The sequence below is a fragment of the Sciurus carolinensis genome, chromosome 5 (assembly GCF_902686445.1).
Source record: "Sciurus carolinensis chromosome 5, mSciCar1.2, whole genome shotgun sequence".
Classification (NCBI taxonomy): domain Eukaryota; kingdom Metazoa; phylum Chordata; class Mammalia; order Rodentia; family Sciuridae; genus Sciurus; species Sciurus carolinensis.
In genome coordinates this window covers 173,973,837-174,116,510 of record NC_062217.1, presented here as the reverse complement: position 1 = coordinate 174,116,510, position 142,674 = coordinate 173,973,837, and the positions used below count along the sequence as shown (strand labels likewise).

The following is a 142,674-nucleotide window of genomic DNA, read 5'->3' as shown; positions in this document are numbered from 1 at the left end:
ACCCTTTTAAAAGCCTACTAGTCACCTTTGGAGGATGCAAGAGAACCCAGCCAGGCGTGGGCACAGAGAGGGAGCTGGCTTCTGCCCTGCCTTCTCTGCCTGCACCTTCTCCTGCCAAAACTGCTAAGCAAGAAGAGGTTTCTTCTCACAGAGTAGCTCCTCTAATGAGGACAGGCAGTGAGGACACAGACCACCTCCACTTGTCACCCTGGTGAGCGGAGCTGGGTAGTGAGGCCACTGGACTCTATTTCTCCCGATGGAAGTGGACATCCCCTGTGCACAACCCCCCTCCCAATCTGATTAGCCTCTAGGCCTAATTATCCACACCGAGAGCCGTGCAGTCGGCAAGATCCAGGCTGCGCAAAACTACAGGAAAAGGCAGCGTCTTTTCCAGCAAGTGACCCGCAAGCGGTATGTGAGAGAAAGAAGGAGGAGACGGACACAGAGATCAGGACAGGCTGGGGACGAGAACGGGAAGAAACGTTCCCGAGGCATGGCAAAACTGGCACCCAGGCCATCGCTGCAGCCTGAGCAGATCAGGTGCTTTATTGTAGGACAAGTGAAATCGCAGTCGCTGCTGTGACATCCTGACAGACCAAGGGAGTCGGTGGAAGATGGGACGACTGGCCAGGCTGGAGGCGTGGGAGGGTGCAGAGCCCCAACGTCCCCCTCTTCCTGTGGAAGCGGCAGACCGCTGTCTCCCAGCACATCCCGAGGCAGGCGCTACCATCCCCGCAGGTGTCCCTCCCACCAAAGGGAAAACTAAACCCAACCCAGTCTAGACCTGGCCGGCGTGAAGAGGGAGCACCCCATCCGCAGACAGGAGCACTGGGGAGCCACCGCAGGGACGTCCAGGCTCCTCCGCAGAGAACGGGCCAATACAGGGAGCCAACAAAGGCAGGGCGTGGACCTGGCTTGGCCCTGACAGAAAGCAAACCACGGCAAACCCACACTCTGGGGCAGTGAGGGGAGATTGGACAGGCCTGGGTACAGGAAGAAATCCCCGGTGTCGCTGTTCGAGGCTCTCGTGGAATTGAGGTGTTTTTCTCAAGTCCTTAGCTGTTAGAGGTAGCTGGTGACGTGTGCATCAGAGAAATCACAGCCCGTTTGATTTTCTCTGAAACAGTCCAGATGAAAAGACCAGAACAGCCGCACACCACGGTCTCGCTGGGCGCTGGGGACCAGCAGTTGCTGTTTGCCTGGCTCTCCGCTGGGTGAATGCCTGAGACGGATGCCCACTGTCTGCTGTGGCCACCTCCCCTGCCCAGCTTTGTGCTGAAGGGGTCTGTGGGCAGAGAGCGCCTGCCCAACCCCGTCACCGCGAGATCAGGAGCACGAAGCTCAGCTCCTTGGCCAAAGTCTCTTCTTGCCGCGGCCCGGCTCACGGTGGCAGGTCATTCTCTGGGGACCGGCGGGCTCCCCTGGAGACTGCTGTGACAGTGGCAGAAATCGTGGACAGCTCTCAAAGCTCCAGGGAGCCCTGGCCGCAAACGAGGAAATCCACTGAAACAAAAGACTTCAACTGAAGAGTGTTCGTATCAGGGCTCTTCCAGAAGCAAGGACCAGCGCCCCTCTCACTTTGTCAAATAGAAGAGGGGGAAGGGGCACAGGTGTTCAGAGGACCCCAGAGTGCAGACCTGGGGCCTCTCAGGGCCTGGAGCTGGGAAGAGGTGAGCTCTGGGCAGCAGAGGGGAAGCCCCTACTGGACTGGAGAAGAGCCCCAGCATCACCTGCCCAGGGCGTGTTCTGTCCAACCAAGTGCACATCACAGCTCAGGGCACAGACACTTGATTCCAGGTGATGCTGACCAGAAGCACAAATGCCACAGTTCACCTGGATGACCAGAGGACCTGACCTCCAGGAGGAGGGGTGAGGGCAGCCAGGTGAAGGCGGAAGGCGCCATGTTGTGTGGAGGTGTTGGGTTCCTTGCTCCCCTCTGCTCCCTGCCTCAGGGCAGTGGACGGAAGGCCCAGAGGAGGGAGCACTCATCCCAGGGTCCACACTGGCTCAGCATGTCCTTCACGTCTGACCTGGCACCACCCAGATGGCCTTTCACCCGCAGCTGGGCCTGTTGCAGAAGAAAGGCAGGCCTGGCTGCGGTCATGCCTGAAACCAGGGGTCCTCCATTAGGGTCACGGTGTGGCTGGAGGCAGGTGCCCAGGGCCTCCATGAGGAGAAGAGGGACATGAGAGGGCCACACGCTCGTCAGGCCTCAGGGAGGCTGAGAAGCAGCCGGGTAGATAGAGGCTGCCCCAAAGAAGGGCCGGAGGCTACAGGCTGAGGGTTGGCAGGGCGGAGGGCAGAACGTGAGCTCAGGACCAGCAAGGCTGGGCTTTGGGTTTCCAGCCAGCAGCGCAGGGCCAGGGACACACAGCCCCCAGGCCTGGGGGCCTGAGGCCATCCTCCCCTGGGAGTCCTGTTCCTCCAGTCATCCTGCTGGGGCAACAGCCAGTCAAGTGACCAGAGTGGCTCCCCCAGGCAGGAAGCCCTCCCTGTGCACAGCCGGCGCCCCCTCAGCCTGGGGCCCGTGCCCCCCAGCTCCAGCTGTCCAGCTTCCCGACACACGGGAGCTTCTGGAGGGCCAGGTGGCAACTTCCCTCTCCACGTCCCTGAGCCGAGCCAAGGCCCCGCACAGAGAAGGGCTCCTGAATCCTCCACCAGCCTCTGCATCCGCCTGGGCCCCCTAACACGTGCGCACCTCAAGGCTGCCATGATGAAGCTTCCCACCCCGGCTCCATCCAACAGGCAGGAACAAAACTAGGCCACCCTGCAAACAAGAGGCACTAGTCAGCCTCGGCTCAGCCATCAGACCGACAGCCAACAGCTACCAAGCCCAAGGCAGCCCGGGAAACACCTCCGGACGAATGAGATTCTAGAAGCTAGCATTAGTCTTACTTTTATAATTCAAATGTTTTAGTCTTTAAAAAGTACCAGCAAAATAAGAAAACCTTGTGTATTGGTGATTCTTCAACCAGCCATAGATCAGAATTGCCCATGGGGTGTGTAGAACAGCCAGCTTTCCCTTTAGTGTCTGCTTCACCCTGACAAGTCAGATACCTTCTTTTCTAGCCTCTGTTGGCACATCAGTATGATGGGGTAATAATAACACACCCTGTGCCTTCTATCCAGCTGGTGTAAGGTGGACCCAGGTGTGTACGTTTTACAAGGTCCCCAGGTATTCTGGGGATGGCAAGTCTTAGAGGGGCTCAGAACCACTGGGGCTGGAGGACCCCGGCACTGTCTTTACTTGTGAGAGCTGCCCACATGGGTGGAGTCTTGCTGCAACCTCACCCTGACGTGTGTGAGCACCCATCCCACTCATGTTACTGAACGCCAGGACCCAGGCACTTTGTGGGCTCCACCTCAGTTAGCAGAAGTAATAACCCGTGAGATTCTTGTTACTATTATCCCATTTTACTGATGTGCCGACTGAGGATATAAAGGAGGGTACATGATTTGTCCAGGGCCACACAGCCATTAAAAGGAAAGCCAGGACACAACCCGAAGAACCCGGGGCTCATGGTCTTAGCAGTACATAATATTAACCTTGAAGGTTCCAAAAGAGCAATAAAAGAACAGCCAACTACACATAAGAATGGCTTGGTTTTGTGATTAATTTTAATTCTCACCTCTTTGCAGTTAGCAAACTTTAACATGCAGTGCTGCTGCCAAGCACCACCGCAAAGAAAAACAAGTTCCTCTTCCCCATAAATGTGAAGGGGAATGAGTGAATCACCTGAGGAGGCCACACAGCTGGAAACTTCTACACTAAGAGCAACTCCTAATTTCCTGCCTCTGAAGTAGCACCTACAGATCTGGGACCCTCACTGAGCACCAACAACACGCCTGTGGAACTCAAGGCCCACACATCTGCACGGGGCGCACTCCGCAACTCACTTCCCACATCCTCAAAGCACAGACCAGCAGCCTCCCGGAGAGGGTCCTGCTTCAGCCCACCGCTGCCAGAGGCGTCCGCACACCTGCAAGGCACGGGCACTGCCAGCCCCCACAACCACCATCTACCAAGATGACAAGGCAGATCTTCAGTAATAAACCCAGAACACTCAGAGTTAACTATCGAGAATTGCTACTAGCAGAAGGATCAACTGCGCCGATTGGTCCTCCCACTGGAAACAACTAGAAAAACAGACAAAATACACCAGACTGTTTTCAGAAGAAAAAAGGTGTGTAAAGACCAACTGCGACCCTGACAGAAGGGAGGCAATGGCTGCCGAGAGCTTTGCTGGGAGAACCAGAGCCCAGGGGTCTCTCGGAGGTGAGGATGCCAGTCAGGGAGGCGGAAGAAGCTAGAATAGGGGAGCAGAATTCTAGGCAGGAGGAGTCATCCAGAGACACCTCCCACCATCTGCCTGGGGCTCCCTGTCGTCCTTGGCTGTGCACCAAACCGGTTATGGGGCCAAAAGGAGTGCCCGCGTGGGGCATGATCGGCTCCTTCAGAGGAACAAGCAATTCTAGCTGCAGGACATACAATTCCCAGAGTTCACACAAGGCTGAAATTGACCTGCTTTAGTAGAGACCCCAGATGAGCCAATATTTAAAAGTGGAGCTAACCAGCTCTGGAATAACCTGAATCATTCTAAATCAAAGTAGAACTTGTAACTACAAATATTCCTAGAAAGTGAACTCCAAGCCCAGAGACTTCGCTGGTGAACTCTACTAGACAAATGATGCCAATTCCACACAGGCCTTCAGAAAATGGAAGAGGGTGAAATACATTTGATAAGGCCAACAATACTCTTAACAAAGCCAGACAAAGACATTACAAAACATATTTTAAGGACAGCAATTCAATAGGCTTATGTGTGTAGACTTTAAAAGCCTTAACAAAATACCAGCAAATGAAATACAGCATTGTGTAAAAGGGATGATAATCATGATCAGGTGGAATTTAAGCCAGGAACGTAAAGTTAGTTTGGCACTTAGGAATCCAACAGTGCAATTCTCCAAGAAAGAGATAAAACATGAGACCTCAAGGGAGGTAGGAAACTAATTTGACAAAATCAACATCTACTCATGATAAAGAAAATATCTCAGTGAATTAGAAATAGGGGGAATTTCTTCAACCTGATGAAGGGCATCTACACAAACCCTCAGCTAATGGGATTCTTAACAATGAAGGATGGGGTGTAAGGTGCAGAACAAGGCAGAAAGTCTCCTCTCATTGCTTTTATTCAACGTGACAACGGAAGTCCTAGTCAGTGAAAAAGGCAAGAAAAATTATTAGAAGGTATACGGATAAAAGGGAAAAAATAAAGCCATCTTCATCCCCTGGAAACATGACACAATGAATTTTTTCCTAACTGGGTGCTATTGTAAGTGGTATTTTATTTTAACTTTCAAGTTCAATTGTTTATTGATAATTTGCTAGTAGAAATACAATTGTATATTAATTTTCTTTATCCTAAGGCCTTCATAAATTCACTATTATCTCTAGTAGTTTCTTATAAGCTATTTACATAGGGAATGATAAAACATTGGTAAGAGAAATTTTAAAAGACTGAAATAAGGAGATGTACCATGTTCATGGATCAGAACTCTCAATATAGCTATTAGATTGATTCTCCCCAAATTGACAGATAGATTCAACATAATCCCAGTTAAAATACCAGCATGCTTTTCTAGTAGAAATTGATAAACTGATCCTAAAATTTATGCAGAAATGGAAAGGACCAAAAATAGCTAAAACAATTTGAAAATCAATTTTTCAAAAATGGAATTCACACTTCCCAGTTTCAATTATTCTATAAAGCTTTAGTAATATAGAAATTGTCATATTGGCAAAAGGGTAGACATATAAATAAATAGCAGAATAGGGAATTCAGAAATAGACCCATTCATGAAAAAAAAATCTTGATTTTCAACAAATGTATGAAGGCAAAACAAAGAAAAAAGTATGCTCCTTACAGAAGTTACTAGAACAATTGATTGTAAATATGAAAAACCCTCAGCCCTATCACACACCATATATAAAAATAAACTCAAAATCAACTACAGACCTAAATTAAAAAACTAAAACCTTAAAACTTAAGGAAGAAAATATAGGAGAAATCCTTGTGGCCTTGAGTTAGGTTCTGATGAGACACGAAGATCAATGACATGAATGATCTCAAAGGGTTCAGTTGAGTCAAGAAGCCTGACACAGGAGAATGAATTCTGTGCACAGCGGAATAAAGTCATTCAAAACAGCTGTAGGAATGGCGTCTCATCCACAGCCACAGAAAGAAGGTCAGTGGGGGAGGAGACCCTGCTGTCGGTGCCAGGGCACTCGGAGCTTGAAGGAATGTTCCCGGTCTATACAGCGCGTGGGCCATGAGTGGCCAAATGTGTCAAATTCATCGAAATGAGGGTGCCTTCAAGTAGGCGCCTTTCATTCTGTGTAAACTTTACCTTAAAATAGTTGGGGTTTTTGACAATCGGGTATCAAAAATAGTTAAACTAAAAAATGAGAGATGATGCTGTATTTATGTATGATCTATCAAAATGTATAAATGCATCCAACTGCCGTGTACAACTAATTAGAACAAGTAAAATAAAAATCTTAAAAAAACAGGCGAGCTTGGCTTTGGGGCTGATTTCATCGAGGCAGGCTTGGAGTTCCCGGTCTTCTTTGTTTTGTGGCAGAGAGCTGATGCCTGAGCTGTGGCTTTTGGTATTTGTTTGAGTGAACACAAACCTGTGGCCGTTTGGTGGCCAGCTGCCAGAAAGTGACTTCAGAGATGGGTGCACTGCAGCTTTCCCCTCTGGAGATCGGAAGCCATCGCTAACCAACCCTTAATAAAAGTGGACGTGCTAAATGCACCTCACAGGGAATGCAGAGCCGTGAGCCGCTGGCCTCCTCTGGTCTCTCCACACCTGGAATCCCTCTGCACAGCCTGGTGCTGTGTCTTGTGTCGGATCCTGGTGCTGAGCCAGGCCCCACGGGCCCCTCCAGGGTGCTGGCCATCCCTGTGACCCTGCAGAGATGGCCATGTCCTCACCGCCTTCTCCCTCTTCACCCGGGGCTCAGCCCTCCGGCCCACGCGGCTCCCCGTCTTGAACACGGGAAGGTTTGTGTTTGTGTGGCAGGACGCAGCCCCCCAAGAGCTCTCCATGGTGACCCTGTTTGCAAACCAGCAGCCACGCAGCCAACCTAGTCACACTCACTCAGGCACAAAACCCAAGCCCCTCCGGCAGCCAAGCCCCAGACCTGCTGCCAGCCTGACCTGGATGCCCTCAGGGCTGCATGTCCACCTCTCTTCTCCTCTTCACGCTGCAAATGGCACTTAATCCGGGGCCTTTTCCGTAAGGCCTATGGTGTTTACCCTCTGAAACAAAGTCCTCCACGGTCCCCACCAAGGACAAGCTGCCTGCAGACACTCAGGGGATTTCAGAGAAACAAGAGCATTAACGGTGAAGAATTCCGCTTCCACCCAATCCACCTCCATCACTGCTGAGTACCTGTTGCTTCTGAGAAAACCACAGAAAGTAACGTCTGGCTGCTGCCCAAAGATCCCACAGCGGAACCCACGATATCCCAGACTTTCCTGGAAGAAGAAAGTCCTAGAAACGGCCAAGTCAGTCTCCCGAATCAGCTTGAAGGAGCACAGCTGCAGCTCGATTGCCCCCTGCGACGGGAGGCTCCCTGGGGGAGCCCCGCAACCTGTAGGAATGCTGCCCCACCTTTTGTGCAGAAATGACCCCATGGGCCTGCGGCTAGTCCTGCTTGAGGCTTCGCCCTGCCTGTGGCCAGTCAGCATGCAGATCCAAGTGGAGCAGGAGGAGGGACAAGGGTGGGACAGAAGCTCTGCTTCCCCTCTGGGCTCTGGCGAGGGCAATGCCCACCATGGTGGGAAGAATTCAGGCCCCTGACCTGTGCCTTCTGCGCCATCAATGGCAGAGGGACCTTTGCAGAGGCCAGAAGGTGACTGATCGGCTTCCCCTAAATCCCTGAGAGTGTTCCTGAGAATCCAGGTGAATTCAATCACATGCGCCTGCCCACTCAGAAGAGGAGGCAGAGGAGCCTCAGGGAGAGCCCAGGTGCCACGGGACGGGGTCCTCACACAGGCACTGAGAGAGCAAGGGAATGAGGTCGGCCAGCTCCCAGCAAACTGGCAAGGGGACCTGCAGCCCCGGGTGACCTGCAGTCCAGCCGGCACCTCGTTTCAGAGCTGGGCCGAGCTTCGCACGCTGCTCAGAGGCTGAGAGAGTGGGCGTGTGCTGCTCCAGATGTTAGCGTTGGGACTGTCCAGCCGCAAAGGGAAACGACACACTCATTCTGGGACAGGTCCACCCGCCGGTCCCACGGGGTGGGGGACCCCGTGCAGTGCTGGCACCGGCTAGGCCCCTCCAGAGGTGGGAATGCTGAACTGATGCCAGCCAGGGCAAAGCCTGCCTGCAGGATGGAGCAGCTGCAGACTGGCCCGGTCACTGGCCTGGGGAGGGAACAGCAGCACCGAGGGCAGGGCCGGGCCTGGTGGAACAGGCAGAGCCCACTGCAGAGCTGGGTTCAATGCTCCTTCTCACGGGCACGGCCCGCGGGAACCACTCACTAGCTCTGGGCAAACCCGGGGCAGCAACAGGCCAAGACCAGCTGAGTCCTGCCTCAGGATCCCATAGCTGGATTTGCTCATAGACCTAATGGCAGTGGTTCGAGCACCCCTTGTTCCATGACCCCACTGTGAGGCCTTCCTGGATCAGGGACATATCAAACACATGGAATCACGTGTGTGCAGGCCTCTGGCTGCATGCAGATGGCCAGGCTCCACGAGGCAAGGAGGGGCCACGAGGGGCCAGATCAGGAGGGGTCGCAGGAGGACACCAGGGCTCCTCTTCATGGCCCACACTTAACTGTGTGGCCAAACCCTGGCGTCCCACCACCCGCACCCTCGTACGGGAGCGAACCCTGGGTCGCACTGTGATTCAAAGCCCTTCGGGATTTCCTCGCACCTGCCCCTCTATCTTTTATTGTGCTATTCAGGTCATAGTGACGGAATGTTTGGATTTCCCGCATGGTGTTGACTCATCTCAAGCCTCTTTCCCACCCTAAATGTTCTTCCTTTCTCCTGCAGATGCCCCTGGAGATCCAAGCAAGCCCCAGTCGAGAGTCCGGGCCTCAGCTACTGTACAGAGAGGACAGCAGGTCCTTCCTCTGAGCCTCCGCCCTGCAGAGAGTCGAACACTACAGAGAAGCACAAAACCTCATTTACTGAAAGTCCTGCTGGAAAGCCCAGCCTGCCCAGCAGCTGGAAGCCCGAGAGCCCAGTGAGGGAGGCAGGTGGGCTCTGCCCGCAGTCATGGAGGGGAGGGACAGCAGTGAGCACACCGTCCAGGGGGCAGCCCCACCGTCCATCCCAGGCCTGGCCTGCGTGCACCGGAGTCAGGCCACGCCCAGGCGTCTTCTGGAAACCACGCACACTCTGTCCCTTCTTAGTGGGGTCGCTCTTTGTGCTCCTCTCCAGGCTGAGTTTAGGAACACTTTACAGTCCCACCATTGCTGTGGATAGGCCAAGATCAACTGCCCCAGGACAGCACTCACTGACACACGTGCTTTCCTCAAATTTGATTTCTAGTTGTCTAAAATGGCCTACAATAAAATGAAAACATCCTCGCGAAGTCCTAAAACACTTCATCCGTGTGGCTCTTCAGGTGGCTGCAATCCCCACAAACCTCGTTACCTGAGCCCTGAAGCTGGTGCTCAGTGGAAGTGCCCATAAAAAACAAATGGGACCCGGAGCCGGCAGACTCGGGCGGAGGGAGTGGTGCAGGTGCGTCTCCCCGCCTTCTGCCTTCACTGTGCCTCTGTCTGCAAAGCCGGAGCCGGGCCAGGCTGAGGAAGGCCAAGGCCCTCGCCCTGGCCCAGCACGCGCAGCTCTCCTGCAAGCCCAGCGCGGGAGCCTCTGCACTCTCTGGGCTTTCCAGAGTCGCATGGTGGGCAGCTCCGTCTAGCATCCTCCTTCCTGGGACGGCCTTCCTCCTGGCCCCTGCTCCTCTCCTGGCCCCAGCTCCTCTCCTGCCCATAGGCTGTGGCTGGGAAGGGGGCTTTACCAGGCTCTGTGGATGCGACTGCCCGGGGTCCCAGTGAGAATGGGAGGCCATGGGAGGAAAAGCACGGGCCTGGAGACTGAGTGTCATGAGTCCTCCCAGGATGCTCTTGCCACGGCCTCCCTCTTCACTAGAGCCCACCACCGCCTCTACCAGCCTCCCTGCCTCATCCTTCTCAGGCAGCTGGCTGTCCTTCTAAGGGCTCCGTCCTCCTTCTCTAAATCCTGTGCTCCCTGGCTGGGCTGCCACACACCCTGGGCCCCAAGCCTGCCTCTGCCAAATCTGCTTCTGCTCTCCCTGCAAGGCTGTGCCCTTCCCCTGGGAAACAGCACTAGGACTGAGGCTCAACTGGTGGGATTAAGAGAGTAAGAGCCAAGGCGTGGGGCCAGCACCTGCCGCAGCCGCCAGTTTGAAAGACAGGAGTCCACCTGGAGCCACGGCATTTACATGCACAGACTGTTCCTGGTGGAAGTCTACAGCAAGCCTGAGTCTCGGATGTCCTGTTAGTTTTAAGAGCTCTTCGGTTGCACTTTGGAAACATGCCGGCTTAGGGAACGGGTTCCTGCTCTGATGTGAGAGACGCATTACAAACGGCAGAGGGGGAGGGACTGGGGAAGAACACAGGGAAGATTTGCTGACATTTTAAATGCAGAACAGAGCTGTGAAAGAGTATATGTAGAAAACCTAATTTATATCTATCTTATCTTTATAAAGTCTCAAAGTGAACTGAGTCCAGAGCAGGTTAAACTCAGCCTTCCCCTGGAGGTGGTCTGCAGTCGCCATGGGGTGGGACAGTAGTGACCACACCATCCAGAGTGAAAGGCCGTCACGTGGCTCTGGCTTCAAGGCCTCAGCTCAGTGCACGCAGGAGTCAGGGACGTGTTCCTCACGGGGGCTGGGACAGTCCTCGGACACGCAGGAGTCAGGTGGACGTGTTCCTCACGGGGCTGGGACAGTCCTCGGACACCATCCATGGTGAAGCTGGCCGGAGACTCAGTCCACGTTACATGTCAGTCACTTCCACTTGAAATTTCATAAGCCTTAAAAGTGGGGCCTTAGTGTCCCACCCATAAAAAGGGGGTTCATGGCTTCCCCTCTCTCTTGCTTCAAGAAATATGGGATCTCTGCCGTGCCAGAGATCTCCATGACCTTGCACAGTCACATCACTCTCTCCATTGTGCAGATCAGAAAGCTGAGCCACGAAGTGAGCGAGCCTGCTGTACGTCACCAGTCAGGAGCCAGCATGAGCCCGGAGGGCACCTGGAGGAGGCCAGCTCACCCACCACAGAGGGCCTGGGATGTGGCTGCTGCTGGCCATATCATCGAACTTGAGCTAAAGTCATTTGGGATGGCTTGCATGTCCCCGGAGCTCTTGGGATACCGGAAGACGCCATCCAGGCCTGTCCCCTGTGTAGCTTGAGAAGCAAGACTCGCTCACGGTCAACAAGCAAAGACTTTGCTCTGCCTAGTCCTCGACCTAATTTCTCCGTCTCTCCTAACTTGCCTGCCCCGTGCTGCTGACTATAACCACCCCAAATCACAAATTCCTGTCTTTTATCATTCAGATATTTTCTTCAAAGTGCTTTCACATGATTCATTTGATGCTTGAACCACCATAGGACAGGACTGAGCGAGGTCCCCATGGCTTCCAAGAGTGCCGGTCAGTACTAGGTCCTTCCCTCCTCAACCATGACCAGATGCTCCTGGGAGGGTAAGACCCAGGCTTCCCAAACCACATGCCAAAACCTCAGCCATCCAGAAGGGCTGCACCCACCCTCAGGGGAGCATAGAGGAGACCTCATAGTGGCCACCACTGCAGCCCAACTCTGTCCACTATCAAATGACTGCATCAAAGGCTGGAAGGGTGCCAACAGCTGAACCCCCTCTTTCTGGGTGGGTCAGGTTGCGAAGGCTAGTAAATGGACAGTCCAGCACACTGGCCCTCTCCTGTGCCTCCAGGAAACAAGCCTTCTCTGGACACACCCTGAGGCCCCCCTGGCCCCTCAGCTTGTCATTCCCCCAAGGAATGGGCTGCTTCCAGGAAGGGTGTCTGTTCCAACCTAGACTGGTCCAGGGGGAGCAGAGGGGGCTCTTCAGGTCCTGTGAGTGGAGCACAGACCCCCACTCAGACCTGTGGTGCTGCCCAGAGCCCCCACCCCATGCTCTGAAACAGGCTCTGGCTGTGGTTCCCCTTGAACCCCACTATCCATTGCCGGGTCCCCAGCTGCCTCTCTGCCAGACCCCAGAAGTGGGGAGACCCACCAGGCTGCCCTCCAAAAAGAAGAGGACAGGCTGAACCTAGTTCGTGGGAGCTGCCCAACTGGTCAGCGCGGGCTGTTCCAGCAGCACACCATAAATGGTTTGTAAAGGCAGTAATGTGCTTCTCACTGTTCTGGAGGCAGGAAGCCTGAGGTCAAGGTGCTGGGGCAACCAGTGTTTGGTGAGGTCCGGCTTCCTCATCCTGTCAACTAAATAACAACAGAGAGACTCTCCCGACACAGCCGGTTCATTTGGGACTAAGCAGAAGGGTCACCATGCAGAACATATGTCCCAGGGTGGACCAAGTCACATCAGGGAGGTTGAGGCAAGGGGACCCTCTCAAGGCAAAAGAGAAATCCACACACTTCCTCGTGAGGCAAGGAGGACGTGGGCCACAAGTTCATCGTGATGGCTCTCTGGCTGCACGGATCTTTGAGCAAGTAAGAGCTAGGCATCCATGACCACCTCTGTACCTGATGGAAATGTTGAAGCTTCCAAGTAACAAACCCAGCAAAACACAACTCGGTGGAGGCTGAAACCTGACATGCACCCGAGGCCGGTGCAACTGGCTCAGAGGGGCCGGAACAGCATCTCTGCCAGTCAGGCCAGCTCCAGGGCTCCAGCCACATGTCACCCCCAAGCAGACAGGGGGAGAAGAGGCAGGGAAGGGAGAGCCTCAGGGTCCCCAAGGGCAAAAGTAGGGCCTCCCAGGAGCCCCAGCAGGTGGGACATGTGTCCTGGCCCCTGCGAGGCAGGGTGTCTGGGGACGCGCAGGTAGCACAGAACGGTGCAGCTTTCCACAGCCTCTGCTTCCCCAGACCCTCTGCACTCCTTTCTTCTAAACAGCAGTGCCTGCCCCAGGCAGGACCTGCAAGGAGGAAGGACTCCCCCAAGTTCAGCGGGATTAGCCTGGAATAAAACAATATGCTATGTGCTTTGATTGACAACGGTGGGCCGCAGGTGCAAATCAGTCTCAGGCTAATTGGAAGGAAGCCTTAATGAACAGACATATTTCTCTCTCACTAGATAATAGGACCTGGCAGTTCCAAGGCTACTGTGTGGACTTAAAACACTAGAAGGGAGGAGGATGGAAAGGAAACTGGGGTGTGAGCAGTCACAATGTCCTTAGTGAGCTCTGCCACAGAGCTTGGGCGAACCAGTGTGCTGCCAAGGGTTGGAGCTAAGAGGAAGGGGCACCTGCATTGACCTTCCCTGCCCTGACCCTGCACCAAGCAGGGGTGCCAACATCCCCATCCCAGGGTGAGTGCTGCACCGATTAACATGGTGGGCAGGATGAGAGAGGCCGACCCCAGGACTTCCTGTGCAGGAGGAGCTCGGCAGTTGTGACGAGGGAGCTCATCCTGCACCACCAGGTGGGCCCAGTGGAGTCACCAGGGGGAGGCAGACGGATGGGGACTGCGAGGACAGCAGCAGAGGCTGGGGAGATGCAGGCCTTGGGCACCTCTGGTCTCAGAGCCTCCAGCAGGAGCTCCTGATCCACGTGACAGGAGAGGGTACTGTGCGTGGTCTGAGGTGTGCAGCAGCTACTGGTAGGAGGCCAACGCGAGGAAGGGCGCATGCTCTGCGTTGCTCTACCCAAGAACTGGTCAGTGAAACCATCAGGCAAGGGCGGGGGCTCTCTGAGGGTGCCGGGCCTACTTCCGCCTTCCGGTCCCCTCTCACCAGGCAGGTCTCCCACTCTGGGCGTCCCCAACACGCCCGAGGCACAGAGCCGGAGCTTCCAGGGGTGGAGCCAGGGCTTGGCCGCCCCATCAGGCGGCAGTGCCAGGGAGAGTTGATCCCTGGCCTGGAGGGCGCAGGGCCTCCACAGGAGCAGCGAGCCCCTCGGCACGGGGTCAAGGGAGCAGGGGGCTGCACCCCACTGAGGAGCCTCTCGTGGGACCGAGGGCTGGGTTGCTGAGCAGGTCCTTGTAAGACCCCAGAGGAAGAGGAGCAGTCTTCCAAATTCCCAGACTGCCCCCAATCTGCCAACCAGCCAGGTGGTGAAGAACCAGACTTCACTCAATTTACCATATGGCACGTCCCCTGTGCAGGAGCCCTGGGAGTTCTTGGTGGCTCCTTATGTGCCAAGTACATAGAAAACTCCAACTTGCTTGCAGTTTTCTCACGGCTCCAATCTTTAGGACCCACGGCCAAGGAACACAGGGGCAGGTAGCAGGCCTGCATGCCTGCTTTTGCCAATTCTTGACCCCAAAGGTGGGGTCCTCTTTCAACAAGACCAGCAGCTCAGGAGGCTGAGACAGGAGGTTAGCGAGCAAAGTCAGACTCAGGCAAGGCACTAGGCAACTCAGTGAGACCCTGCCTCTAAATAAAATATTTTTTTAAAAAAAGGGTTAGGGATGTGGCTCATGCCCTTGAGTTCAACCCCCAGTACCCGCCCCACTAAGAAAAAGAACGGGGAAGTGGGAGCTGCGTTCACAATTCCACTCTCCACCCACTGGGGGTCATGAAGTTATAGGTGGAAGGTAGAAGAAATGAGGCGGGCGGATAGGCCGGTAACGGGGAGGAGACGTGGGAGGGATAGTCAGCCTTCGTGCAACGCGTCAGAGGGCCTCACTCCCACAGCACTCTCCACCCCCCAGTTCCAGCCGGCCTGCCTGCAGAGGAGCTTTGCCTGGGTCTTCCTGTCCTGACAGACAAGCAGGATTAGAGCAGGTGACACTTCGCCTAAGCCACCCAGGCACGGCCAGACCAGGGCCAGTAACTCTGCAGGCTCTGAGAGCACAGGACCTCTAGTGTCCAGAGAGCTGCCTCAGCCCCAGCTGCGTGTCTAAGCTGGGAGAGGTCGAGCGGTGCCTCACCAGAGCCAACACGTGTGTGTCACCGCACGATGTCAGAATTCACTGAACGACAGCGATTTCACAGGCTAGTGGCAGTTCCCAAACACTCACAGGATACCTGGCAGTCATAAGCTGGGCAACCTCAGTCTCTTTTATTCCAATCTTAACTTTCAGTACCTGCAACACATTGTGTATCACTGCGCGAAGGCACACGCACCTCACACAATCATGTGTAAATAGGTCAGGAGAGACCAAGAAAGGGCCAAGATGGCCGCAGTGTTACTGGACGCTGAGCCAAGAGCATAGGCAGAGACCAGAGTGCAGAGTCCAAGAGTCACATAGGTAGTCAGATAAGAATTTTAAGGAAACAGTTTCCAGAATAATCAAAGCAGAGGGTCCAGACTGAATGCAGTTTCCACTTCAGAGTGTCAACTTGGAGTGTCAGCTCAAGAAGCCAGCTTGGATTGGGCCATGTGTGGTCATCATGGGACGGAGAAACCACGCTCTGCTGAAGTCCAAGGACAGAGATTTGGAGGTTTGTTCCTCTGGCAATTTTCCTGGGCAAGGTTTATGACAAGTGGCCAGGTCAAAGTGCCACCATGTTCAATCTCAGCCTCAGAGGATTCCTCCTTTTATGGGTCGTAGGTGAGGATTTTGTGTCTGGTGAGGTTGATACCCTCCAGTATCTGGTGTTCCTGACATGATTACGGATGTTCATGTGTCCAGATGCTCCTTAATTTAGTTTGATATTTTGGCATGTAGAAGTTATTTATCAATTTGTGAATCATGGTGGCACTGGGCAGATGGTGGTCGTTCATTTGTACAAACAAGGGATGAGGTCGTTCTACCTCGGCATTGTACTCAAAATGGAGTCACTCATGGAAAATTACTATTTTTCAAAACAGAGCAACTCAAGTTTAGGCACAGCCTGAGATCTGCTGTTCTGCACACCATGGAGTCACCAGGGCAGGCACAGCCTGAGAGATGCTGTTCTGCACACCGTGGAGTCACTCAGAGCAGACACAGCCTGAGAGCTGCTGTTCTACACCATGGAGTCACTCAGGACAGGAACAGCCTGAGAACTACTATTCAATATATCATGGGGTAACTGAGCATGCTCCCCTCAAGAGCCCACCCTGGCATCTGTCCAGAACTGTCAGGACCGTGAACAGGGAGCAGCAAGACCCCGGCCCCAAACATAGGCAGCAGTGTTCTCATAGAGGAGTTGCCAAGGTGTAATGGCAGGACAGCCCCCTCAGAGGATGGAGAGGAGGGGGCCTCATTCACATAACCCCTTGGGAATTGGGGCTTGGTTACAGGGGGCTGGGGGAGATCTGTGGGGGACCAGGCAGTGGAGTGGACTGTGGCGTCCCTGTGGAGCACAGTCACAAACACGGAGGCCAGTGTTCACTGAGGGGCCTGAATATGCAGGGTCAAGGTGGCAGGAGGACCTTCTGCCCTGGGGTCACCATGCCATACCCCACCCTCGAGTTCAGCTTCAGGTGTGCCCCCCCACACTGCCTCCCCATCTGTGGCATCTCTGCCAAGTCCCCCACCCTCACCTTGGAGAGGGAAGCCTCTTGTCTCCCTTCTAAGCTTGGGCAGCCAGTGCCTCCCCATGAGGGGCTCAGCAGGGTGGGTGGGGAACGGGGTCTCTGTCCCAGGATAACCCCCTTGAAGCTAACCCTCAGAGTATCTGCTGCGGGGCTTTGGGGAGGTGCAGCAGCCCAGAGCAGAGCTCTGGAATCCTCCCCCAGGTGAGTCACGCAGATCCTCCTCCTCGCCTCCTCCACCTTGGCCTTCCCATACTCCTGCTGAACTTCCAGAAGGAAGGACGCTGGCTCCTGAGAAACAGGAGCTGTGGAGCCTGGGGCGGGGCCAGGGCTCCTGTCCACCTTTGATTCACACCCTCCCCACACACCCCACCTCCCCACTGTCACCCTCTGGGGCTGACCTGCCCGGACAGAGCTCCTGGTGCTGCTGGGTGACACTGGGAAAGTGGCCCTAGTGTGGGGCTCAACTAACCAAGACCTTCGAAGCATTGCCTCAGCCTTTAAGAGCAGAAGCAGCCAACAGTGATGTGCTGTGGAGGTTTCTATCAAAGCAGAGAGTGGAATCACCAGATTAGCTCAGAATCAAGCAAACAGAAAACTACCAGCGTCTCTAAATGAACGCCCTCACCCACACCTGCCTGCCTGTCTGGGTCTAAATAAGTAACGACAGCATTAATAGAAAACACGGCTGTTTACCTTAAAGGATGGAATTTCAAATCCCACAAAACAGTTGCTGCTGTTTCAGGCTCTGATGAGAAAAGAATAAGTTTACACCAAATTGTATTTTCAATATGTTAATTAAACCAATAAAGAGTAACCATATTTGCGTTTCCTGATCTAATAATAAAAAAGATATGTTTGGCTGAATATTTAAAGTGCTTGATGGAATATTTTATATGCTTGATTTGCATAATGAATAAATGCAAAGCTAACATTCCCAGTTTTGCAAACTGCTCAGAACGCGGGTGGAGAGCGTGGCAGAGGGGCTCGCAGCCCTCCCCTGCAATTAACGTCGCTGTTTAGAAAAGCAAGGCTGGAAAAGTCTCCTTAATCAAACTTCCTTCCATGTGCTTTCTTTTTAATTACACTTAGAAATCCATACACTCAGAAGCTCATCTCAACCGTAGACTGTGCGATCATTTGACCAACTTTCAGCAAGAAAACCATAAACTGAAGACAATTAGCAAAACTGAATTCTGAAACTCACATGAGAACACCAGAGACCATTAGGTTTGATTAACGAGCCTTACTTTCGACAAATCTGCTCCTGCTGCACTTGGCCCATGAGTTGGTGGGAAATAGAGAGGACCCAGCAGCTGCAACGGCCACGTCCCGCACCTTCTGACGGAGGTGACCAAGCTCGAGGCCCGCCACACGCCCCACACCACTCCTTACCCACCGCTGCATAACGAGCCTCCCCTTGGTCTCTCCCAGTCGGGCCCTCCCTCCAGTCCCCCTTGGGCACCACCCTCTTGGGCCGCAGGAGCGAGTGCTGGCTGTCCACTGCTGCCTCCACGCTGCTGCTGGTCATGCGTCCCGTGGGCCTCTCTGCTGCCCACCCCCTGTGGCTGGGCCCCAGGGCAAGCTCCCTGAGAGAACCAGGTGGGAGTTGAGCCTCTTCATAGTGGCCTCACCAGTCACATAGCGCCACTTTCCCTGGAATCACAGTCCCCTCCAGACCCAAGAGGAGCAAACTGGACCCCACCTCCAGGGAAGAGCCAGCTCCCACTGTCAGGATGCACAGGAGGGGCTGGACAGCCCTTGGGGAACCCAACCTGCTCAAAAGCTCTGTTCCCTTCTGGCTGCAGACGTCCTGGCCTTGGGCCACGCTTCCACCCTCAGTCAGCCCTGAAAGCCACCTCTGGCCCATCTCCTCCTGGCTCAAGGCCCATTCGTGGGTGTCGGGGTTTGTTTCCTGCACAAAATTCCTGTGCTGTCAATCCAACCCCAGCACCTCAAATGTAACCACATTGGGGACAAGGCCTTTAAAGAGCTGATCATGGTTGAATGAGGACATTGGGGTGGCCCTAATGCACATGGCAGGTATCTTTACAAGGAGAGAAAACCCCATGAAGACCACAGGAGAAGCTGATGTCTGCAGCCAAGGAAAGAGGCAGAAATTCAGCTGCCAACACCTTGACCTTGGACGTCCATCTCCCCACTGTGGGACGAAGCTATGGCAGTCCCAAATCACATTCAGCTCCTTGCAAGTGGCCACCTCAGAGATGGCCGCTCCTCTTGGCCAGAATCCTGGAGCCATCCCAGCTCCCCTGGACGAGTGGGCAGCACAATGCCCACACCACACCCAAGCCCCCTCTTAGCCAGCCCTCCTCTCCCCCTCAGCGTGGCCATCAAGATGTGGACATCTGCAGCAAGCCCCAGCCCCTCAGCCTCACGCCTCCAACCCCCCTGGAGCCAGCGTGGCCTTTCTGAAAGACAAAGGTGAGCACTTGAAATTTCTCCATGTCTCCCCATGGCCTTTGGGATACTTCCCACTCCCAGGCCCTGCTCAAGGCCACCAGAGGAAGCAGGACGTGATGCGTGAGGGCTGGACACCAGCACCAAGCCACCCGGCCACACCAGCCCTGCCGATCCCGGCACAGCTAGCACTGCCGTGCCTTAGTTCATCAGGGGTGAGGCTGATCGCACCTGGTGGAGGGCACCGGACGATTGAGAGAATTAGCTCACAGACAGTGGTGGTGACCCATTGCTGGCTGTGACTCTGCTGCTGCGCAGGCACCCCTTACACCCCTCCCATGCAGGGAGCCCACCTCAGCACCCCAAATGCCTGTGGCCACCCAGCAACCACCTCCTATCCACCTGACTCCTTCAAGGAAGGCCCCTGGGAGAGGCTTCAGGATCTCCTGGAGCATGAGCCCCCTCCACCCCTCCATTCATCTCACCATGTCTTTCCTCTTTCCTGCCCTGGAACTTCCCCCAAAGCCATAGCAGCCCCTAAAGTCACAGAAGGCATGACCAGAACCAGACCCTGGGCAAACGTTTATCTCAGAGGACCAAGGACAAATTTTCACACAGAAATCTGCACATTGCTTATGCAGTCACCAAGCCTGGGGCAACCAGGATGTCCCTAGTAGATGACTGGCCAAGCAAACTGGTGCATCCAGACCAGGGGACACCACCCAGCGTTGGAAAGTGACAAGCTAGTGACCTGAGCCACAGTGTGGATGGCCCGTGACAGACACCAACAAAAGGCCACATATGGCTTGATTCCATTCACAGAAAGTCTACAAGAGATGGGAAGGTCAGCAGAGTCAGGGCCGGAAGCGGCAGAAGTGGTCACTGCAAAGGGGGCGACAGGGATTCCAAGGGTGGCGGAGGATTCTGAGCAGCACCTGGACGTGGACAGGCGACTCTACAGGGCTGTCGGAACCCACAGGACCACACATCTCCAAGAGTGAGCTTCAGAAGTCCAGCCAGGAGCACTGAGGACCCAGGATGGAATAGGATGGAATGCAAACTGATGACGGATCAAACCATTCCACAGCGCACCCGCCGAAGGGGGAGCAAGCAGACCGACAGGCTCTGGGGAAGGACACGATGAGGGGGCAGTGAAGGCAACACCCAGCACGCTGCTCCTCCTTGGCAGGGAGCTTCCTGCAGGAGCAGATTCACAGTTCCAAAACTGCTTTTCCTGCGTGTGGGGTGGATCAGTGAGCGAGGCTGCAGATGCGCACGAGGGAGAAGGGCTCCAGGTGCCAGGGGCTTGGCTTGGTGCCGAGAGAGACAGAGAGGGTCTGGGAGCACCAGCAGCCCAGAGGCAACCAGCACACCCAGTGCCCAGATCAGGGTGGCTGACCACCATTCCCAGCAAAAGGAACTGAGGCCCCTTGAAGAAATGGCTGATTCCAGGTTCAGGATGGAAAAAAGTAAGACAAGTGTGGAGTAGCTCGAAGCGTCAGGAAGCAAGGAGGTGCTCAAACGAACCAAGGAAGGGACAGGCCAAAGGCCACAGGCGTCAGCCTGAGAACACCTCCAGCGGCCAGCGCAGGAGCAGCCTGGGCAACAAGGTACGTAGCAGACCGACGTATCAACTGGACGCGCACAAGCCTCCAGGACACCGTGAATGCGTGACGAAAGGAAGAGGAGGCGGGGAGACAAGTCCAAACAAAGTCTAAGTGATTTACGTCGCTATTCCCTCTGCAGGGATGGCACCCCTTCCCTGGAGTGAGGCTGAGCCCATCGCCTTCCCCAGAGAGGAGAGTCTTGACGGCAGGGAGAGGGGCCTGGCCTGGAGACACCTGGCAAAGCTGACCCTAAACAAGCGCACACCTCCAAAGTGACCGGACAAGAAGGGCGCCTCCCTCTGGCCCCTTCCCCCGAATCCAAACGCCATCCTGGCAGTGCAAACCTGCGGGACGCTCCACAAAATCCAGACAGTGCTCCTCAAACCTGCTGAGACCTCTACAGTGACCACCGCTTAAAAGGAAAGTCCAAGAAACTGGGACCCATCAGAGGCTAGTCAGGAGACTTGACAGCCAAAGGCCATCATGTCCTGAACTGGACCCTGGAAGAGAGAAGGACGGGCGAATGCAGACCGGCCTGGAGTGGACACAGCACGGCCGTGCTGACTTCTGGGTGTGGCGGGCCCGTGGTGAGAAGCTGGGTGAGGGGCACGCCGAGACCCTCTGTTCACCTTTGCAACTTCTCTGTCAATATACAGTCATTCCAAAGTGGAAAGTTCCCCGAAATAAAACCTGGCAGTCTTCGTCTACCTGAGTCACCTTTCAGTCCGGCTTTTCTGAGAGCCGCGGCTGCTTCTTTCCCTGTCACCAAAGGACAGCAGAGCCGCCAGCTCCCTGTCCCACCTGTCCCCACCCCCACTGATCCACTCAGGCACTGCGGCCCCTCCCTCAGTTGAGCCGACAGATAGGCAGGTTTAGGATCTGCTTTAACTCAAATGGCCAGACCACTGAAGTGGGGTGGTGTCCTCTTGATGGGCAGGTGCCCAGAGCAGCAGCGTGGCCATCAGAGGCAGGTGAAGGGTCTCCAGAGAGACCGCTGCCAGATAACAAGGCACTGCAGGCAGCCGTCTCCTCCCCAGGCACAAAGGCCAGCAGCCCAGGGAAGAGCGGTTACCGGAGCCAGGAGGGCCTAGCAGCAAGGACAAGGCAGCCAGGGACATAGAGGGATGCCAGGGAGCCGGTCCCAGAACCAGAGGGAGCAGGAGATCATGCCCCAGCCACACCTCCTCCTGCCAGTGCCGTGCTGGCCTCACAGGCTGAACCTACTGCAAACCAGCCAGTGAGGGAGAGAGGCCAGGGGATGGGATGGACAGAGCTGGGACAGAGAAACGGGAGCAGGGGCCAGGGGCAGGCACAGCAGGGACGCCCCTGCAGAGCAGCTGGGACGGAAACTGCCCAGTGGAGGCCTCACCTTTGAGCACCTGAGGACAAACGGGAGCATCTACAGCGTCCCCGCCGTGCGCTGAGGCCAGCAGCCCGCCTCTGCCCTCCCAGACTCTCCTCTGGAGTCCAGATCCCGACAGGAAGTGCAGCATATCTTATCTTCAGGTCAACAAACGTTCCGAGGCATAAATACGCACACATGCCCCCAACTCATCAAACTGAGCCCTGTGACCTGCCATAGGGCTGCTCTGCCTAGCAGCCACACCCGGGCCCGTGGGTGCACCCACATACGCATCCACGAGACACACATCCTAGCACCCCAAAGTCAAGGCTGAGCGCTAACACGGACTGGTGTCTGCCTGGCGGTGCCTCTGGTTGAGAAGGACGTGGGTACTCTTCAGGCCAGTCGCTCCCTGGAACATCCCAGAGTGTGAGGCCCAGGAGGCTCCTGGCTCAGGACCTGCCTCCACGTCCCAGCGTCCCTGAGGACTCAAGCAAAGAAAGGCATCTGCGGGGGAGCGTGCTCGGCTCCTGCCATGACCAGGGGCCAAGGGCGGTGTTTCACCAAGGCTTGCGTGCGGGGCGGCTGGACGGGCCCTGGGAGAGCTTCTGCCACCAGCTCAGAGCTGGCAGGTGGGAGCCCAGTGGTGCCTCTGGAAATGTCCCATTATTGAAAGACAGACCTCGTGGTGTGTGGTTGTGGCACCTGATTCTGCAGGGCACATCCCGAGCCCTCAGCAAACGTCTCCCTGGTCACACGCTGTCAGAGGGTGCACTTTCTCTGCCTGAAGATACACACTTGCCGCAGAGTCCTCTGCAGAAGTGATGGATGAGGGTCCCCAACAGGCCCCAGTACAGGCAGCGTCTCCCAAATCAAGCCCTAGGTGGCCTCCCCCTTCCCCTGCTCCGGAAATGGTTTCTCAGGGGTCCAACATCCCGCTCAGCACGGGGTCCCCCTAACTGCAGGGACAAGGGTGGGCCTTGTCCTGCACCCAGCCAGCCTCCTGCACAAGTACACCACACGACCTCATGGTCTGCTCCCTCCAGGACAATGTCCCAGTGCCAGCAGCAGCCGAGGGCCCCTCAGAGGGCGGCCTGCCCCCAGCCTGGCCTCCCTTCATTTACACGTGTTTACTCTCTGTGCTGCTCTAAACACACAGGGACTCTTCCTTCCTCCCCCAGGACATTTAAGAATGTGAAACCCCATGGCGCTGAAGTGCAGACCTGAGGGTTGTACTTCAAGCCGTCAGCCTTGATGTGGAGACCACAGCCCATTGGCTGGGACCCTTTCCGGCTGTGCAACCTCAAACAAGAAACTGTCCCTCTCTGTGCCTCAGCATCCTCCTCTGAGCAAAGCAGTCAGTACACGTGTCTCTGTCTGGCCACAGGCTTAGGACACTGTCGGATGCACAGCAGGACTCAGAAAGTGGCTTGTCCATGCAGTGGCCTCTGATCAGCCTCAGGACAGAAGGAAGTTCTGACACACTGCAACCCAGAGGAGCCTTGGAGACGGGGTGAAGAGGAACGAGCTGGACAGCAAGGACAGAGGCTGTGTGAGCGCCGTGGAAAGGGTGGTGGTGACGGCGGCACAGGCTTGGTGCTGTGCACCTGGCTGCACGGCAACAGGAAGGGCAGAGGAGAGAAGCTGGCAGAGACGAGAGCCGGGGAACAGCTGAGAGGAGGCAGGTCCGGACGGGGACCCGCGTGCTCAGAGCCAAACCCCAGGCCGTGGGGCAGGCGCCCAAGACACCCAGGAGGAGCCGGCATCAGACCACAGCCCCCCAGGGAGACGCGTGCCAGTCCACCAGGGATGTCGTCCAGTCAAGCCCAAGGGCTCCACCCTGCAGCCCGCTGGGTGACCAGAGGGTGCACCAGCCATGGCCTCCTCCAGCCCTGTAGGAGGATCTTCAGAGAAGGACTCAGCAGATGCGCCTCCAGCACTGCAGCACCCCGCACATGGCCACCCAGCACTGCTGTCACCCAGCTCCGCAGCCACCCAGCACTGCAGCCACCCAGCAATGGGCCACCCAGCACTGCAGCCACCCAGCACTGCAGCCACCCAGCAATGGGCCACCCAGCACTGCAGCCACCCAGCACTCAGCCACCCAGCACTGCAGCCACCCAGCACTGCAGTCATCCCAGCACTGCAGTCACCCCAGCACTGCAGCCACCCAGCACTGCAGCCACCACAGCATTGCAGCCACCCAGCACTCAGCCACCCAGCACTCAGCCACCCAGCACTGCAGCCACCACAGCACTGCAGTCACCCCAGCACTGCAGCCACCCAGCACTGCAGCCACCCAGCACTCAGCCACCCAGCATTCAGCCACCCAGCACTGCAGCCACCACAGCATTGCAGCCACCCAGCACTCAGCCACCCAGCACTGCAGCCACCCAGCACTCAGCCACCCAGCACTGCAGCCACCACAGCATTGCAGCCACCAAGCACTCAGCCACCCAGCACTCAGCCACCCAGCACTCGGCCACCCAGCACTGCAGCCACCACAGCACTGCAGTCACCACAGCACTGCAGCCACCCAGCACTCGGCCACCCAGCACTGTAGCCACCCAGCACTGCAGTCACCCAGCACCTGGCCACCCAGCACTTGGCCACCCAGCACTGCGGCCACCCAGCACTTGGCCACCCAGCACTGAACCCACTCAGCACTGCGGCCACCCAGCACTTGGCCACCCAGCACTCCAGCCACCCCAGCACTGCAGCCACCCAGCACTGTGGCCACCCAGTACTGTGGCCACCCCAGCACTGCAGCCACCCAGCACTTGGCCACCCAGCACTGCAGCCACCCCAGCACTGCACCAACCCAGCAGTGCAGCCACCCAGCACTGTGGCCACCCAGCACTGCAGCCACCACAGCATTGCGGCCACCCAGCACTCAGTCACCCAGCACTCAGCCACCCAGCACTGAAGCCACCACAGCACTGCAGCCACCACAGCACTGCAGTCACCACAGCACTGCAGCCACCCAGCACTCGGCCACCCAGCACTGCAGCCACCCAGCACTCGGCCACCCAGCACTGCAGCCACCCAGCACTCGGCCACCCAGCACTGCAGCCACCCAGCACTCAGCCACCCAGCACTGCGGCCACCCAGCACTGTGGCCACCCAGCACTGCAGTCACCCAGCACCTGGCCACCCAGCACTTGGCCACCCAGCACTGTGGCCACCCAGCACTGTGGCCACCCAGCACTGAACCCACTCAGCACTGCAGCCACCCAGCACTTGGCCACCCAGCACTGCAGCCACCCCAGCACTGCACCAACCCAGCAGTGCAGCCACCCAGCACTGTGGCCACCCAGCATTGCAGCCACCACAGCATTGCAGCCACCCAGCACTCAGCCACCCAGCACTCGGCCACCCAGCACTGCAGCCACCACAGCACTGCAGTCACCATAGCACTGCAGCCACCCAGCACACAGCCACCCAGCACTGCAGCCACCCAGCACTCAGCCACCCAGCACTGCAGCCACCCAACACTCAGCCACCCAGCACTGCAGTCACCTAGCACTGTGGCCACCCAGCACTGCAGTCACCCAGTACCTGGCCACCCAGCACTTGGCCACCCAGCACTGCGGCCACCCAGCACTGTGGACACCCAGCACTGTGGACACCCAGCACTGAACCCACTCAGCACTGCGGCCACCCAGCACTTGGCCACCCAGCACTCCAGCCACCCCAGCACTGCACCAACCCAGCACTGCAGCCACCCAGCACTGCAGCCACCCAGCACTTGGCCACCCAGCACTGCAGCCACCCCAGCACTGCACCAACCCAGCAGTGCAGCCACCCAGCACTGTGGCCACCCAGCACTGTGGCCACCCAGCACTGCGGCCACCCCAGCACTGCAGTCACCCAGCACTGCGGCCACCCAGCACTTGGCCACCCAGCACTGCAGCCACCCCAGCACTGCACCAACCCAGCAGTGCAGCCACCCAGCACTCGGCCACCCAGCACTGCAGCCACCCCAGCACTGCAGCCACCCAGCACTGCGGCCACCCAGCACTGCGGCCACCCCCACACTGTGAAATAAAGTGGGTCCTGCAAAAGAGCCCTCGCGGTGGGTTTCCCTTACATTGCAACTTTTTAAACCTACCTTTTTATCTTTGAGAAAATGAAAACACACCAAAAGTGGAAGTTACTAGTAACCACACCACCAGGAAGGGCCCTCCAGCAGGGCAGCGTCTGACAGATACCCCACCCGCCCTGTTCTGGAGACCCAGCGTGCACGGGCCACACGCACACACGCTGCTCAGGCACTCCGCTATGCTGGCTTCATTTCTTATTTTGAACCAAACTGAGATCCACTGCACCTGCTCTTCCCGTGCCCTCTAGAGCTCTACCTACCTAGATTCTCCACACAATCAGCGTTTGTGTTTCGGTGCCAACGTGGAGTGGCGGCGGAGGATCGTTCTACGGCCCTGCGTGTTTCCTTTGAGCTGATCTGTAGGGGGACATTCAGGCTGTTTCCACATTCTGATGCTGTGAACTCTGCAGAGACGCAGAGTCCTCGTGACAGATGTTGAGGACATAAATTCCTGGCTGAGAAGCCCCTAGGTCAAAGGGGAGGCATGCTTCTTGACGTCAGAGGCTGAAACGCCCCAGAAAAGCTACCCCAGCTCCACTCCCCAAGTGGGGGTGACGACACCTGAAGGAAATCGACCTGACTTAGTTAAATGTGCCAAGCAAACACCTATGAGGCAAGGGAACAAAATGACGGCAAAGCAGACGGGATGCGACAACTCCAGAACCTCGGGACTCCCACGGTCCTCTGTCCCAGTGCTGATAAATTCTGCTGTACACATGGCTCATGTCTAATGCAAACTTGCAACAGCAAATCAGCAAACCACTCCCGGAAAGGTGCCTCTGCACAGCCCAGTCCTGCCTGTCCCGGCCAAGCCCGTGCCAGGCTGGCCAGGAGAAGGCCTCAGGGAGTCCCAGCCAGCCAGCACCTCCTGCGCACGCCCAGCCCACCGGGGAGCCAGAGCTGGCTTAGCGAAAGCTGACAGAATGGGCAGACTGCATGGCCCCAGCAGAGGGGGCACATCAAAGGCCCCACCCCCAGGCTGCCTCTGCTGGTTTTGATGGCATTGATTTTGTGTCAGAAGTCAGGATTCTGTTTCAACTGACGGTCCTGCAGCCAGCCCTGGAGGGTATCAGTCATGAATGCTGCATCTCCAGTGTCCCTCACAGCCTTTGCAGGGCTGTCAGCAACTCCCGGGCTGCAGGACACAGGATCAGAAACCAGAAGCACCCAGGACACTGCCACCTCCGCCAACTCCGACCAGCAGGACAGGGTGGTCCCAGGCAGTGTGAGGCCCGAGGCTCCTGGTGCATTTGCGTCTGTGCTAGACAGGCAGGAATCTTCCCTTGGGAAGCAGCTTCTGTGGGAAGGATCAGAAACGGGTTCAGGGCTGGGGAGATAGTTGGTAGGGTGCTTGCCTTGCAAGCACAAGGCCCTGGGTTCAATCCCCAGCACTGCAAAAAAAGAAAAAAGAAAAAAGAAACGGGTTTCAGTCCCCATCACAGGCCCTGGTGAGCTAACAAGAGGGGGATTTCTGAGATGGTCAGCAAGAACCAACGGGGACACAATCAGAGGGAGACTGGAGGAAGCCCCAGACCCAGGGGCAGGATCTCCCTGGCCCGGTTTTTTCCAAGTGCAGACCAGTCACCGTGTCCAGCCTGTGCAGGTGCCACAGGGGTGCCAGGACCCGTGGACACGTTTCATTTCCTTTCTTACAATGACCAGGACACCCAGCTTCTGCATTCTGTTTCTCTTTACACCGAGAATTGTAAAATACAACTGCTAATTGTTTTTGTGGAGGAGAGGCCCAGGGAAGTCATCAGGAGACCCAAGGGCAGGGCCAAGGGCAGGAGGGCCTGGCACAGAGGAAGGGTGGTGCTGGGAGAGACCTGGAGCCTCAGATCAGTTGCTCCCCCACAGGCCACTCGGAGGCGGGGCGGCCACCCGCAGGGCAGCACAGTGGGACAGGGAATGAGACCCCCAGGGTGAAGGTGCAGTCATGTGTATGGTAGTCCCAGAACCCACCCAGTGGTGGCATGTGGCACGCCACACCACGGAGAGCACACTGCACGCACCTGCTTCAAGGAGCACGTGGGAGGGCCACACACTCAGGAGGCCACGGAAACAGGGCTGAGCTGCGGGAGCACAGAGTGTTCCAGCCACCCCAGTGCCCAGTGCTGGCTGCTGGACTGGCCTCCGGGGCACCAGGTGACCTGAGGGGCCCAGGGGTGTGGCAGGCAGGCACCTGAAGACACCACCCTCGGAAGCACTGTGTTCCCGTGCGTTCAGGCTATGCTACTTTTGGGTTCTTTCCCCAGCAACAGATTTCTATTTTTAAAAATGTGAATAATCTCAAACAAAAGCAGGGACAGAACATGCAGGCACATTGCCACGCCTGGCTTTTTAGCTGGGAAATGTCCTCATAGTCTTAAGCTGTTTCTCAGGTTGTGTTCTGGGAGCCGTTTGATTAGGCTGCAATACAAGAGAAACACATTTATGGGAAACACAAATCCAATAGCCACACAGCCCAGGATGGGTCAGCAGGACTGAGGCAGCTGGGCCCTGGGCACCTCGCTGGAGCCACAAAAGCTTCCACAGTCAACGTCAGTGGGTCAGAATCACTGAGCCCCGGACCTGGCCCAAGATGGCGGTCCTGCCGGGGGCATGTCTGTCCCTGCCTTGCTGGGGCCAGCTCGGAGTGCCCCATGGCTCACCCCCAGCTCATTACAGCAGCATCACGGTCACCTCCTCCTTGCGCCCTGACTGCCCCCTACTCTCTTGGGCCATTTCCTGAATCTTCTAGAAAAAATGCCTGTACAGGTTTTCGCCTTCCATCAGCTTCCCTGGCCTCCTAGACAAGCAAACCCGGTTCTCCCTGGGTCTCCTTGAGAATCCCAGGCTCTCCCACCGAAGTGTTCTCGGACGCAGGGCCGTTTCTGCTCCCCGTTCCGGGGTGGGCATCTGCCCAGGGTGAGGTCTCCCATGGCTTCTCCGGCTGCAAGCTTCTACCTGGGAGTTACAATTTTAGTTTAACTTTGTGTAGACATTGTGCCCCACCCCGCCTGCCAGTGACGGCCTCATCCTGACCCTGGGAGCTGCATGGTGGCCGGCAGCTCCCTGCTTAGCTTGGGGGCTCTGGAGCCTTGTCAGCTGCTCATCTGGCCCACATGGGCCCCTTGAGCCTCCGCTCAGCTGGGGAGGCTTCTCCCGGCTCCTGCCTACCTTTGCCTCTCCCCTGGAGCGTAGGTTTCTTCCTCTTTTTCCTTGAATGGCTTCCACGGCACACTGTGTTGGGACAGAGGGGAAGGATCACTCCCAGGTCCAGCCGGGTCTTCAGCGGACAGTGCCGCAGGTTCGCGGAAGCACCGTGGTCCGAGTCCAGGCAGCCCCTCTGGGTTGCACTCCCCAGGAGAGCGGGAGAGAGAAATGCGCCAGGCACAGTTCACACAGCGAGGAGACAGCTCACGGCCAGCGGCCACAGGAGACTGAAGGTGTGCACCGGAACCCTGAGCCCGTCCCTGGGGTGCAGCAGCGCATGATCCACACCCTCCTGGGACACAAACACCAGTGCCCCAGTGTGTCTGGACTCCAGGGCCCACTTCGTTCGTCTCTGACACCTTTGAGGCCACCTGGCTCCCCTCTAACCTTATCATAGCAGCCCCTAGGCGACGCCACCCGGTGGCAACCCTCCTAGGGACCCCACCTGCCACAGAGCTCTGCTTGGCCTTGCTACATCCTCTTTCTTTGCTCTCACCCTTGTGACCCTGGATCTCATTCTTCAAATCACAAGACAAAGCATCTACAAGTTCTTGTGTCTCAATTAGTCTTAGCTTCGTCTTCTGAAGCCATTAAGAAAACTTCTGCCCCCTTGGAGGGCCTTCCAGCCTGGAACGGCTGAGGAGCCTCACCTCTCCTGGGCTACGCCCCCCTGGAAGATGGTCCAGGCTTCCACCAGCTGGACATCTGTGTGAGCTTTTCATCGCTGGGATAAATACCTGAGAACCAATTTAGAGGAGGAGAGATTTATTTTGGCTCACGGTTTCAGTTCATGGTCAGCTGGCTTTGCTGCTTTGGGTCTGAGGTAAGGCAGAACATCATGGTGGAGGGAAACTGCTCAGCCCACAGCAGCCTAAATGCAAATGGGGGTGGGACTGGGCACAATAAATGCCCGTCCAGGGCACCCCACCAACTAGGCCTACCTCTCAATAGTCACTTCTCATTATCCATGAATCCAGAGCACTAACCCCTGCTAGGGTCCCTTCTCATTATCCATGAATCCAGAGCACTAACCCCGATAGAATCAGGGCCCTCATGATCCCCTGACTCCCCAGAGCCCCACCCTGCATGTCCTGCACTGGGTTAACCTGCAACACATGAACCTTGGGAACGTTCCAGGTCCAAACCAGAACAACCTCCCCTCTGAATGTGCTCCTGTGTGTCACTTGGCATTTGATCCTCTCAGTTCACTCCTCATTGGTTCCTCTTCCATTGACAAGTCTATTGAGACTGCCAAAATATTCATGTACAAAGAGCTGGGCACCTACACCCAGCAATCCTCTGGAACATCCCTAACAGCTGGCCTCACCGGGATATCCCAGAGATGGAATGTCCTGACTCCTCCACCAGCTGGCAGACCCCTGGGCAGAAGCTGAGTGTGCTGGTTTTTCTCTCACTGAAGCCAACCGTCCAGTCTGAGGCTACCACCAACCCACATCCACACAGCCCCAAGGGTCAACAGGCCTCAACACACCATCTGTGCTCATGGAAACCAACACAGTGCCTGAAAACAGAAAATGCTCCAAAACCCATGTTCTAGAATGTTGTAGAACAAATTGATACTAGATATGAAGCCAGGTATTTGAATCCTGGTTCTCCTAAGCCTGGGAGCTTTTACTTGCCTGGCTTTGATCGAGATTTTTTTAAACCCTGTGGTGGCAGCGTCCTCATCTCAGATGTGACTAATCACACTGATGAGGTTGTCCTGAGGACTAAGTGGGAATGAGTGTGGAGAGACTCAGCACAGGAGCACCTGAGTCCAGCAATGGTTTGTTGATACAGTCACAGCTTCTTGCTGAGGACGAGGTGTCTGTGGCACGTGCTTCCTGAGTGTCACTGGCATTCGGGGACATGTAGGAACCTGAAGCTCCGTGCCCCCAAAGCAGCCTCAGGAGGCCCAGAAAGCAGGGCCAAGCAAAGCCCCCACGCCTGCACCCACCGCTCCCCTAGGACTTCACAGTCCAAGTCACGTTCCAGCCAGAAGGTTCTGCTTGTCATTAAACATCCGCCACACCTACTGTCTGCCCTGACGCGAGACGGAAACCAACACGGGGTGAGGACGCCCCCTTCGGGCTGCCTGGAGAACCCCAGCCTCCGGGTGGCCCTGCAGGCTCTTCTCTCGCAGCCACCTCTGAAAGCAAGTCTCACCGAGCCCAGGAGCCTTCTCAGGTGGACGGGAATATTCCTGCACAGAACATTCCTGATGGCCTTATAAATGCCACGTCTGGCTTGCTGAGTTAATTAACAGAATGAAAACAACGGTAAAAACAAAACGAGCTAATGCTGCTCACCATGGCAGCAGCGAGGAAAACAGCGCCCTTCGAAATCTGCAGAGGAGAGAGCCTGAGCGTCCGTGCCTAATCGAATACCCCATTCCTGTGGAAAATAAATTTCCATGATTCTTCCCTCAATTAGACCAATAAACTACTACGGAAGTGGTGTCCTCGTCAAGTCTTCCTGATTCCTCACTCTCAGCCCACAGCAGGCGCGTGAGGAGGAGCCGAGCTCCTGTGCCCCGAGTCTGTCCTCCGGCCCTTCCGCCCAGTCCATCTCAGGCTCGCCTTTCCTCCCTGTCTTCTGTCCATCTGTGGTTGAGCCCGTTTGCCATTCAAGGGACTCCAGTGGAGGAAGGCCTGAGTGCCAGGCCCAGCCCCTCCGCTGACCAGCTGGGTAACCAGGGATACCGCAGAACATGAGTTCACATGGCAAGATGGGGTAGCATGCCCAGGCCTGCCATGAGGACATGGGGGCTCAGGCGACACCTGAAGTGCTGCAAACAAGCCACACTTTACAAAATCCAAACTTTTCCCAGGTCTGCACATGGCCCAGACTCGCCCCCGACCTCCCTGGGCTCAGGAAGGCCTGTGTTCTAGGGAAACAGCAGGGACCCTGGGTTCAGACCTACAGGCTGGGCTCAAATGCCCACCCTTCACTGCATGCCTGTCCTCGCTCCCAAACTGCTGGCCCGTTGGCAGAGAGGGGTCCACACTGCCCTCAGCTTGGCCGCAAGGCAAGTGCATGTCAGCTGCTGGTGCTTGGGACATTCTGACCCTGAGGTGGCCCATGACCAAGTCTGTGCCCCCTGAGTGCATTCTTGGCATGGTCCACGCACAGAGAGGCAGGGCTGGCAGGGAGACAGGTCTCCTGAGGCCTCCTCCCTCGACAGAACCCATATTGACGAGGACGCTGTAACTGCCAAGTTTGACGCATCTTTCCAATATCCTAGACCCTAATGAAGATGAGCATAAGATTAACAGACGCAATTAGAAAGAGACTTTTGTTTCATTTCATGCAGAATCGGCTTCTTATTGCACTTATTTATAATACCTTCGCATTTTCAGAGCCAAGGAACACAGGAAGGAAGCACAGCAGGCTGAGGCACACCCCATGTTACCATCTTTGCAGAAAAATGAGGACAGAACCGTGAGAGGAATCTCAGTGCCCGTTGAATGGTGAAAATCCACAGAAAGACAAAAGTGCCCCTCCATGTGTGCTCAAGACCACTGTCCTTTTAAGTTGGCTTCATAAACCCTCTGTGGCCTTACAGAATGTGGCCACATCTACTGGCCAGGATTTTGGACGTGAAATTTACTTAAGGACTCTGTCGTGTTGAATTCTCAGCATGTTTCCATAGCCTTGACTGAAAAAGTCAGAAGGTCAGGCAGCAGAGGAGCCCAGCGCCAGAGCGATTTCGCCAGGGGCAGGCTGGGGCAAGACCCGGGTCTGCAGGCACACCGCATGTGGCTGTGTGACTCCACCTGGCCAGAAGCTCAGGGCTGGTCAACAGGCCATGACCTTGGCCCCAAGCAGCAAAGGGTGTCTTTTGCCCTACCCTTTGCCCACTGTGCCAGTGGCATTGAGGGCACTTCTCCCCAAACATGAACGAAGTAAATAAAGATCACATAAAATGAAAGAATTGGAAGAAAGGGAAAACATACCATAGACAGAAATGGGACAACCTCAGGCAGCAATGGCGAGGAGGACAGTAGACCCCCTGGAAATCCTCACACTCGCCTCCCCGGGAGAAGGCCCCAGGGGGGTCCAGCCTGCACCAGTCCTCTGCCTCACCCTAGCAGAGGGCACCCAGGGCCAAAGGATGGGTCACCCAACCATGGCCTGGGGAGCACAGACCCAAAAGGAATGAACCCTACGTGTGCTTCAGTCCTGGACAGCAGGATGCTCAGAGAAGGAAGCCAGACACCCAGCCCCGCGCCACGTGACCTTCTGACGTGGAACATCCAGAACAGGCAAACCCACAGAGACAGGAGTGGACAAGAGCTTCCAGCAGCCACCAGGGGATCTGCTAGCGGGCATGGGCATCTGTGGGAGTGCTGGTACTGCCACGCACCTGGAGAGACGGAGCTCAGGGGACATTTTATATGCACAAAAGCCACTGAACTGTTCACTTTAAGATGGTGACTTCTGTTACATAATTTTAATGTCACTGAAAAAAATAGAGCCAGGTGCAGTGGCACATGCCTGTAATCCCAGCAGTTTGGAAGGCTGAGGCAGGATTGCAAGTTCAAGGCCAACATGGGCAACTTAGCAAGACCCTGGCTCAAAAAATAAAAAGGGCTGGGAATGTTACTTAGTGGTAGAGCACCCTGGGTTCAATCCCAAAGGAAGGGAGGGAGGGAGAGAGAGAGGGAGGAACGAAGGAAGAGGGGAGAAGAGAGGGAGGGAAAAGAAAAGAAAAGAAAAAAGCAGAAGACCCTGAGGGGTTGGGAGGGCGAGAGCTGGGGTCTGTCAGGCCTCCCTGTGGGATTCTGGGACCACTGCCTGTGAATGAAAACCGGTATCAGATCCTCAAGGCAGGGCTGGGGACCCTGACCTGGAGGGATGTCCAAACCCTCACACAGTGGCCTGGCCAGAGACTGCGTTGCAGGAGGCAGAGGCGAGTGAGACGGAAGAGGGCCCGGCCCTGCCTTGCATGGGGTGGTGGTGCCAGAGCCACGGCCTCTGCGATCAGGAAGCCAGGCCCCCGGTGTTCGCTGTGTCCACTTGTCCCCTACTGTAACAGGAAGGTTTTTTATTCTCGCTCCGAGGCTCCCCCACCCCAGTCTTGGAGGCTCACAATCACGAGCCCCTCTGCAGCCCTCAAACCTGCGCCTGGTGGGCCTGGCCACAGAGTCAGGCCACGTTCCTGTCCTGTCTTCCCCCACGCATGTAATCCTAGCGCTCCGTGGACTAGGACGGCAGAGGCTTTTTGGCTGAATTGTAAATAAATTTCTGACTTCACCATTACCTCTCCTGTGAACTAGACACCTGACGTGGCGGGTGACAGAATCCAGTCAGTTGGGACCTCCCCAGTCAAGCCTACTGACACAGAGGGGGGTCTCCCTCCACCAAGAAGGATGGAGGCCTCGCATGACATTTGGAACAGAGGGTCTCCCCTGACCTGACAGCCCAGTCTGGCTCAGGGGATGTCACCATCTGAGGACTTCAGTCTAGCCTGACTGCAGCCCCTGGCAGTGACACCATCACAGAAAGGTGACCCTGGGAAGAACAGGACCCTGGCAGCAGCAAGGCAGGTGCCCAGACCCAGGGGAAGTCCCCTAAGGAAACAGGAGGAGGCCTTTTCAGTGAGGCCAGACCAGGGCCGCCTGCTGGTGGGTGTGGGACGCCTGGAGCTCACCTACTAGAACCTGTCAACCACTGGGCACTTGGCAGGGGGGCAGCCAGAGCAGCTGGGGATGGACAGGACAGAAAGGACAGGCAGGGTCACAACCCGGAAGCTGAAAAGAACACAAGTACACTCATCTGCTGAATATTTCTGTGCAAATCATGTAACAAGAGCATTAAAAATAACCCGTGGGAATCATTTTGACTTTCAAGAGGCCTCTTTAAGGCGATGGGATGAGAACTCCCTCTCGGGAGGCGAGCTGTAAGATCTTCCCACACGCTGAAATCTGATGGAGAGCTAGGGACGAAGGGTGCCTCTCATTCTCCACTGGAAACAGCTTCACTGAGGGAGCACGGAGAGACTGGGGGACACAGGCATGTCTGCTTTGTGGGTTAGGCAGCTAGCTCAGTCATAGCAGAGGGCACCAAGCTTGTTAGGCACGAGAGGCAGGGTTCGCAGAGGCTTCTGGAAGGTTCTTGAGACAGTATAACAGCAAAAACAGGCTTAATATGGCACAACTGGGTTCTCAAAAATCGGCATGACAGTGGCTTTTTTATGTGTATAAAAAAGGTGAGGTGAGGCGGAAAGGATGCTCTCAACAGGCGGCCTTCAGAGGCAGGGCAGGCTGCAGGCCATTGGGATGGATTTCCTTCCTCCTCTCTTGAGAGCCACCCTGTTCTCCAGGGCCACTGCACACAGGTCCTCAGAGCGGTTTCCAACCTAATCAGAGCACATGGAGTTTTAGATTGCTCCTGGTAACATGAGGGGCTGGAAGGAGTTAATTCTGAAAGACGGCACTTGTCCTTGTGACCTTCTAAGGAACAGCCCAGCGCACAGGCACCAGCCCCACTCCGCTCAAACCCCATGCACCACTGACAGTGGGAGGCGGCAGAGTAAGGGCCAGGCCCCCCTGGCTGGCGCATCTGCCCACTGCCAGGCCCTGGGTCCCACCCTAGCCCTTTCTGCCTCCCTGGCTCCTTCCTGGGCCAGCACTTTCTTCCCTCCAGAGTCACCTCCCCTCCCTGGGAGAGAACAGATGGTCTTCCCTGGCACTTCTAGGAACTGGACCCCGGGGAGTCCCTCTTAGCACCCAGCCCTCACAAGGGCCCAGCCTGTCAGTCCACAGGGAATTCATCCCCATTTCCAGATGAGCAGACCGAGGCTGAGCCTGGTCATGGTCCCCAAGGGTGGCCCGGGCAAGGGCAGAGTCCAAAAATACATGGATTTATAGATTAAGCAATCTGGAAAAACAATTCATTTTAAAGGGTAAAACCCATCATCATCAGGACACAAGACACAAATCAAAGGCTTTTTATTTTAACTATAGAAAAAGAATCACATTAGCAAACATTCTCAGGTAGGAGGTAGGGGGAGAGCCAAGCAGCAGCCCCAGCCCTGGCCAGTGGGCATGGGGACCAGACCCAGCTCACAGCTGGGAGGCCACCATCACCAGTGCCTGTCTTCAGCATGGACCCCGAGGCAATACAGTTCCCCTCGTTTCTGGGGTTTCCCAGTCAGATGATGCCCAGATGTTTGGAGGAAGAAGCTCCTCGCTGTCAAGCCCCACTGGGGACATCCCTGACCTGCCCACAGAGGTTTCCTGCCCCCGGTGCTGCCGCCCCAGCCTCCCCCCGCGTCCTGCCACCAGGTGGGAGGCCCCGGGATTCTCCTCCCCTGCCGTGAGATCATGAGCACGACCTCCTCTCCTCTCCTCTTCCTCCTCACCCTGGGGAAGCAGAGTGGGCTACCCTCTGGGGACAGACATTCCTAGGGAGCCAGGAAAGGCAGACTCCTGCTGGAAGCCAGGTGAAGGAAATACGGGGAGGATGGAGATCGTGAACTGGCACCTCAGAACCGCCCGCCAGGTCGACATGCAAACGTTCCACAACCTGACATCCCTCTAGGTACAAGCAACTGAAATGTGCCCTGATTTCCACCTCCAGGGCTGCTGTGAGTCCCTCTGAGGCATGTGCGTGACTTACAAGGCTCCGGTGACACTCAGGGAAGCCCCGACTGCAGCAGCGCCCCTGCAAACGGCACTTCCAGAAGTGAAGCCAGGAGAAAGGGCCGGCCACAGTCCTGGGGTCAGACCAGAAGGGCCGGTCAGAGTCACCTAGATACTGGAGCCCACCACCAACCTGGAGTGCAGTCCTGGGGCAGTGCTTCCTTGCGACCTGGACTCCAGGGAATTCACAATTAAAAGCAGAGACTGTTTCGGGAGTAATGAGCGTTTCAGGGCTGGGGAGATAGCTCAGTCGATAGAGTGCTTGCCTTGCAAGCACAAGGCCCTGGGTTCGATCCCCAGTACCGAAAAAAAAAAAAAAAAAAATTATCATATTTATGCTTATGAAAAAGCATGGAATGGGCCCTGTGTAAAAGGGCATTTCCATCAGCTGGCATGGTGCCTCTGGTCCCCACCCCCGCTGTAATGCAGAGTGCTCTTAAAGGTAATGAAGCCAATTGCTTTCTCAACGTTCGTAGCTCTGACTTCTCACTGAGAACCAGCAAGGTTTTTATTGAAGTATCATCTTGCTGAGCACCTCTTTAGAAGGGTTGTGGCTACAATAAATCCAGCGTGCCATGAAACCTCTAGGCAAAATGTCCCTTCCCCACCACTTGCCGGGATAAAACGGAGCACATTTCTCAGAGAATCCGAGGGCTGCTGGAGAAGGACACTCAACTTTCTAGTGGTCAAAAACTTGGTGCCTTTCTTTTAATTTCTATGCTGAGCTACATTTGAAATCAATTACCCACATTTTTGTACAGGTAACTAAACATGTTCCCAGGAAAAATCTTGCCGCTTATCCTGGTCACTAGGTTGACTTTGGTGCTTAGGAGGAAAGATAAGCCACCACATTTGGACTTAAAGGACAGCCAGATCACCTAGCACCTTTCCCAGGTGATGTTCTTCCCCCTGGATATATTGTGGGTGCCAAGGGAGAAGAGACCCCTGGAGGACCAGCTGCTCTGTAGCTTGACTGTGGAGGGAGGGGCATGAGCTTACACATGTGGTAAAGTTGTACAGAACTACACACACACAAAGTACACAAACTGGTGAATCTGAGTAAAGCTAACGATGGCATGGGGTCGCTGTCCTGGCTATCCTGGCTATGCTACTGCGCTGCAGCCTGCCCGCCTCCTCCCTCCCTCCCTCCCTCCCTTCCTTCCTTCCTTCCTTCCTTCCTTCCTTCCTTTCCTCCCTCCCTCCCTCCTTCCTTTCTTCCCTCCTTCCTTCTTCCTCTTTCCTTCCTTTCCTCCTTCCTTGGTGCAGCACTGGGAATCGAACACAGGGCCTCCAACTTGCTGAATGCACGCTGTTCTGTGGAGATACACCCCAGTCTCCTGCTACAGTTCTGCGTAATGCTCCCCGGGACCTCTGTGGATCATTGCTTACAATTCTACGTGGACCTACAACTATCTCAAAAATTTGTTTCAAGTACCACTGGCTGGCACAGGGACAAAGCATAGAAGAGTCCAAGAGGATGCACAGATGGCGGTCACTTTGCAGCAGGTCGGGCCCCCGCTGGGGATACATGCATGGAGAAGAGTTCAGGGGTAAGCTTGGGACCTGCTGGCAGCCTGGTGGAGGGTGCAGGGTAGCCTGTAGAAACAGGGACAGGGGAAGGCTGCTGGGGCATTCACAGGGAAAGCGGGAGAAAGTCAGTCTCCCCAGGGCTGCACCTCCCTAAACTCCCAGCTGAATCCCACCAAAACAGCTTCTGTGGAAATTAGCCAAACTTATAACTTTGACAGGTCAGGTGAGTTTGGGAACAAGGCTGGTTTGCCAAAATGATTTTTCCCTCCTTAATTAAAATCCTTTGTTAACTGCCAAGCTAATACCTTCTCCAAGACAGACAAGATAATGAGTTCACATCCATCGTCCCAGACAGGTGCCATCCAAGAGGCTGGGGTAGGCTCAGGAGAAGGGAGCCAGGACCCACAGGTACCCCTCACTGGAACCATGGACATGGTCCCAAGTGCTGGGCAGGAGTTTAGAGGCATACCAGGAAATTCCTGCAGGAAACAGGGTGGCCCCAGCCAGTGCCCACTAGACCAGGTCTTTGTGGAACCACATTGCCCAGGACAGGACAGTGAAAACATGCAGCTGTGCCCAGCTGGCCCAGCTGGGAGACCAGGGAACCCAGTGGGTTCCAGAAGTGACCTTTTGATCTGTGTTGGCCAAGCAAGGTCACTGGGTAGAACTGGTTTAGATGCCTGCAGGAGCCACCCCTGTGTCCCAGAAGCCCCTGACATGACCACAGCCATAGCACAGACTCGGAGCTGGGGTTGGGTAGGGGGCACACACAGCTGGAGCAGCACCCACCTAGCCAGTCCTCCTGGCCATGTGTCAGGCTCTGGTGAACGGTGAGTGGCAGCCTGTTCACCCCCAGGGCTGGCCTAAGCCATCATTTTTTCATCTTAATTGAAATATTTCAAACAGACAAGAACTGGAACCCACAGAATAGATGCCCACACCTATGCCTCCCACTGATACAAGTGATTATGTAAATAAATAAATGGAGAGAAGAGACAAATATCTAAGACTCTCCAAATAGAAGAATTCCAAGGAATTTATGTAGAAACTCCCCCTCAAAGCTACCCCTTAAGTGAAGGCTACAAACGGTGACTTCCAAGGAGCGCAGTGAGGGAGGGGGAAGAGGAGAAATCTCTCAGCCAAATGATCAAGACCAACAGCAACAGTGACAGGTCACATTGACAGTGGGTCCACTTCACAGGAGGTGAGGAAAGGACACGTCACCTCTGTGGCCTTCCTCCCCAAACCAACACCCATCTCATGAGAAAAACCTCAGACAAATCCCAGCAGAGAAACACCCCATGCCATGCCTTCCCGTGACTCCTCAAACTGTGGGGACAACAAAGACAAGGGGGTCTGAGAAATGGCAACAACCGAGATGCAGTGTGCCACCCTGGGTCAGAAAGAGAGCATTAGATAAAACTAAGGGTGTTGATATGAATACGGGCTTGGGCTAATGACAATGCGCTCCTATCGGTTCAATAACTGTTAACAAGGGCACCATGCTAATGTAAGGTGTTAATGTGGAAACTGGAGTGAGATACGGGAAACCTTTCTGAACTATCTGCTCAATTTTCCTGTAAATCTAAAAGTATTATTTAAAAAAATAACAACACATAAACCCCAATTGTGACTGCTGTCCCCCAAGGTCTCTTTGGCTCCCTACTTTCAGGGAACACTGAAGATTCACTGGACAGAATACAAAAGAATCAGCACGCTTACGGCTCCAGCGCCATCCTCGGTCCTCACACGCCCCCTGGCGTCCGGAGACTGCCGCTGCAGACGGCGCGGCAGGTGAGAGCGGTGAGCAGCGCCCTCGCGTGGGCACACGCCGCCCCGCAAAGACCAGACAAGGAGAAGAGGACTGGCCCAGTCCCTCCAAATCCCTCGCGGTCTCAGCCAGACGCAGCGTCAGGAAAGTTCAGGGTGGCCTAAGAGCTCCGCCCTGGGGCTGAGGATGAATGCTGCAGGGGTGTTCCTGCAGGGCCCGGTGGACTGAGCATCCAGCTGTCAGGCCCGATCCAAGCCCCAGCTTGAGAAGTGGGACGCTGGCATCTGGGTCCCTGGCAGGTCTCTGTAAGCACCCTCCCCAGCAACGCCACCCTTGCTTCATGCAGCAGGGCCTGTGTGCCTCCCGTGGCAGACATTCGGGGAGCAGGGTGCTTGCCCTGGGCCTGAGCTTGGTCCTGACCGGCACGAACTCCCAGAGCGCACGTGTCAGCAGGACCTGCGGATCCAGCTAACCAGGGCCCTTGAGTCCGTGATGAGGGGGTGGAAAGCGAGGGTGGAAAGTGATGGGATGATCTTGCGCCTGCCCTGATCCAGAACAGCACCCCAACGCCTAATCATTCTAAATTCACGAGGCAGTCTTCCAGGTCGTTGGCAGGCGTATTTGTCAAGGTAAGAACACAGGACAGATTGTACCATTTTGCTGCAGTGTTTGCACACAGAAAAGGGTCTCCATTCGAACGCTCTCTTGGTGAGCGTGGACCTGCTTCTCCCGGCTTCCCAGGGAGTGCCCGCCTGTGGTTCTGGCAAACAACACCCAACCAGGACCCACAGTGGAGGGCCAGGGCATCATGTCCACCCCCCAATCCCAGCTCCGTGCCAGACTTGCTCAGGAGGGGGGAAATTCCATCTTCCCACACCAGGACCAACCCCAGCGCCTGCTAAGGAAAACGACCACTCCCTGTGACCCAGTGGCCTAGGGTCCCAGCCTGGTAAACCCAGATGACACTCCTTAGGTGAGCCTGTTTTGCCACAGGTACAAACAGCACCCAAGATACTAGTGTTGGGCCCAGTGGGTCCTAGTCTCTAGTACTATGCTCCTGCAGAGCTGGCCTTCAGAGGGCAGCGTATTGGTCACTTCTCCTTCCGGAGGAGCTGCCCTAGCCTCATCCTCTCCTCATTAGAACCAACTCCCCTCCATCCTGTGCTGTTTCCCCCACCCGACCACTGGGTGCTGTCTTCTTCCCAACCCACAGGAGAGGGTTCAGTGACTCAGACGATTTGGGAGGAGAGGCCAGAGGAGACCCAGGGTCAAATCCCAACCCCACCAGTCTGTTGAGATAACTGACGGCTTCCTATTTAGGTTGGTGCCTGGCACACGGCAAGCACCAGGAATGCCAACTGACCCACTTCAGCACCGTGTGAACCATGTCCTGGCAGGAGTGTATGCACAACAGCGCTCATGATGCCGACACTGCCCACACTAGAGGAATGTGAAGTTGCTCCAGGAAAGACACTGGGACAGCACCAGGCGAATGAAGAGCGCTTCCACAGATGTCCAGAGGATACCCAGGCAGGCTGCTGGCCCCTACCCAGCCATCCCCCGACCACACCCTAGCACAGCTGCTTCACCTACTTCTGGCCTGGACAGCCAGAGGACAGGACTCTCATGCAATGCTGTCGACACCTGAAAACATTTTTCTCTTGTGTTACTAGTGGTAGAACCCAGGAGTGCTTTACCACAAGGCTGTATCTCTGGCACCCACCCCGCCTTTATTAATTGAGAGACAATCTCACTAAGTTGCACAGGCTGGTCTCAAACTACAATTCTGCCTCAGGCTCCCAAGTAGCTGGGGTTATAGGCATGAGCCACTGTGCCCAGCGCCAATCCTCAAACTCTCTAAGCCTGATGGGACAACAGCATGTATGTGAGCACAAGAGGCCAACCCATGGGTACATGGTGCTCCTGATGCCCCAGGACACAGATCCCAGTGGACATGAATGCATACTTCAGAGAACCAAAACAAGTGCAGTGCAGCGTGGCATACCCATGGCCAAAAAAAGCAGGTGCCAGTCCTGCCAGCTTACCAGTTAAGCAGGCACAGGCTTCCAACAGAGGGTAAGAGCATCCATAGAAACCCAAGTGATCATGAAACCCCCCCACGTTCAATCTGCCACACTCCTTGCCTGTACAAGCCCTCCACTTACAGTAGGGCGCCGCACTCCTGTCACCCTAAGCCAGAGGCAGTGCTGGGAGAATGTACACGGATCAAGTGAAACTGCTCCCTTCCATGTGGTGTCCCTGCCATTCCTGCGAAACTTATAAGGTAGGGTTTTTTTTATGTTTCTTTAGATGAACAGTATGTAGCAAATCAAAACCACCATGACAAGTACAGAGCATGAGTGGATGCTTATTCCTTAATTATCTCTAAAGCATTTCATTACTGCTTTCTGAACAGGAGGCCCCACAATTGACACAGCCAGCCCTGTATGCAGACCCAGCAGGCAACGCAAAACCCTACTTCTTCCGGGCAGTGCAAAGCAGCCTAGGCTCCTCACCCTGGAGCAGAACAGGGGCTCCAGGCACCTCGTCCCAGCAGTGGGCACCATAGGAGCAGGACCCACCAATCACTACCAATGCCTGCCTTGCTGGGTGTCTTCTTCATCAACAGCAACGTGTTTTCTCATCCAGACTTGCAGAACTACATACCATGCCTTGGGATGGGGCAAGGAAGGACAGAAGAGTGCTGCGAAGGCTGGCCTGAACCCCACACAGTAACCACAGGCCACCACTCCAAACTCGGCTGTGGGACAAGCTCCCTGCCCACCAGGAGCTCATGGCTCCAGGACCAGACCCTCCTGGCGTGATACCAGGAGGCACAGGAAAGGCAAGTGCCCCAGGTTACTCCAAAACCAGTGAGCACTTCTTCTCTACAGCATTGCCAAGGTCAACAGCCTGGGCACTTTCATCTAGAACTCAGGAAATGAGGGAAGAGGAAGGGACAGGTGGCTGGGCTCTCAGGAAACCCAAGCTGCTTCTTACTTTTTGCTTTTCCCCCCATTATATCACAGCTCTTCCTTTTAAGGCACAAACATGGAACAACAGCATAGAACCACTTTAATTTCCATGAAAAATTACCAACCCTCCCTTCTTCCTATAGACATCTCCCTGCACAGGTCAAGTTACACATCTGAGGAGCAGCAGTCCTGGGGACAGACACCCTGATCCTCCACCTTGGGGCCCTGAAGCAGGCACCCTCAGGCAGACCCCACAAAGGTCAGGCTCTCTCCTGACCTTTAGGGATCATGTGGGAAATCTGCAACTTCCTTAAATAAACACAGTATTTCATAAGAATTATAAATATATTATCTACTACTGATAACAATTTAGACAATGGAGGGAGAGAATGGGGGGGGGGGGGTTTACAGTCAGAATTTGCCATGCTGTGAAACTTTAAAAGCCACACTAATCCTAACACAAAAGTAAAAAAAGTCACAACATGCCAGGCACTGTGGTACATACAAGTAATCCCAGTGACCCTGGAGGATGAAGCAGGAGGATCTCAAGTTCAATGCCAGCCTCAGCAACTTAGCAAGACCTTGTCTCAAAGTTTAAAAAAAAAAAAAAAAAAAAAAAATTATAAAGGGCTTGGTTGGGATGTAGCTCAGGGGTAAAGAACCCCTGGGTTTAAACCCCAGTACAAAAAAAAAAAAAAAAAAAAAAAAAATCACATTTCAGAAGCCAAAGGCATCTCCAAGTCAGCTAGATGACACAGGTCTCCTTCAGGTACCCAGGGCACTTTGAGCATGGTGCCCAGGGCCGGACTTGAGGCTGGTTCCAACCCCAGCTCCTTGCACTGGAATTCTGCCACTGCTGCTGCTGCATGGCAAGCCCAGCCCATACCCAGCCCTTGACTCTCCCTAAAGTTGGCCATACTGGTATCTTCCACATCTCAAGATCTGTAGCTAAGACAAAACTGTGGAAAATGCCAAGACTGACACCGGAAGGGGGTAACAGTCATACAAACTTGTCCATTTTGATGAATGAGGAATAGCCACATCAGTCTGTATCCATTCCTAGGACTTAACATCTGAAATTTGCATTAAAAAACAAATTTATCTGCAAAGAACCAATAATTAGAAAATGTTTGAATTTTGACACTAAGTTCCTATTGTCAAATTTAAGAAAACTGACTTAAAAAAATCAGAAATCATGTTTCATATTGCAATCTTAAGCGTTCAACCTCTAATGACTGCTGGATAGGCCTTATTTGTATAATTCTTTCCAATGAGGATGTAATGACTACCAAAGCTAGGATCATACTACACTTGTTATAGAGATTAAACGTATTTTCATGACTAGAATGCAGTTTTAAGTTAATGAGACTTCTAATTATAAAAATATGTCTGTTACTTTAAAAGTCTCAATCAACTTTCAACACCTTCATTTACAGGCATCTCCAAACCAACTGCTGAGCTTCAGGAAGTCAACTAGACGGAATCAGAAGGACTGAGGCCTGGAAAGACAAGAGCAACAACTCTGTCTGGCACTCTGGCAAAGTCATTACCACAGGTTCAGACAATTAGCCCCACCCCTCTGAGGGAGGGGCCTCCTCTGCTCGTACAAGTGGGCTCCTGAGCAAGTTACTTTAGCTTCCCCAGTTCCTCACCTGCAAAGGAGAGTCTCACCACCTAACTAGACTCTTTCATTGGCTTCAACTTTGTCCTATTTTTAATTACAAAGCAGAGTTTAAAAAAAAAAAAAAAAAGAAAGAAAAAAGAAAAATCCATTTCTGCATTATTTCCCAATTGGACACCAATTCCTAAGAACCTTTCCCTGCCAAGAAGTTATGTCCAGCCCTTCTGTCTGAGGGTCTCTCTGGTTCCTATTTCACAGGCCCTTCTACAGGGGCAGTCCTGCTGATGGGGTCTTGGTTTCCCAGGGTTACAAGCAAATAAGGTAACAGTGGCAGATGTTTCCACCAAAAGCCTTCTCCAAGGCCAGCTGTCCTAACACCTCAGGGAGTTCACTTCCTCCGCCACCCCACAGCACAGAACATTCAGGCACACCCAGATTCACTAAACAAGGCACACAGCACCTACCTGCAACTTCTTACCCAATGAGCAAGTCATGAGGTATCACAGGTGTAGTAACCTCCCAAAGACTTTTTCCCTGTGAACTGAGAGGATTTCTCAAATGCTGGGAACAACTCTTGTCTCTAGGATTTGAGGACCAGAGAGCATTTCATGTTGAGAAAATTTCTACAACACCAGGCTCAAGCATAAACTCACAAATTCTCGTTAGAAAATTGGGGGAGGGGGTTAAATGGACCCAAGAAACTTACTTCACTTCTTAAAATCTATTTAATAAAACCAGGCTAGCAAAATGGCTATCAAATCAGCTTGCACGAACAATATCTCCTTGGTCAAAGCAATGTGGCCAAACACCTGTAGACATAAATAAGCCTCTGTACCCCCAAAGTACCCGGAGTCAATAGGACCAACAAAAGAATTTGAGAAAAAGAATAAGCCATGCAGGACACAAAGGTAACCACTCACAAACTCCCTCACTTACCCTGACCAAGACCAGGAGGCCGAGAAAGGATGATATCTCTGACACCCATTTTCACCCATCAACCCAGGAGTGGGGAGCCTTCCTAAAGTGCACTATCCCTGTGACACCAGAGCGACAGCTTCTGGCCATAAGTGTTCCCAAGCAGTAGGTAGGTGCTCATGTTAAAAGGCATTTTGTTTTTTGAGTGTGTATGGGGTGAGTGGTGTGCCTATCAAATTCGTAGTAGCAAAGATACTCTTGCTTTTAGAAAAGTGAGGTTAAAAGTTGACAAAGCAGAAAACAGGAGGCCCCATGCATATAGAAATACCATAAAAGCCATATGAAAATTATTTCAGTTTCACAGAAGCATACAAAACAATTATAGACCCTTCCTCCACGACTCACACAGCCCTGAAGCTAATGGCTTAATAGAATCTGTTTGATTTCTACTTCCACTAACATCTTAAAAGTTTTGCTTATATAGTGATTTCATTTTGACAGAAAAGTCATTCTCAAAAAAGCCTTATCTATACACAGAAAGAAATCAAGAAATCTTACAATCACAGGCATCCCAGGTCCTAGCAGGAAACAAAGCCACATCCACCTTTCCAGTTTATGCAGACTGACCTCTGCAATGCACAAAGGCCATCAATCAACTCTCTGGTCCTTATACCATCAAAAGAGCAGAGACACAACCTGAGTGAAGAGGTGGCAGCAGTACTCCAGTGATGGGCTACATATGCATTTCTTCCATCCCACTTACCTCAATTACCAACCTTCCTAGCATCAGGCAGAGTCATGCAACCTAGCTGCTGGGAGAATTTGATGGAGATAACATGTGCCACCCATACCAAAACACTACAACTCACCGAGGTGAAATCAGACATCCTGATGAAGGTCTCCACCAGTAAAGCCTAGTGGGACAGCTTTTGTCCCAAATGTTAGATTCAGGATCAAAACACCTTTAAAATTTCATGGCCCTGAGAAAAGCTCTCAACAGACCTGAAAATACTGAGCTAAATCAGTATTCATTACAATGGTTAAAACAAACTGTGGGGCTGGGGATATAGCTCAGTTGTAGAGTGCTCTCCTTGCAAGCACAAGGCCCTGGGTTCAATCCCCAGCACCAGAAAAAAAAAAAAAAAAGAAAAAGCTGTGGGTCTTAAAACAAACTGAGGACACTTACTTTTCTGCTTTGCCATGACCACTCACTCTTCCACATACTATGAGAAAAGCGCTTGCTGCAACATGCTCCATGAGAAATCACAAGCCTCCTGAATGCTACTGAGTATGCATCCTGGAACTGAGCAGCAGGTCTGAAAACAGACATCCTGTACTGCCTCCCGGCTTTCACCAGTGCGGGGCTCAGATGCCAGTACAAGGATTTCAGATGAATTTCCCAAAGCTGCAGAGAGATCTTTCGCCAGCGAGGGGAGCTGCTGGGCTGGTATGTGAGCTGCTAAAAGGCTGCCGAGGAAGAAGCTCATCAAGCTCCCAAATTCTGAATGCTGATGTTGCCGTTTCTACAAGAGCCCGTATGTTAAGAAAAAGAAATTTAAAAGAGACTAATTATGGTGACTACATGATTAACATCCCTACAAAGATACACCTTTTTACACGCTTATTTTAATTGAAGATGTTTATTGCATTCTATTTTTGGTGGAAAAAATGTAACATTTATTCAGCACAACCTTGTGAAATGCACAAAGCATAACTGAGTAAGAAGCATTTTTTATTCCTAGTCCATTTCTGAGGACTAAATCATGAACTGCTCCACTGTAATTAAATATTTCTTACTATAGTTGGGCACCACGTTTATTAATTTTCTCCTCTCAGTATAGGCAGCAATTCACCATTTTCTTTCAGTTCCTAAAAATAAAGACAGTAACAATATGTAAATGCACATATAAAAAATAAAAACATCTTTTGATGTTACATTGACATCTGAGAACAAAAAGAAACACCTATTGCGTTTACACAAGTCTTTCAATATTCTCCAACTAAGCATCATGTCACAAAACTGAATACAGCTGTCCTTGGCATCCACAGGGAGCAGGTCCAGGGCTCCACAGGGTGCCAGAGGCACGGATGCTCAAGTCCCTTGCACAGAATGGCACAGCATTCACATACAACCAAACATACGTTCCCATGCAACCTGCATCATCTCCAGATGACCTATAATATCAATGCCAGGGAAATGCTATATACATAGCTGCTGTACTGAATGGTCTAGAGAATGGCGACAAGGGGCAAGCATTCTGTACACATTCAATACAGATGCATTTTAGTCAGGTATTTTCAATCCTTCATTGGTTGAATCTACGTGTGAAACCACAGGTACAGAGGGCCCAATGTGTACGTGTGTGCGCGCACACGCGCGCACGTGCAAGCACACATGTAAAATGAAAATGTATATCTATTTTTGTTGCTCGGGGTTATTCAAAAGTTAGTGTTAAACATTTTCTTCCTCCAGGAATGAGACCAGCAAAACTACCTCAGACATTTCTCAGAGGCGCCATCACCGCAGCATTCAGCAGGAAGAGCAGCTGGCAGAGTGTGACCTCCATACAAAGCCCACACAACCAAGACGCTCAAGCCCTGGCTTTATAAAAGTGCATTGGTGCCATTTCAGCTGGACTGGGCTCTCCACATCATGAAAGTGCATGCTAAAAACCTTTCCTTCACAATAAGACTAGAAGTAGCACTACTTATTACTTGTCTTCCACTTCAAAGTCAGACATCTGACAGAGAAGCCTCACTAACAAAGCAAGCAAGAGGAAGGCCTAAGGGTAGTCTTGGGTCCTGGAGGAAGCTTGGCAGTAGCAGTAACAGTAACAGTTAACAGTTCCAGTTTCTGTAACAGTTCCAGTTTCTCAGGAACCAGCATTACAGTTAGCCCTCCACTTTAACTACCATAGGGTAGAAGGTTTGGGGTGTCAAGGCTGCAGTTCCCTTTACTGTTGTGGGCTAATCAACAGAGCTATGTGGCATACAGGTGCTAGATGTGGGGGTGCCCTAAGTTCTAGACATTAAATGTAAGAAAAGTTATGTCCATTTGAAACATACTTAAGAGTTTACTTAAAATAAGCCAAAAAGTTAAACTAGTCTTTTATCTACCCATCAATCATTACTGAGCTCCTAAAATATACAGAGCATCAGGAGGGATTCAGAGTATATAAGAGTACTCTCTCTCAACATGCTTACAATCCAACAGTTAAGAAGTCAGTGACCTGTAGCCACTGTGGCAGAGGGCAGGGCAGGGACAGCTCTGGGCCTCCAGCCTCCTGCCTCTGATGCCTCATCCTCACTCCATGCACCATGTGTGGATGAGGGAGAAGAAAGAAAATGCAAGAGGAAATAATCACAATAACATAAAAAAAGCACACAAGAACTTCACGAGTAGGAGCTAATGTCTCTTGCTGGAGGGATCTATATATTTACAGACCAGTGAGTCTTAAAGGATAGAGAAAACAAGTTTAATTACACACTATGCAAGAAAATCTAAAGCCAAGAGGACAAAGGTGAAGAAATGTTGAAAAGCAGGAAAATATGTGAGAAAGTTCTGTGGACTTAGTGCTCTGATTTTATGAGCCTGGCTACAGTCTAAGCTCGCTGAAAGCTGAGGAGGTTCCATAGAGGGGCCCAGAGTAACAGGGAGGAAAATCATTGGCTAGTCCAAGCAGGAGGGGATAAGAAGAGTCTGAAGCAGCAAGACTACGGAAAGGACAAGACACCGTAAACTCCAAAACAGAAGAGGCAAAATATGAGGCTAGAGAAAAGAGGAGTCAGACAACCCTGAAGTTTCCATTCAATGTGAAATCATGGTTTTCGAACATGTCCAACTTTTCAGTGCTGAGGGCAGTGGATGAAGAAAGGCCTTACCTTAACAATATCCAATCCTCCAACAAGTTCCCCTTTCACATACAGCTGCGGGTATGTTGGCCAATTGGAGTATGCTTTCAATCCTTGCCGGACCTAACAGAAAAAACATAACCCCTGAAACCTTCCTACTAAGATCCTACAATGAAAGCTAATCAAAGAACAAAACAGAAACCCCAGAACTTACTTCTTCATCTTCCAATATATCAAATGTTTCATAATCAACACTACAAAAAGGAGAAAACATTTTAAACAGGAAACAGAGTTGTAAAAAAAAAAAAAAAAATTGTAAAACCTATTTGGTGTTTTAAAAATAGTCAGGAAAAGTAGATACTGGTAACAAAATTTACTATAGACCAATAGAATCTGTCTGATATGTGATATGACAAAGAATAAGTCACCATAAGGCACAAATTTTTCTCTAAACAATAACAAGTTAGACCCGGGGTTAGAAAACTGTTCTTAAATAACAAAGAAAGGTACCATTTAAAAAAAAAAAAAAAAAAAAAAGGTCTAAAACCAGTCAGCCTCCCCTCCAGGGCCAGGAAAGGGGTGAAGATGGGAATAGGCCTGAGGCAGTAATTACAATAACTTCACCATATGCTCCTTTAAAAATGCCACAATAATTAGAAGAAATTAACCATTTTTCTTTTTGTCTCTAAAGTTATATTTGGTCTATGCTGCTCAACTCACCACTTTCAATCCTGCTAAAGAGTGCTGAAATATTTTCAAGATTACCTTCCCAATAACTTCATAGGCTAGTGCAATCTATTTAAAGCTATGATTTGAATACAAAAATTTTTTTAAAATTATAATTTTAAAAAAAGCAATTGTGAAATAAGGAAGATAAGTAAAAGCATCTGGCAAACCCGACAGAATACATGCTACGTATCTCCAGGTTAGTGATTTTGTTCTGAACCGTAGAAGTCAATGTCAGTGTTCTCACCTGGCAGCTTCACCACTGAGCATAACAGAAGCAGGACTGCTGCAATGTCAGTTCAACTTGACCCCTCTCAGATCCAGGTGAGGGACCTTATGTGTGCCAAGAGGTTTCACGTGGTTTAGAAAGTACAACTTTTTTAAAAGAAAATTTTAAAACAACCTATAATATTCTCCCTGTCCTATCTTTATGCATGGTGAGAACACTGGTCAAAAAATTCTACTTTGGTCTACATTAAAGCATTCACAAAACATTATAGCAAAAATAAATAGATTTTAAAAGTATGAACAAATTCAGACATTAAAACTGAAAAGCATTAGTGGAAGAACTAAACTTAGAATTTTTTAAATACACCATTTGAAAACAAGATTTACATACCCAGTACTATTCAGTATTTCCAGAATTTGTTTGCTGAATCCACATTTTGCTTCCTAAATTTAAAAAATTACATTTTTTATATGTCCCAACTGTCATGATTGCAGCTAATGCTTTGTCAATCAATGCAGCACTTGTCCAACGTCACGGCCACTATATCTGCTCAGCTCCTGTGCCTCTCCACAGCCCTCTCCTTTAAGCGCTGACCCTCTAGACATCTTCCCAGACATGGCCCACAGACCTGCTCAGGCGTGCAGCCTCCTAAGGTTGTGACATGTGCTCTATTGGCTCATGGTCTGTGTGGTCAGAAGGTGCCCGAGTCCATCCTAGACCTTCTAGGAATTTCATTCCTTACTTGATTTACACAACATGATCTCACCACACTTAACCTTTTTGCAATAACTAAAATAATCATTTTCATGTTCCCAAGTGAACTTTGACCCCACTTTTAAAATTTACCTTTACATTATGTAGCACCAAACTTTTGGGAGGTTATGGAAATCTTATGCCCTTTTTTCATGCCACAGGACCCCAAATCCTAACAATCTTGTGGAAAAAAATCAATAATACATACAACATTTTAGAAGTTCCAACAATACCGTTTATAAAATGTGTGAATTATTTCTAAGTTTCCAGAAAAAAAGTGTTGAGACTAAAAATCTACTTTAAACAATCACGGGGGGGGGGGGCGGGTTGCCACTTTATCACTACTAGGAATTATTCATTTCCTCCATTTATTTTTAACAAATACACTAAACCAGTGAAAGAATCTAAGTCCTAACACAGTGATTTCCACAAGATTCATATGATCTTCCTTGCTATTACTGCTTTCATTACATTAACTAATTAGTTGTGTAAATGAATGAGTTTCATTATATTCATAATACTAGCTTTCATACTCATTGTGGAGACATGACTCTCAAAACAGTCCTGTGAAGCCCAAACAAGGAGCAAAGCAGTTTTCTGTGGTTGAGTCACCTGCCCAAGGTTTCCTGTCCAATGTGTGGGGCAGTTTCCCCATTCTGTCACCTCACCTACCAGTAGTTTCCACACCTCTCATGTAGGACAAACCCTGTCCAGCTCTGCCTATCCTAACAACTGGCTGAGAATTAAGGAAACTTAAGAAAGATGCAACTGCTACAAAAACTGTAAAATACCATATAAATGCAATGGCTAGTTCTGGGAAATTACCATCCTTATCCCAATCCAAAAGTTAATTAGTTTTGTTCAAGCCATTGGTGGGAATGATCTATCAAACTTGATATTCAAACTGATGTAAAATCAGTATGTACTTTCATCAAAAATACTACAAGAACTATCTTATTACAAATGAGAAGTACTGATAATGTTACTCATTCATCAAACATATAAGGAGCACTCACACCAAGATCAGGGTTTACTTCCCATTGTGGACACTTCTACTGCAAGAACCCAGCACTACCAGGTTCCCACACTCAGGAAGGACACCAAAGCAGTCCACACACTCAAACAAAGGGTAATGGGATAGCAACTAATAGAACCAGCAAGTGTTAAAACAGTGTTGACCATGTTAGTTGACAAAGTTTGGCAGCAGAAAGAAATGCACCCCGCTGAGACACTGATGATAAAGTCAAGCAAAATGCAGATTACTTTGCTTGATCTCCATAAGCACCAATTAAGGCCTGGATAACTTCCTGATACTGCTACAGCTTCATTAGCTAAAGCTAGGAAAGAAGATTTAACTGTCCCCTTGTTGCAGATGTTAACATCAAAAGAAATTACAAATAAAACCATTTTTGAGTTCTTTACCTGTTTGTTTCCTTTCATAAAGAGCATCACAGAAGCTTTATTTGTCAGCACTTTAAGCCTGAAGAGAGAAAATTGATATAAAATGGCTCAGCTCAATTATTAAACACCACTTTTGCTCTGCATCATGAGTAACATGCATATTTGAGGGATAGCAGGATGATAGTTCACAGCTTTGAGTGGTATTAAACAAGCAAATGCACTGACATTTTCCTTTATTTCACTCTCTCCCTGAGCCACTGTAAAACACAATATGGCTTTCTAGACAACGAATGTTCCTTCAAGTTGCAATTTAAGCCCATCAACTCACAGTACTAAAAAAAAATAGTAATAATAACCAATTCAGAAAGGAATTATTCAATAGGGGGCCCAACTATTGGGCCCATCCAGAATTTCCAGAACTAGATCCATGAGGCTCCATGTCTCACCACAACTCTGCAGAGCTCTATGCTCCAAAAGCTCCCAAAGGCAGAGCAGGAGGATGAACGTGTTCATCTTAGGACATCCACTAAAACTAGCTGCTAAAAATCAAGGCGATAATTATTCTATACCACCTTTCAAACAACATAACCTAACTCCTGTCAGGAACTTTAATCATCTATATTTAGCCCAAAGTTTAGTCACACAAATCTCAAAAAAAGTCAGTTGGGGACAATGGGTCACACCATCACGTTCTCACTGCACCAGAACTATGGATAATCCAAGGCTCATCATCTCCCTATAGTCAAGTCATAAATGAAATGCACAGATCATGAGTATGGCTGCATCACCTCCCTCCAACAGAAGACTAGCCCACATTCTCAGAAATAGCATGGGATACAGACACACGACACTGGCCCAGATCACTCATCCAGTGACCAACTGGCTGGACCCAGACCACTCTGTACTGTCAAAACACGTGTCATAAGTCCACAAACTCTGCTCCTGGAGTACTCTTTAAATTACTACTCCAAATACACTAAACTCTGCTAGCCTATATAATTCTAGCCTGTTTTGGTGTCTAAAAGCACAGGAGATTTAGAAGCAGCACATTCAGAAAACAGAAGGTTCCAATGGAGAGAAGGGCATGAACAGCAATGAGCACCTATTTGAGAGAAGGAAAATGCACTGAACAGCAAATCTAGTCATAAAAGAACAGCTGTCTTCAGAGGCCACAGATGCCACAAGCCAAGGGCGTCACCACACTACAGGAAAGAGCAAGTGAGGACATGTGGTCAACAAAACGACACCACTTTCTCATTAAGATGCAGGGAGGGTGCCAGCTGTGAGGAAACCGGCAGTTAGGGTCAGATGGACACCCATGGAGAGCATTACTACAGTCCTACCATCCATGGAAGACAACTATTAATCAAGTGTGGATAAATAAGGTATTTATTATTAAATACTATCAGAAATTTTCAAAATGTTAAATGATAAGAAAACTTTGAGGGAGATTTATCTTACAAACTCAAGCTCAACTGCAAATGGCTGATGTGTTGACATATTTCAAAATAAATTCCTTGGGCTGGGGAGATAGCTCGGTTGGTAAAGTGCTTGCCGAACAAGCACAGGGCCCTGGGTTCGATCCCCAGCACCACAAAAAAAATAAAATAAAAAAATAAATTCCTTTTTAAACCTCTACATTAAACTACATGTATCTGAATAAAGGTCCCTTTAATTCTCCCTATATGCCAAAGTACAAAATTTCTATGAGTTTCTTCTAAAGTTGACTGAGATCCTCCATAAAATACAGAAAAATTTTCCAGCTCCCAAGCTGCTGGATTTTAAGTTATCATAGTTTAGAAATGCAACGAGAAATATCCAGGGCCTAATGAGAAGTCTAACACACGGAACATCAGTTTCTCATACTCAACACACTCAGGGTTCTAAACAAGAGCGCTGTGTTAACGCCCTCAGGCAGGAACCAAACAGGATCCTGGCTCCCAAATGCAGAGAGGGAAGAAAACCTGGTTGACCCACTGAAACCACGTCTTTCCAGAAAAGCAAAGAATATCCTCCATGCAATCAATAAATTGGTGCTAATGCTTCTCCGATCCAAATTAGTTTCCCACGTCTGCACGACTAGTTTGACAGCAAACAATGACCCCCGGCAGGCAAACACCAAATCACTGATTTCTATATAGAAAGAGCAATGCAAAAACAGGATTTAAAGATATTTTTAAAGTAAGAGTCAAATATTAGAAACTTCTAGAACACTTACCTTTCCTCTAATTTGGGAGCTTTGGGGCAAATTGTATCTAGTTCTTCAGATGCTTCTAGCTCCTGAAATAAACATTACACATCAGTTTGTGTGTGTGTGGTGCTAGGGATTGAACCCAGGGCTTTGTGCATGTGAGGTGAGCACTCTACCAACTGAGCTATATCCCCAGACCCATTACACATCAGTTCAAGAAACATTTACTATGACATAAATCGCCATCATACCTTAGTACTGATCAATTACCTATTCAGAAATACTGTTTTTATTCCAAATTCATATTAGTAAAGGTACAGAGTCATGCGTATTTTAGACTTATTAAAAGTATGCTCTAGGGGCTGGGGAGATAGCTCAGTCGGTAGAGTGCTTGCCTTGTAAGCACGAGGCCCTGGGTTCGATCCCCAGCACCCAAAAAAAAAAAAAAAAAAAAAAAAGTATGCTCTAAGTGGGATTTCTTTACAAGGTACAGATTTCTCAATCCTAACCTTAATTATATCAAGGCCTCCTATGAGCTCTCCAGAAACATAGAGCTGAGGATAGGTGGGCCAATTGGAGTAAGTTTTGAGCCCCTGCCGAACTTCTTCATCTGAGAAGATATCAAAACTGCTAAACTGAATATTATGTTTCTGAAGAATTTCCACCATCTGCTTGCTGAAACCTGCACACAGAAAAAGAAAACAAAGAGTTAGCCTGTCTCTCTCATATACATAAATACAATTATAAATTAATTCAGAGTCCATATCACCTAGTGGACACAGATACCTGCCTTTATTTTACCAGTGATTTAACTGACACAGATGAATAATATATGAAGACACATTCCAACAAACCTGCATTTGACCTTGAACCGCCCATCTTCAGGTATGACTTAACTTTTTAACATAACTGGGAGTTTTAAAATATAGTGCATTTGCACTTATCAAAATTGCTCTTACCAACATTAGGAACATTTTTTGTGGAAGGAAAATGTAGTGGCCAAAGAGCAGAGAGCTCTGAAGCCCTGGCACCATTCATCCATCATGGGGACAGAAGGGCCTGGACAGACACCTCACTGTACTTCCTCCCAATCAGGGGACTGACCTGGACGGCCTGCACAGTCCCTCCCAAACTCCTGCACTGTGAGTCTAGGAGTCAGTCTAGCTAGCAGGAAGACTCAACAGCAGTTACGATTAACCCAACTGTGCACTTCCGCCGCCACTTTCCTGCGTCCTGAGTGCCCACTTGAGCAGTTCTCAGTCTTCACCATCTCTAAGGACAGATGAGAAATCAAGGAGGGACGTCTTCTCTCTCAGGCTGAAATGAGCACAGCACATTGAATTTTAAAGCCATCTTCTCTGTCGTTATATATGAACTGTCAATAGATTGACAGTGTTCTTTCTCATCTCATGTCATCACTTGACAGTTTCTTTTCTAAAACTATTTACATTCCCTAAAGTATGTAATGTAATTTTTTTGCTACACTGTAGTGACAATTTTATGTTCCATGATTTTATTATACTTTTGTGACACATTTCTGTTCTGTACTTTCTTGACATCATCATCTTATTATAACATTAGTACTGAAGAATAAGAGTGTGAATCAGTCTTTTATAAACCTGTTAGTCCAGTCTGAAAAAAGGATATTTTTCTTTCCATAAACTAATTCTTACCAATCTTTTTTCCTATATTTTGAGTCACACTATTCTTTCACATCTCATCATTCTTCTTTCCAAACATAGTCATAACTCACTAGAAAATAACCTATTCTTCAGATTTAAAATTCCTATAAGACTTAACAGCACTAGCAATTATTTCCAAATAAAATCAAATCATAAATTCAGCATAAAATTAACTGAAAGGCTTAACCGGATATCACCCAAAAGCATGTTTAGTATTAAAACAGATCTACAACTGAGCTTCATTTTCCAAATCTGCAGAAAGATGAAGCACTAGTGTTTACTTGTATAGCTATAAGTTGCTTTTCCTACAACTGAAATGTTAAGTTCATGTACAGCCTGCAGTAAAACACTGATTCTGAAATTTTTTCATTCATCTGGGAGTTCATTAGTAAACAGCTAACGGCTGATTGCTGATGGTTATTCTGCTGCCAATATATTAACTCATTTCTACTGTAACTGGCTGAGAAAGAGCTTTATTTTAGCTTTAGGCAATTACATGCAGAAGACTAGAAAGATTGATTGGTAGTATTTCATTTTTAAGGGTTAAAGTGGCAGACTGGAAATGTTATCCTTAAGGATAAAGTAGTAAGAAGGCTTTATTCTAATGACAAAATATTTACACAGTTTTGAAGAAAAATGCATGCAAGGAACAAAAATACTTAAAAGTAAAAAAAAAATAAATTTTACTACCACAGAATCACCATTTCTATGTGGAGTCCTTTCTACTCATGACATGAGTAAGCCTAACTGCCACATTTAATAACTATCTAACAATAAACCCCTTAAGAATCTTTCTGTAATATGATGTTTTCATGTCTGAAACAAGGCAGATGACTCTCAGTGCAGGAGAAATTCTATGATCAGACACCTGCTTTGCTATAAGTCTAACAGATGTAAGAACTCCCCAATTACTTAATTAACCTCCTCTAAGACTTAACAATTCTGTTTAAGATAGGCATCTCAGTGCTTCTAGAAACTCTTCCCTCAACACCTAAGTGTCCTCTTTGTCTATCCTCCCAGAGCTGCACAGAATAAGGACAATCCAAGTCTTTGACAACGGAGGCCCTCTCATAATACACCACAGGATTCTAAAGGCAGAACCTGCAGAAGAGGATGAGAAGGCAGAGCTGCAACCTGCACAGGCTCCAGAGGCAGGCTTCGGAAACGACTTTCCCAGCTTCCTGGATACAAATTTAAATGTTATTCACTCATGATTTTCTGACTTTCAGAAATTGAGATGGGGACCACCAATTTAAAAATCAAGTGTAGCCATACTCCACGTGGACATCAAAGCAGTGGTACTAGAGGGCAGTACTTTCACCAAAGTGAACTCTGCCAAATGAGGAGAGTGGACACTTGAGTTCACAAGATGAAACCACCATGGTTTTTAATCACGGGAGCTCACCTACACCTCTTCTCTGAGGTGCTAACAAAGGAGCAAAAACAATTCCCTGCTAGGCAGGCTCAGAAAGACAGCAGAGGGTGAAAGGCCTATGGTCCCAGAAGCAAGCAGCTTCAGGATGAAGTTATGCAGCAGTGACACAGAAAGGAGAAACAGAGACAGAGGACAGCCAGGAAAAGAAGCAGAAGGTCTCAGTCACAAAGGAAATGCTTTCTAAGTGATCTTAAGCAGACACCTTATTAAAAACACCAACACCCTAGGTAATCTGTTCACTATCTACTAGGTAGGAAGACAACATCCAAAATATCAGGAAACAGAAAAGCCCTTTAAAAATAGAGTTACAAAGTCATAAAGGATAAAACAAGCACTAGAACAGAAGAAACTGTACTGTTACACCATCTGCATCTAAAAACCTTTTTATAATTCCCTAATTACTTATTTTATTCCCTAAATGTCTATAATGCTGTGTTTTTCAGATTGCCTGAAATGTGTTAAAACTTTTTGATTCTTATTTGTATAGTCTTCTAAATGTCAGTTAATATATCATAAATGGAGTTTAATGAAGTGAAGAAATTTCTAAGTTTACCTCTAATATGCTTGAATACAATATCTGCATTAAAAAGGCCCTCCAAGACTGACTCCACCCCAACACCCCGAGGAGGAAATGGGGGTAGCTGACTTGTGCCCAGTTACTGAGCAGGACCAGATGAATCTCACTCACTTGACAAGTGTCCATCACTCTCTTCAGCACACCCTCTCTGTTGCTGGCTAAGCATCCCTTCCCCTACTTTCAGTTTTGCCATTTGCCAATCTTACCAGGTCATCATTCAGATCCCAAAGAGGAGAACACTACATTAGGTTTGCTATGTAAAAACTATCATACAGGTTCACCTACATTTTACAGCCAATTATACTGCCCTTCAGACTGGAATGAATGTACTGAATAAAATCCATGAGACTGATGTGAGTCCTCCTATTAGGTGGCCTCGTAAAGTGCCAGAAATGGTCTTCATGCCTGCTGGAAGGTGAATGAGAACACTGGTAACATGGCCTATTGCTGCCTTAGTTAACCCAATGACAGACCAAGTGAGCCTGCAGCCCTTCAGAGCAGGCATCACCTGAAACGGAAGACAGCGGGAAAAGTTTCAGATAGAACTAAGAAATAAAGGAATCAGTTCTTCATCTTTTAAAACAGAATTTATCATGAAACTTTATTATTAAAAGTAGACTTTTTCATAACTTAATATATAATTTGATAACCATTTAGGGAAGAAATTAAAATTGAAATTTACATTGGAAGCTTCGCTATTTTTATAAAGTCACACTGGACATGTAGAAATCATATCAATTGCATACTCAATTTTATGGCCACCTATCTTAATAAGTTCCCTCCCGTGTAGTTGAAACAAATACTCTTAAGAGTCTCAATAGCATCATCAAAAGTCATTAAATGCTCAATTATGCAGAATAATAATGTTGTACCAGGCATAGTAAAAAGAAAACAACATAAACCCAATACCAGAGGGGTCAAATAACTCTCAAACTTACTTAAGGACACAATTACAAGCATCCATGTGTATAGAAAATAAGGGTACTACAAGCCAAGAATTGGGAATGTTTAAATTACTAGCAACTATAAATTGGAAATGACAGCAATGGGCAAATAATGCAATCATTAGACATCAACAACAGGGAAAAGCAAGAATACACAAGGTGGGCACAGGAACACTATGAAAATATTGCAGATTTTAAAATTACTGAATCTGATGAGGTGAAGAAAAGGAGGTTGCCAAGAAAGAAGATAACTGTTACGAGCAAAACTGCACAGGCCAAAGGCCCATCAACAGAGGCAGCAACATGGCAGCAGGAACCTGATCCCAATGCTGCCACCAGTTGACCTTGGGTGAGTCAACTTGAGTCAACTTCCCATCTTTGATCCAAGTACTCATGGATAAACAAAGGTCCTGAATTAGATGATTTCTAAGGACACCTTTTGGTTCCAACCTTCTCTGAGTCTGCAATGCAAACTAATTCTTCTCATCTACTTGTGTGATGCCTGCCTGTGTGAATTATCACCTGCCTGGCTTACTACAGGCATGGGAACAGAAGCAAAAGATGCACAGCACAGTTTGGAAAGGGCATGCCCACCGCAACTGCACCCTGCACTGGCAAAGTGCCCACATGGCTTACATCATCTCAAACACAGCTTCTTACCGCAGCGTGGCTCTTGAGGGGTTCCTTTCATGAACAACATGCAGGGGGCAGCATGAGTTAATTTCTTCAGGCGAAGGTTAAGATCTTCTTTAAGATGCTCATTAGCACTGGGTGGGAAGGAGCCACTAGATGCGTGTCGTTGCACTTTTTTGGTCAACTCTGGAGCATGTGCACCATCTAATTGGTCAATTTTCTGAGAATTCTGAAGTTTAAAATGTCATTTAGAATACATGTGGCATTCTTTCATCAGAGTGACTTTAGACTCTAAAATTATAAAGTACATAATTCCAATTTTTAAACACATCAACACTGTTACCAAAAAAATAAAAACCCGATTACCAACTGCCTGCACTGCATCTCAATTTAGAAATACATAATCCTTTTCATTGAGAACATGTGAGGAAAACACTGCACCATCTCCGTCAAACCAAATGAGAGACTAACCTCCACCCAAAAGGATCTTCCTCCAGTCACTGGGATGAATCTATTACTGAGTACAAAGTATGTGGAGAACTATGGTAACAGCCATGGGTGCCCTGAAGCAGAGATTTGCCCCTGCTTCCTACAAGTCATCAATCAAGCCAGAACCAGCTGCATGCTTCATAATGTTTAGGCACATGCCCTAACCAACCAACTTCTGATTCAATTCAGGGAACACTAGGATATACAGCCAAGGGTCTGTACTTTGGTTAAGAAGCTCCCAGCTGGCTTTTCTGGTCTTTCTCATCAGCATCAGTGCAAACAATGAGACTACTGGGGAAAAGGTACAAGACCAGGAAAAACCAAATGCCTCAGGTTAAGGGAATCAGGAAAGAGTGTAAAGGAACCAAAATGGATAGTCCTAGGGTCAACCGGAGATGGGTAGTCTTGAACCACCCTTTATCCTTACCTTGAAAAACAGAAAGGTGGGAACAGAACTAATTTCATATTTTTCAGATACTTCAGGAACAGCTTCAGCTTCCAACTTTAAAATAAAAAGAATTTAAGCTTGATTATTACAAGGTTCTTTTTTACTGCTTCAATGTAAATTAGTTTCACATGTATAACCCCTTCAAGTAGCTGAAGTCTTTAAAGAGGACGGTAGAAAAGTCTTTGACACATTTACATTGAAATGAGACTCACTGGGCTGGCATGCTATCCACGGAGTCTGCAGTGTCAAAACAGGTTCAGAGGTTTTTATTTTGTTGCACATTTCAAAAGATGCCTGGAGGCTGTGAATAAAATTTTTGGTGCACTAGTGACCTAGTAAATTTTCAATCATATGCAGCTACTACTATATTGAAATCCATAAATCACTGACCCCAGTTATGTCATGATTACAGTGCTTATTTTCTGCCCACAGCAATTCTTGCTGTTTGCTCTATTGACTAATTTCAAGAGGCAGTACATCATGACTGACAGTTGCGGCCTTCTGCAAATTATGAAGCAAAAGGAGTATTTCTTCAATAAACTATTGATGTCTGATAAATTTTACTTTTAACTCCTGCAAGGCTGCTGGATACTAGGCAGATAACTTGCTGAGTTACTTGCTTCAGGTCTATTCATATATGTAAATTCACTGTAAGATGATTACACTGTCTAATGATTTCCTTGAGGTCCCTCAATAAGGTATGATGTGATATCTGACGTGGATTTAAAGGACATTTAGAAACACAATTTGTAAATAATTAGAACACAATTACTATAAGCCATTTATGTAGGTCTTCATAAACTATACTTTGAGAAAAAACAAGATATATTTTTCTCTCACAGGACTGTCAATTTAATAAAAACTTTTTGAAACCAATAAAAACCTGTATTCACATTATACCTATAGGAAATAAAAATTATTGATATATTGTTAAAAAGTGCTTAAATATATTTATACTGAATTTCTGCAAGAGTGAGAGATCTCCACTGGGCCTGGAATACTATTTTTATCTACAGCTTTACCAGTCAGGTGGTCTCTACTAGAATGAAACTTGATGCAGAGGGAGGCAGCCATCTGTCTGTGTTCTATGCCTTCTACCTTACACATTTTAAGGTGCTGTTCCACTACCTTGCTTTTTTCTCTTTAGAGCACTCTTTTGCAACAATATTTTAAATTATTTCCATTTTTTAAAATGTATTCTGTATCTGAAATTAACATCAACCATCCAATAATCTGAAAAAAGGGGCAAAAAAAAAAAAAGATGAAGCTTTCTGAGACAGTTATTCAGAACACACTTTTTCTGAAGTTTTAGAAACGTGTGTGCCATTCTCTTTCAGACATGCAATTCCAAACTCTGACCAAGGATGCCATGGAGGCTAAAGACAAGGGCAGGTCCACAGTGTCACATGGGCTCATTAGCCCTTCCTTTCAGCTAACATCTGCAGAGCACCCACCACATGCTACGTATTTGGCTAAGTGCCATGAAGGTTCCTACCCTATACTACTGGATGCTAACAGAAAAGACAGACATCCTAACACCAAGCAATGCCATGCAGCTAAAAGGTAGTGTGGTCTTAAATCAGAAAAATACAGGCAGCATCTGACTCATACAAACTCCTATATGCTTTCAAAATCTGATCTCTTCTCATTTTCCTACTGCATAGCGTCTTAATGACAGTACTTCCTGAAGCAAATCACTTGCTGTTCCTGCTGAAGTCAAAGGATCACCACAAGTGCCTCCTTTCAAATCGGCTCCCAGAAAACAAGATCTTCATAAGACTAAGGCAATGGTAATAAATAATTCCTCCAGAACAAGGGATAGGAATACAGAGAAAGGCACAACATCCTCCAGAACATCAAGGACATCTGAAGTCCTAGACCTCAGCAGGGTTGGGGATGCAGGTCAGCAGCAGTGTGCTTGGCTAGCATGCATAGACCCTGGGTTAAATCCCCAGCACTGTTTTTTTGTTTAAAAAAAAAAAAAAAAAAAAAAAAAAAACCCACTGTGCAACAGGAAAATTCTTTGGAGGTACTGGATCTAATACAACATAACAATTTTAATGACAATACAAAATACATATTCTTTAAATGATCTACAGTCAAAAGAACTCAAAGATAACCAACAATGACAACCTCTCATAGACAGCCTACTCTAAACCATGATAGGCCTCCTAGCCCACTACTTTGAAAGGTACACAGCATATTATCATTCCAACTTTAAAGGTGGGAAGGTAAAGAGGAGATGTGATTAGTTTTAGACATCAATTTGACTGGGTTCAGGAATACCCAAATAACTAATAAAGCATTATTCTGGGTGTGTCCTCAAGGGTATTTCCTGAAGAGATTGGCATTTAAATCAGTGGACTAAGAAAGGGATGTCTACCATCACAATGTGAGGGCCACACAATAGGCTAAGATCCCAACGAGACCAAAAAGGCAAAGAAAAGGCTAAGTCATGGGACACCGATTTCCAACCCTTGGTCATCAGAATTCCAGGTTCTCTGGTCCTTGGACTCTAGTACTTGTACCAGTGACCTCCACGTTCTCAGGCCTCTGACCCCAGACTAAGAGTTAAATCATCAGCTCCTTGGATCTTGGGTCTCCAGTCCTGAGCAGTTTCTCTGTTTCTTCAAGTTGCAGAGGGCAAGTGGTGCAGCTTCTCAGTCTCCATAATCAGGTGAGCAGATTTCCATAGTAAATCATATATATATATATATATATATATAAACTGCCTATATTTATTATATATGTATAATAAATCCGCCCCCCATACACACACACACACATCAATAGCCTGTAGGAGATATATACAAGCTATTTCTCTGGAGAACCCTGACTAACACAAAAGGTGACCTGGGTAACTTGTGTCCAAAGACACACAGTTAATAAGTGGTAGAACTAAGCTGGGCACAGTGTGCACACCAGTTTCCAGGTAGGCTGCAGCAGAAGGATCACAAGTTCCAGGCCAGCCTTGGCAACTTAGCAAGAACCTGTCTCAAAATAAAAATAAAAAGGGCTGGGGGTGTAGTTCAGTATAGAGCATCTTTGAGGTTTATACCCACTAGTGTAAACAAACAAAATAAGTGGCAGAGCTGAGGAACTAGCTTTGTCCAACCACAAAATCAGTGCTTCTTTCCTCTATGCCATAGTTAACTTTTTCTACTACTACCATCAAAAAAAAAAAAAACATTTGAAGGACTGGATTTATATATGCCTATAAGACCAAACATGAACACTTTCAGAATGAAAACTAGACAGAATCCTTCTGGTGGGAAACACTTGCTTATACTCCAAGAATCTCAAACACTGGATTCTTCCCACCAAGCATTCTGTGTATGTGTGAGAAAGGATGAAGCAGGGGAGGCATAAGGTTAATCCAGAGGTGGGGAATTCTCTCTTACTCCACTTCAATTTAGCAGGGTCACCGAAGACTGGCATGACAGTAATTGTTCACCACTGCAATTTACTCTAGGCCAGACACAGTTCCAAATGTTTCATGTACTGACTCAATATCCTCTCAATAACATCACTGGACCCATTTTACATAGTGACTGTGTAGACATTTAGAAACTAGACAGTGTGAACCTTACCTTTAAGATAGTTGCCTATTTCAGAATAAAAATAAATCAAACTGTAAAGATTCCTGTTTTTTAAGAAACAAAAAATACAAATTTAAGTATGTAACTCCTCAATGCCCTTAACTCTTTACCTTAAATTACAATGGACATCAGACTTAATTACAGCAGTTACTATATAAACAAAATTAATATTAAATGAAACACAACAGCATAAAATCTAACCAACCGGCTGGCTAATAAGTCTGATTTGGGGAATTTTTGTAGTAAAGTGCATTATATGGTAAAAGAGAACCACAGGGGGAAACCCCATTTTCAATCCATTTGATTTGTTTCTCAGTATGTCCAGCAGTACACAACTTGAAATTCATCACCTTGCTCCCACCACCTCTGTCAGATACCATATTCTGAAGGACTCTATCAATTAATTAATTAAACGATAAATGTATATGTCCATTTTAGGTAAAGTACTAACAAATAAAATCTGTTATTTGAAAAGAAAAGATACCTGACTCATTATTTAATTCTATTCTGAAAAAACATAAGGTTTCTATAAGAGAAATAACTCATCTCTGTCCTCTAAGCCCTTGGAGGTCTGAGAGCCTGAGCAGGGGCCCACATGTTAGGATCCAACCAGATACCAGTAGCCATTCAGGAAGGAGGGAGACCACCTATCACAGACAGACAGACGTGGCACCCAGAGGAGCATTAGTGAACTTCCTAGTCTTTTCATCAGGACAACAAAGGATTCAGATGCAGTGAATGGGAAAGACTTGCCTTTCAGCATTCAACACAAAACTATGCACCTAAACTTCTCTAAGGTGATATTTTATTCTCTCCTACAAAATAAGAAATTGTTGGCAGTCAGAAGACCTGCCAACTGAATGATTTATTTAAAGTGACTATAGAATTACTGCTCACATTGGTATCAAACTTGGCAGTGAGGTTTTAAGTTGTTCAAGTGCTTAAATGTCTCAGTGAGCCAAGGACTGGAAGCCCTTGGTGCTACTTGGGTTGTTGGGGCACCTAAGCCTGACAGCACCTTATTTAAATGACTTTGTAAAAAGATCACTTATTTAAGTGACTATAAATCTCATTCACAAAAATGAACTAATCTCTATATTTTACAAGTAAAAAATGTCAAACTATTGCATTACTTAAAAAAAAATGTATAAATCAAATTAGAAGACACAGATGGGGAAGCTGGGCAGCATGCCCTGGAGTCCCAACTACTAAGGAGGCTTTGGCAGGAGGATCACATGAGCCCAGGAATTGGAGACCAGAGTGGAGAACATACTGAGACACTGTCTCAAAACAGAGAAACAGATAAGGGTGGCAGAACATTAGTCTTATAACCTAGAAATTTCTAGAAGCTCCCAATAACAAAAGAAAGCTGTTTTTAAATGAACTGCATGACTCTGACTGGAAAAGGCCAATGATTTCTCAAATATTTCACTTTTCAATTGTTCACTGTAGTTTGGCAAATGCCTTTTAATTACCTAACTTACAAACTCCACGCAAATTATCTTTGCCCTCTCTGTCTAGTGAAACGCCACAGAATGAAATTCTGGAAAGTGGTGGCTCTTGGAAGAATGAGCAACTTAGCACTACTGTCACCCAACAAGTGCAGTCAGGCTCAGGTGCCCCAACAGACCCAGCAGCACCGAGGGCTTCCAATCCTGGCTCACTGACACACTTAAGCACTGGAGTAACTTAAAATCTCACTGTCAAATCTGATACCAATGTGAGCAGTAATTCTATAGTCACTTCAGATAAATCATTCAGATGGCAGCTGAGAACAACGTGTTACCTAAACCAGTAACACTATACACATAAAGCAAACTTAGAACAATTACCACCACCTTGATTAATCTTACGATTGAATGTTAAATCATTCATTTCACCGGTAATCATTATCTTTTATCACTGACCAAACATGCAGCTTTAATGTCTCCTTCTATTATTTATATTGGACATTTCAGGGTTACATCCTAAGGTTACATTACACATTTCATCAGAATTTTAAATAAGTCCTTAAATTTTAAAAAGCTAGCTATTATATTCGTATTTGTTCCATATGCATGAAGAAACACTGGAAAGACTCATACAAAATTAACATAAGCAGTTACATATGGGAAGGGACAACAGGGCCAACAGGGAAGAAGCAGGCGAGCCTTCTCAATGAGCACCTTCTACACTGGATTTTTGAGCCATCAGAGTACAGTACCTATTCAAAGTCAACATCTATCTATACAGAAACTGTCTGAAAATGTTATCACCAACTATATAAAATTCTGTTTTCCATCCATATAAAAAGAGGCATACAAACAGTTCCTGTCATTTTTAAGCCTACACATGGGTATACTTTTCTATATAGAGTCAGAACTCAGAAATTCTGGTTTAAAAAACAAGGTTTTGGTTTTTCAGCCTGCTTTGAATCCTAAGGATTCAGATCTCTGAATACAGTAATTCCTTATTCCCAATAATTCATTATTCTCAACTCATATTTTAGTCTTGCTGCCTACACCAGTACCAAGTCCTGAATGACAATATTAAATGTGTTAAATCAAGTGAGCTAATCCAGTCACAACTATCACTTTCCTAGTACTTGTCGGTTCAAAAGCAAGTCCACAGAAAAACAGAATAAAAACCAAAGGAGGGAACTGGGGGCATAACTCAGTAGCACAGTGTGTGTAGCAGGTCCCAGGTTCAATGCCCAGCACCAATGGGTGAGGAAAGGGAGGTGAGAAAGAGACTGTCTGTTTTCCCTTTCCTCTGCATCCTGGACAGGTTAGATTTTCAGCTTCCACAGGCTGGTATTTACCCAGTCCAGGACAGCAACTTCATTCTTTCCCCCAGCTGTAATAGCTTATACAGGCACCTTTAGGAACCATTTTCCACATCCCACCCACTTAACTACCCTAAAGTCACAATTATCAGAGAATTATCTCGTCTGCCCTTGCTCTCAAGTAACTCTGCCTTTGTCCAACCTGAAACTTCCTGTCCACGTATGTTGGGGAAAGTGTGATTTTTATACTAACTTGAGAAATGCAAAATGACTTTAAGATTTTTAAGAATACTCTATTGCAAAAATAACAGATCCCAACACCAATTATAAATATTTGGAATTCCACAATACTCCTTTACATTAGTTAATAAAATCTAGTCAAATTCATAAAATAAAACACGTAATACAATACCTTCACGAATGAAACCTCACGATGTTCTTTAGCCAACTCTGTCATTACATCGTTCATCTGTGCACACTGTGGAGCCCATGGCGCCCAGAAATGGACCACAAGGAGGGACCTGTGAGTTTATGAAAGATTTTTTAAAAATATTAACTTTGGGACTGGGGAGACAGCTCAGTTGATAGAGTGCTTGCCTTGCAAACACAAGGGCCCTGGGTTCGATCCCCAGCACCGCAAAAAAAAAAATTAACTTTGGAAATAAGTAAATACTAATGTAGATCAATTCTACCACCAAAATACAACCTTTAAAAAAAAAACTGCCTGAATTGTTTTATACTGCTAGGATGTTGCTATATTAAGCAGACCAAAACACAAGACCATTATGAAAGGCCTTGAAACTCTTTTGGATGAATTTTCAAGTCAATGATACTTCTTAAATTAAGAATCGGCCCATGTAGCTGGGCATGGGGGTGCATGCTTGTGATCCCAGCAACTTGAGAGGCTGAGGCAGGAGAATCACAAGTTCAAAGACTAGCCTCAGTAACTTAGCAAGACCCTGTCTCAAAATAAAAAAAAATTTTTAAAAAGGGCTGAGGATGTAGCTCAGTGGTTAAGCACGCCTGGGTTCAATCCCCAGTACCAAAAAAAGAAAAAAAAAATTAGCTTGCATAAAGTGGTTCTGAATATCCACACATCTCAATTAATAGATATGTAAATCAACTATTTTCAGACCCCTGAGGAATTTCTGTATTAGAGGCACAATGTTTGTGAAAAACTGTTGCAGACATATTATTATTAATGCATTTACTTTTTATGCATGGTATTGGGTGACAGAGGGGGGTATTGTGACCATAAGAACAGCAATAAAATGTTGAAAGTGAATAAACAGCCAAAAACAAGGAAAAAAAAGTCTTTTACAAAACAGCCTTTTAATATTATACTACAAATGATTTTCTAAGTAGTCTAATATGAACAGATAGAATAGATTAGTAAATTATTGGCTATGTTCTTAGGAACCTACATAACTTAATCATTTTCATACAAAATTACTGTGGCAAATAGCTATCTTTATGTCTAGCCTTACACCCAACCTAAATTCACTTAGTTTTATAGAATTCTAAATTCAAACATAATCCTCCTCCAAAAAAAAAAAAATCAGGAAAATAAAAGTTACATAGAGGAAAAAACCAAGGGCAACCAACTTTTGAGGAAAAGTAACAACCATAAAAGTCAATGAAATAACAGGTGAGAAAAGAGCAGGCCCATGTCAAAGTGTGAGGAAAGTGGAAGCACAGGGAGGACCAGGGGGTTTCAGAAGCAGGGTGTGATGACAGTCAAGGAACAGGCTAGTCCAAGGCTGACTTCAGCTGTGACTAGAGACTGATGGCTAATGGTGGCACTGGCCTTGAACTCTAGCACAAACTATCTTCCTGGGAGGAGAGGAGTCCAAGTGGGCTTTCAGTGAGGATACCTGTGCCTGACCTACAGATCTGGGGAAAGGCAGAGCCACACCATTTTGCAGAGGAGACAGACTGGACCCAAGGTCGGATCTCAGGGGCTGATCAACACTATCAGGCCACGTGGAGGAAAAGAACAGGAGACCTAGGAGTAGAGCAAGGTTAAAGGGTCTCACAGAAGTGGTGAGAAGGAAGAACCGGGCTGGGAGTATAGCTCACTAGTAGGGTATTTGCCAAGTATACAAAAGTCTCTAGAATCAATGCCCAGCACCATAAAACACAAAAAGGAATGACAACCATTAAGTGCATCAGGGAAGGGCAACTAAAACTACCAAGAGGAATGTGAATGGGCTAATGGAATCAAAGTCAGACACAGAGTCAGCACAGAGGCTGAACTGAAGGTGAGAAAGTAGAGGCTGCTAGAAATCTATTTCAAGAGATTTGTACCATGCACAAGAAAACAACAGGACCAACTAAGGAATTAGTTTTTAAAAAAATTGTTGATACAAGGAAACCTTCATATGCTTATTCTGTGTAGGGACAATTCAAATGGGGAGGGAGAGGTTGAGGACCTGAGAGACAGCTGAGAATGCTAGGTTTGCAACGAGGCAGGAAAAGAGTCTCTAGAGTACAGAAAGCGGCAGTGTCCTCTTCTCAGAGCCAAGAATTAGAATGGGTAAAGTCAGGTATAACGGAGTGGGAGGGAATCAAGCAGATGCTGCTTAAAGTTCTTTTCTCTCAGGTACAAATCAAGGTCATCTGCTGAAACAAAGGGATTGAAGGACAGGAATCACAGGTAGGACTGATGAAGAAGGGAGAACTGTCCCTACACAAAAGTCTAGTAGGGGCTCCAAAGGAAAGCTGGCCTAAGGCAACAAAGGACATATTGTGGGGCCCCCACTCAGCAGGTCATGATCTGCATCCAGCAGATGGTGGCAGCAGCAGGGGAGGATGAGCAGGTGTTCAGTAAGGGTTTTGAAATTTAAGAAAGAATACTGACACCTAACAGTTTAAAATGATGTGAGTATTGACAACTACAAAGGTCAGCTCCAGGACTACAGAGTTGATCATTAAAAAGGATGGGACATGAGAAAAATCTCAGCTATGTTGATTTAGTAGTACCATTTTCAAGTTGACATGATGCATCAAAACGGTCTTTTAAGGCTTTATCTAGAGAACATGACTGAAGTTGAGGGTACTAGAATATCCCAGATTTGTATTTTTCTTCAGTGTGATAAGCTAGAAACAATACCATATAACTCATTCTTGTTTCGACAGGATGTCAGAAAGTGATAATCAGGCAGATTCATCTACTCTAAAAATGATCCTACCTGGGCATGGTAGCACATGCCTGTAATCCCAGAAGCTCGGGAGGCAAAGCCAGCCTCAGCAAAAGCAAGGCACTAAGCAACTCAGTGAGACCCTGTCTCTAAATAGAATACACATTAGGGCCAGGGATGTGGCTCAGTGGTTGAGTGTCCCTGACTTCAATCCCTGGTACACTCCCCAAAAAAATAATAAAATAAAAAAGACCCTAAATTGCTTCAAGAAATTATATCCCAAAGATCCTAGGTGGGGATTTTGAAACTATCATCAGTACTTACATAATTCAAGTAGAAATAAAAGAAGCCAAATAAAAGAACTGTGGCAAGGTCATCTTGAGATAAATCCTGACTCAAGTTTTAGCAGAACTAAGGTGTCCTTGCTGGACAATAGAAGAATCGCAAGATGTGAAGTTCCTTAAATAAAAAGTACTGACAAGGAAGGGAGGAAAGAAGAGAGGGCAGAAATTGTGACTCTTTTACATAAAGTTCAAGAACATGGAAAACTAATTTATAGTGACAGAAGGCAGATCATTTGGAGAAGGGGCTAAGGGAACTCCTGGTGTTCTATTTTCCTATTTTGAATGGTGGTTGCTGATATGTACACAATTGTTGAAATTCATCACATCTGACAATCAAGATCTGTGCATCGATTCTCAATTTTTTAAAGCTGGTTTATCAATCTCCACCAAATTGATAAAAGGATTTCTAAAATCACAATATGCAAAGATAAAAAAAAGATGGTGAGAGAAGCACTTCTATATCCTGCTGGTAAAAACTGAGATCTTCAAAAAAATTTCACAAACATATTCTGATATCTATCCCAAGGAAACAATTAAAAAGACAAAGATTTATGAATATGAATATTTCCCATTGCTTTACACAGCAAGTAACTGGGAAAATCTAATGTTCAACAATTAGTTTTTTAATGGTCATAACAAAATATAAAGCCACTAAAAATTAAATTTTCAAAGAATTTTTAATGCCATAGGGAAAATATCACAATCTGGATTGTGGAATAGGTAACTAAGATTTGTAACACTATAAGCTCACGTGTTTACACAAACAAAAAATAAAAAAAGGAGAGTATGCATACAAACCTGAATTCAAGTTTCAGCTCCATTATCACTAATATGGTTTTGAAGAGTAATTTAACTTCCCTGCACTCCCACATCTGTAAATAAGCATTACCTAACACCTTGGGATGTTGAGAAGAGCAAACAAAAACATAAAAGTGTCTTGGTTATACTAAAAGCATGACTTTAATGTTGGTTATTTAAAGTTAGCCATGATATTCACATATTTAGTTGATTAACTTTCATTATCAATTAAGCATATTATATTACATATACATGTATACATCCAATTTTATAAGGATATATACCTGAAACAAACAAAATGATGTCATCCTGTTGGGTTATATGTAACAGTATTCCCTCCACCTTCATGGATAGTTCAATATGCCTAATGCACTGTTTGAGTAAAACATTTAGAGAAAGATCAGAGTGAAATCCTAACATGATTTTAGGCCACATAATGAACCTTGGTTCTTCACCAATAAAATAGATGTTTTTCTATTTTTACAGTGTTCTGATACTTCAGGTTTTCACCTGCAGTTAACACTATCACTATCACACACTAGACTCAAGTACTTTTACAAATGGGGGAAAAAAACCTCTTAATTACTCTGCAAATGTGGAAACATCCCCATTGTATATATAACCAGCTGACGTTCCAGTAACTTACATATACATCTAATTAAGAGGCTTAAGCCAAGAAAATACTTCAGTTCATATAATTTTAAAACTGAAGAATAATGACTTGACAAGTTGACTTAAATTGTTACATGGAGTACTACTTAATGTTCTCAAATGTTTCTATTTTCACAAAAAGCAACGGAGGTTCCCTCCTTCCCCCGATGCCACACTTCATTTCCCACGTGCCCATTTAGCCTGGTGACCTTGAAGAGTAAGTACTCTGTCCCCCGGGTCATCTCCAGTGCAGACCAGAAGCAAGAGCATATCCAGAAGGTTTGGGAACTGGAACCGTTCCCACCAAGGACTGTGCAACACAGTCTTCCCACGTGACGACAGGTTCAGAACAGGTGGGCAGTCCACACGGCGCCCTCCACACCCGCGCTGCCCGAACCTGTGAGGTTAGTTGGATGAATCAGAACCCAGCTTTCATGGCCGAGTAAATGTCCTCCCTCCCTTTAGAAAAGGGTCCCAGGCCAACCTAAAGTAGGCGCCTGAAGAACCGTGTTTCGTTGGTGCTCGGCGCCGGGGAGGAACCCAGAGCCCGCCGGCCACACCCCGGCCCCCAGGAGCTGCCTGGGCTCGCACTGAACTTGGCCGCGTCCGCGCCGCACCGCTACCTGGGGCCCGCGCCCTCGCCGAGCCCGCTCACACGCGGCCGAGCTGGGGTCCGGCAGAGGGTCTGCGGGGCCAGGCGCCAGCGGCGCCGCCGAGCGGGGCCCGACCGCCCCGCGCCCCCGGGTCTCCTTCCGCAGTCCGCGCAGGGCGAGGCGCACGTGCGCAGCCCGGGCGCCCAAACGGCCACGGGCGCCCGAGAGCCCGCGGTCGCGGCGGCCCGACGCGCCCTTCTCCGGCACGGGTGGCTCCGCCGGGGTCTACGCCCGCCCCGCGCCGCGGAGCCGCGGCCCTGCCCGGGCCGCCCAGGCCAGGCCAGGCGGGTCCCAGGCCCGGGCCGCCGTGAGGCCGGGCGGCCGCCTGCTCGCCGTCCCAGGCGGGGCGGGCTCCGGGGATCCGGGCGACTCCAGCGCCGCCCGAGGCCCAGGCCCGCCGGACGCCAAGGGGCCAATCGTCCTGCGGCCCGGCCTCCCTCCCGCCACCGCCGCCGGCCGCCCGCCGCCCAGCTTACTTGGCTTTGAGGCGCAGCAGCTCCTCAAACTGCCCGGCCGAGCCGACCTCCACCACAGCCGCCGCCGCCTCAGCCGCCCCAGCCGCCCCCGCCGCCATGCTGTAGCTGCCAGCCAGGAGCAGTCGAGCGCGGGCGGCTCGATTGGTGGCTCGATGGGGCGGGGCGGGGGCCGGGGCGCCTGCGCGCGAGGAAGCCCCGCCTCTCCCGCCAGGCCCCGCCCACAGCGCAGAAGACCCGGAAGCCCGGCGCGTGTGGGGGTTCCGCTGCAGTGCTGCGAGCTTTCCTGCTGTTCCTGTAACCCTACCGGCCGACCTCGGGTCTTTGATGGCAAGAAGCGTCTGAGTGTGAGTGCGTGGATTTCAGCGTTAGCAAGCGGGAATCTATCAGCAAGGAAACTGCATCTAGGTGGGGATGAAATGGGAAGTCTGGGAACAGGGGCAGCGGTCTCTGAACCTCAACACCGACAAGGTGCTTGCAGCTGGGTCCTACAGCCCCGGTACCCCACGCCCTCAGTGTCTGGCTCGGGGCGACCCCATCCTCCGTATGCCACCCCCTAGGCAGAGGCCTGCGCAGACCCATCACCCATTGCAACCTTGGTGCCGCAGAACCTGGGTGGCCCCGCTTCCTCTGAGCACCAGGATGCATATTTCCAGGACCCCTGCGTCCCTCTCACTCAGCCCTTCTCGCCTGCAAGCCCTCTCACCTCAGGACTTCCTGACCTCCCTTGGTCCTTCGGGTCACCCACACAGGTGGCCCTCCAGGTGCAGTCCTCTACACCGGTCTTTCCACGCTTCCCACAAATTCTTGGCCTGGATAATTTCCTGCATGCTCCTAGTTTTTTCAACCTCCAAGGAAACCTCAACAGCCAGCCCAGAACCCGTTATCGATCTGCTTTGGGAAGGGTACTGTCTCTCATACCATGACCCCAAACCACATCAGGACTTCCCTTCAAAGCCCCGCTCCTTTAGGGTTCTATCTCCCTTAACACCGTGGCACCCACCCAGACATTCAGGACTCCTGCCGGGTCCTGCTTCTCTGACTGCCCTCTGAGTCAAGCACTGTGGAGTCTTGTCTACTAATTGGGTGTCCCAGGGCCCACCTGTTCTTGCTTCTATCATGGACATTTTCATGTCCTAAACTATGCTTGTCTCCTCCTGGGGCCGCGTTCTTAGGTGGGACCGAACTCAGTCTCCCTCCCAAGGGCCTGCATTGGAGCCAGTCACAGATCCAAGCTTCCTGCCAGCAGATAGTGGAGAACCCAGCCCACCGGATTTCAAAGACTGCACAAAAAAGGGAATACGATATATCACTAATAATTTTGTATTGATTACATGTTTAAATGATGACACTTTGAATATATTGGGTTTTGTGAACTATATTAAATGTCTCTCTTTTTACCTCTGGTTATGAGGACATTGTAAGTTACAGATGACACTCACTGTGGCTCACTTTATATTTTCTATTGGCAGCTCTGTTCTAGTGATTAAAAGCAGCCTTAGGAGCCCTGTTTACATATGTGCCTCACCCTGAGAAATAGATGTTACTAAAAACGTCAGTTATATTATTAAAAATGCAACAAGAAAACCAGTGTGGATCTGTTTTGTTTCTTGGCAAGAGTGTAGAAATAAATACACAGCAGTACAAATAAATCCGGGGAAATCTGAAAAAGGCAGGTGGATTGTATACTAATATCAACATCCTGATTGTGATACTGTATTGTAATTTTGTAAATGTTACCATGGGGAAAAGTGTACACAGAATCTCTATTATTTTTAAACAACTGCATATGAATCTACAATTATTTTTAAATAAAAACTTTAGCTGATAGAAAACAAAAAATGTAAATAAAAACTTAGATACCACTTTGGGGAAAAATGTATTAGGAGGCAGGGAAATCATGTTGTAAAAACAGGATCCTACTTGGTTACCATTTTTAAGCATAGAATTATATGTAAATAAAATATATAATTATATAGCTGAATGTGGCATAGAAGGTCTCCAGAAGAATGCTCCCCAAGCATTAGAGAACTTGCCACAGCAAGTGAAGATAGGAGTGTTAAGGTGAGACCTTTCTCTTTTGAAGTTGTCCACTCTTCTGTGTCATGTACCTGTGTTCAAAGAGCATGGATTGCCTTTGTAATTTAATTAAATTTTAATGGAGGAAGGAAATATGTTATAATGAGTATTTTTTTAAGAAAGGAGCAATCATCCCTCTAACATGACTATTTTTATAAATCCTGATTGTTCCTTTGAATGGAATTTGCTAAAAGTAGCATACACCAGCTGCAGAGAAGGCTCCCTACTTTTTTTTTTTTCATATTGTATGTAACTTTATTCAAATTTCAAATTGCACTTTAAAAGCATCAGCTTTGTCTAGCTAGGCATGTGCTACCTTGCTCAGGTTTTGGCCTAGAGGTGGTAAAACTGAGGCACTCTCCAGAATTATAACCAGGACATCCAGGTAGATCTCTCAGGAGAAAGAGCAGGCTGCTACACAAAGAGTGGAGGATTCTGTGCAATTTAAAGGCGTTCATGGCAATGCAGGAAACCATAGACCACTGCCTCTTTCCTCATTGTGTTGGTCAGCTTTGCATCACTGTTACCAAATGACCTGATAAGAACAACGTAGAGGAGGAAAAGTTTATCTTAGCGAAGGGTTTCAGAGGTTCAGTCCATGTAGCCTCTAGGGCTGAGGTGTGGGAAGTGGGGACAGAGGAAAGCTGCTCAGAACCTGGCACCAGGAAGGGAGAGAGCCAGGCTCCCTACTGGAAGAAAAGTGCAGAACTCCTGGATGAGGGCCCAGGACTGCTCTTCTTGAAGTTACCTGTGTTGCTATCAGCTGGCCCAGGGGATGGCAGACAACCTCTTGGCTTTAAAATGTACTGACTTCAGCAGCAAAGCTGCTGACTCCACACAGAGCCAAGCTGCATTTTGAGGAGCTGGCATACCCAAGTTACAGATGTATACAGATAACCAGTAGGTAGTGCTTTTTGGCACTTGCTCAGTATCTATATTCTCCACTCAGGATCCGGCCAGCAGATGATGTGAAACCCATCACTGCCTAACCCCCAGCTTATACCTAAGTAACCCACCCAGACAGCCCACAGGGGAAGGCAGTCCCAGGGCTCACCCAGGCACTGCCACGAGCTCTTCTTGCCCACCACTCTCTGGAGCGTCTAGTCTCTCCCTCAGAGCACACTAGGGCCCAGAAGAAATGCTGGCCGTTTCCATGCTCAGTGATTTTGACCTGTTTCAGAACACCGTGGACTTGGCTTTCCTTTTTGCCCCGTTAGTACCCAAAAGCTCAGAAACAGAGCAAAAGAGTAGGCTAATCTGGATCCATGTCCCTATGTGTTCATCCAGGGCAGTGACATTCTGCTGACCCCACGTATAAGCATTATTCAGCGGTGTCCTATCCACTCTTGGGGAGGTCTGCTTGGGACAGCCCTGCCAGGTGAGGAATGGCTCTTCCCGCACAGCACCCTCCAAAGGGCTGTAGTGGGGACAATTAAGCTGCCCAAGGGTCCTGTACCACACTTCAGGGGCCTGGAGCGTGAGAACAAGGACCTGAGGCTCTGGGTCTAGGGACTGAAGTCCTGGCCTGGGAGGGCCCAAGCTCCAGTGGGGAAGGAAGGAAAGGGATGTCCTAGACTTTGGGGCAGCAAAGGGGCACCACCTCATGTCTGCAAATTGACTGTTTCAAAGGTGTGTGTGTAGTGTGATTATTTTGCTGGATAACAACTAATATTTACTGCTCCTAAACAGGTGAAGAAATATTTAATCGGGAACTTCTGATGCGTCATTAATGCCTGTGACTGTGTGTTACTCAGTGGATACAGGGCCTGGTACTGTGGGGGCCCAAACCACCTGTCATGGAGAGGAATATTTAGCTTAAATGAAGGCTTGGGATCCAACTCCCACCAGGTGGGGGTCTCCAAGCCCCACCGAGAGACGCTGAGAAACAGGAAGGGGTGCTGGAGGGAAAGATGAGAGGGCAGAGCATTAAAACACGTTGTCATTCAAGTCAGATGGCCAAGAGCTCCCTTCTTTTAAGGCTCTTAAATTCCAATTACTCCGCCCCTGAAGACCAGTGGAGAATAACCCCAACTGGAGGGAATTAATTTCCTTAGGAATTTCGCTGGTACAAGATTAATGGAGCCCCCTGCAGAGAACGAGCAAAGCTGTAAGTACCGCAGATTTGCACCTGAAGGATACATATTTTAATTTCAGTTCTCAAGCTGCGATAACATCTTCTGAGCTACTATAAAAGCATAAATGAGCCCCAGCACGTCTGCTGAGAACTGCTCACACAGGGCTCCCTAGGGGGAGCCCCAGCCCACCTGGCCCAGCGGGAGATGGATCCCCCATGCTGCCAAACTTGGACTTGGGTCATGCAGGTGCTGAAGATGCAGTGACCATGGCCTGGGTGCAGGCCTGGGAGAGGCCAAAGCAAATATGCGTCCCCACGAAGGACCTGACCTGCCCAGATGAGGCTGACCCAGCCTAGAAGGGATCCCTGGCCTTCGTCCTAGCCCCCAACCCTGCGACCTGACTGGCATGACCCCCACCCCCCAGAAAACGAACCTGGACCCACAAAGGAGGAACCCAGACATGAATGGCTGCCCCACCTTCCCCTTGTCGCCAGAGTCCTACAGGAAATTTCACCCCTCAGCCAGCTCCTCTGACCTCAAGGATGGGACTTGGGAAGTATATCTCACTAAACCATGCTGAGATAAACTGGACACTGGGTCCAACCAGGCATTCAGCCCCTTCCTCACCCTTGGCCCAAGGGCCACCTGGCATTTGGGACCCTCCTCCTGTCATTCTGATAACCAAGGACCAACCAGGGTATGGAGGTGGGGTGGGCTGCCCTGCCTTCTCTCTCAACTCTCACAGTGGGGAACTCAGTCTGGGGACAAGTCAACCAATTTCCTGTGCTCTCTTCCTTACCAGAAACTGTTTTTATTGGGAGAACCTGATGCGTATGCTTGCTATAAAGGTTGTTTATTCTGTCATAGCTAGATTTTTATTGGTTGTATTTTTGCTGCACTTGCTTGAAAAATAATTATTTTCAAAGAAAAGAAGAATTACATATCCAGTAAACTAAATAAGACTCACTGTTTATTAGGGACCTCTGACAGCTCCTCAAACGTGAAAAAAGATTTCCAAGCAGTGAATGGACAATTTATGTGCAAGTTTATTTGTAAAACAGATTTCAAGACATACTTCATCTTGACTCTGCCAATAAAAATACATTCCATTTCTTTTCAGAAGTATGTGCTATCTGATGGTTTTCACAGTAATCTGGTTTTCCCCCTAAGAAGATAAGACCGACTGGATAAGCATGTGCCCCTAACCTAATCTAGTTCCAGCTTTGGGTTCAATGTTGTGGGACTGCTATACAGGAAAAAAATTTAAAAAAAAAAAAAAAACTGTGATCATGTCCCATAAAGTCCCATAAGGCATTAACTGGAAGGAATGCTTTGTGAGAAAAATGTAATTCATAAATAAATCTGAACCCAATCACTGCAGTCTCTGAAAATTCTTCAGTAAAAATAATTTTAAACGTGTTTTTAATTGTTTACAGTTAATCAGGGGAAGAAGAAACTCATCTCGGTAGTTGACCACCCATTTTCTGTTCCCTGCATGAATTCTCATCTCCTCTCCCCCAGCAAGGACCAGCCAGGGAGCTGGTCGCAGTGGTGGGTTGTAGAGCAGCTTCCAGGCTGCAGGTGGCATCAGCTGCCTCTCCAGGCTGGAGAAGGAGTGCCTTTGTTGAGCTGTTTCTTTATGCACCCCAGAGAGACCACAGCTGAGAATTAACTCACGCTTGCTGCGGCCGCCTCCCTGGAGGCTCTGCTGAACCGCCCAGAACACCCGTCTTTTTCCCTAACCCCCAAACTTTCAACAGTTTCCCCACACTTTTAGTTCCAACCAGCTGTGTATTTGAGATCCTGTAAATGTCACTAGCCTGGTCTGTGCCCACGGAAGCATGCAGGCAGGACGGACAGGAGAGAGGGAAGGAAGAGCTCTGCACAGGATCACGCGCCCACCCGGGACATCCCTGGAGCCAGTCCCCGTGTGATCACCCAGACACAGTCTACCACAGTCCACTGCACCAAGCACGCAGAGCCGCCACCTGGTTTATGTGCAGCTACGTCCTCTCTTGAGTCAGAATGTCTCACAAGTACATTGCTTTGTGTGTGCTTGTGTATTTATTCTACAAGTCCACTGGTAGTCAATTTTCTCCTCTTACTTTTAATTTTTAATTCCGATCTTAGAAAGTAAGGACACAGATGAACTTGCTTTAGGTCACAAATAAGACCACTTTTAAAATCAGAAATAATTTCTTAGGGATCTAAGAAGTTTGTCCAGTTACACTCAGGCCGCGGGCTCCAACACTCACATGTCTTCCTAGGCCCTTCCAGACTCAGGGTCCCACCCCGTTGTTTCCCTGGGTGCACAGGCCCCTCTATCCCACTGACCCAGGTTCTCTTTTACAGACTGCTTTGGGTTGGAGATGTCCCCACCCAGAGGACCTCTGGAGTGACCAGCAGACACCAAGCACATTTGCCCCTCCTTCCTGCAGAAGAGATCCTGGATAGAATTCAGGAAAACACACCCCTTAGAGACGCGGCTCCTCTCTGGCCAGAGGACAGGGTAAGTAGCTGGTGCTGACGTGTGGCAGACACCAACACGGCCTGGAAGGCTAATCCATTGAAATGTAGTGAAATCAGTGACCACAGTCATATCGACCAAACTTCTTCCAACGTCTGCCACAGCCACGGGGCATCCTCCCCGTTCTCTGTCCTCTAAAATATAAGAGGCTTTCCTCCGGGGACAGGAAAAGGAGCACCAATTATTATGACTTGTCATCTGAATTTGTTTCTCATCTCTTCCAGAGTGGTCCAGCTGGGGCTGTGTGAGTGTTGTCCCACCATGACCAGACCTGTGGAGTCCAGCGGGGCAGGACCATGTCGTTCTCTCAGTACCCCTCCTCATCCAACCCTGGAGCCCCGTGGCATGTGAGTAGCTGCTCTAACCAAAGCTGGGGCAGATCAGGGGGTGGGAAACCAGGAGATGCCCCTGGAAGATGTGAGTACATTTGGACTTGCTTCATACAGAACAGGTTTCAGATGCATCTCATACCTGGGACTTAAATGTTTGGGATGAGTTTTCTGTAAAACCATGGCCGGCTTTGTTTCTTTTTCTAGGGCAAAACAAAAAAGAAAGGAAAAAGCAAACCACTGAATTTTAAGGGCCACATAGGCTCCCTGACCATAGAATCTGTCTGAATAAATAAATGGGTTGGTATTAATATTCTCATGATGAAATAGCTGATTTGGTGAGAGTAAAGCAAAAACTCTGTTGGGACTTAACAAAGAGCCTAAGTTTGAGTTGGTATCATTACTTGATCCTTCATACGACATAGGGCATATTTCCATCAGAAGAAACATTGAAATATTTTGGTGGCAACATTATCTTTGGACTTTTCAGTTATAACATTGTTTTTTTAAGTTCACATCAGTTGAAATGACTGAGAAATAAGGAAGAGGAGATGATAATGGAGAGACAGTCACCTTTCTAGGATGAGGCAGATGGACCAGACCCCAAAATGGGTGGCCCTTTTCTCCATGGAGCTAAAGGAGGAAGCTGTGCTCAGCCGTCTTTGGCTGGCTCTGCGGAGCCAGGACAGTGACAACCCTGCCAGCCAGAGCCCATCAGAAGTCTGGCTGCTGCTGGGGGCTGCTGCTGGAGGCAAGGGGCTGCCTGCAGCCTTGGGGCTTCAGGGGCGCGTCAGCCCGCCTGCCCTGTGTGTGGGAGCCCTGTTCTCCAAACCACTGTTTTGTTCCTGTTGTCACAAACCCTCCAGCCTTCTCCCGACTGCTGGGCACTGTATTTTCTCGTTTCCATACCCTCTATCTCACTGCATCACAGTGACACCAGAGCAGATCCGGCTCCCTCTGTGGGGGGAGATTCACAGATGTATTCCTGGTCCCGTAGGTCCCTCTCCTCTTGAATCAGGTTATTACATTATATCATTCCTTACCCAGAGCTGAGTTCTTATTGGCCATAACTGTATTTACCCTTCAGAAACATGTCCTTTTATGACAGGTATGAATATTAAATAATAATGCTCTGGAATGAATACCTGGTCACTCACACAGCTGGATGAAGTGGAATTCCAAATGAATCCCAAGTCCTAATCTTTTCCTTCAGTGAAATGTTCCATTTTAAAAGGTGGCAATAAAGATCTTCAGTACTATTTAGCAATCCCTTTGGTAGGGGCTGATCTCTTACTTACTGGAGGACGTGGTATGTGAGTTTGCATGTCTTTGCTTTTGTTTTATAATTTCAAATAGTCAGGAAATATTGCATTCGCTGGCAATCAATTTATTTTGATTGATAAAAAGGGGTTAATAAAAACTCCCTTAGAAATAAAAAGAAGGTGAACAGTAATATATCTTTCATGGTGCCTTCTTTCGGCTGTGCATAAAGAGAGCAAGCTTTTTACTTCTCCCCCAATAAGTCTTCTCCTCTTATTTTCTATACCTAGTGAGTCATTTATAATCCTTATTATTTCCAACCCACACACTAATGTGGCATCAGTCATATTTCCACATACAGGGTTTTTTTCTCCTTACTATGTTATGAAAGCTGAAAGGCAAAAACACCCTCTAATTTATACGAAAATGCGTACCAAAAATGGATTATCAAACATAAACAATGTGACTTCATACACTTGGAATTTAGGATGAAATATAAAACATCATGCTAAAATTTCAATCTATTGTTAAAACAAAGCCTAACGGAAAGTACACTGGTGTGTGGCATTTAGCAAACATTACCAGGCTATTAGAAGTGGGAATAGATTAAAATGAGATACAATTAATGAGTTCCATTTGAAAGTGAAGCTCTTGATTTTGGAAAGCACATTTGCAGAGTATTAATATTTTAATTTATCTACAGTGCCTATGAAGAAAATGCAAGACAAGAGATTACTGCATGTACTAAGTGACATTATGGGTTGGATGTGGGATGCATTATACAGTATCATATAAATTTCTAATTTACATGAGTCACAAAGTCAATATTAAATTCCTACCTGTTTTGGTCATCCTTACAGAGTACACTTACAGTGGGTTGCTATTTTATCATTTTTTTTTCTTAATGAAGTAGTCTAGATTATCATAAGACTTGCATTTATAACAATCTTGTATTGAGTCTTGCAATAAAAGGAAATATAGCCTAAGCTAAAATGACATTGGAACAAAACCTTGACCTTACTAACCCAAGCATGTGGCTGACTTAGGGAGATGGGATTCTTCCGTTCTAATCCTCTTGGGATAGAAAAACCAGACCATCCACAGTGAGAGGACAGTGCTAAAGACCAGGCCAAGGTGAGAGATAAGGGGCAGCAAAGCTTGGGGCCCCTGGAGACAACCCGAGCAGCCCTCTTCGGCAATCTTGATTTGCATACATAAGTGCAATTACAAAGAGGAGAGGTGGCCTGTGTGCAGCTGTGCGTTCTCAATGTGTGGTTTCCCATTTTACATCCCATCTGTGTTCGCTCCGCCAGGGCCTCCTTGGCCAACAGCAGCCGCAGAGGGGGCAGCAGGACAGGGCACCCTCTCCAGAGGCCTTTCAGACACATCATTCACTCACCAGCCTTGTGCTGAGCACCCACACTGGGCCCCTGTGCTGGGCAAGGACACAGGGCTCACTGGGGCTCACCAGCAAGGCAGATGAGCAGGCAGGGACAGCACAAGGAAAGCCAGTAACTGTGGAGCATCCAGGGCCTGGAGCCTTCATGGATCTTCCATGGGAAAAGGCCCCAGGGAGAGATGAACGCTGTCTGGATGTTGAGCAAGGAGAATGGACAGGGCAGGAGGAGAGGGCCGGGCTGACTTGAGGTAAACACAGGAGTGGGAGAAGCCTTGTGTGGCAAGAGCTCCTGGCCCTGGAGGCACATGCCAGCTCCAGGCAGGTGAAGGCCAGCAGGACAGAGGGAGGCCATGACCTGCAGACCCTTAGGAAGGCAAAAGTCTGTAATTGCAGGTTGCTGTGTGCAAGCCACTTCACACCCAAAGGCATGCATCCACATGGAGAACACTGTCCACAGCAGAGATGCACTGGAGAAAGCCACTCCCTGATCTACACTCCCCAGAACACCTGGACCTTCTGGCCCTTGGAGAAATGGAGGGAGTTGGAGCTGCTTTTATTTTTACCTAAGCCACCTTGCCGCTTAATAAGGCATCACACAGGAACTGGAAGCCATAGAGCAGCAGAAAGGTAGAAAAGGTGGTCTGCATTCAGGCAGGCTACTTGATCATTTTGCAGTCCTGACCAATAGGCAACATCTCTGTGACTCCATTTGTTTATCTGAACACAAAGATAGCCCTGCAGTGTCATTGTGAGGATTAAGTGAGATCAAAGACAGCAAACTGACCAGCAGTCTCTAGTTCAGACAGATATTTCCTGAGTGCCAACAGTATGCCTGGTCCTGGTCAGTGGAGAACAAGCATTCTGGGATATGGAGGATGCAGAACATCAATCAGTCAAAAGAAAACTACCACACAGCAGGGAGTGCTGGACACTGGGAGTAGGCACTTGCAAGAGGACCAGGTGGCTGCTTTAGATTAGGTGGTCAGACACTTCAGTGGAAATCTGAAAAGCAAGAAGACCAGGTGTAGCTTGGGCCAGCATCCCAGACAAAGATGACAATCAGTATTATATCATAGCTAAAGAAACAGAAAACTCGAAGATAAAAATAACGCTATACCAGTGCCCAGGAAGGGCTGGGAATTTCTTAGGAAGGAAGAGGGCAGGGAAGGCGCTCTACAGCACACCTATTGTGAGTCAGAGTCTGCACTAGACTCTCCATAAGCTGTCTTCTACTTCCCAACAGGATGAGCAGAGGTAGAAATTCCTAGAAGAGACCTTGGGAGTTTGAAAGAGGAAGAACAGAAATAATATCTTTGCAAAAGTCACATCAAAATGGTTACTGGAGGTGCTGGCCAACTTCAGGAGGTAAGTGTGGCCCGGGAAGAGAGAGGCAGAGACCCACTCTTAGGGAGGGGGAAGCCCTTAATTGCAGGTTGCTGTGCAGGTCACTTCAAATCCGAAGGCATGTGTCCAGAATGAAGAACCAATGCTGTCTGCAGCAGAGATACAGTTGAGAGCTTACCTCACGGAATTCTGACCACGCCAGAGGGACCTCACACAGAGCAGTTTCATAAAGCAAAAGGCAGATGGTGGTTTGGCAGTTAGAGTAGCATGCTCAGGACTGGAAATAGAGAAAGGAAGGACTGGGACTCCAGCCACCTTCTTCCTGAGACACCTCCCCTGAAGGTGGGGGCAAGGTGAGTTCATGATGCATGGAGAAGTTACTTCTATTTAAATAGTTAATGAATTTTTACTGTGGCAAAATATGTATCACACAAAATTTGCCATCTTAATCATCTTTAGGTGTGTGGTCAGTAGTGTTAAGAACATTCACAATGCTGCACAACCACACCACCACCACCTCCAGAACAGCTTCTCTCCACAAACTGAAACCCTCCCCACCCATTAAACATGGATCTCCATTCCCCTGACGCAGCCCTGGCACCCACCGTTCTACCGTCTGCCCTGGGTGCCCTGCATAAGTGGAATCGAAGACCTGACTTTGTGAATAGCTTACTTTATGTAGTCTTGTCTTCGTCCATGCCTCAGCGTTTCTTTCCTTTTAAACCCATTAAGTCCCAAAATATTCTGCCAATATTTTGGTGAAACTAACAGATGATGCATTAAAATAGGATGGAAATCATAATCATATTATTTTTCCATATTTTATTGGTGCTTCATAGCCCATATATCATACATTAACATGTTACCAATATTATCATTATTATATAATTACATATTATACACTATAAATTTTAAAGTTTGCATGAGTTCCACATCTGGGATGATGCAACAAAATGGGGTAAGACAGAATAACCTTCCGTCGGCTGGGTGTACTGTGTTGCGCACTCTCTCATCCACGCTTCCAACTTTTGGATATGGTGGCAAATTTTGCTATGGACATGGGTGTTTCTGCTTTCAGTGATTTTTGTATAGACATATGGCTTATATGGTAATTTTGTATTTAATTTGAGGAAACATATTCTTTTTTAAACACATTTGTAAGTTGTTGATGGACCTTTTATTCATTTATTTTACCACTGAGCCACAACCCCAGCCCAACATATTGTTTTCAGTAGTAGCTACAGCACTTTATATTCCTACCAACAACACACAAGGTTTCCATTTTCTTCAAATCTTATCCAATACTTTGTTATTTTCATTTTCTTTCTTTTTCTTTTGATAGTTATCCTAATGGACATGAAGTGATATGTCAAGATAGTTTTGATTTGCATATCCCTGATAGCTGATGATATTATCTTTTCAGTGCTGACTGACCATTTATATATATCTTCTTTAGGGAGAGGTTTTACTAGTTATTTTTGCTACTGTTAATTTGTAAGCATTCTTTAAGTTCTGGATTTTTTTTTTTTTTTTTTGGTGGGGGTTTTTGAAATCAGGGGCACTGGACCACTGAGCCACATCCCCAGCCCTATTTTGTATTTTACTTAGAGACAGGGTCTCATGAGTTGCTTAGGGCCTTACTTTTGTCGAGGCTGGCTTTGAACTCTCCTCCTGCCTCAGCCTCCTGAGCTGCTAGGATTACAGGCATGTGCCACTGTGCCCATAATTAACCCATTATGAGATACATGATTCACAAATATTTTATTTCATGAGTTACCTTTTCACCATGCTAATAATATCATTTGATGTATAAACCTTTTTTAAAAATCAGACATTTTAAATTTTGATGTAGTGCAATTTATCTATTTTTTCTTTTGTTCATTGTTTTTCTGGTATCATATGCAAGAATTCAGTCATGAAGCTTTTCCTACATTTTCTTCTAATAGGTTATGTATTTGTTTTAACATATTTAAACAATGAATATTTTAAAGCATTTCATAAATGCAGTGTACTATTTTTAAATTTTTTAAAAATTTAAAATTTAAGATGTTGAGAATTTAAATTAATATACTACATAAACAACAGAAGTTTAATATACCCTTTGCAGTGAACTCCCAAATGACTGATGTTTGGTAAAGAGTGTGCCAAGCTAAACTGCATTTCAGATCAAACCTGGGGCCCTGCACAGTAAGATGAGTGCTCCCTCACTGAGCTACATCTGCAGACTAAACTGCTTCCTTCTAGACACACCCACTGCCATATGGGCTCATGGACTGAGTTTCTTCCTCTCCTTACGTGGGGGAATGGCTCTGGGGATGGTTCAAGCACCTGCTAGAGAAGACAGTGTGTTCCAAACAGAGTGGTGCACTCCAAGCTTGACGCCACCACAGAAACCCAAGTTGTCTACAGTAAAATCTGACCTAAGAGATCAGAGGAGAGAGCCAAATCCCATTAAGCCAACAAGATTTCATTTGTACCCCCATAAGGAATCTTGAAATAAACCAATCTGCTGTTTATTGCTCCTGGTTCCTCCACTTTTGTTCTGCCTGTAAAACTCATCCACTCTATCTCATTGGTACACCTTTCTATTTTGTAGACTACATGCTGCCTGGTTCATGACTCCCTAGTAAGAACCAATTAGATCTTGGAACTAAACTTGTTGAAATTTTGTTCTATCCACAGCTGAAAAGTAGCCCTAGGGGCAAAGAGTGGTGAATCTGAAAATGGATAACAAAGCAAGTCACTCAACCTAAAGAGCAAGACAAAACATGTTTTTCAAGTAGAGGGAAGTAGTATAGGGCCACCACAGTGCGCTAATTCAAGTCTGAAATGCAAACGGTTCTGAAAATTCGTTTTCCCCCTACCATGTTTGGAGCAGGCTTGTTTGAACTGATGAGACTATACTCTTTATATATCACACTCAGGGCAAATATTTGTAACCAGTCACAGATGGTGCTGTAGAAATGCTTGGTTGTAGGGTGCTGGCCGAGATCCTGTTGGAGGTGTTGCAGAAAACGTAGTATATGCACTACCCCTTTCAAAATTCAAACATTTCTGAATTCTAAAAAACACATCTGGCCCCAAGGGTTTTTGATACCGAATCGTGAGCCCGCGGTGGCAGCAGTCCTGAGGAGTAGTAGTACTGTTTAACAGAGCACTTCTGTCAGGCAGTGCTCAGTACTTTATAGGTAAATATCTAACTTAGTCTTCACAACGCCCTGTCAGTCGTCATCATCATCATCTCTCACAAGTCAGGACACTGAGGCAGGTTCGCTCCTTAATTTGAAGGTCACGTAGCAAGTAGCCTGAGTACAGCTTCGTGCATTTCACTGTAAAGGTTAAGAACAGGGCTATGGACAAATGATGCCTTTCACTGCAGCAGAATGGGAAGCTCTCAGGGACCCAGAGACGTGCCAGCCTTGACACAGGCAGTCGGGTGGTTTGGAAGCGCACGTCGTTCCAGCCCTGGATGCTTTCCCACGTTCCACTAGGGCTGCCCCAGCAGCTCCTGTGGTGCGGCCAGGCTGCAGCAGTTCCATAAAGTTACACCAGGCAACAGTAGAGGAGGCAGCTCCAGACATCCACCTCCACCTTTAACAGGAAGAAGAGTCCTTCCCAACTCTGCCCTCCTACTTCTCACTGGCCAAAACGAGGTCACAAGCCCACCGCCAGCCAATCGCTGGCAAAGAAATGCCCTGCTTCAATTCATCAAGCGGGCCCTGGGTCCGGGCGCCGTGGTGCAGAACCGTCGCGAGCTGGGCGGCGGAGCGGGAGGAAGTTGCCTGGCAGGAGTCCGGCAGTCTGTTACAGCAGGGGTCTCAGGCGTGCGCATAGGCGCCGAGCCCGCAGAACGACCCCGCCTCTGGGCTTTGGCTTCGGTTTGCGCAGCCCGTGGGTCCCGGCGCCTGCGCCCTCCAGTCTGCAGAGTGGAACGCTCCCGAGCTTATCCACAGGGCGCCACCAAAGGCAGCGACCGCACCCAGGGCAGCACCCAGGCATGAGCTCGGCGGTTCCCAGCGTGCAGTCTCCCCTACCCAGAAAAGAGGCACGTCGACGGGTCCACAACTTCCAGAAACCGCCGCAAAATCGTCATGCTGATTGGCCCGCGGCGCCATCTATCAGCCCACCAAATGCAGGAAGAGCGGAGGACGGCGCCCCACGACCAATTGCGAGAGAGAGGAGGCGGGCGCTCCTCCTGCCGCCTCGGGGGCTGTGGATGGAGCGTGGCCGATCCTAAACAGATGGGCCTTCGGGGACCCACAGCCGATTCTAGGATCCGAGAAGCGTCAAGCCACCTCCCTTGCGGAACAGCGGCGTGGGGCACGCGGACAAAGCCCCACGAGCCCCAGTCTCCGAGAAGCTCTGGCCTCCGCTACTCCGGCCTGCGGCCACGGCCCTGTACGGCGCTCGCGCCCCTCGCAGCCACGCCCCCGCCTCCTCATAGGCTCCCCCGGCACACGTGCGAAGGAAGATGGGCGTGGCGGGCGTGGCCAGCCTGGCGGCCCGGTCGCCCTGTGGGCCTGAGAGGCCCCTGACTCGGCCCCGAGGCCGCATGGAGAGTCTGGCGCTGGGCCAGTGGCGACGGCGGAAGCCGGAGGAGTTGCCGGTTCCGGGGGACGCGGTGAGCCCCGGGGCCTGGGCGTTGGGAACGGGAAGGCGCATGGCCCTGGGCGGGCCCAAACCAGCCTCGGCTCGGGTGGAGGAGCGCCTATGAGGCAGCCTGGCCTGGCGGACTGCACGTCACCCGGGGCGTGTCTGGGGGCGTGGTCAGATGCGAGGCCGCGACCTCGCTCCGCCCCCTCCGCGCCTGCGCAGAGTCGCGGAGCCCAGGCGTCGCCCACTCGCGTGCTCTCCAGGACCCGAGACCGGGGTTCCTAAGCTGTGCACTGGGGACCCTCTCCAAGACCCCGGATGTTAGGTGTCTGGACCAGATGGCCCCCGCTGCCCGCTCTCTAGCGTCCTTGGGGAGCTGTGGGACAGGTTCACGTGCCAGTGCTGGGGGCAGAGTGCTCCAGCGCAGAGCTGGGAAGGCGTGTCTGAGAGTCCGGAAAGCGCAGGGTGAGGCCGGCCGGAGCCGAAGGAAGCGCCCAGGAGGAAAGCCCAGCACCGCCGCGGGTCGCGAAGAATCCCTTAGGGCTGGAGCTGGAAGAGGAATGGAGCCTCTTAGCAGAACTGTGGTCTCCCCCCTGCTTGCGAAGTGGGCATTATTTCTTGGCCTCACTCACGTGGTTCCTTGCTACGGAGCAGCAGTGAGCTGCCAGGATACCCAGCATTTCTTCTTTCTCAGTTACTTCTTTGAGAGCTACAGGCTTGATAAATGCCAGATCTGTTTTTTCAGTAACGCAGGCAACATTTTTTTCAGACGTTTTTGTAGACTAGCAAAAGTGATTAGGACTTTTGGGGCGTAACTCACTAGGCCGGGGCTCACTCCCCAGTCCCCCCTCCACATGGTGACTAGTGGGGTCGGAGGGTAGTTCAGTGGTAAAGTGAGTGCTTAGTATGCACAAGGCCTTGGGTTCCATCCTGCGTGAGACAAACACAGTGACTAACTTTCTACCTTGCCGCATATGTTCCCTCACCAGCCACTACCCGAAACCAGTGCCATCTGTGTTTCTGTCAGCAGCACCCCACCTCTAGGTGCCAGTTATTTTATTACCAGCATGTAGGTTACTCCTCTGTACCAGAGGCTGAGAGCCTCCAGTGTCGGTGCAGACGAATGGAGTTTGGTTCTGACGCACGTAACAGTATGGAAATGAGCAGTCCAGGGTGGTGGAAACCAGGTTCCCTAAATATAGGTGTAAGGCAGGTGGTACCCAGGTCCAAGGACATCCAGGGACCTCGAGGTCTTCTCCAACCATCCCCTGTGTGTTGCTATCACTGTTGTTATTCACTGTGTGGAAGCAAGAACTGGAGTGACAGGGTCACACGGACACTTAAGAGCTTCCGCCACTGCCCTGTGGGAAATGAAAGGGTGGGGTCGGAGTGAGGGCTGCCTGCTGTGGTGTGTCAGCCCCACAGCTGGGTGGGGAGAGCAGCCTGCTGTAGTCTTGCTGACAGTGATGGGAGGGCAGGGAAGGGTGGAGTCCAGATGACCCCGACCCTCAGGGTGGCCCCCAGCACCTGGGAGGCAGTGGTTCAGTGTGTTGAGAGAAACCTGGTGTGGTACTTGGAGAAAATGGAGTTCCTGTTAGGCCATTCCGGGTTTTCTGTGACTCTGGGACATTTAGTGGTGATGTGGCAAATACTACTGGTCACTGAACAGTTACCATGTGGATCATCTGGATTTCACAACCTTTTATTTATTTTTTTAAATTTATTTTTATTGTAAACAAATGGGATACATGTTGTTTCTGTTTGTACATGGAGTAACAGCATACCATTTGCGTAATCATACATTTACATAGGGTTAATGATGTTTGATTCATTCTGTTATTTTTTCCTCCCCCCCACCCCTCCCACCCCTCTTTTCCATTTATACAGTCCCTCCTTCCTCCATCTTGCCCCCATCCCACCCCCCATTATGTGTCATCATCCACTTATCAGTGAGATCATTCGCCCTTTGGATTTTTGAGATTGGCTTATCTCACTTAGCATGATATTCTCCAATTTCATCCATTTGCCTGCAAATGCCATAATTTTATTATTCTTTATAGTTGAGTAATATTCCATTGTATATATATATACCACAGTTTCTTTATCCATTCATCAATTGAAAGACATCTAGGTTGGTTCCACAGTCTGGCTATTGTGAATTGAGCAGCTATGAACATTGATGTGGCTATTTCACTGTAGTATGCTGATTTTAAGTCCTTTGGGTATAGACCGAGGAGTGGGATAGCCGGGTCAAATGGTGGGTCCATTCCATGTTTTCTAGGGAATCTCCACACTGCTTTCCAGAGTGGCTGCACTAATTTGCAGCCCCACCAGCAATGTATGAGTGTATCTTTCTCCCCACATCCTCTCCACCACCTATTGTTGCTTGTATTCTTGATAATCGCCATTCTAATTAGGGTGAGATGGAATCTTAGTGTAGTTTTGATTTGCATTTCTCTTATTACTAAAGATGGTGAACATTTTTTCATATGTTTGTTGATTGCTTGTAGATCTTCTGTGAAGTGTCTGTTCATATCCTTAGCCCATTTGTTGATTGGGTTATTTGTATTCTTCATGTAGAGTTTTTTGAGTTCTTTATATATTCTAGAAATTAGTGCTCTATCTGAAGTATGAGTGGCAAAGATATTCTCCCACTCTGTAGGCTCTCTTTGCATTGTTTCCTTTACTGAGAGAAAGCTATTTAGTTTGAATCTATCCCAGTTATTGATTCTTGCTTTTATTTCTTATGATATGGGAGTCCTGTTAAGGAAGTCTGATCCTAAGCCAACAAGTTGAAGATTCACAACCTTTTTTTTTTTTTTGGGTGCTGGGGATCGAACCCAGGGCCTTGTGCTTACAAGGCAAGCACTCTATCAACTGAGCTATCTCCCCAGCCCCTGAAGATTCACAACCTTTTATTATTCCCATATTATAAACGAGGAAACTGAGGTGCAGGAAGGTTTGTTGGCTGTCCTGTGCACCAACAGCAAGCCAGAGGTGGAACTAAGCTAAGCTCCAGCTGTCTGTAGAGCTTCCCCACCTAACCACTGGGCCATACAGCTTTCTGTGTGGGGCTCACGGCGCTGGAACACAAGGTTTAACAATACTGTCCTAAATTGGCCCTCATAAGGTGATGAGAAGAGTAATGCTGAGGTCTGTCAGGGAAGGGGAGCCAGAGGTCATTATTGACCAGAGAACAGAGGAGACTTAATGGAAGAAACCATGAATGAGCTATCAGACTGGAATTGCTGAAGTTGAGTGCAAGGTTGCAGTTGCCGTGCTTCCTATTACCAAAGAATGATGATTTGGGTATCTTATAGCCATGGTGTGTATTGCCTCTTAATTTGATAAAGTTCTTATTTATATTGTACTGTGTCCTAGTCTTAGATCTAATAATCCAGATTGAGTTCAAGTATCCAAGTTCTTGTATGAAGTTTTCTGTTCTCTCCAAGTTTTCTCCCCCACCTCCCTGATTCTCCAGAATTTGATTTCTGGGGAACTCCAGCTAGTTTCCTCCGCCAGTTTGCATGCAGCCTAGTGGCTCTGTACTGAGTGCATACAGCCACCAGCAGAGCCTAGAAAATTGCCTGGCAGGTGATGGCTGGGCAGAGCCAGTCAGGTGCATCCTGGTCCTGATCAACGTTTCCCTGCAGTGCAGTTAGCTAGTGTGGGGACTGTCAGCTGCCTGTCAACTGTGTTGATCATCTCCCCCTGCAGACATCTGAGCTTCTATTGTGTCCTGGGTCCTGTGTGGGCACAGGAGGTGTGATGCCTGGCAGGAGGAGTGAAGGCTTTGGATACGCTCACCTTGGAACTCGTGGCAAGATTTCTTATGCAGTGCCCGGTGCCCAGCTCTGTTCACACCCCGCCCAGCACAGCGTCTCAGAGGGATGGTGCCCGCCTTCAAACCTGAAGCTCTGTGTCATGAGTGACCATCTCTTCTAGGACTGTCCTCCCAGAGCAGCTCTGCTCCTGGGCCCTGATTGTCCTATTCATTCTCTGTGCTGTTTCCCTTCTTGGTTTAAGGGACATTTTTTATGATAGTACATTACTTCTTTAGTTGTCTTATTAGCTGTAGCTTTGCTGTCTGCTTTATGAGTAAGAGTGTCCATCTTCAGTCAACTTCAGGTGATGGTGTACCACTTCACATATGAGAACCTCCCTTTTCCTTCCTCTCAACTTTGTGCTTTGTAGACCTATATTTTACTTTGACATATGCTGTAAACTTCATTTGTATTGATACTATTTTCTGTTTTTAACAGTCTATCATATTTTGAAGAAGGTTCAATAACAAGAAAAGTATATTTATATACATAGTTTCCATTTCCAGTACAACTCTTTCTTTTGTATTGGTCCTTATTTCCTTCTGACATCCATTTCCTCCTACCTAAAGGAATTCCTTCTTTTTAATCCCCTCTTTTTGGTGCTGGGGATTGAACCCAGGGCTTTGTGTGTACTAAGCATGTGCTCTACCACCTACACACACCTGCAGCCCCCTTTAGCATTTCTTATAGACTTGTGATAATTGTTTTTCAATTTTTGACTGAGAAAGTTTTTATTTCACTATCATATCGGAAAGTATTTCCACTGTGCACAGAATTCTAAGATAGGCTTTTTTCTTTCAGTATTATAAAGGTGTTGCTCCCTGTTTTGTAGTATTGCTTCTGGGGTGAAATCTGCAGTCACTGTATCTTTGTTTCTCAATATTTACATTTCTTTAGTCTCTGGCTGCTTCAAAACATTTATCAGTAGCTTTGAGCAATTTATCATGTGCTTTGTGGGAGTAAATCCTTAAGATTTTGTGCTTAGAGCTATTTTGAATCTTGAACTTGTGAGTTCATTGTTTTCATGAAATTTGCGACATTTTCATCTATTGTATTTTCAAATATTTTTCTTGTTTCCCTTACCTGTCTTTCTGGAACTGCAATTATACATCTGTTCTTGAAGTCGTCCTGTGTTGCCTACTTAAAGCCTTCTCTGTGTTCAGTTTCTAATACCCTGTATTGCTGTTTCAGGTTCACTAACCTTTTCTTCTACAGTGTCTAATCTGCCATTAGTTACATCTAGTGCATGTTCCATCTCAGATATCATAGCCTTCAATTTGGATCCATGTCTCCCTTTAACATCCTGAACATATGCAGTTATAATAACCCTTTAAAAAATTGTTCTAATTAGTTGTACATGATAATAGAATGCATTTTGACACATTGTACACAAATGGAGCACAACTTCTCATTCCTCTGGCTGTACGTGGTGCAGAGTCACATCAGTAGTGTAGTCATACATATATATATAGGATAATAATGTCTATCTCATTCCACTTCCACCCCCACACCCCTCCCATCCCCTCACTCCCCTCTGCCCAATCCAAAGTTCCTTCATTTTTCCCTACCTCCCCCCATTATGGATCACCATCCGCTTATCAAAGAAAACATTCTGCCTTTGGTTTTGGGGGTTTCACTTATTTCACTTAGCATGATATTCTCTAGCTTCATCCATATATCTGCAAATGCCATAATTTCATTCTTCTTTAAGGCTGAGTAATATTCCATTGTGTATATCTACCACATTTTCTTAATCCATTCATCTGTTGAAGGGCATCTAGGTTGGTTCCATAGTTTTACTATGGAATCATGAATTGAGCTGCTATAAACATTGATGTGGCTGCATCACTATAGTATACTGATTTTAAGTCCATTGGGCATAAACTGAGGAACGGGATAACTGGGTCAAATGGTGGTTCCCCAAGTTTTCTGAGGAATCTCTATACTGCTTTCCAAAGTGGTTGTACCAATTTGCAGTCCCACCACATCCTCACCAACACTTATTGTTGCTTGTATTCTTGATAATTGCCATTTTTTTTCATATTTGAGATTTTATTGGCTGTATTGAGAATCAGTACACAGACATTTCACTTTGTACACAATTCTTAACACACATACCGGAAATCTAAAAAGACTTATACTGTGATTCTTTTCAGTTATTCCAGTGACTTTCCAGCTTTGAATTTGGAGGCAAATTTTTCTTAATAGAATATCAAGTACCAGTATCTTTGAATGCTGCTGTTATTTAGGTCCCACTAATTCAAAACTTTGTCACACACACTACATACTCAAACTTTCAATCTTTCATCCACTTTGAATTGATTTTTGTGCAAGGTAAGGGAGATTTAATTTTTTTTTTTGGCTATGTATGGATTTCCAGTTTTCCCAGCACCATTTGTTGAATAGACTTTGTCTAGTATGAGACAACTGTATTTATGTGGTTTTGTCTCTGTCTTCTATTCTGTACCATTGGTCTACAGGTCTGTTTTGATGCCAGTACCATGCCTTTATTGTTACTGTGGCTCTGTAGTGTAGTTTGAGGTCTGGTATTGTGATGCCTTCTGCTTCACTCTTCTTGCTAAGGATTGTTTTGTCTATTCTGGGTCTCTTATTTTTCCAAATCAATTTCATAATTGCTTGTTCTAGTTCTATGAAGAACGTTATTGAAATTTTAATAGGAATTGCATTAGATTTGTATAACCTTTTTGGTAGTGTGGCCATTTTGACAATATTAATTGTGCCTATTCAGGAGTGTGGGAAGCCTTTCCATCTTCTAAGGTCTTCTTCAATTTCTTTCTTTAGTGTTCTGTAGTTTTCATTGTAGAGGGAAAACAGCATCTTGTGGGTCTTTTTAAAAAATCCAATCTGCCAGCCTGTGCCTTTTAATTGATGAGTTTAAACCATTAATATTCAGGATTATTATTGAGATATGATTTATATTCCTGATCATTTTGATTTATTTTTGTTTTTTTACTTGACTGACTTTCTCCTTTGACTGATCTTTCCTTCAGTGTAGTTCCTCCCTTTGCTGGTTTTCTTTTTTTTTTTTTTTTCATTTCCTTCTTATGGAATATTTTACTAAGCATGTCCTGTAGTGCAGGCTTTCTAGTTGTGAATTCTTTTAACTTTTGTTTATCATGGAAGGTTTTTATTTTATCTTCAAATCTAAAGCTTAGTTTTGCTGGATATAAAATTCTCAGTTGGCATCCATTTTCTTTTAGAGCTTGATGTATGTTATTCTAGGACCTCCTGGTGTTGAGGGTCTGGGTAGGGAAATACCCTGAGATCTGAATTGGTTTCCCCATATATGTAATTTTATTTTTTTCTCTCTCAGCCTTTAAAATTCTGTCCTTCTTCCTTATGTTAGTTATTCTCATTGTAATGTGCCTTGGTGGGGTCTGCTGAAATTTTGTACATTTGGGGTCCTGCAAGCCTCTTGTAGTTGATTTTCCATTTTATTCTTTAGATTTAGGAAATTTTCTGATATTATGTCATTGAAAAGATTGTGCATTCCTTTGGTTTGTATCTCCATGCCTTCATCTATCCTGATAAATCTTAAATTTGGTCTTTTCATGTTATCTCATAATTGTTAGAAGTTCTGTTCATGGTTTATTACCATCTTCTTGTATGTGACTTTATTTTCAAGAGTATATATTTTGTCTTCATTGCCTGAGGTTCTGTCTTCCACGTGGTCTACTCTGTTGGTGATACTTTCCATTGAATTTTAATTTGCTTTATTGTTTCCTTCATTTTAAGGATTTCTGCTTGATAACTTTATATAATCTCTGCCTCTTTATTGAAGTGATCTTTCACTTCCAGTATTTTCTCTCTGATACCATCCTTTATTTCAAAGATCAGCCTATGTACCTTCTAAACTCCTTCTCTGTGCTGTCTATGGATTCTGTTGTTGGAATATCTTGGTTTGTTTGAAGTGCCTTGTTCCCTTGTTTTTTTCATGTTGTTTCTGTGTTTTCTTATCTAGCCGTATGGATCTGAGGCAGTACAGTTTCTACCCTGTGGTCTCATAGTCTCCCTGAAGGCTTCCAGTGCCTCACCTCTAAGGGGGAGACCAATATTAATAACACCCAGTGCAAACAATATACAGTCTTGAACCAAATAGCTCCTATTAAGTCGTCTACAGTTTTGTCATAATAAACTGAAATGATGTGTTCAATTATTGTCTACAGTGAAAACAGTAAGTTTGCTAAAAGGGTGTACTGTTTCAAGTGATGGAACAGAAGTAGTGTAAGATGTGATGTTTATGAGGGAAGAGAGAAGATAGAGGTACAAATTTGTAGGAAGAACGAGGGAGGAATTAATAGAGGTTGGCTGTTAGTATGAGAGAAGTGAGAGAGAGAGTCCAGGGAGACAGGTTGGTGAGAGAAAAATATATACAGATTTTTTAAAAAGTAAAAATATAAGAATACACAACAAAACTCTATATACTGTTCAGACATCCCATTCCTCAATAAATTGATGCTTGAAAAATATTTGGATTCAAGGATGATAGAGATGTGGGCTGAGGTTGTGACTCAGTGATAGAGTACTTGCCTAGCATGTGTGAGACACTGGGTTTGATTCTCAGCACCACATATAAATAAATAAAATAAAGGTTCATCAACAACTAAGAAGTATATTAAAAAAAAAAAAAAACAGATGGTAGAGATGTGAGATGCGGGGGGCGGGGGGAAGTCTCAATGGAAAATTGAATGATTGTTTCAATTCACTTTCAAAAATTTTCTCAACTTCCCTTCTCCCCCGAGGTAGGGTTGTCTGAAATTTGATGGTTACACCAGTCAGGTGGTTGTGGACGCTGGGCAAGCCGATAGCAAGATGCCTTCACCCTCTTCCAGTCTTCCCACCCGTTGTAGCTGGCCCCTTCCATCCCCACACACTTCGGACTCACTGAGCTGGAGAGAGCCTGGTTTTCTTATTTCTTCAACCTGTGCTCTCCCTGGGGAAATGCCCCCATCTCTGGCTTTCCACAGGCCTGCCAGGCCCAGACTGGCCCATACAGACCCAGCTGCAATCTGATGGATCTGGGCTTCAGATTCCCCAGGTTCTGCCTTGCTGCAGTTCCAAGATTTCAATGCCAATTCAATTTGCAGAGACCACTAGGGATGTTCTCACACAAGGGATCAACCTGCAAAGAAGCAGCCAGATGGCAGTCACTAGCACACCCAGCAGGAAGACCTCAGGTGCAACCAGACCTGCAGGTACCCTGACAATAGATTCCCGAGGCTCTGGCCGATATCCCCAGATTGAAGCAGCCATGCCTCTAGATGGTGGCAGTGGTAGTGGCAAACCTTAGCCCTGTACATCAGTGTTCCAAGATGGTGGTGGCTGCGTGTAATCAAACCTGCAGGTACCCTGACAATGGATTTCCAGGCAGCAATGGGCAGGAAGAGATCCGAGGGCAATCAGCGGGCGAACATGAAGCAGTGGGTGACGGGCAGGCAAAAGGTTGGCAAACCAGCAAAGGGTGGCTGATCAGCTGTAATCTTCATAATAATCTTTTAATGTTCTTCTCTGCCAATTCTAGCACTTGTGTGACTTCTGTCAGCTATGATGGATTATTCTCATTATGAATCACACTTTTCTTCTTTGCTGGTCTACTAATTTTTGTTTGGATGTCAGACATTGTCAATTTTAAATATTGGTGCTGGACATTTTGGGATTCCTATGAATATGCTTAAGCTTTGCTTTGGAACACAGATAAGCTACTTGGAAGTACTTGAGCCCTTTTTGGGTCTTGTGATTAAAATTATGAGAATTTCTGGTTTCACTGGTAGAGTCAGACAATGTTCCCAGCCATGTGTGAGCACCAAATGTTGTTATTTCTAATCCTTCCAGGTGGTTCTTTCCATAGCCTTGGGTAATTTCATCCCGTACCTATGCTAATCGATATTCAGCTTAGTGCATCTTTCTCTCTCCAAGCCACTGTCTTCTGCAGTAGTCTGCTCCATGAGATCCAGTAGCCTTGGCCTCCCTAACCTCTTTGCAATGTGTCCTCATCGCAGGGAGCTCAGCAGGCCCCACCTGGGTTCCACCTCCCTTGCCACAGCCTGGAAGCTATCAAGGCAATGTGGTTGGGCAGTCATAGGGCTCACCTCATTTGCATCCCATATCTCAGGGGTAAGCAGTCTTTGTTTCTGGTTGTCAGTGTCTTAAAGTCTGTTATTCAATTTACTTTGTCTGTGTTTGGTGATTTCATGAAGGAGGGTAAATTCTATTGCTCCAATTTGGCCCCAAGAAATTGGATAATACAAGTTGATTAAAGTTTCAGAAAAGCAAAGCACATACATCTACTCCAAAGTTTAAAGTTTGAAGGCCTTCTTAAAGTGTTCAGGAATGTTAACTCTAAATGTTTTCTACCTGATTTGATTTAGAATGTTTTAAAGATTGCCTTAAAAAGATAGAAACTCCGGGCTGGGGTGATAGCTCAACTGGTAGAGTGCTTGCCTTGCAAGCACAAGTCCCTGAGTTCGATCCCCAGTACTGCAAAAAAAAAAAAAAAAAAAAAGATGGACACTCTTAGGTAGTGCACGCAGCAGCAGCTTCACTTAAACAACCCACTGTGACTTTTCTGTGCAGTTTAGCTCACCTGCTGTTGAGAGGTCTGTTTACCTGGGAACATCGTCACCCCTCTGGACTCTTCTGCAGATGGGCAGCAGTCTGGACCCAGTCCATTAACGGACATGCTTTTACAGTGACACCCTCACAGGTCATTCTTCCAGGCCAGAGTTGAGCCTGTGCAAAGGGTGGGTAATTCCTTGTCTCCATCTGGAATGTTTTTGTTGTTGTTTTAATATACTTCTGAGTTGTAGGTGGACACAGTACCTTTATTTTGTTTTTATGTGGTGCTGAGGATTGAACCCAGGGCCTCACGTGTGTTAGGTAAGCGCTCTAACACTGAGCCACAACCCCAGTGACTGGAATGTTTTTGATGCAACCGTGCAAACTTTGATATGAATAAAGTGCTACATGATATTTTCATCAGTCCTTAGTAATACGAATTGGTGAAAAAACGGGCTGAGGATATTTTAGGTCCACTCTACTATGTGGATAACTTTTGGACCTACCTTTGCTACTCTTGGGAAATTATCCCATAAAGCTTGTAGTCCTTTGTCAGCAAAACCTTAGACATATTGATGACTTTAACTCCGTTCAGTGACCCTAAGCAGTCTAACCTAGAAAGCAAGAAGATTGGGAGTTAACTTTGCTAGCTTCACCCATATTTCGTAGCTCATCTGCTGAGATCCCTGGTGAAACATCGGGAATCCTATCTGATGAAGCAGCCCCCTGGCAAAGCCCGAGTGCCTTCCAGGGTTACTCTTACCATTGAAGTAATTGTGACCCACTCCTCAGGAAACAAGTTATTTAGTTTTGCACCCAGTTTTTATTCTAGAAAGAATCTGCTGGGCTACTTTATACTGTGTTCTGCTTAACTTAAATATATTCAGCTATCATTCTTGGAAAAGGAAATCAATGATAATTCATCTCTGGTTATAACCCTAATGTGGATGTTTACCTTGTCAGCTACACATAGCCTCAGTCATTTCTGGTTTCTGGCAGATTTCTTTGTAAATGATACAGAGTCAGAATGAGGTGAGGATCATCAGGAAGGTCGTTTCCTTGGTTGGAACAGTTCCTTTATGCACCTGTTGTATTCAGCAGCCACTCTGGAAGGGACAGTGACTTGGCTGCTTCTTCAATAACCAAGTGCCCAGAGCCAAGCAAGGTACATAGTAGGTATTAAGGAAGCACCTCTCAGGTTATCAACTTATGCAGATGCCTATGTTTTTAACTGAGAAGAAAGGAAGGGAGTGAACATGTGAACATGAGAATTGTTGGCATTTCCAGAACATTTATTCAGGGAAGACCGCACCAGGATGCCAGGCGATCGCCCTTCTTTGGATTGCTCTCTCGCAGTCATCGAGATGGTGTTTAGGCTTACGGTTTCTCTAAGTGCAGCCATCACCAGCTGGGTTTGAAACTTCCTCATCACCTCAGAGGGACACCTCTGCATGCCCACGTTCCCCCTCTAGATCTGCCTCTTCTGGAGATCTCATGGAGGTGGAATGTCTCAGCATGTGATCTTTTGTGTCTGGTTTCTTTCACTGAGCACGATGGGTCTGAATTTCCCCTGTGATGAAATTGTCTTGGCAGCATGTCCTTTTCATGGCTAAGTGATTCACCTCGAGGGCTGGACGTGCACACTTAAGTGTGAGGCAGGGCCGCAGCCCACACATCCTCCGCTTCCTCAGAGGGGCGCGCACCTTGGTGGCAGCTCAGGACGGGCTCGTCTTCGCTTTCCTTAGGCAGACGTGGCGGGTTTCCTGTGCTCTCGTTCACTATCTCCCCAGCATTTAGCTCGTCTGCTCCCTTACCTGGTTCTGTGACTCTCTCATCTCGTAAGGTGCCTGCTGAAAGACCTAGCATGACGATTTAAGGAGTCTTAAAAATGGCCAGGGCTCAGTGAGACAGCATCAAGAGGTTCGGGTCCCTCGGGGACACCAGCTTGCCCTTGCGACCTGGGAGCTGAATGTGAGAATCCTAACTTCTAGGGGGCTGGGGAGAGAGCTCAGTCGGTAGAGTGCTTGCCTTGTAAGCACAAGGCCTTGGGTTCGATCCCCAGCACCCAAAAAAAAAAAAAAAAAAAAAATCCTAACTTCTGCCCTCTCTCTGCTTGACATTGTGCCAAATTTCAATGTGCTATAGAAAGTACCCCTTCTGAGAGTGCAAGGTCATTTTCCAAATGAAAATGTCATTGGGAAGAATCTACTTGATGGAAACCACGCGTTCTTTCTAAATGGCAGTCTGTGGGGCCTTATTAATCTTGATCTATTCAGCGCTCCCTGTTTTATATTCAGACCGATGGTCGTCCATATCAGCAACTCCAGCAAAAGTAAACTTCTTTATTATGGTGGAATTAAAATGAAACTCAACTCAAAAAAACCAAACTCAGCAAACTATTTCCTGTAACTAGGACTCAACAAGTATCATACGTTTATAATACAAATGATCTTCAGGAAAAGACCATTAGTCAATAAAAATTCTCAAAATACTTTCAAGATGAAGGATTCAATTATTTTATTTTGTTTATTTTTATATACAATATATTTTTCTTGTGGACTTCCATCATTTGCATTACTAAAATCTAATGATTTACATTGGTATTCTAATATATAGTATATACACTAACTCTCATATAAAGTGTGTGTGCTTAATCAGGGGTGTTTGATGTGAATGAACAATATGTCATTTTCTTGCTGTGCTGATTGACGTGTGTCCACAGTGCGTTTCCATGGCAGAGTTCCCAGGGTTGCACAACTTTACTCTCTCCATTCCCCAGTGGCCTGGAGCAGAGAGGGGGACTTCTAGAGGTAGTCAGCACAGCTGAGTCCCCAGTGGTGGGCTGCCACTCGGTCTCTTTGCCAAACTGCCTGTTGTCTGGTGCATTCCAGGAGCAACAGTGAAATGCCATAGACTGGTTTCTACAAGAGCTTCCTCTCCTCAGTATGGAAGTCCCATCTCTCCTGGACACCTCCCTTCTTAATCTCAGGTGGGCCCATCACCTCCAATAAAGGGAAAAGTTCATGTCAATGAAGTGGTCCTACTTCCTCGGCAGGGCATCTGGTCCTTCTAAGACGACTTGTGCCAACTTGGTTCCATCATTGAAGCCACAGAATACATAATCTTGTTGACTTACACATTTTATGAGAGGCTGCTCCTTCTGAACTGTGCTCCTGCTTCAGCTTGAGGCTGCTGTGTGCTTGATCTGCTTCAATTAGTGTTCAGTAATGGGTTCTTTGTGTACATTCTGGGTTTTAATTTTGTTTATACAGTACAAGTGTCTTTCAGCTTGGTGGTGAATCTTCATCTGCCTTATGCAGGCTGACAGATCCTCTCTGGACGGGAGGAGCAGAGAGTGGAGCGTTTCACGCAGGCAGTCCCACAGTAACATGCGGCCGTGGCAATCAGTTTTCCTTTGGTCTGGACCAGTCCATCATAACTGACCAGTAGTTTCATTGGCCAAGTAAGTGTAGAGATCAATATCATATGTGTTGGGAGCTAGACCAAAACAAGGGGCTGGGGTTGGGAGAAGAGGGAAGGAGGGAGTCCCATGAAATTAGAGAGAGCAGTAGAGTAGAGGAAGGGGCTGAGGGGAGGGAGGGGAGATGGGGAGAGGGACGGATGGTGGAGTTAGTCTGATCAGACTTTCCTGTGTGTATGTGTGAGTACACCACAGTGAATTTCACCTTCATGTCTATCCATTATTCACTAACAGAAAACAACTACAAATAAACAGAAGAAAGATCAGTAGAGAAAAGGAATAGGTGGGTGGGGGAGAGGGAGCAGAAGGGGGTGTTACTGGGGACAGAACGGGAGCAAATTATCATCTATGCTTATTTAATCATGTCAAAATGAATTCCAATATGTATATAATAAATTAATAAAGAAAAAAAATGGTAAAAAGTCATATGTGGTCAGTTCTTGATAATCCACAGTAAATAGCAGACAATATGAGTAATTTCATCCACTCTACTGACTGAGGGTCACCAAGGCATAATCTCCTCATTCTGCAGAGGAGCACCCTGCCAGCCTGGACCTCAGAGCCTGGCTTCCCCTTTCTCCCACCACAGGATATGGGCTCCCCAGCCCTCGGCCACCTGAAGAATGTTGGTTCATCACCTTGGAGGATCACAAGTCTCCTGACCTTAAGGTCCTTGAACCACACAGAGATGGTGTAAAACACAGTTCCAGAAGAATCTTTAATTTCATCAGGAAGTATAGATTCTAGTCTCTGTCTGTGTTTGCCTCTGCTTCCCTTTTTAGTAAGTGTGAGGTTATTGAGGGACGTTGTCAACTATGCTGCTGCGGAAGACCTTAAAACACATGGCTTAAATGTTCTGGAGAATATTCAGTATTTCTGTTTTTCCCCTTCAGTCTAGATTTTTTCAAGTTGACAGCAAACTGATTTTAACACGACATGCTTCTTTCTGCAATGTAAAGGTGGAGCAGGTTCTGAATAACTTGAGATATTAAGGGCCTGGTCTTATCTTCTTCAGACTTCCTTCTGACTTAGGTGAAGAAGAAGGTTGCTTTGTATGAAAAGTCCCACAGACATTTGGTAGATGTACTTTGATACACTGGAATGTGAGCTGGAACTTCAGTTAAATGAGTGTGTGGGAAACCTGCAGTTTCATCAATGGGAAGATGGCCACAGTGACTGAACAGGCCCTGGGAGGGAGAGTTGGTTCCCACAGAGGAGCCGAGGGTGCTGTGGAGGAAGTGGACCTGCGGTGGACCTGCCACGTGGTGCGGCTGTCGAGACAGCTAGGCTGCACGGTTTCTTTGGAACCCAGGTACCAACTCCTGGCATGTGGATTCTGGACTACCCTGGTTGTATGGCGTTGGAGCGCTTCATGTGGTTCATTTTAAGTGGGACGTGGGCCATTTAGAAGCACTGCGAAGGGCATGTAGGACGGAAGAGTCTGTGAAGCACCTCTAAAGTGGAGTGGGGAGAGGGACTAGGGACACGTGGGTGGGAGAGAAGCCCCGGAAGTGCCCGAGCACTTTCTGCAAACTTGAGAGGATGCTTATGTCCAATAGGAGCTGCTGTTTATTTTATGTTGCCCAAGAGGGAAAAGTAAGGATCATGGGTGGGGTTGTGAGAAAGTAAGGATCATGGGTGGGATTGTGAGAAGTAAGGATCATGGGTGGGGTTGTGAGAAAGGAATTTGGTTTGAATCAATATTTCCAGAGTGTGGTATCATACTCTGGGAGTATGAGAGTTTTGTTTTGTTTTATGGAAAAACTTTGCCAGGAGTGGTGGTGGGCACCTTTAATCCCAGTGACTTGGGTGACTGAAGCAGGAGGATCACAAGTTCAAAGCCAGCATCAACAACTTAGTGAAGCCCTGTCTCAAAATAAAAAAATAAACAGGGCTGGGAAAGTGACTCGGTGGATAAGCACTCCTGGAATCAATCCCTAGTACCAAAAAAATCTTTTTATATTGAAATAGTTTTAGACTGTCAGAAAGGTTGCAAAGAACAGTGTACCGAGTTCAAGTGCACCCTTCACCTAACCCACAAGCTAGATTAAGATCGCAAGCCTTGAAATTAACCCTGGTGCAGTGCTGTAGCTGAGCTCTTCCAGGTTTCCACTGTGCCCCTTTTCAGCAGAGCCAAACCCAAGGTCCCATGTCACATTTAGTTGTCCCTTGCAACCTGTGACTCTGCATCAGTCTTTTGGGACCTTCGCGTTTACCGAGTGTGGGTCAGGCGCTTGTGCCTAGTGTTTCCTCGTGGGTTGGCACAGGTCGTGTGTTTGGGCATTAGCACCGTGGCAGTGGTGCTGTGCCTTGTGTGTGTGAGTGTGCGCTGCTGGGCGTGGAACCCGGGGCCTTGCTTGTGCTAGGCAAGCGCGCTCCCACCAAACTCTCCCCGCCCAAGGCCCGCCCTTCTTGGTATATCCACTTGTGGGCACACGATGTCAGTGCTGGTGGCATCAGCCTTGTCGCTTGGGTAAGGTGTTTTAGCCACTGTAATGTTACTATTTTCTCTTTTTGATTTGTATAAATCTTGGGAAGACAGCTTAGAGATTGCAGATATCCCCTTTGCTCCTTAAACTTCTGCCTACCAGTTTTAGCGTCTGTTGATACATCTTCTCTGAAATGATGTTCACTGCATATTTATTTAATAAAAATTTGTAATTCCCTCTTTTTTACATTCATTAATTAAAATTCGCCATAAGGAACTCTTGTCCTTTCTCCCCACTTATTTATTCAGTTATTTTGTTGTGAGTGCCATGGGTCTTTTTTCTGTGGCTTACTTGAAGGATAGCACATTATAGATTATCTTTTGCACTTTGACCCTTTAATTTAACAGTGTGCTCTGGAAATCATGCAGACTGGTCCATAGAAATGTCCTCCTTTTTATAGCGAAGGGCCCATTGCTGTGTGTCCAGACTTTGTCCCCTCTCCTGCACAGGGCACATGCCTCTTCCCGCACTGTGTCTCAGCAGGCTGCCCTTCCCCGTCGCTGGAGATGGGCTTGAGGGCAGGTGCCCGGAGGTGGGTGCCTGGGGTGGAGCGTGCCCAGCTTTGTCGGGTGTCGCCAGGCTTCCTCACTGTGTTTGCATTCCCACCGACCGGACGGAACCTTGCCCAAGAGAGATCTGGTCACATGTAAAATTGTCAGTCTGATGGCCGACAGGTGATGTCTTGACGTCTCCATCTGCATGTCTGTCAACACGGGTGAGTTCGAACGTGCTTTCACACGTGAGGACCACTCTGATCTTTTTTTTTTTAAACTCTTTTATCTTTTCTTCATTATTCTCTTGGGGTTTTGCCCTCAGCTTTCAACAGATTTTCATGTTAGGTTTATCTAGCCCTTTTTTTGTGGTATACGTTCCAAAATATTTTCATCTAATTTTTCAGGTACTGAGCCCTTTGTTAGGGTTCTTTGTTTTGTCTTGTAGAAGTTTTTATTTTATGTAGTCAAATTTATCAATCTTTGTTTCATTGCCTCGTGGTTGGGGTCATAATTAGGAAGTTTTCCTGCCCAGATGTAGTGGGCGTTGCTGCGCGTTTTCCTCTCAGGCCTGCCGTTCATCTGCCCAGCTCTCGGACGCTGAGGGTTCCCGGGCCAGTTGGGTCATTTTTCATGTACGGTGTGAGACTCAGGTCTGATTTTTCTTTTTCCAAACGGCTACCTAGGTTTTCCTGGTGCCATACATTTGTTAACAAGTCCATCTTTAGCCCCGTGGTTTGAAATGCCCACAGTCACATGCCCTGGTTCCTTTCTGGACCCCTCACTCTGTCCTGCTGTCTGTGTGTTCGAGTGTGAGCAGGTTCCACCACCGCCTGTGTATTGTAGTCTTCCTGGCACACTTCCTTCTTCAGGGCTGGTTTTTCTAGGGTTCCTTTGGGCTATACCTGCATGTTGGCTCTTCCGTGTGACTATTAGTATCAGTTTGTATAACTGAAATAGTTTATTGATGTTTTACTGGTAGTACATTAAATTAACTTATAACTGTCATCTTGGTAATGCCAAGTCATCCTATCCAAGAATGGAGAATGTCATTTCATTTGCCCACATAAATATTCTTTTGTGTACTTCAAGAATGCTTTGAATTCTCCTATGTATGTTTTGTGCAGTCCTTATTAAATTTATTTTTAAATATTTAGTCTTTTGCAATTATTTTAAACTGGGTTTTCGCTCATGGCTTATTTTTTTCTATTTGATAAGTATTTTTTTTTTTTTTTCTGTGGTGCTGGGGATTGAACCCAGGGCCTTGTGCTTGAGATGCAAGCACTCTACCAACTGAGCTACATCCCAGCCCCTGATAACTATTGACTTTTAATTTTTTTTTTCTTTGTGATACTGGGGATTGAACCCAGGGGCTCTACCACTGAACTACATCCCTAGCCCTTTTTTACTTTTTATTTTGAGATAGGATCTCACCAATTTGCTGAGGCTGGCCTCAAACTTGAGATCCTCCTGCCTCAGCCTCCCAAGTCACTGGGATTACAGGCATGTATCACTGTGCTTGGCAAAAGGAATTGATTTTGTATATTAATTTTATATGGGTAAGTTCTCATTTGATTGAGTTAGTTTTATCATTGATTCTCTGGAATTTCTAGATGTATTTTATGATGACATTTACAAACAAATAGTTTTAGTACTTACTCCTCTGCCTCTGATTTCTCTTCTCTCATATCAGGTCAGACTCTGGTACAGTGTGGGTAGACATGAGGACAGGATCCTCTTTCCCTTTCCCTCAACATTAGTAGGAATGCTGCCAGTCTTTCCCCATTTTAGGAGATACTGGTTTAAGATTAAGGTGTGTGTATTTTGTCATGGTTAAGAGTAGAGTCCTGGAGCCAGGCGTGGTAGCCCCTGCCTGTAATCCCAGCAGTTCAGGAGTCTGAGGCAGGAGGATTGCACGTCAAAGCCAGCCTCAGCAACTTAGTGAGGCCCGAAGCAACTTAGCAAGACCCTATCTCAAATTAAAAAAAAAAAAAAATGTTTTTAAAGGGCTAGGGGTATGGCTCAGTGGTTAAGAGTTCCTGGTTCAATCCCCAGTACCGGAAGGAGAGTGAGAGTAGATCTGGTTGTCGGGGTGCACACCTGTCATCCCAGTGGCTCAGGAGGCTGAGACAGGAGGATCATGAGTTCAAAGCCAGCCTCAGCAAAAGCAAGGCCCTAAGCAACTCAGTGGTATCCTGTCTCTAAATAAAATACGAAATAGGGCTGGGGTTGTGGCTCAGTGGTCGAGTGACCCTGAGCTCAATCCCCGGTACCTCCCCACCAAAAAAAAAAAAAAAAAAAGGGAGAGCAAGTGTAGCCCTGAGCCACCTGTTTCAGATTTCAACTTTGTCAAAGGGTTTTAAGCCTCCGTGGAGATGACCACCTTGTGTTTTTCCTCAGCTGTACTATGTATGCTAATGTTAGTGATGCTAATGGGTGTCCTGACAGTGAACCTGTCTTCGCATTCTGAAAGAAGATCTCCTTGGTCATGGCGTCTGCTTTTCTTGAAGAGATGCTAGATTCTGACTCTTAGTGTTCTGTCCGGTTCTTTTGTACCAGTGTTGAGGAGCAGTGTTGGTCTGTAGCTTTTTCCCGTTTTCAGTCTGGCTGCCAGTGTCACAGCCCGGGCAGGGCGTTTCCCTTCCTCCTCAGAGCACCGGAGGCACTGGAGACAGCCCCTGGTCCTGATTCTTCTTCTGGTTGCTGCCTGACTTTCTGTTTCTTCCATGCAAATGATCTGTTCCAGCTTCCAACTCCACTGGGGTCTGTTTCGGTGGTCTGGATTTCCTTAGGAAGTTATCCACTTCATCTGCATTTTAAATGTATTTGCATAGAGGTCTGCAAAGTTGTCTCTTATGCTTTTAGAACTTCTGTTTCGTTGGATGTTTTTCCCATGGCATTTTTTGGCTTCAGTATTTGTGTGTTCCGCCTTCTTGGTCAGTTAGCTAGTGGTTGTCTATTTTATTCACTGCCCAAACCAGGATTTAGATTTATTCATTAGATATATTGTGTTTCTGTTCTCTACCTCATTAATTAAGCTTTTGTCTTCATTATTTCCTTCCTTGAGTTTTCCTTTGGTTTACTTCTTGTTCTCTTTTTAGTTTTTATAACTTGGGAATGCTTAACTCATTCAATTTTTATTCCTCATTTTTCCTGATTAAAAATTCACTATTAGTGCAGTGAATTTTTCTGCTTATTGCTTTACATGCGTATAACAGATTCTGCTCTGTAATGTTTTCATTGTGATTGCTTTAATTCTGTGCTTTTCAGTGTACATTCCCTCTTTCACATGAGTCAGTCATAGGACTTCAGGTTTCCCAGCTGTTTTTGTTAAAAATCAGCGCATTCCCTGTGACCCAGAGGTGCTGTGTGCGGTGTTCCTGCCTTCAGGACGCTGTTGCTGGGTTGTTGTGACTGCTGTATGTACCTGAGAAGAACGTACACTCTCAGGTGAAGCTCCACCTGAGTCCCCAGGGTGGATCCTGGTGGAGTGTGGTCTGGACATTCTGTGGTGGCTGGGTAGTTTGTTTTCTTGTCTGCGGGGAGCCTCTTGCATGATAAGGGCGGACTGAACCTCCTGTGGGGTGTCTGTGCGCCGCCTTCTCTGTAGCCTTTGCTTCATAGGGTGGTGGGTGGTTACTCAGTTTACAGTTGTCCCTGAGTGTCAGACCTTCACCTGAATTGTGGCCTTCAGCACTGAGAGTGGGCTGCTGCTGCCCTTGGGTGCCTTGCCGAGACTTTGTCCGTCTCTTCATTTTTGGCCTTTCAGCGTCACTGCATCCCAGGTGTGCCCGTGGAGGCAGCCTGTCGTTGGGTCTTGTTCTGAAAACCAAAGGAGGAGCTTTGCCATGAAATAGATGAGTTAGCCCACTATGTTTTACGTGTGTGTGTTTACATATTTATATGTGTGTATACACACCGTATGCACACATATATGTAAGTGCAACCACACTTTAAACATTTTTTTTGATTGCAGTACTGGGGACTAAACAGGGTCTTAAGCTTGCCAGGCGAGCACTTGACTACTGAGCTACATTCTAGCCCCAAGGCCGTTCATATGTATTGCTGTGACTGACATGTGCTTGCAACCCTACCATAATATTTTATAGTCATGTATACTTTGCTACATTTTCTGTTTCTCTGTGAGATGCATATTCTCTACTCTTCTACTGAGATTTTAAAATTTTGGATTGTATTTTCTAGTGATTGTTTGTATTTAAGCCAGTCTGCAGTAGCCACCCTATTTTTTATCCTTGTGGATGGACCTTCTAAATTCAGGTTAGGCCCAAGCTCCTCCTCTGCCCGCTAACCCTGTCACAGGGTGTGGGCTGACAGTACCAGGGAGCACCCCTGGGGTTGGCGCCAGGGTCCTGTTCAGGTTCGGGCACTCCTTATCATCAGGTTTTGCCATGCGTGCAGAATTCACTTCTCCCCTGTCCTTTTTCATGTCCTTTTAGTGAGGATTGTGGGGAGGTCAGGGAGCTAGGCAGCTGCCATGTCCTCTCCACCTCTTGGGAGGCAGGGTCTGCCTCTGCCAAGGACTTATGTAGGTGGTTTAGAGTTCAGTATCTTCAATTTCAGTCCTTGAGTATTTCTTCAACAGTGTATTAGAAAATGGTGAAATTAGCACTTTAAACCCATGATATAAGTTTTCTCTGTTGAATAAATCCATTAAGTGCAAGAAGTAATTATTCATTCATATTAAGTAATATATTTGTATTAAATAAAATGCTATAGGTAATAAACTACATTGGTGAAAATCAGATTTGGCAGACAGTGGTTTGCAAGTGACTAGGTATTGGGGTGACAGCAGCAGACTGCACCTGAGCAGAGTCCAGCAGCAGGCCTCCAGAGTGACCACCACGGCTCCCTAGGGGGCCTGGGTAACCACCCAGAGGTCTTCCCCCTCTGGAAGGCTATGCCTTGAAAACATCCTAACCCTGGAAATACATCAAGTCTGGACACTGGGATGGAGTACTGTTTTCATTAGCATTGGAAGATTACTTTTGTAATTACTTTCTTTAGTTTATGTGGAAGCAAAAACCAAATACTGTCTTTCCCTGAGGTTACCCATTATGTGTGTGCAGATTTTGAAATCAATAAAATTAATTTGCTCTTCAGTGCCAGTAAGACAGAGAGTTATTCACATGTGAATTATTCATATTGTGTTAAGAAAGTACGTAACTTAATACTAAACAAAATGTGTTGAAGCATATAACTAGTTTCTTGAACAAAATTTATAGGTTTTGCACATTTTCAATAAACCAGTCACAATAGTTTATTACAAGAGTTTCGGCCAAAATTGTTTAAAATGACTATTTTAAATCTATGAGGCTAAGTAACTATCAGACAATGCTAGAAATAATGAGGTTAAACGCAATTGATGGTTGTTATTCCTGAGCAGATAAAATTTAAAGTCATCTCCTCAAATGTCCTATAAAGTTTTCCAGCTCCACAGGGGTCTGTATTTGGAGCTGAAGTTTTCTGAAAGCAAATTCAATTAGAGTGTCGTGTGCTTTATGAGGCCATCTCGAGTGAAGTTCTGTTTGTTTCAGAAACGGGCGTGCAGGAGGTCAGAAGCCATCGGGCAGGAGCGTGGCTGCCACCAGGAGAGCACATGCACCCTGGCATCCTGGAGCACAGAGGACCAGGGCCCTCCGTCAAGAGGCTGCCCCTCTGCACTGCAGCCAGGAGGTGGACAGGGCAGGCAGCGCTCAGTGGTAGGTTCCCATTGCCACCGAACCAATTGCGAACCCATTTAAATATTTTAATAAAAATTGTAAATAATCATTGTTCTGATCCATCTGTGCCTGTGATTTGTTAAATAGATTCCTCAAAATGGAGGAAGGAGCTCAGCCCAGCCTTGCCCAAGATGTATCGCGGGGGAGTCTGTAAGTTCACTAACCTCCTGTGACATAAGAGATAGACTTCTTAAATATTAGATCCATAAAACAAAGTAAAACCTACCGCCCCGGGTCTGAGGAATGAGGGAGGTAAATAAAGGTAACAGTTGATTTGAGCTTTTCTTAGCATTCTATTGGGGTGCAGACTAATTTGTTTCCAGCTTCAGATCAGAAATAGAAATTATAAATTCGTTTAAAATTCTTCTAAATAGCAGTTTCTAGGAAGGGAAGAGCCCACTCTAATTGGCTAAAATAGAGTCCCGTAATGACATCTTCTAGAAAATGTCTGGACCATATTATTTAATTACCCAAATAGGAATCAACATTATTCTTTTTCTTTTCTTTTTAAGTTTTTCTTGCATGTTTCATAAACTTTACATAAGTCATAGATTTCAGAAGGAAACACAGTGTTCACACCATAAATTCAAAGTAAAGGGAGGTCAAAAACTGCCAGAGTCAATTCTCAGTCTCCTCTATGGGGCAGAATATCATAAAGTATATATTAGCATAATAATACCTTTGTTATTAATTTTGAACTTACTCTAAGAACAAGTTAATATGTTTTTGATAACCTCTATAATTCTTGGGTTTTTTTATTTTAAATCTGAAATCTTAATATTGTAATAAAATAGAATCGTATTTAAATTCCACACAGAAACCAGGAGAGAGAGTGTGTGTGTGTATGTGTGTGTGTGTGTGTGTGTGTGTGTTTCTGAGATTGCCCCCTAAAGATCTTCAGAGAAGTATATTGCTCTGTTTTTGATGTGTGAGAGATTAAGTTATAGAGATCTTCAATTGACACGTTGCAGGCTGTATTTTATGGAGGAGACACACCGATGCTGTTCTAAGTGAACACCCAACACCATGACAGCTGTCATTCATGTGAACCTCTGATTATCTTAAGTCATTAGACAAATATGAGAACAAAGTTTGATGTAAACTCACTCCTTCAAGGTGTACTTCGCTACTTTTTGTACATTTTGGAAATTTTTTCATATTATGTTGCATTCTATGGCATAATTCTGAATTGTGGTGAAATTAAACATCTAGCAATTTGAATTTAGCATTTTGGTTGATTTCATATAGCTGCCAAATATACCTGGAATGCAAATAAAAAATACTGACTCTGAGAAACACGACCCCATTGTGGCTGAGTCACCTGTGTGCTAGTGACTGCCTGGGACCCCTCCTTGCTGCCTCCCATTTCCATGGAATGTATCTTTCAAATCCCCCATCTGTTGGAGGCAAACACTTGGAATGTAATGTGGATTCCTAATGCTCTCAGAGGTTGTATTCTGGCATGAATGGCTCAAAGAAAAAAATTTTAGCTCAAGCAACTGATTGGATCATTTTGGCTAATATCCTGTTAGAACAACAGTACCTGTTTGATTAGGGTTTTTCCTTCCTTTGTAATTCCCTGAGCTTGCCTCTGTTAGTTTCATAGGAAATGAGTCTATGAGCAGAAAAACTACATTGATATGTAAATATCATTTTTGGTTAATGCTGAATATTCTTTTCATCTAAATTTCAGAAACTTGACTTTAAAAAATCAGTTTCCTTTTATTTGTAGTTATTCTCAATAAAATTTCACCCAGGCTTGGGCGTTTTAATATTTACACCCACTATTTCTAAAAGTCTTATGTAAATAAAGATTGAAATGTGAGTTTGAAAAGTCACACCTCTTGATATTTGAACAGACTATAGCTGCATATATCTTCTTTTTCTAATAATATGGCTAGTTTCTCTCCTAAGCTTTTAAAATAATAAGACTTACTATTTTTATATTCTAAAACATCAAAGGTTCAGTGTTAAATAAAAAGTAAATAGTATTTTTAGAAATGCAAGATCCCAGGGAGTAGTACTTAACAATAAGTCACCAATGGGCAGCAATTCCAAATTCCAGAAGACTCTATCAACCTTGAGGTTCCCTTCACAGTTTCCTGCCCACTTGCCCATGGGCTTATCCTCTCCCAGCCTCTTGTCTCCAAGGTGACTCAGAACAGCTACCGTGGATCAAAGTCCGAGGAGTTCCTAGCAGGAGGCTTGCCTGTGACTGCCAGCTTATTTGGGGGAGCTTCCCTGAAAGCTCCATGGCACCCTGATCCTTGGGTGTGTTTCTGAATTTACTGGCACAGCCGCTGATCTTATGGGTTCTGCTTGAATTCTCGATATCACTGTCTTGGCTTGGCGCCTAGCTCCTGTGGCCCTTCTGTTCATTAGTTCTTATCACTGAGTTATTTCTCATATGCGAGCACTTTTTCTGGAGACCGTCGCATACTCATTTTCCAATTTGCATTTCTGTGTCTCCTGTTTGATCCAGTCCAGCTCACTGTTCATTGTTTCCATTTCAGGAGTCCCAGTCTTGCAGTAATTGCTGTCAGGGTTCAACTCAGGGTAGACATTATTTAGGAACATCTCCTTTCAGCCCTGCACCTCCCCGCTCATGTTCTGACGATCAGTGCACGTGGATGCTCTACCCTGCACGTGGGTGCTCTGCCCTGCCCCTGGCTGCCCGCTCTACAGTCCTCACTGCCTTGGCTGCACATGCAGAAGGGGTGTGCGTCAGGCCCTGACCAGCACACTTCCCTTCCTTCTCAAATGGCCCCAAAGTGGATTGTTGCTGGGCACCAGGCTTCCTCTCTGGGAGCAGCTTGGCTCTGGAAATCATGCTGTTCTCTGCAAATTCAGACCAATTAAACAAAACACAACAAAGCTGCTAGGGCCCTCCGAAATAATCAAAAGAAGATCCCTAAGAAGGAGAAGGGACTTACAAGGAAGAAGACCAGGAAGAAAGGAGTTGGGTGTGTGTAGAGCGGAGGCAGTGCTTTCCTAGCTCCATGTTTGCCAAATGGCATCTGGTCTCTGGTGCTCCACAGCACCTCAGTGCTGGCCTCCTTTGGGGTGCACCCTCAGATTTTATTGGTCAACTGCTATTTTTTTCTCAGCGGTTTCCCCCATTTTATTGTCCTTCCCCACTTCTCCGCCCATTTCTGAATGGAGGGGACCCTCTAGCCTCTGAATTATGGGTTGATCCGGCCCATGTGAGGCCCTGGCAGGCACTGGTGCCTGGGGAGGGACAGGGAATCTGGGCCTTTCTCCCTCTCCCTCTCCCCTCAGCCCTCTCTCCAGGACTCGTACTGGTGCATGCTCACTGGGCCCTGTGATCCCACTGCCTCCTCCCTTTTCCTCCCCACTGGAACTATGGAAGCTTCCTCCTAAGGCGAAGCGTGGGTTGGATCACCTCCCCTGTGTGGCCTCTCATCAATTCCAGCACTAGTATGGTCAGATCCTATGCTAAATTCCCTTCATTGAGTGGGCGGGCCCCTCTTTTCTGACTGAACCTTACCTGCCTGAGCTAGTCAACTGATGAACTGACAGATTCTCCTAGGGTAAAGAAGAGATTGCTGTTCCCACATGGGCCTGTAGGCCTCATTGTCCAACCTCAGGCTCAGGTCCTTGGCGCAGCGCAGCGTTTGGAAGTGCAGGCAGAGTCCAGCCAACATGGGCCTGTAGACCTTATTGTCCAACCTCGGGCTCAGGTCCTTGCAGCAGCGCAGCATTTGGAATGCAGGCAGATTCTACTCGGGCTCAGGTCCTTGGCGCAGCGCAATGTTTGGAATGCAGGCAGAGTCCAGCCCAGCTACAAGTCATGCAGACAGGGCTGTAACTGGCCTGCCTCTGTGTTCCTCTGCTGTCCTGAATCTGGGATTATGGGTTTCATGACCCTGGTGGTAAATTGCCCTGTAAAGGCCAGCATGCCAAGCCTGATGCTTCTAGGCATTGTGGAGCTCCCTACTCTGCCCAGCCTATTCATTAGTGTTAGCAAACCTCCCCTTTTCATTTAAGTGCAAATACTAAGGGCTCTGTACTATTTATCATTCACTATCTGACACTGAACTCCATTGCTGACAACTGTGTGTGTGCGCGTGCGTGCCTGTATGCATGTCTGCGCCTGCATGTGTGTGGTGTGTGTTTGTGGGGTGTCTGAGTGCAGAAAGGAGGGTAGTGCAGAAGGAGAAATAGAGGGCAGGGAAGGGAGGTGTTTAGACAAACCCGTTGTCATTCAGTTTTCCACTGTAGGGACAGCAAGAGGAACCAGAGTATGATTATTCTAATTCTGAATGGCCACTTTTTTTTTCTTTGCACCTTTCTTTATCTCCAAATGAGTGACCTTCAAATATTTGGGTTCATTTCATTTACATGTCTGTAAAGTACTGGTGGTTGCTTCCTACATCTGTGTCATCCACAAGTGCCACCCTGAAACAGACCTCTCCAGACTCTGGATGCCTGCCTTCCTCCTGTGCTGCAGAGAACTGCCGCCTGTGCCTCCTGCAGCAGGCTGAGTGTCAGCCTGGGATGCAGGCAGGGATGAAACGTAGCATTCTGACATGGATCAGGAAGATCCATAGGCAGTGGCTCGCTCTTCGTGTCTGTTTCAGCGATAGCTCGTTCTTGGCAGCCCTTTATTCCTACATCCTGAGAGTAGGAATAGCCATGGAGGGAGCAGCAGGAATTGCATTGATCATCGTGCAAGAACCAACTGGTGCCTTGGGCCTTGAGTTCTTCAGCCTCACCCCACCGGGTTACAGACAAGAAGGATGTGGTCCTTAGGGCAGAGCGGTGGGCCAGGAAGAGCCTGTGCGCCCAGGAAGGCAGGCTCAGGCTCTCTCATGCCAGCTTCCCTGGCTCATTCTGCTGGTGCCGCAGCCCACCTCACCCACTGAGAAGAGAGGCAGCATGTCTTGGTCTCTCCAGGCTTCAGCCCCAGGAGAAGAGAGGCAGCATGTCAAGGTCTCTCCAGGCTTCATCCCCAGGCAAATGAGAGGCCTGTGGTGAAGACCCAGGATGATGTATTCAAGCTGAGAGAATAAGCTGGTCACAGAGCATTTGACTGTGTCACCACTGTCAGAAATGAGGCCCAAAGCCAGATGAGTTTGAATAGGCCACTGATGAATCTTCAGTCTTGCTTCTGACAGGATCTGGCATTAAATATTTTCTCTGGAATTTGGGTATCAGAAAACTACTTAAAAATGACCTGTATTATTGAGGTCATTTCGGAGTTCTAAAGGTTTTAAGGGGCTTCAGGTGTCTAGAAGAAAACACACAAAATTCAGTGTAGACTTCTATGAACAGAGTGAACTGATGCAGCTGGGCCTGCTACAGAGATGCAGGGTAAGCTCTTGAAAAACTAAATGCATAGTCAACCATATAATAAATGAGGAGCAAAGACAAAAGCAGTGAAGTAGGTATAAACACATTCCTTGGTAATAATTGTAGGTTCTTGGCCATTGTGAGGGTAGGGGCTACAGTGGACCCAGGGTCTGGGGTTTAGAATTCCAGTATCCAGAGAGAGATGTAATATTGTTCTAAAAGAGGTGTGGTAGCTAGAATTTGAACCCTTGCATAAAGTTAAGGAAGTTGAAGATATGACTGTGCCTTATAAGGGAATTGGAAATTAAAATACCAAGCCATGCATGGGTGCAGGTTCCAAGTTTATTATGTCTTAATAGTATAGGAACCAAAAGTCAAAGCATTAACATAAAAATAAATCCAGACCATTGGCTTGCTTAAGACAAGTGCAGAATTATCCTATAGATACCCTTCCACCATCCAGTACATACATGATTCAAGATAACTTCCACTGAGGATAACAATGAAAAGCATAAGCCACATAAGCATAAGCTGTAATGGGTGGAGTTAGGAAGTAAGGCAAACAGGACAACCCAAATCTCCAATATCCTGAAATAATAGAAGGACCTGAAACTCACTATGTTAATTTTTTAAAAAGATTATTAAAGAAGAAAGAGAACCATAATTAAGGAAGGCAATATGAAAGAAGAACTAGAAGATTAAAACAAATTCCTAAAAGTGAATGAAATGGACATGGAAGTTAAAATTTTTTTTAAAAAAACTGAGACACAGTTACAGACAGCATTAGTATATTAGAAGATAGATCTGGTAAAATCACAGTCAGGGAATGGGTTATGAAAGCATAATTAGGAATGCCAGCTACAGAATGGGGATGTTTATAGGAAACCCAAAAGGAAGGAATCTAGAGAATGGAAGAGATTGAAAAGAAAATGACTGAGAACATTCCAGAATTGAAGAAAAGCATGTAGCTTAACTATTTTGAAGTACAAGAACAGGGTGACTAAGATTAACTACCAGATATCAAGATATATTACAAAGCTGTGTTAATTAGTATAATGTTATTGGTTCAGAGACAGAAAGATGGACCAATGAAATAAAATTGAGATCTTTAAACACTCATATATGGTAGTTTGAAGGCATTACAAATCAATTGAGAATGATAAAGTTACACTATAAACTGTATTAGGACCACATATGTGAGGAAAAATAAAATTAGATTTTTATCTCACACAAAATTCAATTCTATAAGGTGTGGGGAGGGTTAACAAACCTAAATGTACCAAAGGAAAAGAAAAAAAATCTTAAAATTTGAGTAGAAAATGTAGAGTATAACTACATACATTAGGACACATTGCATATCAAAATTTCCACATTGCTACTGAAGAAGAGGTCACAAAGCAGGAAAGGCATCTGCATTGCACAAAATAAAAAGATGAGTGTCTTGAATAAACATGCAAATTAGAGTCCAACAGATAAATAGGCAAAGTAGACAAACTGGCAGTTGAGAGAAGAGGAAACCCAAAATAGCCTATGAATATAAATAGATGTTCAACTTCACTAGTAATTTAAGAGCTTGCAAATTAAAACCATCAAATTGGCAAAAAATAAAAATATTGGGTGATAAGTGTGAGGGAGGCTGTGGAGTTACAGTATCTGCTCACTTCCTTGGAGAAAATATAAATTGTCACAATGACTTTATAGAGTACATATCAAGGAAAGGTGACAGTGAATCTTCTTGGTGATCTAGAAGATGCAGTCCTAGTTATATGCCCTAATAGATGCCTAAAGAAATATATACACAAAATTTGTCATGGCACTGTTTGCACAGGAAAAAGCAAGAAACAAATGTCCATTTTTAGGGGAATGGATAACTGCATTGGGGTATATAAAGTTGATACCATTTAGCTACAACTTTATATATGTTACCCCAATGCATTTATTTATATATATATATATATATATATATATATGTGTGTGTGTGTGTGTGTGTGTGTGTGTGTGTGTATGTATTATTCAATACCATTTAGTACAACTTTTAAAATGGAAAATGGTTATACCTATCTACTAAAGAGTAGAAAGGTTTATGAAAATGATAAATAACAAGCTCATAATAAGGAGCTACTCTCCTGGGAGTAGGACTTAGGATACAGAGGCTGTTCAATTAGATTTGAAATGTTTACTCTTAGGTTATGTGATGGTTTGTGAGGGTTATTTATATTGTTCTCTGTACCTTTTTGCATGTCTGAAGAATCACAGAGAGTCCTGGGCATGAAGATCAAAGAAAAAATTCTGTAGTGCTGCTAGAGGAAAAGGACTGAGTATCCATGGAGGAATAATAGTTTGACTGCAATAAGCCTCTCATTGTTAACAGTAGATGCCAGAACACTTTGGGATGTGCAGAAACATGCAGCCGTGTGAGCACATAGGCAGCTACGCTAGGCTTAGAGCTAGGAGGACCAGTGCTGTGATGCTCGTCCCCCAACCTAGGAAATGTAGTTTCCAAAATTGGTACTAGCAGAAAACATAGGCAGAACAATAATATAAGAAACCAGGAAGGTAATCAAAAAGCTACCTGTTTTTTTAAAATTATTTTTTCATTTTTACAGACTGCATTTTGATTCATTATACACAAATGGGGTACATCTTTTTGTTTCTATGGTTGTACACGATGTAGAGTCACACCATTTGTGTAATCATACATATACATAGGGTAATGATGTCTGTCTCGTTCTGCCATTTTTCATACCCACCATCTCATTTCCCTCTATGTAATATAAAGTTCCTCCAGTTTTCTCTCACCCCGCCACCCCCATTGTATATCATCATCCACTTACCAGGGAAAACATTTGGCCTTAGGTTTTTTGGGATTGGCTTATTTCACTTAGCATGATATTCTCCAATTCCATCCATTTATCTGCAAATGCCATAATATTATTTTTCTTTGTGGCTGAATAATATCCCATTGTGTATATATATCCCACAGTTTCTTTATCCATTCATCTGCTGAAGGGCATCTAGGTTGGTTTCACAATCTAACTATTGTGAATTGAGCTGCTATAAACATTGATATGGCTGCGTTACTGTAGTATGCTAATTTTAAGTCTTTTGGGTATAAACTAAGGAGTGGGTTAACTGGGTCAAAAGGGGTCCATTCCAAGTTTTCTGAGGATTCTCCACACTGCTTTCCAGAGTGGCTGGATCAATTTGCAACTCCACTAGCAGTGTAAAAGTGTGCCTTTTTTCCTGCCTGCACACCAACATCTATTATTGTTTGTGTTCTTGATAATACCCATTCTAATTGGAGTAAGATGAAATCTTAGAATTGTTTTAATTTGCATTTCTCTAATTACTAGAAATGTTGAACTCTTGTTGAGGAAGTCTGATCCTAAGCCAACATGATGAAGATTCAGGCCTACTTTGTCTTCTATTTGGTACAGGGTCTCTGGTCTGATTCCTAAGTTCTTGATCCATTTTTGACTTGAGGAGAGAGAGAGGTTTAATTTCATTTTACTGCATGTGGATTTCCAGTTTTCCCAGCACCATTTGTTGAACAGGCTATCTTTTCTGCATTGTGTGTTTTTGGCTCCTTTGTCTAGTATGAGGTAACTGTATTTATGTGAGTTTGTCTCTGTGTCTTCTATTCTGTACCATGGGTCTGTCTGTCTGGTTTGGTGTCAATACCATGCCATTTTTGTTACTTTTGCTCTGTAGTATAGTTTAAGGTCTGGTATTGTGATACCTCCTGCTTCACTTTTTCTGCTCAGGATTGTTTTGGCTATTTGAGGTCTCTTATTCTTCCAGATGATCCGGAAATCAATAAACATAATTCATCACATCAATAGATTTTAAAGTTAAGAATCATATGATTACTTCAATAGATGCTGAGAAAGCATTTGATGAAATACAGTACCCCTTCATGCTTAAAACATTAGAAAAAATAGGGGTAGTAGGAACATACCTCAACATTGTAAAGTCTTATCTGTGCTAAGCCCATGGCCTGCATTATTCTAAACAGAGAAAAACTGAAAGCATTCCCTCTAAAAACTGGAACAACATAGGGATGCCCTCTTTCACCACTTCTATTCAACATCATCCTTGAAACACTGGACAGAGCAATTAGACAGACCAAAGAAATTAAAAGGATACGAATAGAAAAAGAAGAACTCGAGCTGTCACTATTTGCTGATGACATGATTCTATATTTAGGTAACCCAAAAACTCCACTAGAAAATTTCTAGAACTAATAAATGAATTCAGCAAAGTAGCAGGATATAAAATCAACAGGCATAAGTTTAATGCACTTCTATTCAGAAGTGATGAATCCTCTGAAAGAGAAATTAGGAAAACCACTCCAGTCACAATAGCCTCAAAAAAAAAAAAAAAAAAAAAAAAAAAAAACTTGGGAATCAATCTAACAAAAGGGGTGAAAAAATCTCTACAATGAAAACTACAGAACACTAAAGAAAGAAATTGAAGAAAACCTTAGAAGATGGAAAGATCTCCCATGTTCATGGATAGACAGAATTAATATTGTCAAAATGATCATTCTACCAAAGGTGCTATACAGATTCAGTGCAATTCCAATTAAAATCCCAATGACATTCCTCATAGAAATAGAGAAAGCAATCATGAACTTCATCTGGAAGAATAAGAGACCTGGAAGCTACCTGTTTCTACAGGTTGAAAAGACCCTATAAGAAAGAACACGTGGATCATTTAATAGAAAATGACTACATTTTCTGATCGAGGGAGGAAAAAAAAGAAATTATTTTCTTAATAGATGCCAATACAGTCCGCACTTATTTCCAAATCCTATTATTATTATTATTATTATTATTATTATTATTATTATCAACAATAACAACTTAGCAGATCATAAGTGGAAGAGTTTATCCTGCTAAAGATTAAGGAACAAGATATTTATTGCAATGTTTCTATTGTTGAAGAGAAAAAGAGAAGATGCATGTTGTTATTACTTCCTCTCCATATAACAAGGTTCCTAGCTAGCACAATAAGAAAAAAGAAATAAAAGGAAAAAAAATCTAAGTTGTTATTTCCAGATGATATAATTATCTACATAAAATATTCAAGAAAATCTACAGATAAATTACTAGAACTAATATTCAGCAGGGTTGTTGAATAGAAGAGGAATAGGCAAAAACAATCTTATTCTCTGATGATAATCAAGTAGAGAAAATACCTTATTCACATTATTTCTTTAAGTGGACATGAGTTACTGTCTATTGTCCTTTTATGGACTCCCTTCAGTATTTGTACAGATTTATAAGTGGTATGTTTTCTGGTTTTGTTTGCCTAAGAATGTCTTAATTTATGTTTCATTTTTAAAGGATTGTTTTGTTGGGTATAGAATTCTTGGTTGACAAGTCTTCAGTACTTCAGAATTGTGTCATCTTACTACCTTCTGGATTCCATGATTTCTGATGAGAAGTCAGCTCTTAATATTATTGAGGATCACTTGTACACAATATGTTATTTCTCCCTTCCTGCTTTCAAGATTCTTTGAGTTTTGATAATTTTATTATGATGTGTCTAACTATGAATCCCTTTTGGCTTATTCTAGTTGTAATTCATTGAGCTTCATGAATGTATAAATAAATGTTTTCAACAAAGTTGGTAAATTTGGGGCTAGTATTCAAATATTATTTTCACCTTCCTCTTTCTCTCTTCCCTCTGAGACTCCTGTTTATGTGCATATTGGTACACTTTATGGTGTTCTATCAGTCCCTGGGGCTCTGTTCATTTTTTTTTTTTCAGTCTTTTTTCTTAATGTTTGAAACTAGATAATTTCAATTGACTTCAGGTTTGCTGGCTCTTTCTTCTGCTTGCTCAATTTCTCTTGGGTAAATTTTTCATTCCAGTTATTATATATCTCAACTCTAGAATTTCTGGTGTGTGTGTGTGTGTGTGTGTGTGTGTGTGTGTGTGTGTGTCTGTGTGTGTGATTTCTCTCTATTCACTGACAATTCTTCTCTATTTTATGAAACATTGTTCTTCTGCTTTCCTTTAATTTTTTATTGTGGTTTCCTTCAGTTCTTTGAACATACTTAAAGTAGCTGATTTAAAATCTTTATCTTATATGTTCAGTGCCTGGGATTTCTATTTCATTTTCCTCTCCACATCCACTGTCCATCTTTCTCTGCCTTCTATCCAGGAGCCAGGCTGCATGGTCTATGTCAGTGCGATACCTGGACTCTCTTATTTGTCTGTGAATTCAGCCACTGGGGACATGTCGGAAGGCAGCAGAAGATTGGAGAGGGAGGGTAGGGTACTTGAGGTGTGCCATGGCCAATGTCACTGTTTCTTTCAAGCAGCCAGCAACCATAACACATTCTCTGTCCAGGTTCTGGTAACTGCTTGCTCCTCCCCTCACTTTGCTCGAGCCCTACACTGTCTCTTGTGGCTCCCTTGTACAGCTTTGTGAGTGATCCCTTTGCAGTAACCCCTTTAAGACTACCATCTACTTCCTTTTGAAAATAACTGATACAGAAGGATGCATGCATGCTCTCTTAGAGTAGCAATTCCCTCCAAGAGGAAGGGAGGAAGATGGGACACATGTATAATGCATGTTAAATTGGCATGGACTGATGTAGGTATTATAAAGATATTTCATTATACAAAGACTCATGCCAGCAGAATAAGGATGATTGTCTTAGAAGTCAAGATTTCCTTGTAGCCTTTGAAGTAGTCCAGGCCTTTGAGGAAGGACCTGTTTTGTGGCGCTAAAGACAAGTCTACTGTTAAAGAAAGAAATGATTCCTAAGGCAATGGCAGGAATCATGGACAGTTTTAGTTCACAAATAACTGCTGCTGTTTTATCACACTGATAGTAACTCAGGGGCAGCTGAAAATCTCAAAGCCAGTATTCTACACATTAATGAAAAATGGTTTAGCAAATGGGTAGAATGGTATGTGGCAAAGCCTCTCTTCCCAGTATGCACAGGTGGCATTGTAACTGGATTCATCGTGGAAGAAGGTGTCAGCATGTGTCTCTCATGGGACAGTGCCAGTGGAGTAAGGTGGGCTCCTGTGGGCCCTGCTTGCTCTGCAGACCCCTGCAGAGGTGGGTCTCTAGAACAGGAAGTGGAAAGTTTGAAAGGGGTGGGAGTTGTGGTGAGCACCTAGTGAGATCGCTGCAGAGCAGGGAGACCCTGAGGCTGCACGGGCTGCCGTGAGGAAGCAGGGAGGATGGGGCTGTGCAGGGAACATGGCTGGAAGCAGCCCGAGCCCCAGGAGAGGCAGATCAAAGTGTCCAAAAGCATCTTCCTCGCTTGCTTGGTAGGAGAACGATGGAATTGCATTTTACCAAAAGCGGTGTTTCCCAATACTGCGTATCAGGTCCCTGTGGGAGGCCAGTCAGACAAAACAAGGCCTTTTAATCACCTGGAGTAAGTTGCGCTCGAGGCAGAGGGACCCTGCACTCTTTCCTGACTTGGCAAATCTTGGACCCTGTGCCCAGGCAGTCATCAGATGTGCCTCTAGTGGCTGGTGTGTGTCACCTGTGTGTTCGTCAAGGACATCAGGCTGCTCTGAGGTGTCCCTGTGGGCCCCAGGCTGGAGAGTCGGTGGCACACTGCATGTGTGGAGCAGAGTGAAGAGGGCACAGAGCAGGGGTGAGATTACACACGCGATTTCTAAGGGTTCTTCAGATTTCAGGCCTCATGTGGATGCGGCTGTCTGTCTTAGACCCAGGTGTTTTCCATTCTGCCTCCAGCATGTCTTCCAAATGCCCTCCTCCTGGGGCAGGAAGAGACGGGGCGGGGGCAGGAGTGACAGGTCTCTGTGAATACCTTTAAAATTGTTTTTTGAACCTCCTGGTATTGATGACTGTGGTGATGAGGATGAAATTAAGTAAGAAGCATGGTCCCTGCTTCCTCTCACTCTGTCCTCACAGCCCCAAGGGACTTGTGGCTGAAGAGTCTCCTGGCAGGGAAGTCCAGGAAATGTGTTCTCTGCCCCACTGCAGGAGACCATGTCCACAGGTCTGTGAATGACCTTGAGACTGTTTCCGAAGGCCCTTCTGTGATTTTAGCATGCTGCGGGAACACGGCCTGGCTGAGTCCGACACCTGTACTCCTCATGGAGCGCAGCACTCACAGCCTCAGCACACCTGACCTTGCAGACGGAGCCTGTCCCCACCACGTGCTAGCACCGCCGGCTCTTGTTATGACTGCTTCTCCAATTCTGGAATGTTCTGACCTCAGGCTCTTCTCACTGCCTAGGAGGCCCCTCCAGCCTTGTAAGATCCTCTTGCTCTGTCATGGCCCACCCAAGACACCTCTCCCTACATGAAGCCTTCTTCGCCCCTCGTCTGGTAGACGCGTGAGCTTCCTTCCCTGGCTCCCATGGCACTTTGTTCCAGTTGCCCTCTGTGCAGTGGTACACTGCCACCTGTGGGTCTTCCAGGCAAGGCCTGAGTCTCCATCCAGGCCCCTGTGGCTCAGGGGAGGACCTGCCTTCTGGGAAATGGGTGCCTTCATGGACTGGCCTACCTCGTCCCCTCACCACCTAGCCTACCCCAGCCTTCCTGGGCCTCAGCCAGCCCAGGGAGCCTATTGTCATTCCAGGGCAGTCCTTTAGGCAAGGATGCCCAGCCTGCCTCTGCCTGTGGGCCAGGAGCCACACTGCTGTGTGTGACTGAGATCCCTGGCTGCTGGCAAGACTTCTCCCTGAATGGCGGTGCAGCCTCTGGCCAGCTCTGTCCCAGCCATCTGGTCTCCCAGTTATACTTGTGGGAAGGTGCAGAGGTGGGAGGCCTGCTGCAGGGCGGGAGGGCAGGGTCCTGGCAGGGATGGCTGTGTACTTGGGGCCCCTTCCAGATGTCCCCAGTGAGGAGCATGCTCTGCTGCTCTTGTCTTGAATCCTGATCCAGCATTTAGGCAACACCATTTTTTAAAATTTATTTTATGATTAGGTAAATGATTTTTCATTTTCTTTCTGTAGGAGAACAGGACATGATACTTATTGAGAACCTTGTATGTGCCAGGCAGTATTGGAAATGCTTTAAGTATCTTAATTGCCATGTGTATCTATTATACACTATAAATATGCAGTCAGCTCAAAAGTTAAGGCACTGTTACAGGGGTTAGTGTCGTTGCTTTAAATGTAGTACATTGTGTTGGTGAACATAGTGCCAAAGTGTATGGATCTGGTCAAGGTCAATTAATTTGCACAAGGTGCTCTTTTAATCGTTTCAGGGGCATTTTACCACACTGAGAACTGTTAGAAGATGCAAACTGGAAAAGGGAAGATTCCCAATTTCGGCTCTGAATCCTCCATGTGACAGCAAATGTAAATCCCTTACAGATGGGGTTGGGCGCCCACCTGTTCAAACAGCAGCCTGGCGCTCTCTGCTGCGGGATTGTTTACCTCTCGTTCAGGTAAATCCCGGTGTCCTCTGCACAAGAGCTGGCATAGCCTGCGTTACTTCTAGAGAGGCCCCAAGTCATTTGACTCACTACAGCTACCTTTCAAATGTGTCTTGCTTGAGTGGGAAGTCAGCTGCATTATTTAAAAGTTAAAGAAGTTTTGTATCAAGCACCCTGTGAGGTTTGGGAGCCCGGTGGCTTAGGGAATCATATCCAGATGTCTCCTTGCTTTTATACTTTGGAATTGTTTTGTGGATATATTTAGGGCTACTCATAAACTCCTTTTAATTAAAAGATTTATTTTTATACGTAAATGCTCTATAATCTTGAAGTGAATTTTATTAAATGCTAGTATCCAATCTGTTCTGTGTAGTTCTCCATTGAAGTTAACAGGGACAGGACCCACTTTATATTAAAATGGAAATTGCTCATTTTCTCTTGGGTTTCATGTATCATCTCACTGTGGAGGCCAGTGTTATTTTCTCCGGGTTTGAAAGCTTCCTAGGATGGCCTGTTTCGTGATAGACAAGGTCCTAAAGAAGTCACTGGATTAGAGAATCGCTCTCGGGTTCTTCAACCTTCTACAGCTGGAGGGCCGTGTCCCTGTGCACTCCACGCTCTCATCACGTTATTCCACAGGCCATGCTCCCTGCCGGGAACGTCCGCGGCACTGACCTGTGGAAGAGCCAGCCTGTAAATGGTGTGCTGTGTGGTCCTGGGGGAGTTCGATGCTTCGGAGAAGGAGCAGGGAAGACACAGCAGTGCAGGGTCACCAGTGCAGTGCCCCTTGCAGGTGGATCGTCCAGGATCAAGGACACACTGCCATGAAGCTGAGCGAGGCGCCAGGGCCAGAGCAGCCTAGACAACGCCAGCCCATGCCCAAACATCCACAGCTTTGTGCCAGAGCAGGAAAAGGTGTTGGGATTTGTTCTTTATGCACAATTTTTTCAAAGAGTTGTAGTTTGTTATCTTTTCAAAATGAGATACACACCATGATGGTTATGGGGGAAAAAAAATGCATTATTTTTGTGTGTAAACTTTTCCTTTTCCCCCAAACTCACAGAGATGCCCATGTGTCCATGGCTGTGTATTTTGGCAAATGCAGCCTCACAGAAATCACCCTGGTGGTTGATATGTGTGAAACAGCCCCCCGGCATCATCCTTCCCCGCAGAGGTGCCCACGCCAGAATCTGCAGACCCGGGTCACACGTGGGACCTTGGTGTGTCCCCTTGGTCTCCCATCTGCGTGGTGGGGGTAGAAGCTGTGGGTCACCTGGGCATTGGAGATGAGAGCCCAGCTGGAGGGCGTGGCTGCTGCTGCTGCAGATCCCTGCAGATGAGGCAAGTGTCCTCTGACAGCTGGGTCCTGGCGGGTACCACAGTGTGGAGATGGCCAGAGGGAAGGAGACCGCCCGGGCGGGCCTGCCCAGCTCACCACAGTGCCCGCACGTCAGGTGGCAGAAGAGCCTGGACGGAGGGCTTGTGACAGGTCCCTGAAGGGTTGGCGTCCGTGTTTCCTCTGCCTTCTCAGGGCGGTGCAGGTGACCGGCAGAGTGCTCTGAAGGCCCGGCCTAGCCGCCCCTCCTGTGCTCGTGCCCCTCAGACCCACCCTACTCTGCTACCCTGCACCACCCGCCTCACCGTTGGCCGTGCTGCCCTCAGGTGTGGCAGTGTGGAGCACGACCTCCAGCCCACCTCCACTGCCTGGCTGTCATGGATGCCCCCGGCCTCTGACCCACCTCACCAGCTCCAGAATCACCCCAGCCACCAGCACAGCATCTGCTCCCTGACCAGCGCTCCTCTTTAAGGCCCGTAGCCCTAAAGCCGTGAGGCACGGTAGGATTCCTCATTTCAAGTGCCTTTTTACCCTCATGGAAATAACACCTGCCCATCACGGATGGACACAGAGGATGCAGCAGGAAACAGGTATGCATCCCCAGTAGCCACCGCTGGCTGCTGGCACAGGGGCCCTCCAATGTGGACTTCCTTCAATGGTTCTTAATGCTGCTGCGTACTGACACCCCCACATCACCATAGGCAGCTGTCATCCTTAAAGGCGGGCAGGATCATCTGGCCATCCCTCCCTGGAGTAGCATTGTGCCCTGTTGGAACAGGCTGTGTGCATAGGCTGCACCCTGCTGGGTGGCCTGGGTGGCCCCTGGGCAGGGCAGGTCCTCACCAGGACCACTCTCCCCAGCCACACTCTGGTCAGCACCACAGATACCAAAGCAGATCGGCTCACAGGCAGACCTGCGAGGGTCTTGCTAAATTAGGCTTTGATGCAGCCCATGACGAGCATGAAATGGGATCATCCCTTAAAGCACTTCCTCTTTGTTTCTTGTCAAGAAGGAGGAAAAGACCTTTTCCTCACACCCTGAGGAAACAGACTAAGCATTTTTGTTTGTATTCCATTAGATAAATTTTCGATTTTCATTTTGCAGTTTGTTTTTTATAATCTGTCACTGTTTATTTTGTGGAGGGGCTGAAAAAACTGAAGTATACATACCTTTTAATAATTTCACAAAATAAGTTTATGGATGCTTCTAAACCAACAAATTATAAAACACATTTCAGAAAATTTGCATGTTAAGTTGTTAATAAAGATAGATCTATTAATATCATTTGAAATATCTTGACTCCTTTTAAAATAATTTATTTCCAGGTTTGTTTTAAAACATTAAACATTGTACTTGAAATCCATACTTATTAAAGAAAATTTTAAAAATATAGAGAAATGAAAAATAAGTCACCCATAACCTCATTACTAAAAGTAACTACCATTAATGTTTTAATCAGCTTTTATGTCACTGTGACCAAAAGTCATGAGAAGAACAATGTAGAGGAGGAAAGGGCTCATGTTCAGAGGTCAGTCCATGAGGGACTGACTCCATAGCCCTGGGCCCAAGGTGAGGCAGAAGGTCATGGCAGAAGGGCACGGTAGAGGAAAGCTGCTCAGAACCAAACAACAAGGAGGCAGAGAGCTCTCACCAGGGACACCCCAAGTGACCGACTTCTTCCAGCCACACCTGCCTGCCCTCAGTTACCACCCAGTTATCCATATCAGTGGATTAATCTGCTGATTAGTTCACAGCTCTCATAATCTAATCACTTCATCTCTGAAAATCCTTGAATTGTCTCACACATGAGCTTTTTGGGGATGCTTTATTCTAAACCATAACAGTTAACATTTTAAGGTACATCTTTACAAAACTTTTCATCCAAACATACATGTACCCATAACAGACTTTACCTTTAGGGTCATGAGCATAGTTCATGTCAGTAAATGTTTATTATCATTTTAAATGGTTAGGTAGTATTCCATTGAATGGAAATGCTATAGTTCCTTTCCTAGGCCCTTTATAATGAGCAGTTAGGTTGTATTCATGAATATATTTACTTATTAGCACAAAACCTGCTTTATAAACCTTCTTACACACATTTTTATAAAGTTTAGAAAGTTTTACAATCATCTAGAGATCATTCCAAAAGTTGAATTGCTAAAGGGTACATTCTGGTTTTCTGCTCTCTGGAAAGGGGGTACCAAGAACCCATATCTCTTCCTTTTTCTAGCACTGCGCAGAGTTGATTTTTTTTTTTTTAACTGGGAATCTTTCTAACACACCAGTGTAATTTTAACTCAACTACCTCCATCAGTGGTCAGCTCATGGGCAGTCCTGCCCAGCCACTCTGTATCCCCATCTCCCCTCTACTGGAAGCAAATACCAGACGTGATATTATTTCATCCATGATCACTTTATTGTATGTCCCACGAGATATTGAGGAAGCATAGCCACAGTGTAATTGTCATCCTTCACATAAAATTTACAATAATTCCTTTTATCATGAAGTGTCCAGTCCTGGATCCAATTTCTACACACTTCATCAGTTTTACAAAAGATCATTTGTTTTGTGTTGCTCTTTACAGCTTTCGGATTGGGATCCAGGCATGGTGTGTACATTGTAACTAGTGAATATGTTCTGAAGTCTCCAGTGGAGGGTTTCCCAGCATCTTTTCCCCTAGCAGTTATTTTTCAAAAACTAGTTGTTGGGCTGGGGTTGTGGCTCAGTGGCAGAGCACTTGCCTAGCATGTGTAAGGCGCTGGGTTCAATTCTCAGCACCACCTAAAAATAAATAAATACAGGTCCATTGACAACTAAAAAAATTTTAAAAACCAGTTGGTAAACTATAGTTTGAGATTTTGTTAATAGCATCTCATGTTTTATTTGCTGCTCTGACCTCTGTATTTCCTATACATTGGTACTTGATTCAAGAACTTAAAAAGATTCAATTTTTTTTTGGTGGGGGAGACTTCTTTTTTGATCCTTGCCAGTCTGACCTTTTCTACTGACTGTGCTGTTTTAATTTGCATATCGCACACAACATTTCTGATATTTAGATGGCCCATGTGTGTCTTCTGTGAACGTCACATCTTTGCTCAGTTCTCCATTGGGGACGTCTTTTCATCATTCACTTTTTAAAGTCCTTTATATATTGAGGCTATCCAGTCTGCTTTTTCCATTTTATGTTGCAAATATTCCTTCCAGGTTGTCATTTCCACTTTGTGTTCAGTGATGTTCCTGTCCTTTGCACAGATGATATTTTACCCTTCTCTATGGCAGCCTTTTTGCTGGTTTCTAGCCTTATAATCATTTAGGAAAGGCCCTCCTTTCCCAAGATCGTGTACATGGTGTGAGTTGATTGTGAATTACAGGCTTACACTTTGCATAATTTGAACCGACAGAGCACTTGGTCCACCTGCAGCTCCCAGGGAAAGCAGCAATATATCTAAACTTCATCCCCAGGTATTTACCAGTTAGTCTAACCACCCCACTAGCTGTAAGTTCCATTTTTTTTCATATATGGGACAGTTTCTGCACTTCCTTTTCTGTTCTTGTGTCTTTCTCATCCAATGGCTGTAACGTTCACACACGTGCACATATGTGTGTGTGGCCTTTTTATGAAAATACAGCACACGTGCACAAAGTGAGCGTGCGCCCCAGGCCCAGTGCGCAGGCGTGGGGAGAGCACTGCCAGCTCCCAGGGCTTTCCTCATCAGAACGATCCTGCTCCTCTCACGCGTGTTCTTCCACATCGACTTTGGGACCATTTTGTCAAATTTTAAAAATGAAAACCACATTAAATATTGGGTTGGTGCTGCATTTATTGCTCAGTTGCAGGATACAGAGTAGCTTTATGGTTCCAAAGCTTAGTCGAGGCAGGTGTTGCTACGATGACCGTTTTTCTCCGTTTTGCCCGTGTCCTTACCACGTGTCCTGCACTTTAAGCTGGATCTCAGGTATCCTTTTTCCCCATGACACCTTGTGTTTGTAACGCCGAACACCAGGCCATTTCCTGAGACCCTGCTCTTTAAAGCTCGGAGTGCATTGTCCCCATGTGAAGTCAGGAAGCCTGACTTTGCTGAGCAGCAACAATGTTGACTGTGCTGAGTACTCTGCGTGGTCATAGCCAACACTCAGGAAACCCTTAAGAGAACTTCCTTCTTTGTACTAATAAGGACAGAGAGGCTGAGCTGCTTGTCAGAGTCGGACTGCTGGGTCCCCACCTGGCCTCTGGGCCTCCAGCTTCCTCCTCCTCCAGACCCTACTCCCCGCAGCCTGTGGAGCACCGGGCGGAGCTGGGGGTGGGCACTACGAGCTCCCAGGACAGGCTGCAGAGCACGGAGCACAGAGCTCCAAGAAGACTGACTGGGGGGAGGCAGAGGGTCACATGGGGGTGCCTGTGGCTGGTGGGGCCGGGAGCTGTAGGTCAGTGGGATACCATGGAGTTCTGCAGGACGAGGACATGGTGGAGGTCTGCTGTGCAGCGTCCTGTCTGTAGGAAACAGTGACGCATTGTACACTTCAAAATGTGTGAGGACAGTAGGTCCCATGGTTAGCGGTGGAGTTGTTTGTTTTGCTGTTTCCATGGTACTGGGGATTGAACCAGGGTGCTCTACCACTGAGCTGCAGCCCCAGCCTTTTTATTTTTTAGCTCGAGACAGGGTCTCACTAAGTTGTCCCGGCTGGCCTCAAACTTGCCTTCCTCCTGCCTCAGCCTCCTGAGCAGCTGGGATGACAGGCATGCCCCACTGCACCTGGCTCATGTCTAGTGTCCTTATCACAAAATTAAAAACAAAGTGGCCCCAGTGGCACTTGGAGGGAGAGGTCTCTCTGGCCTGGTTCTTCCCAGGGTTCAGTTCTGCCACTGCTAGGAGGAGCCCTGCTCCTTGGCAGCTGCTCGAGGCTGTTGGGCTTCCCAGGCCAGCGGCTCTTCCTGGAAGGGTGTCGAGGCAGTTCTCCTGAACAGGAGGCAGGAGGAGGCCTTGACTGAGCTGCTTGTCCTTCCGTGTGCTTGCCCTGGCATCTGGAGTGATTGATAGATACACTCCAGATCCCTTGTCCAAAAGTCGAGGCTTGGAGAAGGCCTCGCTGGCTGCCGGGCTCCTTCCAAATGTCATAGAATCCCTTAGTGGGCCACTTGTCCCCTCGAGTCCCATGCTCAGCAGCAACTCCTGCACAAGTGGCCATCCTCCTGGGAGGCCCTTCTGTGCTAGGCCTCATTCTGAAGAGCAGCAGCACAGCCATGGACACAGGTGGGAACGAGGAGGCCTGACCAGGGCCCCGGCCTTGGTGGTGACAAGGTGTTCCTGCTTTCTTGCACGCTGCACGTTGGTCCTAGAAAGTCTAGGTTCTGGCATGACAAAAGCCCTGTACTTACTGCCACTGCCACGTAGTTCCTCTCTGTACACAGTTACATAAGTGTGTAAAACTGTACCCCAGATGTGGCATTTGTTTTGGTTTCAAAGGTGTATTATGCAAATGCTCTTTACCAATATTTAACAATAGTTAGCAACACCTAGAAAACATTCATAGAAACAGGTATTTTCCCTCAAAGTTAATGCAAGAATTTTGAAATGCCCTACTAATTTTATTTATCCACGAGGCTGTTGAGGCTCACCAGAGAGCATCGGAGATGAGTTGGCCACTGGTCTAATCCATTGGTGTCCTGGTCTGAGCTCTTACTTAGTCTCATATTTTTATTAAAATAGCTCCTAACCTTGGAATAGCAACTCGGACGTGTGAGTAGACAGGCATCGTGAGACGCGGACCGCACGAGGGTGCGAAGATGCCGTCGTGTGGCGTTGGGCGCTGCTGCTGTGGGCTGCACCCGACCCGGCAGCACTTCTGTCCTGAGTACATCCTCTGGGCAGTACACATGAGGGGCACCGCTGAGTGTCAGGGGCTGACTGGGTGCTGCCGGCTCCCATGCCACCTTCCAGAGACTGCCCATGGCCGGACTGGTGCCGACGGCAGACCACCTGACTTGGGAGCTCAGCCTCTGCAGAGCCTTGTGGCCTTGGGGCTCCAGCTTGCTGTGAGGGGCAAGGCAGAGGAGGAGTCTGGGGGCAGCCCAGTCTCCTGCTGAGAAAAAGAAAAGCAGCACCTACAACAGGTGTCAGCGGTTAATTCTGATAAGAACATGGGTGTTGGTTAATTCGTGTTTTTTCTGGGTTTTGCTGTTTCTTAAAATGTTCTTAAACAATTAACTTTGCACAGATGAACGGGTTGCCAGGGCAGCACAGTCTGAGGCCAGTCGTCACAGCCTGGCATCCCTCTGGGAGATGTGGACGTCTGGTGACTGGCCAACGCCACACTGCCAAGGGGCCCTGGACTTTTGTCCTGTGTTCCAGGTGTTGCCTCGGGCTCTCCACATGAGAAAACTCTAAAAACAGCATCTGAGAACTAACTCGTGTTTCTTTGATTGCTTATGTGAAAGTAACTCCAATGTCCCCTCTCTTATTTGAGGTAGAAAATGCCCTGTGTCGATTTTCATTTCTTTACGAAACATGACACTTTGAAGTTTTACCGCGATTATGGTTGATAGTTTCCTTTCTGTGCTGCTCTTGTGACTGAGGTGATGTTCGTGTTTGAATGATGTGGTGCACTCAGGTGGTGAGACAGTCACGTCGCCACGTGCCCCACTAGTCACACTGGCCCTCCTGGGACCCCTGCCCTGTTCTGCGCAGGTGCAGGACACCCCTCCTCTGGGGCCCTGCGCGTGCGCTGCAGGGAGGCTGCCCTCTGGGGCAGCGCGTCCTCCAGTCACCACCGCTCCCGTGCTGTGCGTGTTCAAGTTCCGCTTCCCAGAGTCCCCTGGAGCTTCTGGAGCAGCCACTGCTTTGGGGTACGAGGAAACTCCGATGGTGAGACTGAACTCCGAGCTCTGTAGGTTGCAGCCTTGGGGCACTGGACTTCAGTGGGAGGCAGGGGCAGGCTTCACCATTTGGTGACTCCCCAGGAGAGTCCCACGCCCACGGGTGGCCTTGAACCGATGTTTAAGGAGCTCCAGCACCTGGGAGCCACAGCAGCCCTCAGCGGGCATGCAGTGCCCTTGCCAGGGCCGGCTGGAGTATGGGTGAGGTGCTGACATCCAGAGGGGGCCGCCTGGGTCCCCTTTCCTCCTCTTGTGCCTGTGCCTGAGCTTCCCGGAAGGCACTCCCCACCTTGCTGTTCTCTTCCAAGTCCTGCCCCGGGCGAGTTTCTCTGTACAGGTGAGGGTTTCCTCCTACAGGAACCCTGGGAACAGGGAGACCCAGGCCACCCGAGGGATGGCCTCCGGGTGGACTTGTGGTGCCTTCCTTCTGATTCCCGAGCAGTGTCGCATGCACAACTTCACATCTTGTGTTTTCTTTTCACCCTTTCAGCATGTCCCGTGACTTTCAAAACTCTTTAAATGCTATTTATGTTTGAGGGATCCTTGAATTCCAAAGCCCACAGCTGGCCTTGCCAGTGAAATCTGGGTTTGGAGGAGGCCCTTACTACTTGTTACTGGTGACAGAGTTGTCACATTGGCAGCAAACAACAAAAAAAAGACTGCAATGCAAGTCGCCTCAAATTGGCCGTAGTGTAGCCTGAAAGCTGCCCAGGTTCCCAAACAGGGACACCCTGCTGAGCACCCCCTGCCTGAGGTCCTGCCCTGGACCACGGGGGCACTTAGTATCTTCCAGGAACTGGGTCCAGCAAGGGCCTCAGGGTAGAGGGGAGCTGAGCCTCCCAGGAGCTGCACACCAAGCATCCTGCAGGCTCTACCTGGGAGTCAATGCTTTGGTGTCCGGTCCTCAAATGAATGAAGTAGCCACCATGGTGGGAAGGGAACTCTTGTGCCAGACCCGCCACCCTCTCTCCACCCCTGGGACACGTGTTGCTGTTCCTTCCAGTGTCAGAGGAGGTGCTGCCCCAGCCCCGCTCGCTGCAAGGTGCCTGCTGCTCCCCTGAGCCCCCTGGATGACTTTCTAGGGGGCTGAGATCAAACGCATGGGGAGCATTGAGAGTTGCAGCATGCTGCGCCTGACACTGCAAAGTGAAGCCCAGGCAGTGGTTGGCTGCAGCATGAGCCAGGATGGTGTCCACCCCTGCCCCCGGTCCCACCCTTAAGACACACTTGGGACAGCAGTCCCCTGCTAGCTGTGTCCTTGCACATTCCAGGGCTCTGAATCAGGAATGGAGTACACTTAGAAAAAGTCTTCCCCGCTCTCCCTTCTCCTGTGAGCTTTAGAAGAGGGCTCTGGGACTTGTGTAACCATGGGGCTAATAGGTGGTCCTCGGAGCGAGAATGAGACAAGAGGTCCCTGTAGTCTTCGCTTCCTTGGATTCCTGTGAATTGGGAACTGCATCCTGAGCTGAGGACTGGTACAGCTGTCCCAAAGTCCCAGCTAGTGCAAATGGAAGGGACCTATGTCCCTGCTAAGGAGCACTGGTACTTTCTGTGTCTGGCCAAGCCATGGGTCAGGGTAATGGTGCAGATGGAGTGGGGGTGCTGGAGGGTACTGAGTCAGGGAAGGAGGCACCTGCTTCCAACCAGTCTTCACCCTTCTGGCCAGTGGTTGGGGTAGACAGACCCAGGCCACCCTGGGCCATGGCCGGTGGGGCCAGGAAGGAATAAGCCAGGCCAGCCTTCATCTGCTCCTGTCCAGGAATGGGGGCCAGCCAACTCCAGTGACACAGTGACAGCCACAGGGGCAGAGGCAGGAGACACTAGACTGTACAGGGGTGAAACAACCGGGCCAAAGCCCAGGCCCAGGCCGAGCATTCAGTTTGCCTTTGGGCTTCTGCGGCAGCGGGTATGCAAGGGAGTGGCCTGCGGAAGGAAGCAGCCCGCGGAAGGACGCACAGCTGTTCTGGGAGAGCACCGGTGCTCCTCCTGGTGCTTGGCCCGAGAGAACTTCGCAGATCTTTATGTGAACGCGCTGGTGAGAGGCGGGGTGCTCTGCTTTAGGTCTGCAGTGTCCTCGGGCCCCTGCGCTGAAGGCTCAGTCCCTGATGGAGCAGGGTCCAGAGGAGGAGCTTTAGGGGGACGATGGCATCGAGACCTCATTAGTGGATTAATCAGTCAGTGGATTCATGATTTGATGGCACTGTGGGAGTCGGTGGAAATGTTAGGGGTGGGACCCAGCTGCTGGAAGCAGATCACCTCGGGATCTAAGCAGTGGAGCCAGCCGACCTCTGAAACCATGAGCCAAAATGAATCTTAACCGCTCTGAGTTGTTCATCTCAGGCATTTGTCAAAGTCATACAAAGCTGACCGACACATTTACACACACACGCATATACTCGTGTATACATACACACACACAAATCCCTGGCTGAGTGGTGGCCTGAATTGGGGAAGATGCAAGCTATCCCAGCCCCTGTGAGGAGGGCCGTGGCTTCCTGGATCTCAAGGCTGGGCTAACACTTGAGTTGCCAGGCCTGGTTCTCCTATGGCCCTTGAGGCCAAGGCCACAGGTAGCCCGTACCTATGTGAAAGTACATCTTGGGTCTAGGCTGAAGAGCTGGGGTAGGGCTGACCACCCCGTCTTCTGCCTGCCCATCCAGTTCCGCCAGCCTTGCAGGGGTCTGCCCCACTCTGCAGTCAGTTTTGGAGGAACTTTGCAGGCCCTGGTTACTTGGTAAAGGAGATCCAGGTAGCTGAGGAAGGAGCTGTAGGTCGACAGTGTTGGGCACCGTCAGGGCATGAAGGCAGCCTCAGGGCATCGCGAGGCCCAGGCCTGCTGTGCTCCAGCGGCCGTCCAGGGAGCCTCCAGTCCTCTCCGTGACTTACACAGAACCCCAAGTGTCCACGCTCAGGATGAGAGCAGGGAGCAGACTGCTGGCATTTCCTGAGCAACAGCAACAAGAGGAACCAGGAGGCACCTGCTGCACACATCTCACCTGCAGCCAGCGTCCTGTGGCACTTCATTCTGATGCACTCTTCCTCCTCACCGTTGTGCCTTGGGTCCCTGCCAGTCTTGTCCCCACTTCAGGATGAGAACATGAAGCCCTCTAATGTCCCACAGTGGTGTGGGTGGCTGCTCTCTGAGCGCACCTGGCCATCAGCAGGCATTTGGGCCAACCTCGGAACGCTGTCAGGACAGCCAGGTGAGCTCTGTGACTAGGAGACGCACCTCTTCCCTGCAGATGTGCCCTTGCCTGCCACTTAGCAGGAGTGTTGTTCGTTGATTAGAACTCAGAGCATTAAGCAGTGAGTGTGCACAGTGACAGGCCTGCGGGAGCCGTGCTGCTCTCCTCCGCACCCTTGTGCCAGGGTCGGGCACACTCTGGGGGTGTGAGGTGCTGCTGGGTAGATGGTGGCCCCATGGCTGCACAGGTGCCCAGGTGAGCCGCCCGTCTGTTGCAGGGAGCAGGTGCAGCTGCCTGGGCCTGAGCCCTGTGGAACCACATGCTGGGGAGGGGGACGCTGGCAGCCCATCGCGACTCAGGGAGATGGCAGCTTTACATATTTAAAAGGCACATGGCCAGCTTCCTATCTGAGGTACGTTTCCCCAGAGAGACCACCACCATTTGATCTATTTTTGATTAAAATGTAAAAATTAAAAATTAAATCAAATGGTGTACAATTCCTTAGGGAAAACACACTTCCGTTATGAAGTACTCCCCAAGTCACCTTGAGACTCTGACGGCAGCATTGTCTCATCCGTAGGTGGTCTTTTTATGTCACACATAATTAAAATGAGTTGCAGTGAGATCCACCAAGTGACTGCCTTCCATGTACCACCGGCAGCTGGCACCTCCCGAGCAGGTCCCATGGGAGGTGGCCTCAGGGTGAGTGGTGAGATGGGCAGACTGCCTGGCCAGCAGGGAACCCAAGGGTGCCCCGGCCAAGGGAAGAAGGAGCGATGCTTCCTGGCACGCTGCAGGTGACTTCCCAGCCCAGAAATCCCAGTGCGGAGGATTTCCCAGGCAGCGCTGGAACCTGTTCTGGAGCTCTGCGCGCTGTGCCCAGCTGCCATGCGTGGGCCTCGCCTGCGGAGAGCAGCTGATGGTCGAAGAGGTGCCAGCATTCCTGCCGCTTGCACTGGACACGACGTGACCTCTGAGCTGTGGCCCCCTGGCCAGTCGTGTGGTCATGACTGGCCTTGTGGTAGATGTCTGACACCTTCTGGGCTCCATTTGTGTATCGACTTTGTTTTTACTTTTTTATTTTTTATTTTGGTGGTGCTAGGATTGAACTCAGGGCCTCATGAATGCCAGGCAAGCTCTCTACCTCTGAGCTGCATCCCCAGGTCCTCCATTTATGTTTTGAAACCTATTTTGAATCATGCTTCACAGGCTTCTGGAGAAAGGTGTGAGTGCAGCTGCTGAGCCCCTGCTGTGGGGAGCCAGTGGGAGGGTGGGGCTGAGGAGCCCCAGAATCCACAGGGCAGCTCTGGAGGGGTGGGCGTATTGCTGCACCTGTCTGCACACAGGGGCGTCCTGATTAGTCTTCAGTGTCAGTCTAAGGCCTCCTACTCTGTTTCCAGAGGTCAATCCTCAGGGCCTTCAGGACACATATAGCACTGTAGTGACCTGGGAGGACATGTGTTGGGAGCACAGAGAAGCTGCCCTTGGCAGAGCCCACAGGCAAGGAGGCACTGTGAGAGCCCAGTGGATGGGAGATTCTGTCCCAGAGCCAGAGCCCACCTGCCTCCCTGCAGGGAAAAGAAATTCCAGGTCCCCAGGGGCCAGACCCGGGCTGTGGACCAAGATGCTCCCTGCCCCCCAGGACAACAGATCTCCTCCAGGTCGTTCCAAAGCTTTTTCAGGGATGAGTTTTGCTCACCTCCAAAGGCACTTATGTACCTTGGTGCCCCTGGAGCCCAGTGAGCAGAGGGACAGGAGGAAAAGGGCAGGAGGTGGTGGGTAGGAAGGCACAGCAGGCCTGGGGGCCCCTGTGGAGGTCTCAGTGGGAATATCACTGTAGGCCAGCAATGGATGTGGCCTGGAGCTTGGGCCTTGCCTTCATTTCCCTGAGTGAAGACCTGCCCTCCACACACCTGTATGCCTGCACCACAGGAGGCCCTTCCTGGGGTGCAGATAGCCCAAGGCACCTCCCCAGAAGGGTCTGTGATTTCCAAGGCTGACAAGTGTCCAGAGGCTGAGCTGGAGCCAACCCCAGTCACCTGGTTTAGACCCCCCCCCCCATCGTGCTGGCTACTGTGCCTCTTCATTCAGAAGTCCAAGGTCACTGTGTATTTATTTCCCAACATCTTCACCATGACACTTGAAAAATTTTGCAAACTCGATATTAAATGATTTCTTGTAGATTTGATTTGTGTTCTGACTTATGAGTTTTAGCATTTTTTGCTATAATAGCTTATGCTAAGTTGTGTCCACAGGAAAGACCTCTGAACACATAGCAAAGAAAAATTGCAGGACTTGGTTTATAATTTTTTCCTGTTACCAGGGATTGAATCCAGGGGCAGTTAACCACAGAGCCACATCCCCAGCACTCTTTAAAATGTTTTATTGTGAGACAGGGTCTCACTAAATTGCTGAGGCTTGCTTTGAACCTGTGATCCTTCTGCCTTAGCCTCCCAAAACACTGGGATTATAGGCATGCACCACTGTGCCCAGCTTTAGTTTGTTATTTTAGTAGGTTTTATATATACATACATACACATGTGTGCTTATACCTACACTTAAACTTGTACATACACATCACACACGTAATCAGACATATACTCACACAGGCACATTTATATGCAAACACAGACATATATGCCCATGTGCACACACATTTACACACACACATGCGTATACTCGTGCATACATACACGCACACACACACAAATCCCTGGCTGAGTGGTGGCCTGAATTGGGGAAGATGCAAGCTATCCCAGCCCCTGTGAGGAGGGCGTGGCTCCCTGGATCTCAAGGCTGGGCTAACACACTTGAGTTGCCAGGCAGATGGAAGATCAAGATTGTCTTGCAAGCATTAACCACTTTAGAAGAGTTTGAATGTAGACAACGTACCCAAGGAAATATATTAGAAAATAAAAGCTCCGTTAATTTGACTTCATTTACATTCTCAGAGGAGTTTGTAGATGGGTAAATAAGTTCCTTTGGCTCACGTCTTCAGAAGAAACTGATTTCACCACCTGTGTTCTAGCAGAATGAAACAGAACGAAACGAGTAAGACCACCGGGGTTGGTTGTCTGAGCTGGAGCCCTGGCCCTCTACCTCCGCCCCAAGCCCAGCCCCGCCCACGGGAGGCCCGGCTGCTGCCTTCCCGCCGTCCTTGACATCGTGCCCTGCTGCTCTGGGGACATCACAGGCCTGTTCTCACTGTGGTGCTCAGGCCCACAGCGGCTCAAGGCCTCGGGGTGCTGGCGTTCCACCCACAGCTTCCGCCAGCCAGGCGCCGCCAGCGCGGGAAGGCGGGGAGCAGACCAGGCGCAGGGAAGGAAGCTCCGGGGAAGAGCGCAACCCGCACCTGCCGGAGAGCGGGCGCCCCTGGCGTCTCCCACACCGGGAGCTGCTGCGTGGAGGGCGGCTGCGACTCCCTCACCTGCGGAGGACACAGGCTGAGCACCTCAGGATGAACTGAAACAGCGCTTGGTTCCTGGACACACTGCGGGGCGCCGGGGAGACAGCGCGACGGGCCAGGCTGCCCTTCCTGGTCCCTGCTTCTGATGCAGAGTGAACTTAGAAACACGGAGTTTTCAAAGCCCCTATCAACAGTGACGCTTTTTAAAACAAGGAAATTCAGGAGTTTAAAATAGATTATCAAAATTTACAAACACTGGTATTCTTAGGAAATCTGAGAATTGACTTGTTAAAATGTTAAACTAACTGGGAGGGTTATCGGTTGGTCAGATACAAGCACATCAGTTCTAAATCTCTTCCCAAAGGCTGGCCATCACCCACTGAAGAGTACGGTTTCTAGGACTCCGTTACCAAGGTGACACGGTCTGCGGTGCGGGCAAGAAGCCCAGCCTGGCCACTTCACTCTTCTCCAGGTGCCCCAGGGTTCCGCTCAGACCAGCCTCAGAAAGCCTCTCTGGAGTCCAGTCAGCCTCTGCACCTTCCAGCTCCAGTCCTGGCGCACACCCAGTCCAAGGGGCAGGCTGCAGGGGACACCCAGGGCAGGAGCCCCAGGCATCCATCTCAGCCTCCTCCCTCTCCAGCCTAGCAGGCAGGAGCATACTGTCAGTGCTTAATGATTGTGTCCTGTGCCTCACAGAAGCAACTGCCAGCAGAACCCACAGATGATAATCAAGAGGGCAGCACCGTCCCAAGTTCATTAACTGGGCAGGCCAAGGCCAAGGCTGGTGCCAGGCATCCCTCTGTCTGGCCAGGGAGGAGGGGAGGAGGGGCTTGGCAGCAGTTGGGCACCTGCCTGGCAGCCCCACCCGCAACTCTCCATCTGCCCTGGTGGTGCCTTTGTATCCCATGGTTCAGACAGACCAAGCATAATTAAGAACCCGACCCCCAGATCGTTTCCCTCTGAGGCTGCAAGTCTGCTTCCAGGGGTGAGGACTTCCACAGGCTGACAGACTGCAGTGTGATGCAGGGGCAGCCCTGACCCAGGCAGAGGGAGGAGCCGAGCAGGCCACCCACACAGCACACCCCATAATAACATGCAAGTGGGAGGCCCAACAGAGTCCCCAGGCTGGGGATGGTTTCCTGGCCCAAGGTCTGCAATCCTCTGACGAACTTATTTTTCTTCTAGCCCACAGCGTGTGGCTAAAGATCTATTCCTCTTAAACAAATGGGAAGTTCTGACCCAGAAACCTTGGCCAGTGACCAGATCCCTCTCTTGGCCCACCTGTCACGCTGACCCAGATGCTGTGGGACCCAGGCCTCCCTCTGAGCCTGTACCAGCTGGAAGCCCACAGATGCATGTTCTCCCTGTCATCAAAGAATTAAAGACAACATCTTGGGTAGGAA

At 47.8% G+C, this 142,674-nt stretch overlaps 3 protein-coding genes and 1 non-coding gene across 14 annotated transcripts; 2 read left to right on the top strand and 2 right to left on the bottom strand.

Annotated features, from left to right (window-relative positions):
- Positions 1–47,400: 47,400 nt before the first annotated feature.
- Glrx3 (glutaredoxin 3) lies at positions 47,401–73,710 on the bottom strand. 2 transcript variants are annotated; one of them, XM_047552054.1, is made up of 11 exons: positions 73,562–73,710; positions 67,912–68,020; positions 61,116–61,190; positions 60,227–60,428; positions 55,438–55,610; positions 54,956–55,017; positions 52,759–52,816; positions 50,974–51,026; positions 49,843–49,882; positions 49,659–49,751; positions 47,401–47,645 (listed from the first exon to the last, which is right to left on the bottom strand). In XM_047552054.1, the coding sequence occupies exons 1-11, from the start codon at positions 73,657–73,659 to the stop codon at positions 47,595–47,597; spliced, it is 1,014 nt and encodes a 337-aa protein (XP_047408010.1). In that variant the 5' UTR covers positions 73,660–73,710; the 3' UTR covers positions 47,401–47,594. The 2 variants fall into 2 exon arrangements, with proteins under 2 accessions (XP_047408010.1, XP_047408011.1); XM_047552055.1 differs by lacking the exons at positions 49,843–49,882; positions 50,974–51,026.
- LOC124984466 (uncharacterized) lies at positions 73,666–85,336 on the top strand. 7 transcript variants are annotated; one of them, XR_007108681.1, is made up of 5 exons: positions 73,666–73,905; positions 80,065–80,221; positions 80,464–80,586; positions 84,471–84,592; positions 84,672–85,336. XR_007108681.1 is itself a non-coding variant. In XM_047552056.1 (3 exons), exons 1-3 carry the CDS (start codon positions 73,714–73,716, stop codon positions 74,809–74,811), a joined length of 474 nt encoding a protein of 157 aa, XP_047408012.1. In that variant the 5' UTR covers positions 73,666–73,713; the 3' UTR covers positions 74,812–75,666. The 7 variants fall into 7 exon arrangements, 1 of the variants encoding a protein (XP_047408012.1); XR_007108680.1 differs by having other exon boundaries at positions 84,471–85,336; XM_047552056.1 differs by lacking the exons at positions 80,065–80,221; positions 80,464–80,586; positions 84,471–84,592; positions 84,672–85,336 and adding exons at positions 74,119–74,322; positions 74,734–75,666.
- A 2,994-nt stretch (positions 85,337–88,330) lies between these two features.
- On the top strand, positions 88,331–129,086 carry C5H10orf143 (chromosome 5 C10orf143 homolog). Of its 4 annotated transcripts, none has more exons than XR_007108677.1 (5): positions 88,331–89,192; positions 111,581–111,745; positions 111,854–111,916; positions 125,320–125,419; positions 126,295–126,397. XR_007108677.1 is itself a non-coding variant. In XM_047552052.1 (5 exons), the coding sequence occupies exons 1-5, from the start codon at positions 89,043–89,045 to the stop codon at positions 127,017–127,019; spliced, it is 618 nt and encodes a 205-aa protein (XP_047408008.1). In that variant the 5' UTR covers positions 88,753–89,042; the 3' UTR covers positions 127,020–127,246. The 4 variants fall into 4 exon arrangements, 3 of the variants coding, with proteins under 3 accessions (XP_047408009.1, XP_047408008.1, XP_047408007.1); XM_047552052.1 differs by lacking the exon at positions 125,320–125,419 and adding an exon at positions 126,963–127,246 and having other exon boundaries at positions 88,753–89,192; positions 126,295–126,477; XM_047552051.1 differs by lacking the exon at positions 125,320–125,419 and adding an exon at positions 127,105–129,086 and having other exon boundaries at positions 88,762–89,192; positions 126,295–126,477.
- Positions 107,261–107,333, bottom strand: Trnae-cuc (transfer RNA glutamic acid (anticodon CUC)). Its single transcript has one exon. It is a non-coding gene; the product is annotated as a tRNA-Glu (tRNA).
- Positions 129,087–142,674: the final 13,588 nt, after the last annotated feature.

What these genes read in the sequence shown, in the direction of transcription:
- C5H10orf143 (XM_047552051.1), top strand. Translation starts at nt 89,043, where the DNA reads ATGGGCGTGGCGGGCGTGGCCAGCCTGGCGGCCCGGTCGCCCTGTGGG. An exon ending in TGCCGGTTCCGGGGGACGCG is followed by an intron (nt 89,193 to 111,580) that starts GTGAGCCCCGGG and finishes TGTTTGTTTCAG; the next exon opens with AAACGGGCGTGCAGGAGGTC. An exon ending in GATGTATCGCGGGGGAGTCT is followed by an intron (nt 111,917 to 126,294) that starts GTAAGTTCACTA and finishes TAATCGTTTCAG; the next exon opens with GGGCATTTTACCACACTGAG.
- LOC124984466 (XM_047552056.1), top strand. Translation starts at nt 73,714, where the DNA reads ATGGGGCGGGGCGGGGGCCGGGGCGCCTGCGCGCGAGGAAGCCCCGCC. An exon ending in ATGGCAAGAAGCGTCTGAGT is followed by an intron (nt 73,906 to 74,118) that starts GTGAGTGCGTGG and finishes GCCACCCCCTAG; the next exon opens with GCAGAGGCCTGCGCAGACCC. An exon ending in CCACACAGGTGGCCCTCCAG is followed by an intron (nt 74,323 to 74,733) that starts GTGCAGTCCTCT and finishes CCGCGTTCTTAG; the next exon opens with GTGGGACCGAACTCAGTCTC.
- Glrx3 (XM_047552054.1), bottom strand. Translation starts at nt 73,659, where the DNA reads ATGGCGGCGGGGGCGGCTGGGGCGGCTGAGGCGGCGGCGGCTGTGGTG. An exon ending in CCACCTTTCTGTTTTTCAAG is followed by an intron (nt 60,429 to 61,115) that starts GTAAGGATAAAG and finishes TTTAAACTTCAG; the next exon opens with AATTCTCAGAAAATTGACCA. An exon ending in GCTCCCAAATTAGAGGAAAG is followed by an intron (nt 52,817 to 54,955) that starts GTAAGTGTTCTA and finishes TTCTCTCTTCAG; the next exon opens with GCTTAAAGTGCTGACAAATA.